This window comes from Dipodomys spectabilis, unplaced genomic scaffold, assembly GCF_019054845.1.
Source record: "Dipodomys spectabilis isolate Male_0828 unplaced genomic scaffold, ASM1905484v1 ptg000215l, whole genome shotgun sequence".
Classification (NCBI taxonomy): domain Eukaryota; kingdom Metazoa; phylum Chordata; class Mammalia; order Rodentia; family Heteromyidae; genus Dipodomys; species Dipodomys spectabilis.
Genome location: NW_024870892.1, coordinates 9,923,824 through 10,025,439, shown reverse-complemented (window position 1 = coordinate 10,025,439; position 101,616 = coordinate 9,923,824). Strand labels below are relative to the sequence as shown.

Sequence of the window (101,616 nt, the reverse complement as noted above, 5' to 3'; positions counted from 1 at the left end):
TAGTCTTTATCCTGGGGGTCTAGGTGCTTGTTGCTGGGATGGCTTTTCCCAGTTGGCATTTCTTTTGCCAGTCACAGAGTTTGAACTCAAAGCCTGGGCACTGTCCCTGAGCACTTCTGCTCAAGGCTAGTACTCTACTACTTGGAGCTGCAGTACCATTCCAGAATGCTGCCACAGCACCTACTTCCAGAATTCTGCCTCAGGACCTACTTCCAAAATTTTGCACTGTGCTTGCAGCCTGGCTTTTCACTGGTTAATTGGGAGATGGAGTCTCAAGGATTTTTCTACCCAGGCTGGCTTTGAACCATGATCTAGAGATCATATTAGTCTTCGACACAAAAACCCTTTAAATTTCCAATTAAAGCAACAAAGAGATCAAATATAGTTATTCCTTATGGCATATAGCACTTTAGGATGTTAATTGAGGCTAACACATTGCAGGTGTCACTAAGCCTTTGTGATTATAATAAAGAATGCAGAAGTTGTCCTTTTAGCTCTATTTCCAAAGCAGCTTACATATTAAACAGGGGAAAATGGCATTTGAGTTAAAAGGTATTGATTTGAAGGACCTTGACATACACACTTAAGTGAAAGCTGGGCACTGGTGGCTCACGCCTGTAATCCTAGGTACTCAGGAGGCTGGGATCTGAGGATCCTAGTTCAAAGCGAGCCAGTGCAAGAAAGTCTGTGAGACTCATCTCCAAAAAAACCACTCAGGGGCTGGGAAGGTGGCTCTGGTAGAGCGCTTGCCTTGCATGCCTGAGGCCCTGGGTTCGATTCCTCAGCACCACATAAGCAAAAAAAAAAAAAAAAAGCCAGAAGTGTCGCTGTGGCTCAAGTGGTAGAGCGCTAGCCTTGAGCTGAAGAGCTGAGGGACAGCGCCAAGGCCCAGAGTTCAGGCCCCACAACTGGACCAAAAAAAAAAAAAAAAATGGCAAAAAACCACTCAGAAAACCGGAAGTGGCACTGTGGGTCAAGTGGTAGAGTGCTAGCCTTGAGCTGAAAAGCTGAGGAATAATGCCTAGGCCCAGAGTTCAAGCCCTACAACTGACAACAACAACAACAACACTTAAGTAAACTTTGGACTTTTTTTTACACAATTACTTACATAGATGGCACATAAAGAATGAGATACGAGTCTTCAATGTAAATCTCAACCAACTTAATTACATGCTAACATGACTTACAAACATGCTCATAACATCTGCTACATACTCAAACCTTCTGAGGTTTGTCCAAAGCTGTATGGAGCATACACACATATAGCAGACACCTGAGCTGTCAATAAGCAGAGAATGAGAAGTTCTCACACTATTAGTCAGATGATCACCATAGTGATCCATGCTCAGGGACATAAGACAATTCTTACTTTCCAAATCCTTCTTTTCTTTCTTTCTTTTTTTTTTTTGTCAGCACGGTGATTGTTCTACCGCTTGCGCCACAGCTCTACTTCTGGTTTTCTAGTGGTTTATGGACTTTCCTGCCCGGGGTTGGCTTTTGAACCATGATCCTCAGATCTCACTCTCCTGAGTAGCTAGGATTACAGGTGTGAGCCACCAGCTTCAGGCTTCCAAATCCTTTCTTATCCAGAGTAAACCATTTTTTTGTTTCCTTAATTCCTTTCCGAAGGATTTCTTTACTAACTTTCCTCTTTATTTACATTTTCCTTTATGTTTTGGATTAACTAACTCCTTTGACACGAGGTTCACATTACTTACAATTGCAGTCAAAAAGCAAATAATGTTTACACCATGATGACAGTTTTCATATGTTCCAATGAGATTACTTTGAACATGTACACACACACACACACACACATACACACACACACACACACACCTGCACAAAAATTTTAAGGCTTGCTTAGGTTTTTAAAAAATGAGAGTTGGCCATAGAACCACGTGGTCAATGCTAGAAAAACCAAACAAAATAACCAGAACAGAAAAACTTTTAAGACAATTTTGGTAAAGCTTGGAGGGAGAGTGGCGGTCACATGAAATCCCCCATGTGGCCTTAGTTTCTGCCTAGGTGAGGCTCAATCTCCAGGCCTGCAGAAAATTGGGGAGGGAGGAGGGTCTCCAGGGGGCCAAGCAACCTCATAGAGGAGTTTTACCTTCAAGAAGAAATTAAGAATCCAGATTTCTGAAGTGAGTAAACTCTGCAAAGAGAAAAGGAATGGATTAGTGTCCAAGTCCCAGAGACAAAAAGGTTAGGTTTGTTTTGGGTATGCTATTTGTCTAACTGCTCCCATTATGGGATTTGTGGGTGGGGAGGATAGAAAAGTCTGAGAATGAAGCTGGCCCCAGTGTGTTTGCTGGCCAGCCACTGTCAATGATGGAGTTCAAGCAAGGCACAGAGGCAAAGTCGACAGGAGTTTGCTTGGAGCAGACAAAATTTTCACTTAGAGAATCAAGATGGGCCAGGTGCTGGTGGCTCACGCCTGTAATCCTAGCTACTCGGGAGGCTGAGATCTGAGGATCACAGTTCAAAGCCAGCCCAGGCAGGAAAGTTTGTAAAACTCTTGTCTCTAGTTAACCATCAGAAAACTGGAAGTGGCACTGTAGCTCAAGTGGTAGAGCTAGCCTTGAGCTGAAGAGCTGAGGGACAGCGCTCAGGCCCAGAGTCCAAGCCCCACGACCGACAAAAAAAAAAAAAAAAAAAGAATCCAGATGGGCTGCAGAGAGGAGGAATGTAGTTACAAGAGCAAGGATGGAGAAAAGACTTGGGCTATTAGAACCTCTGATCCAGGATGACTAGCCTTTAAGAGGGAACCTGGAGGGGGGCCCCTGGGACCCAGACTGCGTTTCACCCCCAAGGACATAAATGGAAGGGCTGTCAAGCAGGAATGAAGGCAATTTAATGGTAAATGACCTCCAGTCTGGAGGGGTCACCAGAGAGGGAGGGAGAGAGAGAGGGAGGGAGAGAAAGAGAGAGAAAAAGGAGAGGGAATGGCTGGGAAGGTGGCTCAGTGGTAGAGCGCTTGCCTCACACGCATGAGGCCCTGGGTTCGATTCCTCAGCACCACATAAGCAGAAAAAGCTGGAAGTGGCACTGTGGCTCAAGTGGCAGAGTGCTAGCCTTGAGCTGAAGAGCTGAGGGACAGCGCCTAGGCCCAGAGTTCAGGCCCCATGACTGGCAAAAAAAGAGAAAAAAGAAAAAGGAGGGGGGAGATGTGTATTGCTACAAGACAAAGAAAGTTCCCTTTCTAGAGGAGATAGCTGGGAGGTTATAGCAGAGAAGGACTTGGTGGGCAGAACAGGACAAGCTGGGGTGGGGGAGGAGCCCTCTTGAATGGACGTAGAGGAGGACTTGGGTTTAGGGTACCTTGGACCCCTCGCCATTTTGTTGGAGAACTGTTTAAACCAGTAAGAGCGAAACCGAAGGTTCCAAATTCAGGCCAGTGGTGGCCATTGTGTAACATGATAGTGAGTCCAGATTTCCATACACAAGTCTATTTTCTTTGACTGTAAATCAGTCAGCCTAAGAGTCTTAAGATTAGACCTCAGGCAAGCCAATGGGAAGTCTCTGGGAGACAATTTGGTAGGATAATGGAGTAACCTGTCCCACTGTTTCAGGTGTCCCTGAGGCTTTGGGAAGGCGAATGAATGGGCCCCAATAATTAGGAGAGGACATCCCCAAAGTTCTAATTAAAGGATGTTGGGGGTCAGCAAAGCATGAGAGACTCCAGAGTCTGGTGTACCCCACAGACAGAAAGGAGGGACTCCCAGAATCTCCAGGTCTGGGTTGGGGTGCCTCCTTCATGGACTGTGGTTGGATTCCTTATCCTGAAGGCTTCTGATGGGAGGGTGGAGTCAATCATCCAGCAGCGAGGAGCCTCTGGCCTGGAGATCAGAGTCCGGGGACAGGGTGGAGGAAAGAGAATGGGGGAGAGAGAAGGCCTTTTCTGGGCTTCCCCAGGGAACCAATAATACCTCAAGCTAGACGGGGTGGCTATCCACAAGGCATGGACCACTCAGACAAAGGCCAAGAGGTGGTTTCAGGTGGCTGCTTACTCCAAAGTAAGCTGGGAGGGCTCTGCACTCCAGATGGAGAAAAACCTCAGAAAGAGAAGACAAAAGGCTCCATGAGATGTGGCCAGGAGGCCGGTGGAGGGGACCCAGTTACTCCTGGAGCTTTTCCTCTCCTGGGTTTCAGCACCATATGTTAGGAAAATGGAGAAGAGAAAAGGAATAGGCCAGACTGGATCACCAACGGGCTACGACTGTTTATTGCCAGACTGTGCCAGGGGCACAGACCTTCTTATGGGTTTGGAGGTTGTGCAAGGATTTGGGGGAGGGCTTATGTAGGGCTTAATAAGGAAGCAGAAAATTTAAAAATGGGCTATGGTCTCTTGGGGTGCCAGGGCGCTGTCTCTGGCCAGGCCTAGGCTCTGCCTGGGATGAGGGGGACTCGTGGCCAGGCCTAGGTCAGAATAACCTCCCTGCGGCCAGGCATGTAGTCAAGCCTGTTGGTGTACACCTGGTGTCTTGCTTGACCTGGAGGAATAAGGCAAGAATCAATCCTTCGCTTATGGAAGCCCTATGTAAAAACAAACAAATAAAAACAAAACAGACACAGCTAGACACACCAGTGGCTCACACCTGTAGCTACTCGGTATAAGCATTATGCCCACCTTTGGTCCTCAGCTCCACCCAGACCTGAGCTCCTCCCAGCCACGGAGTTCCCACTATACAGCTGGCCCCTCTCTCTCTACCCAGATCCACCTGAGTTCCCACCTACCTCACTTCCTACCCCCAGGCCCTCCTGCTACCTGGATAGTGAAGGCTGCCATGTGCTCCCTCTCCAGGGGAGATATGGCTCCTCTAATAAACCTTATGATAATCTTTCTCCTGTGCCTGCCTGCCTCTGCGTGGTCCCCTGGGATGGACGTGAAGGATCTTTTCACTCAGGAGACTGAGATCTGAGGGTAGCGATTTGAAGCCAGTCCATGGGACTCTAACTGACCACCAGAAGTGGAGTTGTGGCTCAAGTGATAAAGCACTATCCTTAAGCAAAACCCTTAAGGGACAGCACCCAGGCCCTGAGTTCAAGCCCCAACACCAGCAAACACACACACATATTCACACAAACACATACACACTCATACACACATATACACGCATACACAGAACACATACAAACACTGCCACTCAGGCTTGGGGTATATTACACAAAACACACAAACACACATAAGAAACAACAACAAATATTTCATGGCCCTTCAGAGGCCACATGTTCCGAAAATTTCAGACATTTGGAGCTGGGCGTCACACGTGTAATCTTAGTTGCTCAGGAAGTAGAACTGATTATTCATGTTTGAAAGCAATCCAGGGCAGAAAAGGCCAAGTGACTCATGTCCAGTTAACCAGCACAGATACTGGGCTGGAAGTATGGCTCAGCTGTGAGCAAATGTGAGGCCCTGAGTTCAAGCTTTGGTACTGGCACACACACACACAGTCATGAACACTATCCTTGAGCTCTTTTGCTCAAGGCTAATGCTCTACCACTTTGAGTCACATCATCACTTCCAGTTTTCTGGTGGTTAATCCGAGATGAGAGTCTCATCAACTTTCCTGCCTAGGCTGGCTTTGAACCATGATCCTCAGCCTCCTGAGTAGCTAGGATTACAGGTGTGAGCCTATGACTACTGAAAATTTTATTTCCAATTAATTAGCAAAAAGCTGGAAGTGGAGCTGTGGCTCCAGTTGTAGAGTGACAGCACTGAGCACACAGCCAAGCAAGACAGGCACTGGTGACTCAAACTTAACAATCTGAGCTGCTCAGGAAGCTGAGATCTGAGGATTGTGGTTCAAAGCCTGCCCATGTAGGAAAGTCCATGAGATTCTCATCTCCAACAAAACAACGCAGAAAAAGCCGGAAGTGGCGCTGTGGCTCAAGTGGTAGAGTGCTAGCCTTGAGAAAAAGAATCTCAGGAACGTAGGCCCTGAGTACAAGCCCCAGGACTGGCACAAAAACAAACAAACAAAAAAGGCAAGGGTATAAGAAGGCATGGCTGGGTGCCAGGCTCACGTCGGTAATCTTAGCTACTCAGGAGGCTGAGATCTGAGGATCACAGTTCAAAGCCAGCCCAGGCAAGAAAATCCGTGAAACTCTGATCTCCAATAAACCACCAGAAAACCAGAAGTGGTGCTGTGGCTCAAGTGGTAGAGCACTCGCCTTGAGCTGAAGAGCTGAGGGACAGTGCTAGGCCCAGAGTTCAAGCCCCAAACCAATAACAACAACAAAAAAGGCTCGGAGTTCAAGCCCTAGTTGCAGCATCCACACATCCACACAAAGACAATATACAGGACAAATCAGTGGAAAAGCATGTCAGAGGGTGACAATTCAAGCTAGGGAGCACAGTCAGATGGCAACAAAGTGTCAAGATACACAAGGCCTGGGAATGGAGCAGAGGCAGCCAAGTGGACATGTTATATGTCCAAGTGGGAGTAGGTCCAGAGGGTTGGAGAGGGGAGGAATCAGCATCAGTGGGAGGTTAGAGATAGACAATCCCACTGACTCTGAAAGGTAGGTGTCTGTGATAAGTTATGTCAGGTGCAAAGGCCCTGGGCCTGGGTGGCACCCGATATGTGGCTGCCTGGAGGCCCGGGTGGGAGGGTAAGGAGAAGGGAGGCCATCTGGGGCAGGTCATATAAGCCATGACTAGTGAGAGACCCCCAGGCACACAGGTGGGGGACAGATAGGTAGAGGAGGTCTTGTCATGGTGAATGTGAGCTCCCATGGGATGCGGAGGTGGAAAAGTTGCTGTCAAAGTTCAGTCGTGGTGTTCAAGCGAGGACCAAGGCTTTGAGAAAACGGACATGCAGGTACTACCCTCACTAAGTTGAGATTAGAGCTGGGACCCAAAGCAGAGCAGAATCTAATGTCTGAAACTCAGCATGGCCTTGTTCAGAGGTGGAGAAAAACTCACTGCAGAGCCTGGAGAGATGGCTAGGCTCCACCTTGGCTGTGAGGCCTCAGGCTCATGACTTACCCCCTCTGTGCATCACGGTCTGGTCTCCTGTCTTCTCAGCTTTGTAAAACAGGGACAGAAACAGCAGCATTCACTTCCTAGGTAACTGGCTAATAACTGCCAGGTGCCTCCAACTAGTGCTGGGATTGCTAAGTGTTCCTGAAATAGAACAAAGAGTAGGAGGTTGCCAGGTGTTCTGGAAGCAGGTGAAGATGTGTGTAGGGGAGGGAGGGAGCCATTGGCAGAGGCCACCAAGCTATTACAGCAGACAGGCCTGAGGGAGCTGGGGCAAAGTGAACAAGGCCTGTGACTAGCAGGCAAAGAGTTTCAAGGGAGCCAGGCACCAGTAGCTCATGCCTATAATCCCAGCTACTCAGGAGGCTGAGATCTGAGAATCGCAGTTCAAAGCCAGCCTTGGACAGGAAAGTCTGTGAGACTCTGATCTCCATTTAACCACCAGAAAACTAGAAATGGTGCTGTGGCTTAAAGTAGTAGAGCACTAGCCTTGAGCAAAAGAGCTCAGGACAGTGCCCAGGCCCTGAGTTCAAGCCCCACAATTGACAAAAGAAAAGCATAAGGGTGGAAACAAGCTGAATGGCTCATACTTGTAAATCCTAGCTACTCAGGAGGCTGAGATCTGAGTGTCTTAGAAACCAGACCAAGCAGAAAAATCTGTAAAACTCATCTACAATTAACTACCAAAAAGCCAGATGTGAAGCTGTGGCTCAAGTGGTAGAATGGGAGGTCCCAAGTTCAAATCCCCAAATTGGCAAACACACACACAAAAATCCAACACCTAGGTAAGATGTCATGATTGTGCACTTTGTACAACCAAACATAATTACTTAATTACATAATCTTGGATTAGCCAGAAATAGAGTATCAGTAAGGCTTTCTTGGAGAAAACACAAACTGCAGGTCAGCAGTTTAGCTTTCCTCTAAATGAATGCCCTTATGTTTGATGGCAGGGCCTCTTTGCACTGGCCCCAGGCCATTCAACAGCTTATAAAAGAGCCACTGTCTGAGGAAGGCTGAACTTTACAGCTGCACAGCCCTTCCTGCAATGGCCTAGACATTTCATACCACGGACTTGAAACCTGGTTTTCTTTTTCTTTTTATGTTCTTTTCTTTTTCTTGTTCCTAGGTCTTGAATTCAGCGCCTGGGCACTGTCCCTGAGATTTTTTTGCTCAAGGCTAGTAGTCTACCACGTGAGCCACAGCTCTACTTCTGGCTTTTGTGTGTGTGTGTGTGGGGGGGGGGTTAATTGGTCAGATTTTCCTGCCCAGGCTGGCTTCGAACTGCGATCCTCAGATCCCAGCCTTCTGAGTAGCTAGTATTACAGGTGTGTGCCACTGATGCCTGGCTGACTCTTACTTCTAATAAACTACCCAAAAAAGCTAAAAGTGGAGCTCTGGTTCAAATGGTAGTTAGTCTTAAGTAAAAAAAAAAAACTAAGGGAGAGTGCTCAGGCCTGACTTAGAGCCCCAATACTGGCACTATATTATATATATATATATATATATATATATATATATATTTACGTGTGTGTGTGTACATACCACATATATATGTATATATATGTACATACCACATATATATGTATATATATTTTTATTTTTTTATTTTTGGGTCAGTCATGGGGCCTGAACTCAGGGCCTGGGCACTGTCCCTGAGCTCTTCAGCTCAAGACTAGTGCTCTACCACTTGAGCTACAGCTCCACTTCTGGCTTTTTTTGGCTTATGTGGTGCTAAGAAATCGAACCCAGAGCCTCATGCGTGCAAGGCAAGCACGCTACCACTGAGCCACCTTCCCAGCCCACAAAATAAATTTTAACAAGTTCAGGCCACAGTCCCAGTGGTTTTGGAGTTGATGGCTGCTTTGGACCACCAGGAATTAGTCAGTCGCTGCAGAACAGCCTCCTGGAGGCCCCTCAGGACCTCATTTTCCTATTGGTAAATGGAGTCACTAGGGAAAGCTGGGACTCTCCAGCTGCAAGTCCTCCCCCCACCCCTTTCAAGTCGAGTGTTCTTCCTCAGACCAACAAGAGCAGCTCCAACTTTCCCCTCCTTCTTCACATTTCTGCCCAGATCACAGTTGGCACCAAGTCAAAGGGGTGGGGGTAAAGTCTCCCTGCTTGCCATCTGACCCTGAGCTGATTTTCTGGCAGTGCTGAAATAAATAACCCTCTGGGGGCATGTTTACAACTCTTCTGCTGATAAACAACGGAAGTGACAGGGCAGGGGCAGAGCCTTCCCAGAGGGCTGGAACAGCACCAGCTGGTGCCTTGTCTTGTCATCCCATACAGGGGCCCAAGGAGCCACCGCCTCTGAGACAAGAGGGGCTCCTAGATAAGACGCTACAGAGATTCCTACCATACTTCTAGGAAAACAAGTGAGGGCTTTCAGGCTCTCCAAAATCAACCCAGCCAGCCAGCCAGCCACAAGTCTATTTATTTGTGCCAGAACTGGGGCTTGAACTCAGGATTTGGGCGCTGTCCCTTACCTTTTTCTGCGCAAGGGTGACACTTGAGTCACACCTCCACTTCTGGCTAATTGGAGATAAGAATCTCAAGGACTTTTCTACTTTGGGCTGGCTTTGAACCGTGGATCCTCAGATCTCAGCCTTCTGAGTAGCTAGGATTACAGGCGTGAGCCACCAGCACCAGGTTGGGTCCCCAGGAAAGTCAAGAGAATCAGTGAGACTTGTGAGTAGTATGTAGTTAGGCCACCAGTGAGTCCCAAGGTCCATGTCCTGTCATGGGGGTGGACAGGCTACAGAGTTCCTATGACTCACTTCCCAAGAATGAGGCAGGTCTTCTACACAGCAGAGGCCAAACACCCAGTAGAGAGAAACAAAGAAAGGCCAGCCTTGGGGAAAGGGAGGAGGGCAAGAAAACTCTAGTCCTTTATTTTCTCCATGTGTGCCAGTTAAGTCTGTGGTCCCGCTGTCTCTAGGGTGGGCTGTGAATTAATCGGTAACTGTCCTGATGTCCCCAAGGTCACTGTCCTCTATATAAAGTAACATAAGGGACAAACGAAACTCTTAGGGACCCTGGTCTGAAGGCGGAGACCGTGGAGGAAGGGTTCTATAAATAGGGTTGAGGGTCTGTGACCGCCCCCCAGGTCTACACCACGCCCTCTGAGAGCGATCTCAGTCCCCAGCCCTCCCACCCCCCCAGCCAAACTTGTGTTTTTTTGTTTTTGTTTTTGTGCTTCAACTCAGGGCCTGGGCGCTGTCCTTGGGCTTTTGAGCTCAAGGCTACCGCTCTCCCACTTGAGCCACAATGCCACGTCTGGCTTTCGGGGGTGAACTGGAAAGAAGAGTCTCAGGGGCTTTCCTGCTCGGGCTGGCCTCGAACCTGGCTCTTCCCATCTCAGCCTCCTAAGAGCAGCTAGGTGTCAGCCACCACCAGCGGCCAGCTCAAACTCCTGTTTTCCCAAAGGTCTTTTTTTTTTTTTTTTGGAGCGCGATTTTTGCTGCGATTTCCAGCCCTGGCCCTGGTTTCCCGCCCCCGAATTAAAAAAAAAAGAGGCTGTAGCACTGGGCCACGCTGCGGGTAACCGCCAGGATAACTGTCCGCAGCCACCAACGCACCGCGGCGTACACGGCGTTCCCGTTCCTCCCCCGCCCCTCCCCCCGCTGGCGAGCATGCGCAATCGCTGACAACAACAAACCAGCAGGCCTGGCCCCGCCCCCTCCTCCTGTCACCCTGGCTTGCCATTGGCTGCCGCTGCCGCGCTGCCGCAGCTACGGCACTGCTGACCAATGGCAACGTATGTGGGCGTGGCAGAAGGCGGGCAGGCGAGGTGCACGGGCGCGCGTCCATTGGCCGGCTGGGTGAGGGGAGGAGCCGCTGGCTCCAGCCGCCGCGATGAATTTAGGCCGCTTAACCCGCCTGCTGAAGCCGGCGCTGTTGTGCGGAGCTCTAGCTGCGCCCGGTCTGGCTGGTACTATGGTGAGCACTGTCCCGCTGGGGGGCGGTTGGGGAGGGCGCGAGGCTCTCCGCCTGCGCAGCCGCAACAGCGCGTGGGTCCTTCGTCCATGGTGATCGAGGTCAAGGGGTCGATATCTCCCCCTCCCCCCATTAGCCAGGCCAGGCCAGGCCCCGCGCGGACGCGGTGACCTGCCCTATTAGGCTCGCTCTCTGTGGCACTGAGGTTGGGACGGCGGGCTGGGACTAGGCGATTGTGGCCAGGATGGCCGGGCAAGGGTCAGGGCCCGGGTTGGAGAGGAAGGTCAGCTGGGGCGTGTGGCTTGAACCGGGAAGAGGATGAATGAGTGTTTCAGACCGTGGGCTGGGTAAGCACTGGCTCGGAATTGCGGGTCAACCAGGGCAAAGGGTCTGGGGTCGGTGTTTGGGACCAGCTCAGCCCGGAGTGGCGCCTTTCAGGCCGAGCTGGAAGGGTAGCGCGTGATCGCTAGGTGGACACACGCTGGGCCAACAGAGTTGAGAATCGGGATCGCCCCTGGGCCCAGAAACCGCTGGAACAACCCGGCCTGGTCCCCCCGGACCCCGCTGGCTTCCCCGCCCTCCCCCGGCCCGGGGCGGTGCGTCACAATCGGCTGCGCGGCGCCCTGGCTACCGGCCTTTTGTCTAGAAACTGCGTTTGGTGGGCCCCAAACCCACGGGCATGGTCCGCCCCGCCGCGGGCTCTCCGAGCCGCGGCCGGCGGCGGGGCAGGAGCCCGCGCGGCCCGCGGACACGGAGGTCTCGGCGCCGCGCAGGGAGGCGCCGGGCTCCCCGCCGTCGCCGGCCCTGCACCACCGGGACGCGCAGGCGGGCACGGCCCCCGGAAAGGGTCTCTAGTCCTCAAGCGCCGGCCCAGGCGTCCTATGCGTGCAGCTGCACCCAACTTCTGGACCCGGTGTGTGCCGAGGAGGGGGCCTGCTCCTTAGCTCCGCCGCTGTGGCATCTCTTTGGGGGGAGTGGGGGGTCCCAATCATTCCTACGTTAGGCTTTTCTGTAGAGGGGCTTGTGCGCCCTACAGTGGGAAGGGCGCGCTCTTTGCCTTTGCCTTTGGACTTTGGTTTCCGTGACACCCTTCTTCCTTGGGAGCCTGGGCTGGCCAGCCCGCCCCGCCTTCTCTCAGCCCCTCTCTCTGCCTTGCAGTGCGCGTCCCGTGATGACTGGCGCTGTGCTCGCTCCATGCATGAGTTCTCAGCCAGGGACATTGATGGGCATATGGTTTGCCTGGACAAATACAAGTAGGTGCCCGCCCAGGGTGGGTGGGTGCAGGGCTGCCGGGGGAGGGGAGCCCCTGGTCTTTTGCCTGACCACCGCCCACCCCACCCCATCTAGGGGCTGCGTATGTATCGTCACCAACGTGGCCTCAAAATGAGGCAAAACCGACGTAAACTACTCTCAGCTCGTCGACCTGCACGCCAGATATGCTGAGTGTGGTTTACGGATCCTGGCCTTCCCCTGCAACCAGTTCGGGAGGCAGGTGAGTGGCTTCTTCAGGGGGACAGGCAAGGAAAAGGGGGGACATTGTCTGGGTGCGTGCAGTGGTACACCCCCTCCCCATGTCTATACTGCTGTACAGGAGCCAGGGAATAATCAAGAGATAAAAGAATTTGCAGCCACCTACAACGTTAAATTCGATATGTATAGCAAGATCTGTGTCAACGGGGATGACGCCCACCCGCTGTGGAAATGGATGAAAGTCCAGCCCAAGGGGAGGGGCATGTTGGGAAAGTGAGTGGTCCCGGTGGGGGTGGGGGGCTGGAGTGGGGGGGGGGGTCGGGGCAGCCCGAATCCGTCCCTAACACACTGTTGTTCTGTTGTAGCGCTATCAAATGGAACTTCACCAAGGTAAGAGTCCTGTTGTAAATGGGGGCTCAGGCTGTGTGCTGGAACCACCCTCTTGGGCCCCACCGCCTTGTGCCCGCGGTCACTTCTCTCCTTTCCGGCAGTTCCTCGTTGACAAGAATGGCTGCGTGGTGAAGCGGTATGGTCCCATGGAGGAGCCCCTGGTAAGGTGCCCCTCTGGGAACAGGCTGGGTGGGGGCTGGGAGAGGCCGCCCCTGACCTCCTTCTTCCCACAGGTGATAGAGAAGGACCTGCCCTGTTACCTTTAACCCCACAAGTGTGTGCCCTGCCGAGCTTCCTGCCCTCGCCCTCGGAGCCTTCCCCTGGTAACCATGAAGGTCTGCCTGCAAACCAGCCTCTGGTGGGGCAGACCCGAAAACCTGGTGTGCATCTGCCAGAGGAAGGTCCCGCACCGTGGGCTCGGACTCGTGTCCCTGGCTGCCTTGTGGAAATAAAACGTAGAAATTGGCCTCCTTTGTCCTCCTTCCTGGGGTGGGACCCCTCTGGGGTCATCTGGTCATCTGGTCCAGGGCCCTGGCTGATCCCCCAGGCCAGCCCTTCAGGGGCAGGGCCTGGCTGGGCAGGGCTTGCTCCTAAAGTAGATAATTCTCACCTAAGTAGCTATTCCTGGCATGTGGCACCCATCAGGTCACCAGTCCAGGCTTGAGTGTGTGTATGTGTGTGTGCTTATGTCCAGTTCTCCAAAGCAGCACCCTGTTGATCCTGACTGCCTTTGGGCTGCCTCTGTTCCTTAGTGTGCCATGGGGGTTATTGTCCAGATTGTTTCCTGTGAAGTTCAGCAGTGGATGTGGCCAAGAAGGTCTCAGGCTGGACAGGAGGAAGAGACTGAGGCCCCTGGCCTCTGGGGTCAGCAGGGTAGGGGTCAAGGCTCCTAAGAGCCCACTCTAGTTGCTTTCAGCTTTTGGCTATAGGACCAGAGGCTGCAGTGGTCCCTAGCTTCTGGGACAGAAGCCAGGGGACTGCCATTAGTTCCTTGGTTTCTAGAAAAGGTCTGTGTCTACTTGTTCTGGAGGTCTGAACCTTGGGTCCAGGCACCCCTGGGAAATCATCTGGAGGACACAGGCAAAGAGGCAAGCCACTCCCTCCAAGTCCCCTTACAACAACCAGGCTGTCCTATCAGTAGACAGACTGGCAGTTTCATCCGTCCGCCCTCAATAGGTAGCTGCCACAGGAGCTATAGCAGAGTGGAGGAGCAGACAATAGGGCAGGTAGGCCAAAAACACATATATTTAAAAAATGTTTTTACATTATATACATTAGCGCTCATTATAAATACACATACAAACCAGAAGGCTGCCCACCCATGGACTATGGACTGGGAGGGGGGGGAGGGAAGGGTGGACAGGCAATAATTTAGGGAACGGGGAGGAGATTGCATATATTAATGGGGTCTGCCCCGCGGAGCCCCCAGAGACAGCGGGGCCTGAGCACCGGGTTTCCTGAGTTTGCAGCTCGGGACCACCAACCTCACGGCTTCCAGGCCTCAGCCGCACATGGGAGGCACGGAGGCCCCGCCCCAGATCGCCCTGAGTGGGCCCTGAAGACCGCTGTGCGCGCGGCCTGATGGGGAAGGCACTGTGGGCGGGCAGCGCCCTCAGTAGTCGCAGGGCTCCCGCACCCGCAGAGGCTGCGCCACGGGGGCGCGGGACGTCGTGGTAGAGGGGACACCGGCCACGGGCGGGCGGCCTAGGAGTTGGGGAACGGTGGGCTGAACTGGATGACGCTCTGCCTCTCCGGGCCCCCACCGCCGCCAACCCCCGCGCCTCCTGCGCCCACCAGTGGGCCTGGGGGCTCAGAGGGCCCGGCGTTGAGGGAGCGCAGCATGTCCTCCAACACCTCCCTGAAGTTAATGTCGCAGCTCTGGTGCGCCAAGGCCGCTGGGTCGGCCATAGTGGCGTCCCGCGCACCCAGCTGCAGCAGTGCACCGGAATCTGGGGGCGGCAGTGGCGGGAAGGCGAAGCGGGGCAGCGGGGGCGGGAAGGCCTCCACCGCTGGTGGGCTGTAGGTCAGATCCAGAACCTCGCCGGGGTCGCAGGGCAGCGGCAGCAGGCGCGGGGTGAGTGGCCTGGCCGGGAAGCCTGGGTTGGGCATGCCTCTGCGCTTGACATCGGCGTCCATCAGCCGCAGCTCCTGCAGCACGCGGCGCACACAGCTCTCTGGGATCTTGATGCCTAATGTTGGGCGCAGGCGTGTCGGTCAGGGTGTCCCCCTGCCCTGCTGCCCGCCCCCAACCACCCACCCACTCACCCACTTGCTTCTTCTTGTCTTTGGTCTTGAGTCGCACGATCTGTAGGTAGCTGCTGTTGCTGACATCTGCCATCACGGCGGCGATGCGGCCCCACACGCGCAGCAGCGCCCCGCACAGCATGTAGTGGTGCCGGAGGCGCAGGCCCTGGGTGCAGTCCTTGCCCTCCTGCACCAGCCGGCAGTGCTGGTTCCTGGTGGGTCAGAGGGTCAGTATGAGAAGCCTGTCCTGTCCTGCCTGTGTCCCTGCCCCCTTGTGCACAGGCCCAATGCTCCCCCTGCCAGGTGCAGCTTCATGAACCCCCAGACGCTGAATGCCTCATGGCTGTCTACTCTGCAGGGCTCCTCCTCCCTCACAGGACATGGGGCTGGCCCTTACCAGGCAGTGTGGCTGCAGTGTGTCAGCGAGTAGGCGTAGTTGCTCTCCCAGTGCTCTCTGGCCTCCTCCGCAGTGACCTGGGGTACACATGGTTGTGAGCCTCCGCCCCAGGCAGCCCAAGCACCCTGAAGCCAGCTGGACCTGTGGTTCTCCCAGCTGCCAGGCCACCAAGAACTGGCTTGAGGGCCAAAGGAATGGAATCCCCAGGAGCCAAGGACATAAGCTGATGGCACAGACCTGGGGAGTCTGCCGGGGAGATCAGCCCTGTCCCTTTCCTACCCGGTGGAACCTGCGGCACAGGCTGTCCAGGGTTTCTAGGTGGTTCTGCCGGCCTATGTTGGGCTTGTACACAGTGAAGTGCTTGCCTCGGTTCTGCTCCGCAAGGAGGCAGCTGGGCTTGTTGCCTCGGACCTGGGGAGGGGAGAAGTAGATGAAGCTGTGACCCTGGGCAGGGGTGGCCACTGCTGCTCAGGAGTGGGGCTCTGGAGAAAGACCCATTCAGGGCCTTTGCTCACTTTAGTCTTGCCTTAGGAAGGTCGAGTGGGCACACTGCTGCTCAACAGCTGCCTACCTTATAGGAGAGGTAGAAACCATCGTAGGGGCCCATGAGCTCCAGGGACTTGGTGAAGGCCTCCTCCCACTTCAAGCCTCGGTCCACGCTGATCTGCCAGGGGTGGGGTGGCGTTAGTACATCAGGGCCTGATGAGGGCTAGGAGCTGGGCAGCTTCCTGCTCACCTTGTAGAAGACCACCTGCCCATCCTGTGGGTGCCCGGGGGCCAGGAACACCTGCTGGCTCTCCTCATAGATCTCATCGATGCCGGGAGCCAGGTCTACAAGAGGATGAGAGGTAAACAGCTGGGTCTAGGAGCCTGGGCTCGCTAATTCTCACCTGTGGGTCTAACACTGGGGCCTTGCTGGGCCTGCACTTTGGCAGTTGCTGGTCTCATGGCCGGAAGGTACCCCATGGCCGGAAGGTACCCCAGAAGCAACAACCAGGGGGCATAATGGAACAGACACAGCCTGGTCAAATAAACCTTCTCATTTGGGGGCTGCACATGTCACCTGAAAGCCTAGTAGGTCACATGTATCTAAATGCTCTTTTCTGTATAACCGCTTGAGGAGCTACTGTGTAGGCTTGAACTCAGGGCCTGGGCTCTGTTTCTGAGCCTCTCTGTGCTCAAAGCTAGCGTTCTACCACGTGAGCCACACTACCACTTCTGATTTTCTGTGTGGTTTATTGGAGATAAGAGTCTCACGGACTTTCCATGCCCAAGCTGGCTTTGATCCTCAGATCTCAGCCTCCTGAGTAGCTAGGATTAGAGGCCTGAGCCACCGATGCCCAGCTTCCAGCTTTTTCTGTGTATGTGGTACTGAGGAATCTAACCCAGGGCTTCATGGTGCTAGGCAAGCACTCTACCACTGAGCCACATTCCCAGCCCCTCATAATTTTTTTTTTTTTGGTGGTGGGGTCTGAGCTCTGGGCCTGGACACTGTCCCTCAGCTCTTCAGCTCAAGGCTAGCACTCTATCAAACTTGAGCCACAGCACCACTTCTGGCTTTTTCTGCTTATGTGGAGCTGAGGAATCGAACCCAGGGCTTCATGCATGCAAGGCAAGCACTCTATCACTGAGCCACCTTCCCAGCCTCTCATAATGTTTTTATAAATAAGTTTGTGTGCTGGGTACCAGTGGCTCATGCCTGCAATCCTAGCTACTCAGGAGGCTGAGATCTGAGAATTGCAGTTCAAAGCCAACTCGGACAGGAAAGTCCCTGAGACTCTCATCTCCAACTAACCACCAGAAAACTGGAAGTGGCCCTGGGGCTCAAGTGGTAGAGCATTAGCCTTGAGCAAAAGAGCTCAAAGACAGTGCCTAGGCCCAGAGTTCAAGCCCCACGACTGACCAAAAAAAAAAGTGTGCGTGTGCACGCGCAATTGAGGATTGAACTCAGTGGCTCATACATGCTAGGCCAGGGCTTCACCACCTGGGTCATGCCCCCAGCATAAAGTTGGTTTTTGTGTATGTGTGCTCTGATTCTGGGGCTTGAACTCAGGGCCAGGTGTCTTTGCTTAGCTTTTTCACTCAAAGCTGGAGGATCTACCTCTTGAGCCACACCTCCACATCTGACATTTTGCTGATTAACAAGATAAGTCTTTTAGATTTGTTTGCTAGGCTTCAAACTGAGATCTTCAGCCTCCTAAGTAGCTAGGATTAACAGGTGTGAGCCACCAACATGTGGTGCCTCACCACAAAGATTTTTTTTTTTTGTGCCAGTACTTGGGTTTGAACTCAGGGTCTGGGCAATGTCCCTGAGCCTTTTTTGTTGTTGTTGTTGGTCACCGGGCTTGAACTCTGGGCCTGGACACTGTCCTTGAGCTCTTCAGCTCAACGCAAGCACTCTACCACTTGAGCCACAGCGCCACTTCCAGTTTTCTGGTGGTTTATTGGAGATAAGAGTCTCATGGACTTTCCTGCCTGGACGAGAAACCACTATCCTCAGATCTCAGCCCCCTGAGTAGCTAGAAATTACAGGTGTGAGTTACCAGCACCCGACTGTCCCTCAACTTTTTTGCTCAAGACTACTCTACAACTTGAGCTACAGCTCTGCTTCCAGATTTTTTTGGTGGTTAATATGAGACTCACAAACTTCCCTGCCAGGCTGGCTTCACATTGGGATCCTCCAACTTCAGCCTCCTGAATAAATAGGATTATGCTCCCACATAAAGTTTTCTTGGCACATGGCTCCCACCATTTGTACTCATGATCTACAACAATAGCCAGTGGCCACTACAGTCTAGTCCTTGGTTTACAACCACCTAAGTGGACTTTATGATGAGATGCATCAGCCATAGGATCTTTTAGGATAAAGGATGAGTGCAAATCAGTTTCAAACTAGAGGCTTTCCATTGCAAACTTGAGCCCTACCAATCTCAGTTCTGCAGGGAAAGGTGCCCTCTGTGGTCCTCTATGAAAGCCCCTGGGACTCCACAGCTCACCCAGAATGCCCATGTCATATCTGCCCTCCTTCTTGTCTGCGTCGATGAGGTGATCAAAGGTGTCTGAGAAGTACTGAAAGAGCGCATTCTGCTTATGCACCTCCAGCCCCAGGATGCGGTTCAGGAACTTGGCGATGGAGCAGTCTGGGGGTGGGAGGGGCTGCATCAGGCTGAGTCTGTTGGTTGGCAATTCTCCCCCTTCTGCCCAGCTGGGGAGACTCACCCTTCTCCACATCCAAGCAGCCGGACCGTGACTCTCGCCCGCCAATGCCAACTGACAGCAGGCCTTGCTTCATATCTGTGGGAAGAGGTCTTGCAAACTGATCTTTGGACTCCTGGGAGGTGTGCCAGCCCTCCCACCTGCCCCTTGCCTGGCATGGAGGGGGTATCCACAAGTGGGCGGTAGGTGGGGAGGTCTGCCTTTTCTATTCTTCCAGGATGAGACTAGAGCTCTGGGAATAGGCTCAAATTCCTGTCCCAGCCCCCACAACTCCCTACCCAGGGTCTGCTGGGTTGCTCTGGGTCCCTGTGCCCGGCACAGCTACTGTGTGAGGGATGAGATTTTTCGACACAAAACTAATCTACAAATCTGAGTGCCCAAACCATGCTGGAGACCTGCTACTCTTCCCCTGCTTTTCCCAAAAAAATGAGGAGCCCTAGATGGGTCAAGAGGCTCACCTCGGAAGAATGCAGCATCCCCTCCAGGATAGCCCTGGGGCAAAGGCACCTTGTTGTCTGTCTGGCTGAGAATGGTGGTGAGGACGCTGCTGAGAGCCCGGGCGCCATACTGGAGAGAAGAAGGGAATGAGTGGGGGGAGGGGAGCCTTGGTGGAGGCTGGCCTCTTCTAGTCCTGCCTTCTCCCCAAGGTACCTTGTTCTCAAAGTTGTACTTGCTCAAGTCTCGAGACTCGGTGGCACGACGGTCTCCGTGAGTCAGGGCACCCTGACAGGGTGGAGGAGACTGTCAGTGTGTCTAGGCTGAGACCCCTTTGATCCCAGGGAGCCTATTTTGGCTCAGATCATGGACCCCAGCCCCAGACCCCAATGCCCCTGCTCACCAGACTCTCAAGCCGCTTGGCAACAATGGAGGCGAACCGCCGCTCCCCTGCCAGCTCCGAGATTAGGAAGACATACTCGGGTGCTGAGACCTGATTGGACCGGTGGGTGCGGCCTGGAGGCAGAGAAGGGTTCTCAGGAACTGGACCATGGGTCCACTAGGGTAGAACCAGCCTGAGTGCGGGCCAGGCTCACCAAATTGCTGGATGGCACGGTCGGCACTCCAGGGCAACTCAAGGGTCATGTGGACACGCCGCCGCTGGTTCTTGACTCGTCGGTCAGCTTGGAGGGAGACACCAGAGCTGGAAGCCTCGGAGATGATGGCCACGAGCTGCAGGTGGGGATGGGTCAGCATGCAAAGAAGGGTGCACGTCCTGTCCAGCCCTGTGTGGCTAGCAGACCACTCCGCACTCCATTCAGCTCTGGGGCCCCAGGGTTCTGGGGATATAACAGCCACCGGAAATGCAGGGATATGAGAGGCCAGGAAGCCCTGGGAGGATTGCCATATGCCCATGTGTGTGTGGGCAAGTGCGCGCACATACACAGGTATATACTCATGCATAAGCACACAGGTGCATGTACATACACTCCTGTATGAACACACAAGTGCACAAATGCATGAACATATGGTACAGAAGCATGTGTGTTCACACACTGCTGGGGTGGTCCGTGGCCCCCATGCCTTGAGTCTCCTGTGTGTCCTGAGCCCTTACACTACCTCAGCTCCCTCACCCTGGGCCCCACCTTCTCGCCACTCATGAAGCGCTGCTTTTCCCTGAGGTTCACATGGTCGATGGACAGGCCCTGCTCTGCCCGTGACTCGAAGGCCACTGTCCCATCAGGTCTGGACACAACACGGCCTTTCCTGCCAGTCATCTGTGGTCAAAGAAGGAATCCGGGGACAGGATCTTAGAAGTTGGTCACCTGGGCCCTGGTGCCTGCTCCTTTGTCTCCCCACTGAGGACCAGAGCCCCAGATGTGGTGGGGATTGTGAAACTCTGCTGGGCCCTAGGCCTCCAATGTGGGCTCAGGATTCTCAACTGCCCAATCTTCATCACCAGCCCTACAGTACCGAGGCGAGATGGAAGGCCAAAGGTGGGGGGATAGGGCCCCAAGGATGCAGGGGACAAAGCCCAAGGCAGGCCAGATAGACAAGGGTCTAGGGTCAGGGTGAGGAGACAGGAATGCCTCCATGGCAGCCTAGCCTCGTGAGTCTAGCTGGCCAGTGTGGATGCAGTAGTCAGGGCCCTGCTCCGGTTCTGGGGCTGGGGCTGACACAGGGTGACCAGCAGGAGCTGCCAGAGCCAATCAATGAGGCATAGCCACTGGTGCTCACCTCAGCCACACACTCGGGGCCCCCAAGCTGGTTGATGAGCTCGTCCAGAGTGTTGACTGGAAGCTCCCGGCCCAGTGTGCGCACCTTGGCCAGCAGGTCCTGCTTTAGCCTCTCCACACGTTCCAGAACACCGGGGCCATGAGGGTCCCTCTGAGGAGTGTAGAGAGGACCTGCAGGGGTGGGGCAGAGGGTCAGGGGACTCAAGCATATATACCACATAGCCCCTGAGGGTCAGGACAAGCCATACTGCAGGGAGCTATGGTGGCTTGAAGGCCAGCTGGGGGATGTGGGCCCAAGGGCACTGTGGGAAACTGCTCTGTTGGGCTGACTGAAGGCAGTTCCAACTCTGAGTGGCTGTATGACTCTGACCTTCATTTTCACTGACCCCTCAGTGGACAGAGTTGGACAGTGAAACTATAGGCGGCCAGGGGCAAGGACTGTCAGCGTGGTGACTTGGTTTCACTCACCTCGGTCATCCACGGGGAGCCCAGTGGCATCCACGATGACCACATCATCGTCCACCAAGGACTCTGGGGATGAGTTGAAGTCACTGTCCAGGCCAGGGTCCGACTCAGTGCTGCTGTCATCACTGATGCGGATCACACCCGCCTCCACTGCCAGTTTGGGGACCTTGGCACCACGGCCCCGCAGCCGCCCTGTGAGGAAAGCCAAAGGTCATGTACCAGACAAGATGGCGGGAACAGAGAAACAGGCAGAGCTGAGGCAGCTGACAGAGAGAAGCCATGGGTGCTGAGCTGGGCGGTGGGGAGAAGGCTCAGCTCCCTAGCTGGAAAAAAGCCTCTGGGGAGACTGCCACGTGCTGTGACCGTGCTAGGCTCCATCTGGTGTGGACAGAGAGTGTCTGTGCAAGCAGCTTTTGGCTGCTTCTCTAGGGCTTCTCTCTGGCCCTGGGAAGAGTGAGTAGGACAACCTGAATGTTCATGTCCCTTATCCTCCCTGGCCCAGGCAGCTCTGGGCTCCATCTGCCTCATGGGTTGGTCATTGGATATATCCAGGGTCCCCTACATGGGACAGCAGTCTGGGGACCCCATGAGGTACTGCCCTGGAAGCCTAATTTGTGGAAAATGGGAGGGATACAAGGAATCATGGCGGGAGGGGGGCGGGTATCTCTGGAGCTGAAGAGCTCCTCATGCCTGGCTATGTGGCCTGAGTTACTTGGCTTCTGCTTCTGAGTTAATTGGAGCCTGGCTTCCTATGGTGGACTGAGAGGACAGCAGGTCACACACGCCAGTGGGTGCTTTCTGGGGCACAGCTCAGTCCATGCAGCAGGTATATACAGGACCGACTTCCATCTGAGCAGCTCAGGCTGTGTGCAGGAGCCTGGAGATTCTTGCCTGCTTGCTTAAGGGTGAGGCTAGAGGCTGGGCATGTAGCTGATGCTGGGGACCAGCCGTGCCATCCTGGCAGTACCCAGCAGCACATATCTCACTCCGCTGAGTGCTGCTATCTGACGTGGCCATCGCTGACCACTGGGGGCTGCCCTGGGGGGGTCCACATGGAGACCACCACTACTGTTGGCAGAACCCCAGTTATGTGGTGCAAGGCGGCCTGAACTAGTATGCAGCTGTAGCAGGCTCTGGAGCAAAGGTGAGGATGGAGTGCCACCAGCAGCTGGGGACAGGTGCAGAAAGCAGAGGCAGTGCAGCAGGCACAGGCGCATAGCAGAGGCCTGAGCTGGGGAGGGCTCTTACGTTTCCTCTTACTGCCCCCTCCTCGGTCCCGCTTCCTTCTGGTGGAAGGAAAGTGCTTCTGGATCAGGGACAGGAAGACGCCTCTGCAAGGGAGAAGCAGAGTTCGGGCTCCGCTCCAAAGGCCATGGGTACAGGGCTGTGGGAGCTGGAACTGGGGCCTGTAGAGGCCTAGGCCTAGCTAGGGCTGGGCTGAGAAGTGGGAGGGAGAGCAGGGCCCAGGTGGCTCTGCCACCACAGAGGTGTAACATGGATACAGGCGACAGGGCAGCCTGGGAATTCAGGCCTGGGGTAGGGTAAGGGAAGAGGAGTTGAGGGGCCCTGGGTAGTGAGGAAAAGCAGGAAGGTGGCTGGGCCTTTCAGTAGGGAAGGCCAGTGGAGTTGGGGGAATTTGGGGGCCCACAAGGGCCAGTTCCAGAAGCCCATGGAGTCCTGTTGAAGAGGCACTACTCAATGCAGGGTTAGGTGGCCAGAGCCTCCTTCTGAGACCCTAGGAACCTGTCTGATGCACCTCCATGTCCTGCTGAAGCCATTTGCTTTCCTTGACTTTCAAAGCCAAGCTGGGCTTAGGCCTCTAAAGATTGTGGCTGGCATTTGGCACAGAGCCTCTGGGCCTCTGCTCTCAGCTGCTGGGTGGGTGGGGGTGGGAGGGCTAGGAGCCAAGGCTAGGCCACAGATGGGACTACAGGAACCTGGGCAGCCAATGTCTCACTCTGAAGGGATAGTTGCTCTGATGTCCTCCACCCTTCCAACCCCCGTTACTCACTCAGCAGCGGAGACAAAGCAGTTGAGCCGGCCCTCGTTTTCATCCAACACCTCCCGGGTCCGTGCTTCACCCGTGGACTGCAGCCCGATTACTACACACTGGAGATGGGATGGCTCTGAGTTGGGCTCCAATGTGACTACAGGTCACACCCATGCTCTAGTGTGCTTGTGAGTCTCCCCAGGTGTATATGGGGAAGGGAGGGTGTCCCAGACTACCCAGTGACAGGCAGGGTATTGCAAGTTTCCTGTGGGTGGACAGCTATCCTGCTCACCTGTGGTCACAATCTTGATGTCCCAACCCATGCAGTAAGATGGATCTGGGGTGCTGGGTAACCACCAGGCAGCACCCCAGGGAAACAGCTCTAATGCCCTTTCCTAATATAAGGGCAAGAAAGTCTAGGCCAGCTTAGGCCTCGGGGGCATACATGACCCATTGGGACAATGGCTACCCTCTCCTTTCAGCCCAGCCACTGCTTGCCAGTAGATGTCTGGCCTGCTCACCTTGTCATTGGCCAGTTCTTCTCGGGCTAGCTCCACCAGCCGGCGCACCTTGGCAGCGATGCACAGGTACTTGAAGAAACGCTGGTGGGCTGACCAGAACTGGCCCCATAGGGACTTGCGTGACTCCAGGCCAATCCAGTCAGCAGCCTGCTGGAACACACCCAGCGCCTCTGCCCACTGCAACAACAAGTGCCAGCCTGGACTGCCAAGCCTCCCTTCTCACAGGGCCTACTTATCCCCCAGCAAGCCCTGTGCAGGAGGCACCCAGGGCGAACGGAATCAGGGCCCTGTTTATTTCTGTGCAATGAAAACCCAAACAGCTAGCCCTGTACCTGACACCTGTAATCCTAGCTACCTGGGAGGCTAATTATTGAAATCAAGGTTTAATGCCAGCTGGGGCAGGAAAACTTTGAGACTTCTCGATGAAGAGCTGGATGCAATGGCATACATACCATACACCTGTTATCCTAGCTACCTAACAACTCGGAAGGCTGAGATTTGAGGATCGTGGTTCAAAGCCAGCCCAGGCAGGAAAGCCATGAGACTCTTATCTCCAACTAATCACCAAAAAGCCCAAGTGGAGTTGTGGCTCAAATGGTAGAGCACTATCCTTGAGCAAAAAAAAAAAAAGCTCAGGGACAGTGCCCAGGCCTTGAGTTCAAGCCTTAGAACTGGTGTGCACATGAGCTCACATACATGCTCACACACACACATACATCCAGCTAGTTAAAGCAACTGTTTAATATGTACCAGTTCCTGGGCTCCTTGACAGTACAGAAAAATGAAGTAAACCAAACACAGGGTAGGGGCAAAGCTGAGGTGGAAATGATTCAGTTCTTCAGAAAGGGACAGGGATGTTCTGCAGAATCTGCTTTTGTGGGATCTATTATTTTTTGTTTTTGTGCAATACTAGTGCTTGAACTAGGCCTGGTCACTGTCCCTTAGCGTTTTTGCCCAACGCTGGTGCTTTACTAGTTAAGTCACAGCTCCATCTCTGGCTTTTTGGACAGAATCTTACAGATTTTCTTTTCTTTGTTTTTTGTTTTTTTGGTCAGTCATGGGGCTTGAACTCTGGGCTTGGGCGCTGTCCCTCAGCTCTTCAGCTCAAGGAGAGCGCTCTACTGTTTGAGCTACAGCGCCACTTCCGGTTTTCTAGTGGTTTATTGGAAATAAGAGTTTCACGGACTTTCCTTTCCCGGGCTGGCTTTGAACCATGATCCTCAGATCTCAGCCTCCTGAGTAGCTAGGATTACAGGCATGAGCTACTGGCACTTGGCTCAGATTTTCTTTATTCCTTCCTCCCTCCCCCCTCCTTCCTTCATCTTTCCTTCTTGTCCCCCCTCTTTCCTTTTTTTTTGTGCCAGTCCTGGGCTTGAACTCTGGACCTGAGCCCTGTCCTTGAGCTTTTTTTTTTTTTTTTTTTTGGTTGTGGGGCTTGAACTCTGAGCCTCGGTGCTGTCCCTGAGCTCTTCAGCTCAAGGCTAGTACTCTACCACTTGAGCCACAGCACCACTTCTGGTTTTATGAGTGGTTTATTGGAGATAAGAGTCTCACAGCCTTTCCTGCCCAGGCTTATTTTGAACCCCAATCCTAAAATCTCAGCCGCCTGAGTAGCTAGGATTACAGATGTGAGGCACCACGCCCGGCTCCTTGAGCATTTTACTCAAGGATAGCACTTTACCATTTGAATCAGAACATTTTGGCATTTTGGTGGTTAATCAGAGGTAAGAGTCTCAAAGACTTTTCTGCCCACCCTAGATTCAAACCTCCATCTTTAGATCTCAGCCCCAGAGTAGCTAGGATTACAGGCATAAACCACTGGTGCCTGGTGTGTTCCCTCCTCCCTCCCCCCCCTCTTTCTCTCTTTCTCTCTCTCTCTCTTTCTCGGCTGAACTCAGGGCTTAGGTTTTGTCCTTGAGCTTTTTTGTTCAAGGCTAGCACTCTACCAACTGAGCCATAACTCCACTTATGGCTTACTTTTAGTAGTTAATTGGAGAAAAGAATGTCTTGGAGCTGGGTGCTGGTGACTCATGCCTATAATCCCAGCTACTCAGGAGACTGAGATTTGAGGATCACAGTTCAAAGCCAGCTTGTGCAGGAAAGTCTCTTATATTCAATTAACCACCAGAAAACCAAAAGTGGTGCTGTGGTTCAAGTAGAAGAGCATTCGCCTTGAGCTAAAGAGCTAAGGGACAGCATCCAGGACCAGAGTTCAAGCCCTACCACTGACAAAACAAACAAACAAACAAATAAATAAAAGAATGTCATGAATTTTCCTGCCTGGGATGGCTTTGAAGCAGGATTCTCAGATCTTAGCCTCCTGAGTAGCTGATTACAGGTGTGAGCCATTGGTACCTGGAATTTTTTTTTTTTTTCTTTTGGTGTTGGGGATGGAAACCAAGACTTTGTGGACTTTGTGTATGCTAAGCAAGCCCTCACCAGAGCTACGTGCCCAGCCCTCAGTCCACTCCTAGATATGTCAGACCATGGGTTTCACAGTGAAGGAGTAGAAACAGGGGGCTGGGAACGTGGTAGAGCGCTGGCCCAGCATGCACAAAGCCCTGGGTTTGGTTCCTCAGTACCACATAAGCGGAAAAAGCCAGAAGTGGTTCTGAGGCTCAAATGATAGAGTGGTAGCCTTGAACACAAAAGCTCAGGGAGAGTGCCCGAGGCTGCACAAAAAAGAAAAACAGAAACAGGAATGCATCTGCTTGGATCATTCCTCAGGGCCAAATGCTAGAAAGTCCTGGGAAGTAGGGGCTGCGGTCTAGTCATTTCCATATTTCTGACGCAGGGCAGGATAAGGATGTTAGGCCCCCACAAGAGTCTTCACCAGAGCCAGGGGCTGGTGGATTATACCTGTAATCTTAGATGAGATCTGAGTATCGAAGTTCCAAGCCAGCCTGGACAGGAAAGTCTGAGACTGTTATTTCCGACTAACCACTTAAAAGTTGGAAGTAAGCTGGGTACCAGTGGCTCATACCTGTATTCATAGCTATTCAGGAGGCTGAGATCTAAGTTCAAAGCCAGCCCAGGTAGGAAGTTATGAAACTCTTATCTCCAATAAACTATCAAAAAAAAAAGCCAGAAGTAGAGCCGTAGCTCAAGTGGTAGAATGCCAACCCTGAGCAAAAGAAGGTCAGAGATAGCACCAAGGCCTTGAGTTCAAGCCCAGCACCACACACACACACACACACACACACACACACACACACACACACACACACACACACACACACACACACACACATTGTAAGCGGAGCTTTGGCTCAAGTGCTCAAGTAGTAGAAGATCAGCCTTGAGTGAAAAAGCTAAGGAAAGTACCAGGTCCTGAGTTTAAGCCCCAATACTAGCACAAAACAAAACAAAACAGGGCTGGGAAGGTGGCTCAGTGGTAGAGCGCTTGCCTTGCATGCCTGAGGCCCTGGGTTCGATTCCTCAGCACCACAGAAGCAAAAAGGAAAAAGCCGGAAGTGGCGCTGTGGCTCCAGTGGTAGAGCGCTAGCCTTGAGCTGAGGGACAGCGCCCAGGCCCAGAGTTCAGGCCCCACGACTGGACCCAAAAAAAAACCAAACAAACAGGGGCTGGGAAGTTGACTCAATGGTAGAGTGCTTGCCTTGCATGTCTGAGGCCCTGGGTTCGACTCCTCAGCACCACATAAGCAAAAAGAAAAAAGCCAGAAGTGGCACTGTGGCTCAAGTGGTAGAGCTCTAGCCTTGAGCTGAAGAGCTGAGGGACAGCGTCCAGGCCCAGAGTTCAGGCCCCACAACTGGACCAAAACAAACAAACAAACAAACAAAGAAACAAAAAAAACTCCACCAGGATAGGGCCTGCTTCCTACTTTGAGAAGTTGACAAAAACCTGTGTCATCTAGAGGACAAGATACCAGGGGTTGACAGGCTTGATTCTGAGGGACACAGAGATCCAGATCTGTGGCCAGACCCCTATCACTATGCCCAGAGATTCCCCTGGCTTACCAGCAGGGCTGCCCGGTTGTAGACGTGTTCAAAGGCGGGGGGCAGTGGGATTTCCTCAATGCGGAAGGTGACTCCAGAGAAGCTGAGCTGGCGTGCTATGTACATCCCGCTGACCTTCATATCCATGGCTACAATCTCCATGGCACCCACACCCCTGCAAATAGGTGCCGGCGTCCTGAGCATTGGCTCCTCCCTTCATGGGGAAAGCTATTCCAAATTGGGCAAGAAAGAACCTGATGCATAGAATAGGAAGCACATGCAAAGGCTTTGTGGCTATATCAGGGGACAGAATGAATGAGCCTCTGCCAGAGCCAGAGCAGGGTACAAGAAAGGACACATAGAGCCCAAGGGCTTGGTAGTGGAGAGCTCATCTCCCTGTTGATAGGAAACACTGGCAGAGAAAGGATGTGATTCACCAGTGGAGACTGATATACATGACCTGAGGTGTCAGGCAGGGAAAGGGCTCACCTCTTCTCAATGGCATGCAGGAACTCCTCAAAGGTGCGGAAGGGTGTGCCCTCGCCCCAGATGCCCAGGCGGCTCATATAGATCATGTTCCGTGGCTCAGAGGCACCTAGTGGTGAGTGTGAGAAGCTGCTGTCAACCTAGCCCAGTCAGGAGGAGGGAGCTGTGAGGCTACGTAGGATGCTGTTTTGCCCCAGACCTCAAGAAGTGGGGTGCAGATCTATAGGTTTTTGTTTTTTTTTTTTGGTCTGTCGTGGAGCTTGAACTCTGGGCTTGGGCGCTGTCCCTGCGCTCTTCAGCTCAAGGCAAACACTCTACCATTTGAGCCACATTGCCACTTCCGGTTTTCTAGTGGGTTATTGGAGATAAGAGTCTCATGGAGTTTGCTGCCGGGGCTGGCTTTGAACCGCAATCCTCAGATCTCAGCCTCCTGAGTAGCTAGGATTACAGGCGTGAGCCACTGGCACCAGGCACCATGGGCTTTTACATGGCTTTCAGGATGTCCCTACTCCCAAATCAAGGCAGACCATCAGTAACTGATGGTACAGTGAGCCCACCCTACCGTGCTGTCCCTACCTGTGGCACTGGCGTAGACTACCCTGGCCAGGGGCAGCTTGTTCTGCAGGTCCAACACAGCTTTGCCCATCTTGGTGGAGCTGGCATTCTTGGCTTTGTGGCACTCGTCAAACACGATCTGGGGTAAGTGTGGGTTAAGGAATATTCTAGAAGGATGGTGGGCAACCTGAGACCAATGTCCTAGAGTATTTAGAACTCCCCAAGTTATGCCCAGGGATGCCTGTCAACTCTGGAAGGGATACCTAGTAGCATGAGGCCCACTTTATAACTGCTGTGTGTCATGTATTGCATCCAGTGTTTAAGACGATGGCATTGAGGCTGGGGGCTTGCCTAGGAACTGTGGAGGTCCAGGGTTTTATCCCCAGTGCTATAGAAACTCAAATACTAAAGAATTTGTTAATGTACGTGTACACACACACACACACACACACACACACACACACACACACACACACACACACACACACACACACACACACACACACACACACACACACACACACACACAGAAGCATAAAGCAGAGGGCCTCTGGCTGTGTCCATCTCAACAGTCCTGCAGAGTGGAATCACCAGGGAGGTAGAAAATGGATGCTCAGAGCTGGATGTGGTAGTGTAGCATACACTTGTAATCCCAGCACTCAGAAGGCTGAGGCAGGAAGACCATGAGTTCGAGGCCAGCCTGGGCTACAGAGTGAGACCTGTCTTGGAGGGAAAAAAAAATAATATTGAAGAAAAAAACTTTTTTTTTTGGTGCTGGTTCAGGGGCTTGAACTCAGGGCCTGGGTTTTGTTGCTGAGCGCATCTTTTGCTCAAGGCTAGCACTCTACCACTTGAGCCAGAGCTCTACTTCTGGCTTTTAGGGGTAGTTTTTTGGAAATAAGAGTCTCACAGAAGTGGCGCTGTGGCTCAAGCGGTAGAGCGCTCGCCTTGAGCTGAAGAGCCCAGGGACAGCAGCCAAGCCTAGAGTTCAAGCCCCATGACCGACCAAAAAAAAAAAAAAAAAAAACAACAAAAACCCCAAAAAAAGTCTTACAGGCTTTCCTGCCTGGGTTGGTTTCAAATTGTGATCCTTAGATCTCAGCCTCCTGAGTAGTTACAGGTAGGATTTCAGGTATGAGCCACCAGTTTCAAAGATATTCTTAATATTTTAAAAAGAAAACAAGATAGAGAAACACACACACACACACAGCTGGCCAAGGAGAAGTGGGAAAATACAGCAAAAGTCTGAATGCATTTCTTGCCAAGGATGTCACTTGATGTTACTGCTACGTTGCCTGGCTGGGGCTCTGTTGCAGGGCAAGTAGGGGACAGAGATTTCTGAGCCTTGTGCAACCTGCCCTTCACCTGCCACGGACACTGAGCCTTGGATCAGTGGGGGAAGAAGATGAAGAGGACTAGAGGGACCTACTGCTGGCTGTAAGACTAGTCTTCTGTCACCTGGATATAAGATGGGATAAGAGTTGGCCTGGAGGTCTAGTTAGTGGTCTGAAGTGGGCTGGCCACCAGGAAGGAAAGGGTGGCATTTAGTTTTTCTCATTGTGCAGAGAAGATAAGTCTTATTTATAAAGTTGGAAGAAAAAATATGGGAGGATTGGTGGCTAAGCCCTGTGGCCCAGCTTTCTGTCACAAGGGTGATCTGTGGGCCCTTGTCCCTAATAACTTGTGCCTGCAGCCTCCATGGGCACAGACTGTGTACTGGGTGTCCAGGATGGGCAGCAGCCTGCCACTAGAACCAGGGGAATGAAGGAATTCTGCCCATACTGGCACTTTCCTGCCCTAAGGGTCTACCATGGTCACTACCTCCCAGGTATGGTCCCAAATTATCACCATGTCTGTGGTCACCATGGAGCTTTCTACAATAGCACAGGAGGGGCATCTCCACAGTAGTCTACTCTGCCCCTCCGTGCTCTGCTCTCTCCCCACCTCCACCCTGCCCATGCAGGATACAACGCCATCGAAGGCCTCTCCGCACCACTGGAGGATCTGCCGCAGGCGGGTACGGTGCTGCCCACCTGCCTGGCTCTCTCCGATCAGGGCAGAGTAGGTAGCAAAGAGGACCCCCTCTGAGGTAGTGTTGTCACCGTACTTGATCTGTGGATGGGAACAGATGTAGGGACATACATGGGGGCTCCTAGGCTGGGCAGAATCTGGTCACCCATCCCCCCCTTCCAGCCTGGCTTGGCTCTACCTACCTTGCTCAGCGCATGCACAGCGATGCCCGGGGCCTCTATATCTCGCAGGTCGCGCTCTGCATCGTACTTGAGATCGTTTGAGACGCTGAACCTGGGAAGGGGTGTGGCCTGGTCAGGAGCAGCTTGTATGCCTCTGTCCCTGTCCCCAGGACATGATATAGACACTCACCACAAGGCCTTCTTCCTGCCACGCAGGTAGTTCTCCATGATGATGCCAGCCACCGTGCGGCCCTTGCCCACACCAGCCCCGTCCCCAATGAGGAAGCCAGCGCGCTGCCCATTAGGCAGCACAACCTCGTGTTGCTGTGACAGAAGGGGGTGGTCAGAGCTGGGAAGCCCTGTGCAAACCCTTTCTCAGGGGTCTTGTGGGATGGGCTGTGGGCAGGGGCAAGTCACCTGGCATGCGTAGGTTATAGCCTCCAGCTGCAAGGCAGACAGGGTTCCACTGTCAGGAGTGGGCAGTGCCAAAGTATAGGTGATATCTGGTGGTGGGACGCTGGACAGTGTGCTGGTCTCCACCACACGGTCTGGGTGCTGCTTACCGATCTTGGCTGAAGGGGCAGAGGGTGAGATCAGGCATCATGAAGCTGAGGGTTGGGAACCCCAAGAAGCTGGGGTTGCCTTCCCTATCTCTATCTGTAGATGTTGGCTTTGAGGGCAGGAAAGCCAGATCTCAGGGACTCAAAGAACAGTGCTGAGACCTGGGTAGGAAGGAGGTGCCTGTGGGGGTCTGAGCTCCTTTTGCCTGTTTGAGCACTTACATTTGGATGGCACATAGTCGGCGTAGGTCTCTGCATGGCCCAGTTCCTCAGCCTCTTCCTCCTCCTCGGCCTCCTCCTCCTCTTCAGGTGGGTTCCCTGACTATAGGTATAGGTGAAATTCAGGAGTCAGTCCTGCCCTGATAGGGATAGAGGCAGCCCTACCATTACCCCCAGACTTCTTTAGGGCCTCAGTTTCTCTATCTGCAAAATGGGGTGATTCCTGCTTGTAGGCCACATATGACTTGACAAACTAGAAGCTCCTGAGCTCTGAAGACCCTTCCATCAGTGCTGGCCAGGAAGGGAACCTGCTGGACAGGCTCACCTGGTAGCTGACAAGAAGCGGAGTGCTAGGGAGGGAGGCCACAGGTTCCTTGAGGCTTGAAAATGGCACATTGGGCAGGAACAGCTGGAGGAGAGAACAGTAGTTGGCACATTGCCCACCACCCTAGGCTTAGTGGGCTCCCAACCATTACCCTGCCTCCCTAAGGGAGGGGCTCACTAGCTCTGATGGACTGTAGCCTAGCAGGGGCTGGCAGGTCAGGCTTGAGAACAGGCTATGCAGGGGGCCTACAGAAGCATTGAGAACACTAAAGTGTAGGTTTTCAATCTAAGGGGAAGACAAAAGAGAAGCCAGCTAGACTGTATTGGTGGCAGGCCACTCTCGCCTATGGCCCCAGCCTGGTGGTGGTCTTCACCTCTCCCCTGGCAGCCCCAGTGCTGATAGAAACAAGTTGCAAAGGGGCTTTTTTTTTTTTTTTGGTCAGTCATGGGGCTTGAACTCTGGGCCTGTGCACTGTCTCTCAGCTCTTCAGCTCAAGGTGAATGCTCTACCACTTGAGCCACAGTGCTACTTCTGGTTTTCTGGTGGTTAGTTGGAGATAAGAGTCTCACAGACTTTCCTGCTTGGGCTGGCTTTGAACTATGATCCTCAGATCTCAGCCTCCTGAGCAGCTAAGACTACAGGCGTGAGCCACCAGTGTCTAGGACAAACGGGCTTCTTGCTGCCCTTGTGTTCTCCCCAGGTGGTCCACTGTGGGGGGAACCATCAGAAGCCCAGCATACCAGCAACCCAGTAAGAAAATAGGCTGGTGGCTGGAAAGGTATAAAGTGCTGGCCATGCATGCTGACTCTAGGCTGGGTGGCCAGGTGGAGCCTGACCTCTGGGATCTAATCTGTGCCACTAGGGGGACATGGCCCACCATGGAATATGAGACCTGACAGGAGTCCAGAGTAAGCGGGACTGGGAAGTGACTTTCCTTGGCTACCCCAGGGAGCATATGGCTGCCATTGTCTAAATCACAACACTGAGGCTAGGCAGACCTAGGACATAGCTGGGAGACAGTGAGGTCCAGACCAGGGTTTGTGTGATTGTGTGTGTGTGTGTGTCTGTGTCTGTGTGTCTGTATGTGTGCCTGTACTAGGGCTTGAACGTGGGCCTGGTCACTGTTCTTTAGTTTTTTTGCTCAAGTTTAGTGCTCTATCACTTAAGCCACAGTGCCACTTCTGGCTTTTTGCTGGTTAATTGGAGATAAAAGTCTCATAGACTTTTGCTGCCTGGGCTAGCTTCAAACTTGATCCTCAGATTGCAGCCTCCTGAGGAGTTAGAATTACAGGCTTTAGCCACTGGTGCCTGGCTTGTATAATTCTTAAAACTTCTCAATAGAGCCGGGTGCCAGTAGCTCACGCCTGTAATCCTAGCTACTCAGGAGGCTGAGATCTGAGGATCACAGTTCAAAGCCAACCTAGGCAGGAAAGTCTGTGAGACTCATCTCCAATAAACCACCATAAAACCGGAAGTAACACTATGGCTCAAGTGGTAGAGCGCTCGCCTTGAGCTAAAGAGCGCAGGGACAGCACCCAAGCCAGAGTTCAAGCCCCACAACTGACAAAAAAAAAAAAAAAAAAATCTCAACAGCACCAGTTTATCCTTAACAAAAACAGTATGTGAGGCTGGGAATGTGGCTTAGTGGTAGAGTCCTCGCTTAGCATGCATGAAGTCCTAAGTTCATTTCCCCAGTAACATATATAAACAGAAAAAGCCAGAAGTGGGCTGGGAAGGTGGCTCAGTGGTAGAGCGCTTGCCTTGCATGCATGAGGCCCTGGGTTCAATTCCTCAGCACCACATAAGCAAAAAGAAAAAAGCCGGATGTAGCACTGTGGCTCAAAGTGGTAGAGCACTAGCCTTGAGCTGAAGAGCTGAGGGACAGCGCCCAGGCCCAGAGTTCAGGCCCCACGACCGGACCCCCCCCCCCAAAAAAAAGAAAAAGCCAGAAGTGGTGCTGTACCTCAAGTGGTAGAGTGTAGCTTTGAGCAAAAGAAGCTCAGGGGCAGTACCCAGGCTCTGAGTTCAAGCCCCAAGACTGACAAAAAAAAAGTATGTCTAAAGGAGAGAGGGACTTCCAATCCTAGTTCCATTCAGTGGTTAGGATCAGCAATCAGCATAGGGTTAACAGCATATAGTTAACACTTCCAACTCAGGTTAGAAACATGGCCAGCTATGTTTAAAAAGACCAGAGTGAAGTCACAAAGATTACAAGTCCAAGCTCAGCCTTCCTGCTTCTTTTTTTTTTTAAATTAGCAAAAACCTAAACAGAAGGGGCAAGGGTTCCTGGAAGACTGAGTCACGTTCCCAGCCAGGGCTGGGACAGTGCCAGGGCATTGGATTACAGAGGCCCATACATGATCTCCTGCAGTCAGCTGTGCTCCTAGTAGGGATGGACAGTGCCTTTGGGACCCAGTCCCCAAGAGGGAGAACAGGCCTGAGCCGCTGCATAGAGCTGGGAGGCAGGGTCTGCATCAGTGCTCTGGTGACAGAATAATCTCTGCCCAGAAGCTCTTCTGATTGAATGGGACCCTGCCTGTGAGCAGTGGAGCAGAGCTGCCCTGGGCATGTGCCCTTCTGCATCTGTAGGGGGAGGAGGGTTACTGTACCCATGGTATGCACTGACTTACACCCCCAAAGTCTAGAAGCTTCTCTTGCAGAGGTCCCAGAAAAGGCCTGGGTGTCTGGGAGTTCCCCTCGGCATTGCTGAAATTAGGGCTAGATTGCTTTTAGGAGGGGAATCCTGGACACTGGGTAGTGCTCCTGGCCTCCACCCCACTCCCTGCCAAGAGCACCCCAGTCATGATGAACACACATGTCCCCAGACATGGGAATATGTCAGTGTCTGCCCCAGGGTCTCCTGTGGGCAGAACTGTCTAGGGAGAGTAGTATCTACAAGCACTTTTTGTTTCTCCTGGGTAAGCCTGCTTCCCCAGCAGGGTTGTGGCCTCTGAGACCCCGCAGAACCGGGTGAGGAGAAAGCCACCATATATGGTCAGGGGAGCACTAAAGGGGGTGTGGCCTGACCTTGGGGTTGTAAAGGACCCATAAGGACACTGGACCTTCAGCCTCATCTATGACTCTGAAGAGCCTGAGAATAACCACCATCTGCCTTCCCCTAGCACCTCTCACAGAAACAGCTCCAGTTGGATGTGTGGAACACACTGACCTTCTCATTGGTGGCTGGGGCAGTGCTGACATCCCAGATGGTAGGCACCTGGCTGAGGCTGTCTGCTGGCAGGAAATCGGGTGTGTCCACAATGTCTGACAGGGAGTCCACGGATGAGGAGAAGATGGAGGCATTGGAGAGGTCCTCGAGGTATGAGGAGTCCTGCAAGACAGGCCTAGGTGAGGATGTGTGACACCACAGCTGTTTGAGCCTAGGCTCAAGCTGGGCTCAGAGTTAGCTCAAGGCTAACTAGAATAAAGAGAACAGCAATAGCCAGGCACTGGTGGTTCATACCTGTAATCTTGGCTACTGAGATATGAGGATCCCATACTGAAGCCAGTTCAGGCAAATAAATCCAAGACTTACTTCCAATTAACCACCCAAAAGTCAGAAGTGGAACTGTAAGCACCAACCTTGAGTGAAAAAGCTAAAAGACAGCTCTCAGGCCCTGAGTGAAAGCCCAGCTACTAGAACAAAACAAACAAAAAACCAGTGCGGTGCCATCCACACTGGAACATCACACAGCCATGAACAGGATGAGGTTTGTTACAATGTGGACAGAGTTTGAGAATATCATGCTCAGTGAGAGAAACAGACACAAAAGGCCCCATAGTGTGTGAGTTCGTTGACAGGAAAATTCCAGAACAGGTGAATCCAGAGACAGGCAGTGGAATCATGGGGGAAAGGGGGCAGGGAGGGAAAGGGATCACTGCTTATGGGTATCCTTTTGGTGATGGAAGGTCCTAAAGATGATGGTTGTATAACCATGAATACAGTAAAACCATCACACTATAAAGCTGAAATTGCTCTGCAATTGTCTGCATTGTCAGATAGGTCATGTGTGTGTGTGTGTGTGTGTGTGTGTGTGTGTGTGTGTGTGTGTGTGTGTGTTGTTTTTTTTTGCTCAAGGCTGGTGCTCTATCACTTGATTTACAGCTCCATTTCTGGCTTTTTGGTGGTTAACTGGAGATAAGTCTCACAAACTTTCCTGCCTGGGCTGACTTCAAACCAAATTCTCAGATCTCAGCCTTCTGAGCAGCTAGGTTATTGGCATGAGCCTTTAGCACCCAGCAGGTGTATTATTTATTTATTTATTTTTATTTTTTTGTGGGTGGTTGGGCTTGAACTCTGGGCCTGGGCGCTGTCCCTTAGCGCTTCAGTTCAAGGCTAGCACTCTACCACTAAAGTCACAGCACCACTTCCAGTCTATTCTGTTTATGTGGTACTGAGGAATTGAACTCAGGGCTTCATGCATGCTAGGCAAGCACTCTACCACTAAGCCACCTTCCCAGCCCTGTTAGGATCTTTTCTGCCTGGGCAGGATTTGAACTACAATCCTCTGGATCTCAGCCTCTTGAGTAGCTAGGATTACAACCTACTGGTGTGCTCTCTAAAAGTATTTTAGAGCAGCAATGGTGGGGGAAGGGGTCACTGCGGCCTCTCATGTGAGCCTGACCACAACTGGTATCCCCTATATCCTCCCTCCAGCCTACCCAACACTCTTTCTTGCTCAGGCATCTACCATGTGTGTGACACATGGGGAGTGTGCCCCCACCCAGAAGGCCTGCCAGGGTCCTGTAGGTAAGGGGTACCCATGCTGCCCTGCACCCCCACCCATTTTTTTCTCTTCAGAAAAGGAATCTGTGTTGAGGGGAATGTCCCTGAGGACCAGGATGTGGTCCAGTGCCATCCCCAACCTCAGTGCACAACTCAGCCAAGAGTGGGGAGCAGTCCTAGCCAAGCACCCCCTCCCACAGTCCAGTATTGCTCTCACTGTGGCCAGAGGGCCCAGTCACACTGACTTTTGCCTCTGATGCACTAGAAGTATTTCCTTGGCAACGCCTGGCACAGATGAATTAACCAAAGCCACATCCAGGAGAGAGAGCAAGCTGCTGTTGGAAGGACCTGACCCACCATGTTAGGCTTACAGACCCTAATGAAGTATCTGGCTTGTCAGTGGGCAGGAGAGACGGTCAGGGGGCACTGGGAGTGTCTATGAGCAGACTGCCTGACCCCTTGCAGGCACCCTGTCACCTGGAAAGACTGGCTCTGTGCTCTGGGGACCAAACACTCCTAGTTGGTCCTGGATTGAGCTGTCCTGCTTTCCCCATGGAGGAAGGAGAGGACAGAGTGGTCAGGGCACACAGACTCTAGAGGTTCAGATTGCCAGATGGGCCAGCTCCTCCACTGAGAGCAGTGTCCCTGCAACTCCAAGGTTACCGGGGTCAAAGGCTCTCCATGATCTCCCTTACCTTGTGCTCCTGCTCCCTCCTTCTACACTAAGGCTGAGTTGCTGGGACTTGGCTATAGTGGAATTTCTATTCCTGAGAGGGAGTAGGAGGTCTCAAGAGATTGTCTATTTTCCCCAAGGCTCTGTGCTGGTCTGGAGGTCAATCCCAGCATCAGCGTCCCCTACCCCCACCCCCACCCCCCTCCCCACCCCCTTGGATGCAGGTCAGGACTACCTAGTCTCCCTGAGGGGTGGATTAGGGATCAAGCCAGAGCTGAGCCTGTATCCTCCTGAGGACTGCTAACAGGTAGTGCAGATCCAAGTCCTGCCCTGAAGTACAGGGCAACCCAGCTGCCAGCTAGGTTGGCTGGCATGAGGCTCGGGGCTCGATTAGATTCTTCTTGCACACTGAAGGGCCCCCAGTTGCAGAGGTGCTGCCAGTGCTCAGGTGACCCCAGGAAACAGTGCTTTGTTCCTGGGGCCAAGCACAAGCCATTTCACATACAAGGAGCTGGATCTAGTAGCTACACCCCAACAGAGAAGGGAGGCTCTCCTTACCCTGCCTCCCTTAGCCACACCCAGCTTGGACCCTCCCAGGTCTGAGACCCTTGTCCTCAGCTCTGGAGAAGGGCCTGGAGAGAAGGCGAACAGCCAAGAGGCTCATTAACAGGACACTGGCCCCTTCCCACCCTCAGAGGCACTGGCTGGGGCTGGAAGGTAGAGAAAAGCCCAGAAGCCTCGGGACAAAGGGAAGAAGAAAGAAGGGGCCAGGCCTCACTGCTCCACAGGGTGTCCAGTACCTGACCACTCAGCCCAGCAACTCAGCAGCCATGAGTTTGTTTTGAAGAAACTGAGGTTCTACTGCCCAAGACTTTTTTTGAGCCAGCCCCATCCCTAGGCAGCTGGAGTGTGGCTAGGGGTAACAGACCTTACCCCCAAACTCCCAATCACACAGTAGCTTCAGCCCAAGCAAGGGGCACAGTATCAGAATGTCCCAGTTCTAGGACAATGTGGTGGGGTGACACAGGATAAAGACTCCCTTCTCAAGCTGGATGCTGGTGACACACACCTGTAATCCTAGCTACTTAGGAGGCTGAGATCTGAGGATTGTGGTTCAAAGCCAGCCCAGGCAGGAAAGTCTGAGACACTTATCTCCAAGAAGCCACCAGAAAAGTAGAGGCAGAGCTGTGGCTCAAAGTGGTAGGGCACTAGCCTTGAGCAGAAAAGCTCAAGGACAGCAACCAGGCCCTGAGTTCAAGCCCCATGATTGGCAAAACACAAGCAAACGAAACAAAAACTCCCTTACCATGCCCCAATCATATACTAGGCAGGATGGATGGGGCAGTGTGTATGTGGGGGGTGGTAATTGGCCAAACAGGACGTATCACCCTCCTGGTCTCTGGTGTGGAGGTTCCTGTGTCCTAATGATAGGACACAGGATAGGGGCCTTACCTGAGGTTGCCCCCAACCCACATCCCATCTGACCACAAGGAAAACTCTAGGGCCAACTAAGGGGCACCCTGTAGACCCCTGACTTATTCTCTTGCCACTGCCTAGGGAAAAAGCAAGAATATCTTGGAACTGGTTCCAGCTGGAGAGCTTGAAGGGGTGTTCTGAAGGGGTGATTATGGCAGAAGGGAGGTGTGGGGCAGGCAACTGAAAAGTTGCCTGAAAAAGTTGGTTCAGCTATCGATGTAGACCACAAAAGCACTGGGAAAGCTGTAAATGAGGGGCAGCTAGGGTGGGTGCAAATTAAGTTGTATGAAGGACTTCATCGAAGCCCCTAAATTGTCCTCTGTAGCCGCAGTCCCTTATCATCCTGTCCCCAACCAGAACAGGACACACTGCCCGCTCCTGGGATGGGGCTCTCAGGGGGTCTACCAGGTCCCACCCCATGCCTGGCCTCAAAGCGGGGAGGAAAGCAGACCCTCCCAAAGCAGGCTCCCAGCCCCCACCCAGATTAGACTGCAGGCAGCCACTAGCCAACCTCCACAAGGATCCACACCAGCCAGGCAGGTCCCACCCTCCTAATCCCTAAGCAACTACCCCCTCTGCCAAATGCTGGAGAGAGTAGAAGCCGGCCCAGCCCAGCTCACCTTGGGAATCCCTGGAGTACTTCCCCAGGGAGCCTGGGCCTCCACTCACATTGCTCTGAAACAGGGTACAGAGGCCCCTCCCCCCAGCTCTCCAGAAAGGCGGGATCTGGGGAGGGGAGTCCCGGTGGAGCCAGAAAAAAATCCCTGTTGTAATGACAGTAGGGAGCCCAGATGGGGTGGGGCAAGACCTAGCTCTGAGCCCCCTGGGTCACAGAAGGAATACCCACAGCAGAAACCAAACCCTCTTTACTCCCCCCACCAGAGATCTCAGTTTAGAAATAATGCGCCCCCCCCCCCCCCCCCCGCCACACACATTAAGTATAGACTTTACCTATGCCAAACTCAGGGCACCCTAGGAAGGACTGGGACTCAGCTCTACCTGTTTAAGCAGAGCTAACCTTAAATCATGCCCAATCTAGTCCACAAATGGGTTCTGATAAAAATCCCGAGTGGCTTGGTGGGGGAGGGGGTCACCAGGTGCCTGGCAGGGGCTGAGGGTCAAGGCATAGCCTGAGCTGTAGAGATAGAAACAAGCTTCTCCTGCCAGCCTTGTACTCAGGTCCTGGTGGTGACTGGGAAGTCCCCTTCCACGTTCTGTTCTCTCTTCCCTACTGTCTCCTGGATCCAGGGACTTTACACCAAATCTCCGCCTCAGAAAATTCTGGCAAGATTCACTATCACTGCCAAAAAAGGAGAGAGCCCAGCTGGGGGCCTCTGGGAGCCTACAGGGCTAAGCGGCTCACTCCCACAGGTGGCCAGCCCTGTTGTGTCCTGGTCCCATGGCTCTGGTGGGGGTGGGTGGGCGTCTTTTGCCTCCAAGTTGCTATCTGACTCTTACCTCACTCCCCTCGGGGCCAGAGCCTTACCTTGTTGAGAGCGGCGAACTGCAGCCAGAATCGCAGCTGGGACATGGCTGGGGTGTGAGGGGGCTGTGCCGGCGCCTGTCCCCCTGGAAGAGCTGCCCGGGAGCGCCTCCCTCATGACCACAGCTACAGCAGCCCCAGCAGCCCCGGCATTGGGTAGGTGGGGACGGGATGGGACCGAGGCAGCACGGCTCAGACCAGCTGCATTTGCATGTTGGGTTAGTCACCGGCCTGGCCTCGCTGCGCCTACTTCCTCTAAGGCCGGGCTGACTTTCAGGAAATGATGCCTGCCTGGTAAGTCAGGGCAATTACTGGCAGAGCCGAGGAGAATTACTGTACGGGGCGTAATCTAGCCACAGATGGCTGTCAACAATGCAGCCCGGCCCCGGCGCACCCTGCTGGCCCCGCTGGCCCCAGCTCAGCTCTTCTGGGGCATTCAAGGGCAGAAGCCACAGTGGGCACAGCCTTGGTTTCCCTGGAGTGCTGAGACACTAGGCTCTGTTCCACCAGACATGGCAGCAATGAGTGGCCCTGGTGCCCTCCCAGTTGACTGGGAAAGGCTTGGCTTAGGCTATACCTCTATACACCCCAGTACCCCTTAGGCTAGGCATTTAGCGCCTCCACCCTTCAAGTCCCACCCAGGTTAGGTGCTCACACCTGTAATCCTAGCTACTCAGGAGGCTGAGATCGGAGGATTTCAGGTTGAAGTCAGTCTGGGCAAAACAGTCCAATGCTATTATTTCCACTTAATTACCAAAGAAGCTGGAAATGGGGCTGTGGCTCAGTGATAGAGCACCAGCCTTGAGATAAGCTAAGGGATAGTGCTCAGGCCCTGAGTTCAAGCCCCAGGACCCGCGCACACACACAAAAGAAAGTCCCACCCAGCTGGGAGGGTCTCTTCAGTCCTGCTCAGTGCATCTTACCCCAAGCCCTTTCTCGGAAACACTCTCAGGTGATAGCCAGGACACAGGACATGGCTCCAAGAGCCTTTGGGAGGCCTGGTCATTGCTGCTCCCAGGTTGAGCTCAGAGAGGGCAGGGCAAAGCCTAGAGCGGCCTTCAAATCACAGCCCTTGCCCCTCAGGAGCCAGGGACCCATGGGAAAGGCTTCTGCATTGGCAGAATGTGAAAGGAGACAGCGTGGCTTCTGTCTCTTAGCCAAAAACTGGCCCCAGGAAAATGCACTCTGCCCACTCAGCAGGGACCTTGGCCCAAAATCCATAGGCACCAAAGGGTTCCGTGTCCCCGACTCTTCACCTTGGGGCCACAGGTGTCCGTTCCTGATGCCTCTAAGGAGCTAGGGTGTCTGGAAGACCCCAGAGCCACTGGGGAAGGAGGATGAGAGAGCACCCCTACCTGTGGATCATTTATGATGCAGCACAGAGGTGGGGTTCCCATATGACTGTGGTCTTGAGGGCACCTGGAAACCACAGCCCCATCTCTGTAAGATGGCAAAGAGTGAGCTAGGCATGTGGAGACCACACCTATAATCTCAGCACTTAAGATGTTGAGGCAGGAGAATCTCCAGTTTCAGGCCGGCCTGCGCTACACAATGAGACTGACTCAAAAAAAAAAAAGGGTAAGGGGAGCGGGGTGCCAGTAGCTTATGCCTATAATCCTAATCCTAATTATTCAGGAGGCTGAGATCTGAGGATCCCAGTTCGAAATCAGCCTGGGCAGTCAACTCTGAGAGACTCTTACTTCCAATTAGTAAAAAAGCCAGAAGTGGAAGGTATGGTTCAAGTGAGAGAGTACTAACCTTGAGCAGAAAAAGCTGATCAAGTGCGCAAGGCCCAGGTGGTTCAGACCTGTAATCCTAGCTACTCAGGAGGCTGAGATCTGTTATGTGAGACTTATTTCTAATTAAACACCAAAAATCTGGAAGTGGAGCTGTGGCTCAAGTAGTAGAGTGCCAGTTTGAGTAGTAAAAGCTAAGGAAGCTGGGCATTGGAGGTTCATACCTGTAATCCTAGCTACTCAGAAGGCTGAGAACTGAGGATAATGGTTCAAAGCCAGCCCAGGCAGGAAGGTCAGTGACTCTTCCTTCAATGAACTACCAAAAAACCAGAAGTGGAGCTGTGGCTCAAAATCGTAGGGTGCAGGCTGGGAAGGTGGCTCAGTGGTAGAGTGCTTGCCTTTCAAGCCCTAGGTTCGATTCCTCAGCACCACATAAGCAAGCCAGAAGTGGCACTGTGGCTCAAGTGGTAGAACGCGAGCCTTGAGCTGAAGAGCTGAGGGACAGCGCCGAGGCCTAGAGTTCAGGCCCCACAACCAACCAACCAACCAACCAACAAAAAAAAAAGTGACAGAGTGCTAGCCTTGAGCAGAAAAGCTTAGGGACAGAAGCAGGGCCCTGAGTTCAAGCCCTAAGTCTGGGGGGAGGGGAGGAAGACATCTATCATGCTGAGGTCATCAGGATCTCTTCCAGGGAGGACTAAGGAATGGGACAGAGACCCTAGCCATCTTGTCAAGGCCACAGGGACACCACCTGCACACTGGGGCTCTTAGTTCTAGATTTGGACACTCTGTGCCACCACAGGGCCCCATAGGATCAGTACCCAGCACAAACAGCACAGTCCCATGTCCATCTGGCCAGAGGGAAACCCCAAGCATTGTAAGACAGGGAGGGTGACAAGCAAAAAGTGACAAAAATCATGGGCTGGGAAGGTGGCTCAGTGGTAGAGCACTTGCCTTGCATGCCTGAGGCCCTGGGTTCGATTCCTCAGCACCACATAAGAAAAAAGCCAGAAGTGGCGCTGTGGCTCAAGTGGTAGAGTGCTAGCCTTGAGCTGAAGAGCTGAGGGACAGCACCCAGGCCCAGAGTTCAGGCCCCACAACTGGACCCCCCAAAAAAAAAAAAAAAAAAAAGTGACAAAAATCAAAGCCATCACCAGGTGTCAGTGGCTCATGTCTATAATCCAGCTACTTAGGAAGGCTTGAACATAAAAGCTGAGGGATAGAGCCCAGGCCCTGAATTCAAGCCCCGGGACCAAAAAATAGAAAAATAAAAAAATAAATCAAAGCCATGGCGATCCCATCTCATACTCATTATGACAAATAGATGCAAAAGGTGGGCAGCAAATGCCCATCCATGTGCTGTGGAACATTACACAGCCAAGAACAGGAGCAGACTTGAACATAAGATATATAGGACAGGACTGGGAAGGTGGCTCAGTGGTAGAGCGCTTGTCTTGCATGCCTGAGGCCCTGGGTTCGATTCCCAGCACCATATAAGCAAAAAGATAAAAGCCGGCAGTGGCGCTGTGGCTCAAGTGGTAGAGCGCTAGCCTTGAGCTGAAGAGCTGAGGGACAGCACCCAGGCCCAGAGTTCAGGCCCCACGACCGGACCCAAAAAAAAAAAAAAAAGATATATAGGACACCATGCTCAGCAAGAGAACCAGACACAAAAGGTCATAGCATGTGAAGTCCAGAACAGAAGAATTGAGGGACAAGAAGTGAATTGGGGGGGCTGGGAAGGTGGCTCAGTGGTAGAGCGCTTGCCTTGCATGCCTGAGGCCCTGGGTTTGATTCCTCAGCACCACATAAGCAAAAAGAAAAAAGCCAGAAGTGGCGCTGTGGCTCAAGTGGTAGAGCGCTAGCCTTGAGCTGAAGAGCTGAGGGACAGCGCCCAGGCCCAGAGTTCAGGCCCCACGACCAGACCCCCCCCCCCAAAAAAAAAAAAAAAAGAAGTGAATTGGGTTGGAGGAGAGACAGAGTTACTATACATAGGGATAAGGATTCATTTTGAGTTTTGGAGTTGGCAAAATGCTAGTCAAATGCTTTTGGTTGCATATCCCTATGAATATACTTTAAAAGGGTAAATTTTTGGTTTGTATTTTTTGTTTACATTTTAAAACTACTAGGAAAGAAATGACAAGTACAAAGTATAAGAACAAACCTTAAAAGTAGATCAACCAGCATAAGACTGCTGAGGATTGCCAGCTACACATCTGAGCTCTGACCCTTGATCTCCCAATCCTGTTGCTAGATGACTCACAGGCTGGCAGAGTAAGGTGGGTCACAACTACATGGGAACACTTCATGTGGCTTACAGTCTCTGACTAGGAGAGTTGCCAAAAGGGGTCCCCCTGCCTGAGGACCATTCCCCCTCAGTCTACTTGCCTACCCTTAGCCCCCCAGCTGCCTCAGGCCTCCTGCTTCTCCCTTAGATTTGGCCTGGCACTGGCAGTAAGGACAGGGCTGCAGCTGTCTCTGGCCCACTGGTTTCTGATGCTGGGAATAGGGCCTGGCTGTCAAGGAAAAGAGGTTCCAAGGATCAAGAGGACATAGGACACAGATGGGGCACATAGACAATGGTTGAAGTGACAGCTAGACTGGAGGGAGGGTGGCAAGGTAAGAGCAGGTGATCTGGATGTGGAGGAGGGGAATGTGGTGAAAAAAGGCACAGAGTCTATGGATCTATGATGGACTCGGGTAGTGGGGGGGGGCTATAACTGGGCATGGGGCAGGAAGAAGGGGTCACAGATGAGGGGGGGGGATGAGGGTCTTGGGTGAGCATGGAGGGGCCCTGAGGATTCTGGAAGGAAGAGTCACATGTGGAGGTAATGAGTATGTGGAGGAGCTGAGTCTGAGTTTAGGCCCAGGCAGACGGGGTTCTGTAACTGCAGCCCTAGAAGGGAATGTGAGGGGGATGGGGTGACCTATGTACCTATTTAGATGTGGCTCTTCCATGTAGGGCCCTCACTGACTTCAAGGCTAATCTTTATATCACAAGAATGAAGCTGGGCCCAAAGGAACAGCCTCAGCCAGGCCCCTGCCCTTGACACACTTGTGTGTCTGGTCCTGGGCTTCCTAATCCCTCTCACCTCTTGCCTTGGACACCTCCCCTCCCCCCCACCCCCCACGTTCCACACCAGCTCTCCCTGCCTGCTTGGTAAAGGGCTATGTGGGCCTGACTAGGCCCTCAGAAAAGCCTGTATCAGGTGGATGGCCCCTCCCAGGTACACGTTTAACACCAGCCAAGGAGAAGAGACCGGCTTGAAACCAAAGGGCTTCCTGTAAGAGAACTCCCTCCCATCTCTCCCTGTCTGTCCAGTGCCGGTAACTGGGGGGGTATGGGGGGTTGTGGAGCAGCAGGCAGACCTCTGATCCCGCTGAAACACATTTGTGGAGCAGTCGATGCAATGCTGGCCTGTGTGGGGAGCCAGGCAGTATGCGCAGCACTTTCCTGAGTGTGAGCTCATCCCCACTTCCCAGCAGCCCCTAGGCTACAGGCAGAGCCCACTTACCGGACAGACGCCTCCAACGGCCATGTAGCTGGGCGGTGAGTCTGCAGTGCCCACCAGCCTGTTTGTGGCCAGGGGCACAGCAGGGGGTGGGGGTGTAAACTGTCCTCAGTTCAGGGATGAGGGGAGCAGCATGGAGGAAGGGGAGACAGCAGTGCAGGAGGTAGCTTCTGAGTGACTTTGGTAAGAAGGATCCAAGTGAGCTGCAGGGGTAATGGGCACTGGAGGAAGTGAGATCCACGCCAGGTGGCATTGCCCTGTAGTCAGGACTATTGGGATACCCTACGCAAGGGTACAGCTGAGGAGGGGCCTGGCAAGAGGGGGAGGGGGAGGAGAACTGGGGTAGGTGCTGGGTCAGCCTTGGCAGGAGCTCTTTCAGCATACAACAAAAACTCAGGAGGGGGGCTAGGAAGGTGGCTCAGTGGTAGAGTGCTTGTCTTGCATGCATGAGGCCCTGTGTTTATTCCTTAGCACCACATAAGCCAGAAGTGGCACTGTGGCTCAAGTGATAGAGTGCTAGCCTTTAGCTAAAGAGCTGAGGGGCAGCACCCAGGCCCAGAGTTCAGGCCCCACAACCAGCAAACAAACAAACAAACAAACCTCAGGAGGCTGAGATTTAAGGATCAAGGTTCAAAGCCAGCCTGGGCAGGAAAAATCCAAGAGACTCATGTCTAATTAACCACAAAAAGCCAGAAGTGGAACTGTGGCTCAGGTAGTAGAGCACTAGACATGAACAGAAAAGCTCAGGGACAGCAAGCAGACCCTGAGTTCAAGCCCCAGAACCAACATATGCACACAATCACACGAATGAACACATGCACGTGCGCATATATACACACACATACCACAAACAAAAAACCAGAATTATTATAGACCAGGAAGGCGGCTCTGAGAATCCAGGGCCTATGAGCCACCAGCATGGGACTCAGGAACCCCTCACCCTCACCTGAGCCCACATATCCCATAGCATCCCCCGATCAGATTTGGGCATGTCTGGAACAGATAGCTACATGAAACCTGTCACTATAGTACCACAGACAAGTTCTATGCAGGACTGCAGTTCTCTACCTGGCTGTTTGCCTGAGAGACATAAGCATTGACACACGGAAAGTTATGTCCAGAGGCTCTCAGCAGCATGACTTAAACCAACCAAAGATGCAGCCACAGAAGAGTAGACACACAGTGAGATCCATCCATAGTGGAGTATCACTCAGCCATGAACAGGATAAGGCTACAATATGGAGGGACCCTGAGAGCACAATACTCAATGAGAACCAGACACAAAAGGCTCCAGAGTAGGTGGCTTCACTGACAAGAAATATGCAGAACAGGAAAATCCAGAGACAGGAAGAATAGCTCAAGGGTGGAGTGCCTTTCTCCCAAGCACAAGGTCCTAAGTTCAAACCTCAATATCAGCACAGACAGGAAATAGACAGGAAGTGGTCTTGGGCTGGGGAGGACTGAAGTAACTGCCCAAAGGTGATGAGTTTGGGGTAGGATAATAAGAAAGTTGTTGGATTAGTGAAATGGTTGCCCAGATTTGTCACTTTATTAAGAAACAGTGTTGAACTCTGAAATGGAGGCTGTCATGCCTCAATTAAAAAAAAAAAAAAAAAAAGGAAACAAATCCTATCACTTGAAGGTAAAGACAGAAGGATCGTGATTTTGGGGCCCGTCTGGGCTGCATGGCAAGAACTTGTCTCAAAAACACAAAATAAACTGGACAGTGGTGGCTCACACGTGTAATTCTATATACTCAGGAGGCTGAGAACTGAAGACGGGTTTGAAGCCAGCTCAGGCAGGGAAGTTGGTGAGACTCATCTCCAATTAACCACTAAAAAGCCAAAAGTGGAGTTGTGGATCAAACAGTAGAGTGCAATCCTTGAGCAAAATGGTAAGCAACAGCACCCAGGCCCTGAATTCGAGTCCTAAGACTGCCGCCCCTCCCCCCCCCAAAAAAGAATAGAAACAAAGCCACACATCTAGTACCTTTACATCTGCACAGACTAAGGCGGGCAGTCACCACTCTTATCTCCAATAAACTTTCCTGCATGGACTTTCCTGCCTGGGCTGGCTTTGAGCTGCGATCCTCAGATATCAGCCTCCTGAGTAGCTAAGATTACTGGTGTGAGCCACCGGCGCCCAGTGAGAACACATTAAAAAAAAAATCTAAATTATAAAATACTTTTTTTTTTTGGGGGGGGGGGGGTGCCAGTATTGGGCTTTGAACTCAGAAACTTGAGCTTGCTAGGTAAGCATTCTACCACTTCATGTTCCCAACCTCTTTTTGCTTTAGATACATTTCAGGTATGGTCTTATGCTTTTGCCTGTGGTGAGTTTCATCATACTTTAACTCTCCTTTCTATGCCTCCCATGTGACTAGGACCACAATGCATGGCACCACCCCAAACCCAGCTTTTTCTCTCTCTGTCTCTCTGTCTCTGTTTCTCTTTCTCTCTCTCTCTCTGTACAGTCCTGGAGCTTGAACTAACGATCCCTGAGATTTTTTTTTCTGCTGTTGTTCAAGGCTAGCACTCTACCACTTGAGCCACAGCTATACTTTCAACTTTCTTGTGTGTTTGTGTGTGTGTGTGTGTGTGTGAGAGAGAGAGAGAAAGAGAGAGAGGCTAATTGGAGAAAAGTTTCATGGACTACACCTCCAACCCAACACACAGTTTTTTGATAAGATGGGATCTTGCTAATTTTTTGCTTGGGGTGACCTTGAGCTATGATCCTCCATATTTCTGCCTCCTAGGTAGCTAGAAGTATAGGTGTGGACCACTATATCAGGTGGCCTTCCCCCAAGTACCCCCCACCTTTAAAAAAAAAAAACAAACCTCTAGGCTTTGCCTGGTATTCTAATACTAGAATCCATACTCCCAGTCGTTACTGGTTTTTGAGACTGGGTCTCATGTGGCCCAAGCTTGGCTTGAACTCATTGACTCCTCTGACTTGGCCTTCTGAGTACTGAGATTACAAGTATGCCCAGTATGGTGAAACAGTCAAACACAGAAACCTCAAGCATCACAAGTTCACATTTCAAACCTTTTTTTTTTTTGGTGCACCCTGTCCCCCAGCATTTGGACCTGGGTCCTCAGTCTCCAGACCTACTCTGGCCACCGGTGGGGCAGGTATGATCTGTGGAAGGCATCCAGCAGGGCTGGCCGGAGCGGCACACAGGGCTGGGGTGAGAACCTTACCATTGTGCCCCTGAAAGTCGAGCCAGCAAGGCTAAGGGGCTACCTCTATAGATCCGTGAGGACCCCAGACTGGGGTGCATCATCCCCCGTTCCACAGTCCCAACCTCTCTAGGGCCTAGATCTTGATGGGCTAACATACAGAATCAAGGAAAGGGGTATTATAGAGCTGATGGTTTAGATTCAGCGCAGGTCGCGAGACAAGGAAGCCAAAGCTAACCACAGACTGAGAGCTGTGTGTCCACATGTAGTCCCTGAGGAGGAGGGAAGTGGAGCAGACCCCAGAGGACTGCTCCATACCCCAAAGGGAGATCAGGAAGACTCAGCAAAAATGAAAGTACCTCTGCTTTCTCCTTACAGATGTTTAGTCACACACCTCGGCTCCTTTCTCTTTTTGTTTCCTGTACCAGGAAACTTAAAAAGAGTTCAAGTTTCACTGCCAGCTGTTAGGTGAAAGCCTACAGGTTATATTTTCTCCTCACTCCTAACCCAGCTCTAGATTTTCTATCCTAGCACCTTCTGAATTACACAGCTAAAAGAAACAATTCTAAGCTGGGAACTGGTGGCTCACGCCTGTAATCCTACCTACTCAGGAGGCTGAGATCTGAAAATCACTGTTCAAAGCCAGACCAGGCAGGAAAATCAGTGAGATTCTTTTCTCCAATGAATCACCAGAAAACCAAAAGTTGTGCTGTGACTTAAGTTATAGAGCACTTGCCTTGAGCTGAAGAGCTCAGGAGGCTGGGAAGGTGGCTCAGTGGTAGAGTGCTTGCCTTGCATGCATGAGGCCCTGGGTTCAATTCCTCAGCACCACATACACAGAAAAAGCCGGGAGTGGTGCTGTGGCTCAAGTGGTAGAGCACTAGCCTTGAGCTGAAGAGCTGAGGGACAGCGCCCAGGCCCAGAGTTCAGGCCCACAATTGACAAAAAAAAAAAAAAAAAAAAAGAGCTTAGGGACAACACCCAGGCCCAGAGTTCAAGCCCCATGACAGACAAAAAAAAAAAAGAAGAAGAAGAAGAAGAAGAAGAAAAGAAAAGAAAGAAAGAAAACTCTAGAGCATGAAAACTGTGTCACTAGCAAGACACAGGCCCCTGCCAGTCTGTGTCTCTTTCCTCTTGTTGCCCTAACTACCAAAAACTTCATGGCTTAAAGCCACAATGATGCACCTCTTGTGGTCTGGAGAACAAGTGTGTAGTCAGAAGGTAGCAGGACTGGTCCCTCCTGGGGCTCCAGGGAGGATCTTTGTCCTGCCTGTCCCAGCTTCCAGAGGCTTCGCATCCCTTGGCTCATGGTTCCCTCCTCCTTCTTTAGGGCAGCAGCATAGCATGTCCCAGTCACTGTCCTCTTTTGAGGACCCTGTGGTGATGCTGAGCCTCAAGTGACCCTGGATCATCCCAGGATGATCAAGCTCAAGGTTCTTAAGCTTAATCCCATCTGCAAAGTCTCTCTTGCCACATGAGGTGACAGCCAGAGGCTCCAGGGACCAGGATGTTGATACAGCCATCATTGCATTGTTCACCACAAGTCTGAATCAGGACTAGAGGGGCTTCCATAGTGGGACAGCTGGCTGAAGGCCAGATATGAGGGCTGGGTTTAGGCTTTGGCTCCTTACTCCACAGAAACCTGAAGCCCGCCCATGGGCCTGTCATGGGGAAGGTGGAAGAGGTCCTCTAGGGATGAGGCCTCATCTGAAGAAGCCACTACTTTAAAAGAGACACTGCCGGGTACCAGTGGCTCCTGTCTATAATGCTAGCTACTCAGGAGGCTGAGATCTGAGGATCGTGATTCAAAGCCAGCCCAGGCAGGAAAGTCCGTGAGACTCTTATCTCCAATAAACCACTCAGAAAACTGGAAGTGGTACAGTGGCTCAAGTAGAGCACTAGCCTTGAGCTGAAGAGCTGAGGGACAGCTTTCAGGCCCAGAGTTCAAGCCCCATGACCGGCAAAAAAAATAAAAATAAAAGGGACACTTAGGAGCTGAGTTTGGTGGTTCTCTCTGTAATCCCAGCTACTTAGAAGGCATCAATCAAGAGGACTGTGGTACAAGGTCATGCTGACACTATCATCATGTCAACCAATAGTTGTATATGGTGGTATATCCCTGTAAGTTCAGCTATACAGGAAGCATCAATAGGAGGATGTCAATCTAGGCCAGCCTGAGCATAAATGTCTTGCATTTTCTTTAGCAAAAATAGCTAAGGGTATAGTTTAAGTGGTAGTGTGCCTGACTAGCAAATGTGAGGCCCTGAGTTCAAGAACTACCAGAGAGAGAAAGAGAGAAGGGTAGGGGGAGAGAAAGACAGCTGGGCCCAACCTACCCCAATAAGGGCACTGGAATGAGGGGGCCAGCTGCTTGGGGTAATCTGTGCCATGCTGGCAGGCCATATATTTAGGAAGTATTCAATAAAGAGGTATTTATTGTTGCTATTATTTTTTTTTTTTTTTTGCCAGTCCTGGGACTTGAACTCAAAGCCTAGGCATTGTCTCTGAGCTTCCTTTGCTCAAGGCTAGCACCGTGACCCCAGTGCCACTTCTGGCTTTTTCTGCTTATGTGGTACTGAGGAATTGAACCCAGGGCTTCATGAATGTTAGGGAAGCACTCTACCACCGAAGCCATATTCCCAGCCCACTATCATCCTTTAACATGGAGTAACAGTTAACTTTCATGTCACCAGATGAAGAGTGACAAGTGGGATTCAGAGTGAGTTCAGGGACCCCAGCACTCAGCTGAGAAACTATGTGGGTTCTTGGCAAGACTACAAGGAAGATGGGTAAGAACTGAGTGCATAGAGAGACACACACCTGGAGAAACAGAGACGGAGATGTGGAAACAAAGACTGAGAGGGTGTTAGAGACAAACACAGAGATGGAAAGAAAGAGACAGATCTTCAAAAGATGAAGACCAGAAATAAGCAGAGAGAACCAGGCACTATTAGCTCACACCTGTAAACTCAAGAGGCTGAGATTTGAGTACCTTAGTTTGAAGCCTGCTCAGGGCAGAAAATTCTGAGATTTTTACCAGCAAAAAGCTGGAAGTGGGCCAGGTGCGGGTGGCTTGTGCCTGTACTCCAAGTTACTTGGGAGGCAGAGATCTAAGGATTGTGATTTGAAGCCAGCCCAGGCAGGAAAGTCCATGAGACTCTTATCTCTAATTAACCACCCCAAAACTGGAAGAGGAGCTGTCACTCAAAATGGTAGAGCACTAGCCTCAAGCACGGACAGTTCACGGACAGTGTTCACGGACAGTGCCCAAGCCCTGAGTTCAAGACCCATGACCCACAAAAAAAACCTGGAGGTGAGTGGTATGGTTCAAGTGATAGAGTGCCAGCCTTGAGTGAAAAATCTAAGGGCCAGTGCTCAGGCCGAGCTCAAGCCTGTGTGTGTGTGTGTGTGTGTGTGTGTGTGTGTGTGTGTGTGTGTGTGTGTGTGTGTGTGTGTGTGTGTGTGTGTGTGTGTGTGTGTGTGTGTGTGTGTGTGTGTGTGTGTGTGTGTGTGTGTGTGTGTGTGTGTACATGTACATACACACACAAGCAAGGAAGAAGACTCAGAGTTCTTGTACTCCAGCAATTCTGGGGCTACCCAACACACCATCTCCACAACCCTGGAGTCCCCAGTGCAACTCAGACATGATCATGGGAAAAAAAATGTCTGTGCTCAAAGGCTGATGCTGGCAGGTGTCAGCATGCCTGCTCTCTCCGAAATTGTAGAGTCCATGCTGCCTTACACACTTTGGGAATGCAGGAGCCCTTGGTCTCCATGTCTGTGTCTTATTTCTCTACCTCCTTTCTTTGATTCTAGCTCCCTCTCTGTCTCTGGAAGACTCCATCCCTGTCTCTATATTTTTCTTTCTGCTTTGTAAGAGAAAGAGAGAGAGAGAGAGAAAGAAAGAGAGAGAGTAGCCACAGTTCTAATTCCAGCTTTTTGGTGCTTAATTGGAGATGTCTTACTGACTTTCCTGCCTGGACTGGCTTTGAACTGTGATCCTCAGCTCTCAGCCTCCTGAGTAGCTAGGATTACAGGCATTTATAGGCTACCCTCCCCTTCCCCTTCCCCCCTCCCCCCTCCCCCCCCTCTCCTCCTCCTCCTCCTCCTCCCTGATCCTCAGCTCTCAGCCTCCTGAGTAGCTAGGATTACAGGCATTTATAGGCTACCCTCCCCTTCCCCCTCCCCCCCTCCCCCCCTCTCCTCCTCCTCCTCCTCCTCCTCCTCCTCCTCCTCCTCTTCTTCTTCTTGTGGGGGTGGCGGGGCACAGGGCTTGAACTCTAAGCCTAGGTGCTGTCTCTGAGCTCTTTAGCTCAAGTCAAGCACTCTACCACTTTGAGCCACAGTGCCACTTCTGGTTTTATGGTAGTTAACTGGAGATACGAGTCTCACAAACTTTCTTGCTCAGTCCTGCTTTGAGTTGTGACTCTCAGGTCTCAGCCTCCTGAGTAGGTAGGATACCAGGTGTGAGCCACCTGTACCTGGCATAGGCTAATTTCTTACTCCACTACTGTGGGGCCTGAAGACTGTGGTGTGCAGCCCTGTGGAGAGGGTGCCCAGTGTGAGGAATGAATCAGATAGAAGACAGCCATGGAGAGTGTGAGGACAATGTGTCTACAGGCCATCTGCCCATGTGACCCCAGCTTTTGTTAGATAGGTCTCCAAACACATCCTCACCCAATCACAAGATAAGGCCCCCTAGGCCAGGAGGACAGACTGTTGACAGGCTGAGGTCTTAGGATCGTCATTTGAAGCCAGTCCAGGCAGGGACAGCAGGGACTCTCAGGCCTGGCAGGATTGCTTTCTATTGCCCACAGCAGCTGAGCAGAGAACTGGTTGTTCCCAAAACACCAGCCACATTTCCTTGTTACCAACGGCACCCTTGATGAATTTGTAGTCACTCAGAGGTCATCACAGCTTTGGTGCCCCAAGCATGCCTGTGGCTTTTACCTGAGGAAAGTCACCACTCTTTGGCAGGAAGCTGGAGGCAGTAGCTACAGAAGCATAGCTGGTGTCTGGACAAGGATGGCCACCAAGGAACGTGGAGCTCATGAACTGGCTGGGGGAAAAGACAGAGGAAGGTAAGCATAGGCTGCTGGAACATAGGTTCCCTTCCTGCACTCTACTCAAGACAGAGCTTAGCAAGACATGGCTCTGAGGATCCACATAGCCCCCATCCTTCTTCTGGCTCCAGCTGGTGTCAGTGGAGGTCAACCCTATGGGGACCAACCCTGGCCCAATATGGCCCCTCAGACCTGTCCCCAAGCTAGGAAGGCAGGTCTAGGTGGGTGCTACTGGCCCAGGGGGCAACAAAGAAGGATGGACACTGGGCCCTCAGGACTGGGAGCTCTGATTTCTGCACTGAGAAGCATGGGGCTGAGGGCTGACTTACGGGCTCTCACTGGAGAAGGCTGGATACGGCGCCTGGGAGAAACTGCCCCACCATGGACAGTGCAGCAAGGCATTCTGAAACATAGCAAGGGCAGGAGTCAGGGACAAGTGTGTGGGAGGCCAGTAGGGAGGGTATAAAGGACTTCATAAGGTCGTGTGATGGCTCTGTAATCAACTGGGGCTTCACTCTGGACCACTTGGGAGTTATTTAACTACCTGGTGCCTAAGTTTCGCTTTCTACAAGATATAACCCCAGGAGGACTCAAATTCCTGGAGCTTAGCCGGGCGCTGGTGGCTCACGCCTGTAATCCTAGCTACTCAGGAGGCTGAGATCTGAGGATCACGGTTCAAAGCCAGCCCGGGCAGGAGAGACCGTGAGACTCCTATCTCCAATAAAACCACCAGAAAACCGGAAGTGGCGCTTTAGCTCAAGTGGTAGAGCGCTTGCCTTGAGCTGAAGAGCTGAGGGACAGCGCCCAGGCCCAGAGTTCAAGCTCCATAGTCGACAAAAAAAAAAAAATTCCTGGAGCTTCCCATATGCCAGGCTCAGGGCCTAGGGACCCTATTTGGAGGCTCCCCTAATCTAGATGGTAGAGGAGGCGCTGGGGTATAACATTATGGCAAACACCTGCTAGCATGCAGGAGGTTCCATTCCCCCTCAAAAAAAAAAAAAAAAAGGGAAGTGAAGCTATTTGCAAAGAACTTTGTGTTGTAAGAGATTCCTGTGTCCTGCTGGGGGGTGGGCCATGGATTCATTTTCCTGCAGAAAAGGCAGACCTCAGTAGGCTCCTGCTCCAGAGCCAGTCCCAATAAGGCTCTAGTTTTCCCTCTGTACAGCATCTTTACAATAAAAAAGAAAAAAAAAAGACTCTAGTTTCTCTGCACTAGCCACTAGGGAAGCCCCCATGGTCAGGCTGATTACCAGGTGAGGGGGCTGCTTAATGTCCTCCCCAGGATCTCCCTGGACACAACTCCAGGGCTCATCCACTTCTACCCTCTCTGACTTGCATTACCGGGAAGCTGGCCACGCTCCAAGACCCACATCTTCCATGCCCCCTTCAAGAAGTGTTGGTACACCCAGGTACCAGTGGCTCATGCCTATAATTCTAGCTACTCTAGTGACTGAGATCTGAGGATTGAGATTCAAAGCCAGCCTGGGTAGAAAAGTCCATGAGACACTTATTTCCAATTAGCATAAATAAAGCCAGAAGTGGAGCTATGGGTCACATGACTGAGTGCCAGCCTTGAGCAAAGAGCCACGCCTGAGTGGGAAGCACCGAGTTCAAGCCCCAACACTGGCACAAAATTAGATAAATTAATAACATTTCCCTTGGGATTTTTCACTAGCAGTCAGAGAGGTGGCACGTGTGATTAGTACAGAAATGGGCACCTAATCCCCAGCCAGACAATCAGATCCTACCTGTAACATGTCTCTTGGATTCAGAGGGGCTGCTCTCTCTTGTGAAACAAAAAGGGCAGCTTAAGAGCTATATGATATGGCCTGTGGGGTGACATCCCAGACTCTGCCACAGCTCAATCTAAGACAGAGCTAGGAAGCCTTCCCTCCATGCTCAGGGTACCCAGTGGAGGCACAGGACCAAGTTAGGGTTCCACCAGGACTTTTTACCCCAGGGACCAACATTCATATGCCAGTCCAGACTCCAGTTTCTGAGTCCTTAGGGCAGTTAGGATCCTCATGCCTGCCTAGAAGGAGCCGCAGAAGCTTGGCTTCCCTGAAATGTCACCATAAAGGGGAGAGGGAAGTGGCACTTTTTTTTTTTTTTTGCCAGACCTGGGGCTTGAACTCAGGGCCTGGACACTGTCGCTGAGCTTCTTTTGCTCAAGGTTAGTACTCTACTACTTGTGCCACAGTGCCACTTCTGGCTTCTTCTGTTTATGTGGTACTGAGGAATTGAACCCAGGGCTTCATGCATGCGAGGCAAGCACTCTACCACTAAGCCACATTCCCAGCCCAAGCAGTGGCACATTCTGCAATCATTCTGTATCCATCCTCTGTACACTCTCCACCCATGGTTCTGACCCAACCCATGAATCCTATTTTGGAAACACACTCTTAAAATATAGCCGCACTATATATAGCAGCGGAAATTGGACTCTCCCCAAAGGCCCAATAACAGGGAAGTAATTAGGCAGATTATAGCTGTGCAGATGAGGGATCAGAGGAAGAATGGGGGAGACATAGAAAAGTATGGGCAGGGCACATGGTGGGAGAAGGAGTGACAGAGAACTAGATCCTTGTCCCTTGCCTCAACCCCAGCTATGGGCACTGAACATCAGTTAGGGTTCCCAAGTTGCAAGTGACTCCTACCATATCTCATATCTAGGTTTTTGCTCCCAATACTTGCAAATTATGGGGACCCTTTTGTTATTTGTTTATTTGTTTATTGTGTGTCAGTCCTAGGGTTTGAACTCAGGGCCTGGGTGTTGTTCCTGAGCATTTTTGCTCAAGGCTAGTTTTGGTGGTTAATTGGAAATAAGAGTTTCATAGGCTTTCCTACCTGGGCTGGCTCTGAACCACAATCCTCAGCTCTCAGCATCCTGAGTAGCTAGGATACTGGTGCCCAGCTCTCCATTTTTTGACTGGTGTGTGTGTGTATGTGTGTGTGCGTATGCGTGCGTGTGTGTGTGTGTGTGTGTGTGTGTGTGTGTGTGTGTGTGTGTGTGTGTGTGTGTGTGTGTGTGTGTGAGACCTCAGGGTTTGAGTATTGTCTCAGCTTTTTTACTCAAGGCTAAGCCACAGTTCCACTTCTGGCTTTTTGTTGGTTAACTGGACATAAGTGTCTCAGGAACTTCCCAGCTTGGACTGGCTTAGAACCATAATCCTCAGCCTCCTGTGCAGCTAGGTTTATAGATATGAACCACTGGTGCCCATTGTGGGATTCCCTTTAAGCAACTTCCTATTCTATATGCTACTACCTGGGCAAAACATGAGTTCGTCCTTTCCAAGGGGATTACTATGTCCCTACTACGGCCACCCTGAGTTCTATAGGATCCCTGTAGCTATTTCCAAGCTCTGTGGAAACCTAGACTTGTTCTTGCTTTTCTTCCCACCCAGCCTTTTCTTACTCATCCTGGATGGACAGACAACAATCAAGGCCCATCGCAGCAGGAGGAAACAAAGAGGGGGAAGGGTGGCCAGGAATGCAGCTAGGAGCAAATCCTGACCATCTCCAGTCAGAGGGGACTGCAGGGGTGCTGTACTCCATGCAGTCTCACAGTCTCCATTGTCACACACCCTACTTACTCTCCTCACTATCTCTGGCAAGTCTCTTTGTCAAGTCATGTAGTTTACTTTCCTTCCCACTATGGCAAGAGCCTGATTTGTGCGTGCATGCGTGCGTGCGTGCGTGCGTGTGCGTGTGTGTGTGCCCCCCTCTGTCCTCCTCCCCCCTTTGTGCAGGTCCTAGGGCTTGAACTCAGGCCCTAGGTGCTATCCTTAAGCTTTTTTGCTAAAGACTTTACCATTTGAGCCACCTGTGGCTTTTTAGAACTTAAATTGAGATAAGAGTCTCACAGACTTTCCTGCCTGGGCTGGATCTTGATCTCTCCTGAGTAGCTAGGATTACAGACATAAGCTACCAGTGCCCAGCTACTTAAGACATTTTATTCACAGTCAAAATTGGAATGATGTCCTTCAGTAGATGACAAGGATAAGATCTCCTTCAGGAGGTGACTGCTAAATGGACTGGTACTAGTAGCTAACACCTGTCATCCTGGCTACTTAGGAGGATCTCAGTTCGATGCCAGCCCAGGGGAGAAAAGTTCCAACCCATAGCTGAGTGTGTGGCACACTCCTGTCATCCCATGTTATGTAGGAAGCTGAGATAGGGAGGATTGTGGTACCAGGTCAGCCTGGACAGAGAAGTGTGTGTGAGAGATTTCATTTCGATAGAGAGAAGCTTGATGCAGTGGTACACATCTGTCATTCCAGCAACAATAAGATATAAAAGTACTGGAGTTCGGCTGGGAATGTGGCTTAGTGGTAGAGTACTTGCCTTGCATGCATGAAGCCCTGGGTTCAATTCCTGAGCATCACATAATTAGAAAGAGCCAGAAGCGGTGCTGTGGCACAAGTGGTACAGCGCTAGCCTTGAGCAAAAGAGCTCAGGGACTGCACCCAGGCCTTGAGTTCAAGGCCCAGGACTGGCAAAAAGTAAAAATAAAAATAAAAGTATTGCCAGGCACTGGTGGCTCATGCCTGTAATCCTAGCTGCTCAGGAGGCTGAGATATGAGGATTGCAGTTCAAAGCCAGCCCAGGCTGGGAAGGTGGCTCAGTGCTAGAGCGCTTGCCTTGCATGCATGAGGCCCTGGGTTCGATTCCTCAGCACCACATAAGCAGGAAAAAAAAAGTATCACATGTTTTTGAGCTGGGAAGGTGGCTCAGTGGTAGAGCGCTTGCCTTGCATGCATGAGGCCCTGGGCTCAATTCCTCAGCACCACACAAACAAAAAAAAAAGCCAGAAGTGGCACTGTGGCTCAAGTGGTAGAGTGCTAGCCTTGAGCTGAATCCCTGAGGGACAGCACCCAGGCCCAGAGTTCAGGACCCATGACCAGACCCCAAAAAAAAAACAAAGCCAGCCCAGGCAAGAAAGTCCGTGAGGCCTGAACTCTGGGCCTGGGCACTGTCCTTCAGCTCTTCAGCTCAAGGCTAGCACTCTACCATTTGAGCTATAGTGCCACTTCCAGTTTTTTCTGCTTATGTGGTGCTGAGGAATCGAACCCAGGGCCTCATGCATGCAAGGCAAGCATTCTACCACTGAGCCATCTTCCAGCCCCACCATGAGACTCTTTATCTCCAATAAACCAGCAGAAAACTGGAAGTGGCGCTGTGGCTCAAGTGGTAGAGTGCTTGCCTTGAGCTGAAGAGCTGAGGGACAGTGCCCAGGCCCAGAGTGCAAGCCCCATGACCGACCAAAAAAAAAGAAACGAGGCTGGAGGCATTGCTCAGCAATGCTAGCAGGCATGAAGCCCTGAGTTCAAACTCTACCACACACACACAAAAAGGAAAAAGCAAAAGCACATTACATTACTAAGTTTAAGCAGCTAAGCCAGGCACCAGTGGCTCACGCCTGTAATCCTAGCTACTCAGGAGGCTGAGATCTGAGGATCATGGTTCAAAGCCAGCCCGGGCAGGAAACTCTATGAGACTCTTATCTCCAATAAACCACTAGAATACCGGAAGTAGCTCTGTGGCTTAAGTGGTAGAGTGCTAGTCTTGAGTTGAAGAGCTGAGGGATAGCCCCCAAGCCCAGAGTTCAAGTCCCATGACCGACAAAAAAAAAAAAAAAAAGAAGGCAGTGTGAAAAGACAACAATGCTGTATGATTCCAACAATGATATTTTGAAAAAGGCAAAGTTATAGATTTGAATGAGATTGTTGTGGGAGGAGAATCAATGAGTGGAGCACAAAGGACTTTTGGAGCACTGACACTATTCTGTGGGGTGTTCTAATGGAAGACATATTTATCAAATCCATAAAATGTTCAGCATAGAGAGTGAGCTTTCAAGTTAACTTTGGACTTGAGCTAAGGATAATGTATATGTATCTGCTTTGGCCCATTAATTGTAACAGCTTCCCATGCAAATGCAGGCTGTTAGTAAGGGGACAGAGAGGGCATAAGAATATGGGAAATTAGCTCCCAGTGGTTTCCTATAAACCAAAACTGATGATGAAATAGTATATTACATAGTCAGTGCACACTTGTAATCCTAGCACTCAGGAGGTTGAAGCAGAAGGTACACATTCTAGGCCAGCCTGAGCTGCAACTGTCTTTAAAAAAACAAAAAAAAGAGGCTAGGACTAGGAATGTGGCTTAGTGGTAGAGTGCTTGCCTAGCATGCATGAAGCCCTGGGTTCAATTCCTCAGTACCACATAAACAGAAAAAGACAGAAGTGGCACTGTGGCTCAAGTGGTAGAGCACTAGCCTTGAGCAAAAGAAGCTCAGGGACAGTGCCCAGGCCCTGAGTTCAGTTCAAGCCCCAGGGCCAAGATTAAAAAAAAAAAAGGAAAAAGAAAGCTCTTAGAGGAGATCCTCACTTCAGTGAAACCTGGAAGGGACGGCCTAGGCAGAGCTTCAGCAGTGCCTTTCCCAGATGGCTAGCAACTTCTGCAAAAACAAAAACAAAAATAACAAAATCTTTATGGCTGAAAGCCCATGAAGGCACTGGTTGCTCAGCTGAAGGTGAATCCCCAGAGGATTCTTTCTGTAGGAAGAATCTCACTCAGAGATGAGTCCTTCTCCAGGGCTCCAGGAGAGCTGGCAGAGGCAGAACTCTGAACTGAAAAGGTCAGGGTCAAGGTCAAATTCTGAAGGGCAATAGCCAGAATTCACTTGAGAGTGTCTCTGAGTCCTGCTTTGTGGCCTCAGGGATGACGGCCTGCACTCACCTGCAGCGGGATGCTGCCCGCTGGCGGGAGTTCATGCTGAGGACACTCCCCATCCATGGCAGGTCCCACTGCGAGCATCGGGTGGCAGGTGGGAGCTCCACAACCTGAGGCCACAGGGACAGCTATCTGGGTTTCTCCTTGTGTGTCAGTGGTGGCGGCATCATGTCCTGTGAAAGGGAGATGTGGATATGCTTAGGTTGTCTTAACATTGATCACCTGGCCTCCTTTGCCTTCTAGAGCAGCCAGAGGTGGAAAACCCAGAGGGCTCCCTCCTTCCCCACATGTCTCCAGCCCACTCTGGCCATCCCAGCTGTGGAAGCACTTTCCCAGATCCTGACCACACCTGTTAACAATTAACTTGGGCAACAGGGCTGTAGCCACCACCCTTAGAGAAGCTGCTCATAATGGGAGTCAGCAGTCAGGCTGGCCCTTGTAACCACTAGTCTAAGGCTGCACAGTTCACCCCAACACCTTTTGGGTTGGGTATCCACCAGTGGCCTAGGCCCTAGCCCTGTTCCTCTGCAGCTTCACAAAGCTGTCAATGCTCGTGTCTCCCAGGAGTGGTCAGGGGTCAACTTGAACCAGGAAGAATCTCAGTATGGTTTGGGGGATTAGGGACATACTAATGACCCTCCCCCCAGGATTTTCCTGGCTTGGAGGGCAAGCAGACACTGAGTTCCCACCACTATCAGATGTTCAAGGGCAACTCTGACCTGCCCTGGGGGGGCTCTGGTACTGCCCAGGAACCCAAACTAGCCTGTGGGGTGGCAGTGGGAGTGCTCAGAACTTGGGCAGACAGCCCAGAATTTTAATCACCAAGGGAGGCAGGAAGGGGAGGTGGCCACCGCTCCCGGCCAAGCCCTGGAGTGCAGAAATCCTCGGGACTTCCAGTAATCGGCAGCTAGCCACATGCACGCACACACGCAGCAGCTTGTGCAATCCCAAGGGTGGGGGAGGGTGCTGCCTTGTCCCTGAGCCTCCAGGGACAGTGGGCAGGAGGGAAAGGGGCCAGCAATGGTCAGAGGTACCCCCACAGACAGATCAGGCCATCAGGAAGAGCAGGGGCTTACTTGCCCCAGGTGGTCCTGCCCTGTGCTTGCCCCTGTTGTACAGCTATTGCTTCCTGCTGTTGTGCCCTGGCTACCTCTTCCCTTGGAGACCAAGACTAACTACAATCTGGCCAGAGCTGGGTGGCAGACCATTTCCCTCCAAGAATGTACAGATTGTTTGTAATATGGGGACTTAATGGGTTTTCATAAAGATCTTGGGGTGAGGCAGGCCAGGTCTGGTCTCTGCTTCTATACTGGCAGATACCCTCAGCCAGCTTAGTGGCACGTGAGCTCCCCTGGCCTTAGTTGACTCATCTGGAAAGGGACTGTTTGGGGGCTGAATGGACCGGGCATGCCAGCGTCTCAGTGGCTGCCAAAAGTGACCCTGCTTCTAAGTCTCTAGCACATGGCCCATACTGGGTCTCTCCAAGAAGCTCATGGCACCTGGACAAGTCAGTATCTGCTAGTAAGGGGCAGGATCCATCCCCATTCACTCAGGGGATAGCCCTTCAGAAGAAATTGGCCTCAAAACCAGTGCTCTCCCCACCCCATCCACAGACTTCCTGCCAGCCATTCTTATACCCTGGGTTGTATGTTAGGCCTGAGGTCACAATATTAGGTTGCTGGCTTGGAAAATAAATTCCACTGGAGAGGGGCACATAGTAGTCTACAAGAGAGCCCAGGGCTAGAATCAAGAAATCTAATAACAGATGCTGGAGGAGATGTAGCCAAAAGGGAACCTTACTGCATTGTTGGTAGGAGTGTAAACTTGTTTAACCACTTTGGAAAGCAGTATGGAGGTTCCTCAAAAGATTCCACATAGAGCTTCCCTATGATCCAGCAATCCCACTTTTGGGCATTTACCCAAACGATCACAAACAAGGCTATACTAGAGCTACCAGCACAACTAGGTTTATCGCAGCATTTATTTACCATAGCTAAGATATGGAACCAACCCAGATGCCCCTCAGTAGATGAATGGATCAAGAAAATGTGGCATATTATACAATGGAATTCTATGCCTCCATCAGAAATAATGACATCAGGGGCTGGGAAGGTGGCTCAGTGGTAGAGCACTTGCCTTGCATGCTCGAGGCCCTGGGTTCGATTCCTCAGCACCACATAAGAAAAAAGCCGGAAGTGGCGCTGTGGCTCAAGTGGTAGAGTGCTAGCCTTGAGCTGAAGAGCTGAGGGACAGCACCCAGGCCCAGAGTTCAGGCCCCACGACCAGACCCCCCAAAAAAAAAAAAAATAATGACATCATTAGGAATGACTTTCCATTAGGAAATGGAAGTAAGCCAGGCCCAAAGAAACATAGGTCCCATGGTTTCCCTCATTTGCAATAACTAGTATATGTTTGGGACAAGCAGAAAAGGTCATAAGCTATGTACATATGACTATATAAGATGATGTTAAGTGAAATGAACCTCAAGATAGGGACACAAGTTGTTTTTTCTTTCTTGCTATTATTTTTAATGTATTTAATATGTACTATGTAATTTTTTTTTTGTTTCTCTTGTATGTTCTTCCCCCACGGTATACCCCTGTGGTCACTGTATTTGATGTTGGTTCCCTACATCTTATATATACATTTTTCTAATTTGGGGAGGGGAAGGGAAATAACAAAATGCTGAAATAAGGATATAGGTTGACCCATTGTAACAATGAGATATACAAGACACTATGTTGAAAACAAACTTTACAGCTTGAGGGGGAGGGAAGAGTTGGGGAGGTAGGGAGGAAAGAGATGGTAGGGGAAAAACAAAAGAGGAGGTAACAATGCTTGATATGAAATGTACTTATTACCTTGCTCATGTAACTGTAACCCCTTTGTACAGTATGTTTACAAAAAAAAAATTAAAAAAGAAAAAAAAAGAGTCCAGGGTGGTCCTCAGGGATACTATTACCACGGGACCCTCCAGTAGCAGTCTGAGCCTCACTTGTAGGTGTGCCCAGGCAGATCTTCCTTCCTGTGGTCTCTGAGCCTGCCCTACCCCCAGTCAAAAGGCCCCTGTGGATGTCCTGAATAGCAGCTCCAGAAGGTTTAGGTCTTACACTGTCAGCCAACATCAGGTTCAGAGAGCCCTTGACCTGTAGGAAGGCTTCCGACACAGCAGGAGAGAAGCTATGATGGAAAGTATGTGACAAAACCAAGGTCCATGCCTTGGCACACCCAGCAAGCTTCATTCAGACCCATGACTGGAGGAGGACAAGGAGGGAAGCAACATGACCATGAGATAAGTAACCACTGGATCTTTGAGGGAGAAAAAAAAAAAAATTTATAAAGCTGGGTGCCACACCTGTAATCTTAGATACTCAGGAGGCTGAGATTTGAAGATTGTGGTTCTAAGCCAGCCCAGACAGGAAAGTCCATGAGACTCTTATCTCCAATTAGTCAATAGAAAAGCCAGAAAATAGAGCTATGGTTCAAGTGGTAGGATGCTAGCCTTGCACACAAAAGCTAGGGGACAGCAGCCTGGCCCTAAGTTCAAGCCCAAGGATCAGCACATGCATGCTCACGTGCATGTGCATGCGCACACACCACCACCACCACCACCACCACCACCACCACCACCACCACCACCACCACCACCGCCACCGCCACCACCATCACCACCAAGAACAACAACAACTAAGAAATGTTTGAGATGAGTACCGGTGGCTCATACTCGTAATCTTAGCTATTCAGAAGGCTGAGATATAAGGATCCCAATTTGAAGCTAGACCAAGCAAACTAATCCAAGAGTCTCTTATTTCTAATTAACTATCAAAAAGTCAGGAATGGAGGTGTGGCTCCAACGGTAAAGTGCCAGTATTAAGGGAAAAAGCTAAGGGACAGCATCTAGGCCCTGAATTCAAGCCTCAGTACCAGCTTTCCCTCTCACCCCACGACACACACACAAAGGAGATGGGAACAGGGCCCTAGTAAAATGCAGGTTGGGGGGGTAAAATGACACAGCACTTGGAAGTCAGTCTAACAACAGTTCATCCAAAAATTTAACCAAATATCCACAAGACCCAGCATTTCTACTCCCAGGCAGGCACCCGAGAGAGATGAAAACACACATTGATACAAAAACATCTCCATGGTGTCCACAGCAGCACATTTCACAACATCTACAGGTGGCAATAGTCCAAGTGCCAGAGACAAATGAGGGGATACACAGTATGCTTTGAGCATACACTGAAGCATCACACAGCCACGAACAGGACAAGGCTCTGACACATCACAACATGAAGGGATCTTGAGGATACCATGCTAGTGAGAGTACTAGACATATGAGGGTCCAAGTGTGTGCCTCCATTGGCAGGAGATATCTAGAACAGGAGAGCCCAGAAATATGGAATGGACTCATAGATGCCAGGAGCTGGGGAAGGGACAAGGGGTGACATTGCCTGTTGCCATTATCCAAATCCTCTGTGGACTACGCTTACTAGGGCAGAGACCACTACTAGGGCAGGTCCCAACTCAATAAGAGTCACCTTGTCCAGTGACCCAACTTCCTTGACTCCCTGTTCCCCTCCCTCCATTCCCTCAGGACCCATGCCTCCTCTATTCCTCTAAGGGCTCCATTCCTCTGCCACTGACCCAAATCTCAAGTTCCTCCACCATCAAAAGGCAGCTCAGTCCTGTCCATATGTACCATGAATAACAAACCCAGGAAGTGCAACAGGTGAGAATCTTAGAGGACAAACAAATATGTCACAGATGCCTCTGCCTGGCAGCAGGGAGCCCCTGCTTTGGCCTTGTAGCTCTGCTGGCAGAATGGCCTGGTGAGAACATGCAGCCCTGTTCACAGCTGGTGTGTGTCATGCCTGGAGTGGGGGCTGGTTACAAGGCTCCCATGTAGGAGGCACTACATGCTGGATCTTGCTTACTTTGGAGGAATGAGTGCCCTTCTCCTAGAGTCAAGTTTTCCAAGTAAGCCATGGAAAAAAGGGAAAGGAAAATAGGATAAGTAGACTAAGGGGACAATGCCTGGGGGCCGCGGGGGAGTAGAAGGGACCAGTGGCTGGTATCTCTTACCCCCTCCTTGGACCAATTTCAGCATGGGACTGGGTACCCACAGCAAGCCACAGGGTCTTACCCACTTAAACCACCATCAGCCCAGCCTCTCAAAGTTTATGAACTGGCTGCCCAGACCTGGCTGAGGCTCTTTGGAGATTTCATTAAGCAGTAGCCCACAGTGACTACAGCTACTACTGTCCCTGAACTGGAGCAAGGTTGCTACCATCCAAAAACCTTAGCCACTGCCCATGTGGCTCAAGTGGTATCAGCAGAGTCTCATCCAAGAAGGCTAAGAGAAAGCCGGGTGCTAGTAGCTCATGCCTATAATCGTAGCTACTCAGAAGACAGATCTGAGGGATCAAGGTTCAAAGCCAGCCTAGTCAGTAAAGTCTATGAGACTCTTATCACCAATGAACTACCAAAAAGCCAAAAGTAGAGTTCTAGATCAAGTGGTAGAGCAATCTTAAGCAAAAGAAGTTCAGGGACAGCATTCAGGCCTTGAGTTCAAGCCCCAGGACCAGCAAAAAGAAAAAAAAAAAAGCTAAGAGGGTGGCAAGAGGACCTTGCTATTGCAAGACCCTGCATGCCTCCCTCCCTGGAGCAAGCCTGGCCCCTTCTGCAGGTGAAGACTGTGGCTGACAGATGGAGATAATGGTGGCCAGCTGTGCCCATACTGTCACGCCACCCTCTCCCTGCACAGTGATTATATTATGCTATCTGATGAAGACACAGAATATCCTTGACAAAGCCCTGACCACAGAGCCTAAAGCCACACTCAGAAGCTTATAAGTCTCAGCCAGGCACTGCTGGCTCATGCTTGTTTTTTTGTTTTTGTTTTTGGTCCAGTTGTGGGGCCTGAACTCTAGGCCTGGCCGCTGTCCCTCAGCTCTTCAGCTCAAGGCTAGCGCTCTACCACTTGAGCCACAGCACCACTTCTGGCTTTTTTCTTTTTGCTTATGTGGTGCTGAGGAATCGAACCCAGGGCCTCATGCATGCAAGGCAAGCGCTCTACCACTGAGCCACCTTCCCAGCCCTCATGCTTGTAATCCTGTTTCTAAAGCCCCTCCTTTCTTTTGCTCTGTTATAGGATCTAAGGGCCTAAAAAAAGGAAATACAAAACCAAAAGGGAGCCAGAGTGGTGGTTCATGCCTGTATTCCTAGGTATTCGGGAGGCTGAAACCTGAGGATTGAGGTTTGAAGCCAGCCTGAGCAGGAAAATCTGTGAGATTCTTATTTCCAATTAACCACCAGAAAACTGGGAGTGGCAATGTGGCTCAAAGTGGTAGAGCACTAGCCTTGAGAAAAAGAGCTCAGAGTCAGGGACCAGAACCTGAGTTCAAGCCCACAACAGAAAGAAAAGAGAACAAAAGAAAAGAAAAGAAGGGCTGGGAAGGTGGCTAAGTGGTAGAGTGCTTGCCCTGCATGTATGAAGCCCTGGGTTCAATTCCTCAGTACCACATAAACAGAAAAAGCTGGAAATGGAGCTCTGGCTCAAGTTGTAGAATGCTAGCTTTGAGCAAAAGAAGCTCTGGGACAGTGCCCAGACTCTGAGTTCAAGCTCCACAACTGACAAAAAAAGAAAAAAAGAAAAATGCTTAAGTTTCCAGTGAGCAGTTATAATCCCAATGACAGGTAGAAAGGTGTATGCACAGGCACCATCTGATCTTTAGGTATCATTAGAGCACAGTGAACACCCCTGTGGTGGTGATCACTGTGGTCTCCCCAGTGAGAGTAACTGTGTCTCATATCCTGGGAGCTGCTGCCCACAGGAACACAGCAGGGGATATCCTGGGGGGTTGGAAGTGGAGATTCTAGGACATGGTGTGAGTTCCCAGGGGCTTACCTTTTAGTCATGACCACAACCCATTGGCCTCCATACCAGGCTCAAGATGGATGGCCATCTACCACCAGGCTCTTCAGCTTCCAAAGCTACTAGCAAGAAGCCCTGGGATGCCAGTACCCGGCAGAGAGGGAGGGACTGGACGATTTCACAAGGCTCAGCCGATGTGGGGCAGAGAGCCCCTGTGGAATCCAGACATCTGGCAGGGCCCCAACTGACTGGCCAGGACTGTCTATTGGGAAGGGCCATCTCTGTTCCATTCAGGCCTGACCCATGAATGCAGAGCCTGGGCTTGGGGAGCCTGGTCCTCTGCATAGCCAAGGGCTTTGGGGAAGCCTCAAGAGCTGCAGCTAATCTGGGGAGTTTGTTCCCACTGAAGGACTAATCAGGCAGAGATACAAACTGGAGAACTGTGAGGAAATATATCTGTTTCTACACTGAGATGACCCAACCTAGACAGTTTAGAATTAAGAGATGAACAAGGATAGGGGACTACAGCCTGCAGAATTGATGCCAACACCAACCTCCTGACATTGACCACAACATACTAGGCCCTGTCCCATACATTCCTCACTGCATGCTCCCACAGTTGGCCCAGAGGGGCCTCATCTGCTTTTCATTTATTTTTACTTTTTTTTTTTGTCAGTCGTGGGGCCTGAACTCTGGGCCTGCGTGCTATCCCTGAGCTCTTCAACTCAACGCTAGTGCTCTACCACTTGAGCCACAGCACCACTTCCAGCTTTTTCTGTTTATGTGGTGCTCAGGAATTGAACTCAGAGACTCATACATGCAAGGCAAGCACTCTACCACTGAGCCACCTTCTCAGCCCTTTATTTATTTATTTTTGTGCCAGTCCTGGGGCTTGAATTCAGGGCCTAGGTGATGTCCCTAAACTTTTTTTTTTTTTTTTTGGTCAGTCATGGGACTTGAACTCGTCCTGGGTGCTGTCCCTCAGCTCTTCAACTCAAGGCGAGTGAGTGCTCTACCACTTGAGCCACACCACCACTTCAGATTTTCTGGTGATTTATTGGAGACAGTCTCATGGACTTTCCTGCCCAGGCTGGAACTGTGATCCTCAGATCTCAGCCTCCTGAATAGCTAGGATTACAGGCGTGAGCCACCAGCACCCAGCTCCCTGAAAATTTTTGCTGAAGGCTACCACTTTATTACTTGCTGGTAAACTGGAGCTCTTTAAGAGTCTCACAGACTTTCCTTCCCATACTGAGTAGCTAGAATTACAGACATAGGGCTGGGAAGGTGGCTTAGTGGTAGAGTGCTCATCTTGCATGCATGAGGCCCTGGGTTCAATTCCTCAGTACTACATAAGCAGAAAAAGCCAGAAGTGGCACTGTGGCTCAAGCGGTAGAACACTAACCTTGAGCTGAGGAGTTGAGGGACAGCGCCCTGGCCTAGAGTTCAGGCCCCATGAATGACCAAAAAAAAAAAAATAAATAATACTCTGGTTTCTCTTCAGATCGTATAAATCTTTCGCCTTTTACTAAAGATTTCCGTGGAGAGGAACAATTCTGAGTCTTAAACCCAATTTTTTGAGGCCTTGCTTCTAGCAGGGCTAACAATGGTGTTTTAAAAACAGAAAAAAAAATACAGACATAATTCTACAAAGAATTCTGCTCTTTGAGATGGGGGTAAGGTTTGCTAACATTTTTTAAATTCAGGCTAGCTTCAAACTGCGAACCTCCTATCTCATCCTTCCAAGTAGTTGAGGTTACAGGTGTTAGCCACCATGGCCAGCTTTCCTTTAAAAGCAAACAAAACAAAAACAACTATAATAAGGCCAGGTGCCTTAACAAAGCCCTAACCACAGAGCCTAAAGCCACACTCAGCCAGGATTTGGTAGCTCTTGCCTGTAATCCTTCTTCTGAACCCTCCAAGTGTCTGAAGACCCTCCTTTGTTTTGCTCTGTTTTAAGATCTCTCCAGGGGCCTGGAAAGAGGAAAACAAAACTGAAAGGAGCCACATCTGTAATCCTAGTAATAATGCACAAGACTGAGATTTGGAGATTGAGGTTCAAAGCCATCTCGAGAAGGGAAGTCCCTGTGAGACTCTTATCTCCACTTAACCACTCAAAAACCAGAAGTGGAGCTGTGGCTCCAAGTGGTAGAGCACTAGCCTTGAGCAAAAGAGGTTAGAAATAGTACCTAGGCACTGAGTTCAAGCCCCAACAACTGACAAAAATATCTATTTAGTCAGATCTAAAAAAAACTGCAAAATATAAGGAAGAAAAGAGTGATCATCGATAAATTTTCTTTTTTCTTCTGGGTGGTGGTGGTGGTGGTGGTGGTGGTGGTGGTGTGTGTGTGCGTGTGCGCGTGCGTGCGTGTGTGTGTGTGTGTGTGTGTGTGTGTGTGTGTGTGTCTCGGTTGTGGAGCTTGAACTCTGGGCCTAGGCACTGTTGTCCCTCAGCTCTTCAGCTCAACGCTAGTGCTCTACCCCTTAAGCCACAGTGCCACTTCAGCTTTCTGGTAGTTTATTGGCGATAAGAGTCTCACGGACCTTTCTGCCCAGGCTGGCTTTGAACTGCGATCCTCAGATCTCAGCCTCCTAAGTAGCTAGGATTACAGGCATGAGCCACTGGTGCCTGACTTTCCTTTTTCTTTTTCTTTCTTTTTTGACTAAGAAGCTTCATGACCTATCTGTGTAACTCCCTACCACTCCTTGAGGGGTCCCAGGGCAAAGATGCGGTACAGGCATTGGCCACCTGAGCCATTTCTACTTGTTCCCTAGACAGTGCCAATTAGGGCCAGCACTTCAGCCTGACCATGAACCACAGGTGTTTGTGTGTCTTTCAGCCTTTTTGCTGACAGAAGTTGTCAGGCAGAAACTACTGTCCTTGAGGACTGTAAATTTTCACCTCATGAAGGAGGCCAGGCTGCAAACCATGGGCATGTGTGTCTGCAGCCTGCCAAGCCTGTGCTGACCCCTATCCCCAGAGAGGTCTGAAAACCCCTGACCCTGTAAGGCCTCAGATCTGCATACATGGCCCAAGCACCAACTTCCTTTCTTGACCTCTCTGACTCCCCAAAGGCCCATTCTGGAAAAGGCCATGTTCTCAAGGAAGGAGACCTCCTGGCTTAGAAGCAGTATTCAGGGATCCTGGGCCTGTGCTGGGCCCCACATCACCAGGCCCAGGTCCAAGCCTCCCAAGGGAGGCTTGGTACACATAGATCAGCTGCCCAGGACTGCTGCCAAGAGCCCAGGAGTGCTGCCTATAGGCACGTCCTCCCCAGGTCCCACTAGGCCTCTTCTGCTTCCAGTGGCTGCCCATCACGAATGTGGCTATTGGAACCTGTCTCCTTACCCCATCCCTCTTGTGCTCCTATGGCCTCATCTTTGCCCACTGTCCATACCAGCAAAGGGCACTGTGGCCTGGCTGTTAGCTCTGGCTCCACAACAGGCACTTGACAGTGAGAACCCCGTTTCTCATATCCCTTCTAGATACCCACAAGGAGGATATGGTAAAACCTTGCTTGCTCTTCCTCCACTTTTTCCCCCCCTATCATGGGGCCTGAACTCTGGGCCTGGGTGCTGTCCCTCAGCTCTTAAGCTCAAGGCTGGTGCTCTACCACTTGAGCCACAGTGCCACTTCCAGGTTTTTCTACTTACGTGGTACTGAGGAATCGAACCCAGGGCCTCATGCATGCAAGGCAAGCACTCTACCACTGAGCCACCTTCCCACACTTCCTCCACTTTTTGTGTGTGCTGGTCCTGGCGCTAGAACTCAGGTCCTAGGTGCTATCCCTGAGCTTTTGTGCTCAAGACTAGCACACTAATACTTGAGCCACACTTCCATTTCCAGCTTTTGGGTGTTTAATTGGAGATAAGAGTCCCATTAACTTTCCTGCCCAGGTTGGATTCAAACTATGATCCTCAGATTTCAGCCTCCTGAGTAGCTAGGATTATTGGCATCAGTACTCAGCTTTCTCCTCCATCTTGTAGATGAGGACTCTCCGATGCTTCAGTGTCAAATTGGAACAAGATTCTCATCTCCAATCCTGAAGCCCCACTGAAGATCCCTGCCCAGTCTGTCTTAAGGGGTCAAATTTCTTCAGCCCTAAAACCCATCCACCCATGAAATGAACCTGGCAAATAAACTAGGTAGACAAAAAAAAGGTATGGTCACTCTGACGTGCAACCAACCCCAGGGCTCTCCAGAGCTGACTCAGCCTATCTGCCACACAGAGAAGCTAAGATCTGATCTCCTGACCTGGAAAGGTCCACAGATCAATCACCTGGTGCACAAGTGGGCCAGCTACCCTGCCACACTCAGTGTAAACACTAGCCACTGCCCACCTATATCTAGAACCCAAAAGCACCTGGCTGAACCTGAGATGTGGGAAAAACTGACTACATCCTGCCTGGGGATGGAGTCACTTGCATGGACAGAGACAGTGCTGCTGGTACCCAGTTGCCAGGGTCAGCCTCGAGGGCTCACCAGGCCAAGTCAGGGGATTGAGGAAGGAAAGGAAAAATTTGAAATGTCAGTTTCCATGGCCAGGGGAGGTTCAGAGTGGGCAGAGAGGATCACTGAGATGGATGTTCTCTGAGGTTCATGTCCATTTGGTATCTTACTCACATTGGAGCTTTCACACATGCAGTTGTTAAGATGAAATCTTATTGGGAAAAAGTAGGCCCTTAAGCCAATGACTTAGGGGTGGTTTTTTTTGTTTTTTGTTTTTTTGTTGTTGTTGTTTTTGTACGGGTCCTGGAGCTTGAACTTACAGCCTGGGTACTATCCCTGAGCTTTTTTTTTGTTTTGTTTTGTTTTTTGGTGGTTGTGGGGCTTGAACTCTGGGCCTGGGCGCTTGTCCCTCAGCTCTTCAGCTCAAGGCGAGCGCTCTACCACTTGAGCTACAGCACCACTTCCGGTTTTCTGGTGGTTTATTGGAGACAGGAGTCTCACGGTCTCTCCTGCCCAGGCTGGCTTTGAACCGTGATCCTCAGATCTCAGCCTCCTGAGTAGTTAGGATTACAGGCGTGAGCCACCGGCGCCCGGCTCCCTGAGCTTTTTTGATCGAGGCTAGCACTCTACCACTTGAGCCACAGCTCCACTTCCAGCTTTTTTGGTGCTTAACTGGAGGTAAGAGTCTCAAGGACTTTCCTGCCCAGGCTGGCTTTGAACCAGGCTCTTCAGATCTCAGCCTCCTAAGTAGCTAGGACTACAGACATGAGCCACCAGTGCCTGGCTAACATGGGTTCTTACACAGGGGAAATTTAGAACACTTGGAAATTTTGCTTTTGGGGAATGGAAGCGGAGCCTGGGATGGCTATGATCCAGGGACATTTGGAGCCCCAAGAAGCTGGCAGAGCCAAAACAGTGTTTGCTTTCCTGTGGCCCTGTCCACCTGTGCTCAGATTCTGGGTTTAAAGCCTTGGAAAAAGGTGTTTATAGTTACTAAGAGTGGGGTGCTCTGAGACAGCCGCCTGTGGGGGTTGATGCTTCAACTTGAGCAGCCCTAATCCTTGGGTATCCAATGATTCTCTAGGAGGAGAATGGCCCAGAGCTATGATCTTGGGTTTCCAGAGTCCCCTGGAGGCATCTTTAGATGCCTCCACAGTGGCTTGGATGCCAACACCAGGAAGAGGTCACCTTGCCTGATCCCCATGACTTCCCACATATATACACATGGGCTTGGGGAGCCTCAGGATTGTGCCTTGGGCCTTCAATTTCACAAGCAGGACAGGCAAGAGGGTCTGTCCACTCCGAATGAGGAAATAGTGGCCCATGGAGAGGTACAGGAAGCCAAGAGTCCTGGGTGTGGGTATGTTTTTTGGGTTTCCAGTTCTGTCCTTGGCCTCATAGGGAAGCTGGGACCTGGCTCTGCTTCTGTGGTAAAGGGTGGCATGGCCTGCAGGACCTTACAGCCCATATGTTCCAAGGGAGTCTCCATAGGAAAGGGGCAGAAGCAGCTAGATGCAGTGGCTCATGACTGTAATCCCAGCTACTTAGGAGGCAGAGATTGAGAGGATTATAGTTTAAGGCTAGCCTTAACAAAAAGTTATCAAGACTTCCTCTCAACAAATAAGCTGAGGATAATAATGCTTGCCACCGGGCACTGGTGGCTCATGCTTGTAATCCTAGCTATTCAGAAGGCTGAGATCTGAGGATTGCAGTTCAAAGCCAGCCCGGGCAGGAAAGTCCGTGAAGACTTTTTTTTTCTTTGTCAGTCGTAGGGCATAAACTCTGGGCCTGGACACTGTTCCTCAGCTCTTTAGCTCACGGCTAGTGCTCTACCACTTGAGCCACAGCACCACTCCCAGCTTTTTCTGCTTAGATGGTGCTGAGGAATTAAACCCAGGGACTCATGCATGCAAGGCAAGCACTCTACCACTGAGCCACCTTCCCAGCCCCCATGAGGCTCTTATCTCCAATTAACCACCAGAAAACTTAAAGTGGTTCAAGTGGTAGAGCGTTTGCCTTGAGTTGAAGAGCTGAGGGACAGTGCCCAGGCCCAGAGTTCAAGCCCCACAACCACCACCACCACCACCAAAAAACAACCAAAGCCAAAAAAGGCAGGGGGGGGGGGGTGGGAAGGGGAGATATAGGGCTTAAGTAATAAAGTGCCTGCTTAGCTAGTACAAAAACCTGAATTCAAACCCCACTATGCCCTCCCACCAAAAAAAAAAAAAGTTGCATGGGCTGGTGGTGAGCACCCCAGGAAACCATCTTCTCCAGTGCACTCATTCCCAGAAAAGCCTTGGGGAATAGCTGTCACCATAGCCCTTTCCTGGCGTTACCTGAGCAGAGACAGCATGGTGTCTCCACCCAGCACCCTGATTTCTAATGGAATTCCAAGAGGTAGAGGAGTGCAAATGGGCAGCACAGATTATACCCAAGTATAAGATGGCCAGCAGAAGGGAAGAACCCAGAATAAGAGTCTGAACTACTGGGCTTCTCTTGCAAAACCTCTACTCCTGCTCCAATAGGAGGTATCCAATCCATGGATGGGGTGCTATCCAGGTGTCCCAGGAGGGGTGGGGTTGACTCTGCAGCCGTAAGGCAGGGAAAACACACTGCCCTGAAGCAAACCAGGGCACCTAGGAGCCTAGTAGACCTTCCAACACCTCAGCCTCTCAGAAACTAGCTGTGACAGAAGTCATGTGGAACTCATGCCTGTAACCCCCTAACTGACCCTGCTGTTGGGGAGTCCATGGACAGTGATTAGGCTGGAGTAACTTAGCTACTCTAAGGCCTAGCCTGGCACAATCACCACAAGGCTGAATGAAGGTTCCAGAGAGGGTCTGTCTGTCATTAAGACCTGACCTCAGGAACAAGAGCAGCTATCAAGAGGGACTGAAGTACACAGGGTACCTACATGCATCACAGTGGCTCTGGGGCCACTACTCCAAGAGAAATAGAGAACAGAGGCCCAGATCACCTGCCAGGACCAAGCCCAATGGAGAATGCTTCCATGCTCAGCCTTATATAAAACTGGATATTGCCACCACCAAAATGAGAGCTGAAGCTAGGTGCTAGTGGCTTTTACCTGTAGTCCAAGCTACTCAGGAGTCTGAGATCTGAGGGTTGTGGTTCAAAGACAGCCCAGGCAGGAAACTCTATAGACTCTAACTACCAAAAGCCAGATTGGAGCTGTGGCTCAAGTGATAGTGTGCTAGCCTTTAGCAAAAAAAAAAAAAAAAAAAAAAATCAAGACAGCACCCAGGCCCTAAGTTCAAGCCCCAGAATTGGCACACACATGCACACACGCACACGCTCACGCACACACACACACTCTACGACTGGAGGAGTGGCTCCAGGAGTAGAACATCAGCCTAGCCTAGGAAGCAAAAGGCCCTGAATTTAAACTTCAGTACCAACATCAATACTACCAAAAGGAGGTGGGGGGGGAGTGGGGGGGGGGAGGGAGGGGAGATGGGAAGGGATGGGAAGGGGAAACAAAGGAGGAGGCAACAATACTTGATAAGAAAGGTACTCATTATCTTGCCCATGTAATTGTAACCCTCTGTACGGTATTTTCACAATTAAAAAAAATACCACCAAAAAAAAAAAGCAATAGACAAATCAACCCTGAAATTCATATGGAAACAAAATCTGATAGGCAAAGGCAACCAATCTAAGCAAAAAGAGCAACTCTGGAGATATAATACCAGATTTCAAAACAAAACAAAAAGGGCTGGAGGTGTGACTTCAATAGTACAACACTAGCCATGAACAACAAGACAGCAAACATGAGGCCTTGAGTTAAAGCCCAGGTACATGCTGGGGGTGAAGGGAGAGCCATGAGTGCACAAGTGCCAAGGAGCTAAGGGTTGGGGGTATGGCTCAAGCAAGTGACAGAGCACCTGCCTAGAAAGTGCAACCTGAGTTCCAACCTCAGTAATACAAAGAGAGTGGGAAGAAGATAAAGAAAGCCAAGAAAGAAAGAAAGCTGGGCTGGGAAGGTGGCTCAGTGGTAGAGTGCTTGCCTTGCATGCATGAGGCCCTGGGTTCGATTCCCCAGCACCACATAAGCAAAAAGAAAAAAAGCTGGAAGTGGTGCTGTGGCTCAAGTGGTAGAGCGCTAGCCTTGAGCTGAAGAGCTGAGGGACAGCGCCCAGGCCCAGAGTTCTGGCCCCACGACCGGACCAAAAAAAAAAAAAAAAAGGAAAAGAAAGCTCTTTACTGTATGCAATGGCCATATACACATATGCCCATCCACGTGTCCAGATGGCTAAAGCTCCAGTCCTACAATTGATTTCATACAAGATGCCCAGGAGGGGCTGGGAATGTGGCTTAGTGGTAGAGTGCTTGCCTAGCAGCATGAAGCTCTGGGTTTGATTCCTCAGTACCACAAAGACAGAAAAGGCTAGAAATGGCACTATAGCTCAATTGGTAGAGTGCCAGCCTTGAGCGAAGCTCAGGGACAGTGCCCAGGATCTGAGTTCAAGCCCAATGACTGACAAGAAAAAGATGCACAGGACTCAAGGGGATTCAGGAGGCTGGCCAGGTCTCAACATGCCCTCTTACCTGTGGGGGGAACACAGAGCCTGCTCAATCCTGCCTAAGGACCCTGAGTCTATGTCTCAGGAGCTGGCTTCTGTTCCATTCATTCCCAAGTGTGATGAAGTTTTCTCCCAAGGGAGAGCTGAAAGCTTCTTCACAGTAGAGGAAATCTACCTGTCTCTGGCTAGGCATGGAGCTAAGGCTGCTGCCTTCGTTGGTCTTTTTTTTTTTTGGTCGATCACGGGGCTTGAACTCTGGGCCTGGGCGCTGTCTCTCACCTCTTCAGCTCAAGGCTAGTGTCTACCACTTGAGCCACAGCGCCACGTCTGGTTTTCTGGTGATTAACTGGAGATAAGAGTCCCACGGCCGGGCGCTGGTGGCTCACGCCTGTAATCCTAGCTACTCAGGAGGCTGAGATCTGAGGATCGCGGTTCAAAGCCAGCCCGGGCAAGAGAGACCGTGAGACTCCTATCTCCAATAAACCACCAGAAAACCGGAAGTGGCGCTGTAGCTCAAGTGGTAGAGCGCTCACCTTGAGCTGAAGAGCTGAGGGACAGTGCCCAGGCCCAGAGTTCAAGCCCCACGACCGACCAAAAAAAAAAAAAAAAGAGTCCCACGGACTTTCCTGCCTAGGCTGGCTTTGAAAGGTGATACTCAGATCTCAGCCTCCTGAGTAGCTAGGATTACAGGCATGAGTCACTAGCATCTGGCATTTTTGTTGGTCTTTTAACCCTCTGTCCAGGTACCTTCCAAGCAGGTGTCTTCTTTTGGAAAGTGCCTGTTTAGATCTAGTATTTATATGTAGTCTTTAAAAGTTTCTGATAAGCTAGGCACCCATGGCTCACACCTGTAATCCTAGCTACTCAGGAGGCTGAGATCTGAGAATTGTGGTTTGAAGATAGCCTGGGCAGGAAAGTCTGTAAGACTCTTTTTTTTTTTTTTTGGTTGGTCGTGGGGCCTGAACTTGGCCTGGGCGCTGTCCCTCAGTTCTTCAGCTCAAGGCTAGCACTCTACCACTTGAGCCTCAGCCCCACTTCCGGCTTTTTCTGCTTATGTGGTGCTGAGGAATCGAACCCAGGGCCTCATGCATGCAAAGCAAGCACTCTACCACTGAGCCACCTTCCCAGCCCCAAGTCTGTAAGACTCTTATCTCTAATAAACTACCAAAAAAGCCAGAAGTGAAGCTATGGCTCAAGTGGTAGAGAGTTATCCTTGAGCAAAAGACGCTCAGGGACAGCATTCAGACCTTCAGTTCAAGCCCCAGGATCTGCCAAAAGAAAAAAAAAGAAAAAGAAAACAAACTTCTGACTCAATAGGCTTGGGGGTCTCCTCTCACCCCCAGGTCTTCTTCTGAGTGGATGTTAAGCCAAATTCCTCTCCCCACCGACTTCCCGATTCTTCAAAATCAAAATGCCCTTGTCTGTTCAAGGTCCTTGAAACAGGGGATCTTGGACACTGACTGTCATCTCTACTTGAGGACTACAACAGGACAGTGACTGGAGCTGACACAGTTGTATTGCGCTGGTCTTGGTAAATGACCCAGTAGTCATCATTGTCTCAGACCAGCATTGGTGCCAAGAGCATTACAAGTGACCTTCATCTCAGCCAGAAGAGCATCAAGTTTCTGGAGGGGAAAGGTTGGTTCTGGCTCAGGGCTGGACTACAGGGGCATAGACCCAGGCCCAGAACAAGATCCCTAGGACCTGTCTTAGACCCCTGTGGTTCCTGCTGGCAGTAACATCCCTAGGAGGAACCCCAGATGCTCCAGTGGAGCATGGTCTTGTTTTCTCTTTGCTGTAATAATGTAATAAATGACCACAATTGTGGCAGCCTGAGCCACAATTGTAACCCCTCCAGTACTCTCAGTAGATTGGCATCTCCTCCTCCATGGAGCCCACAGGGCAAAATCAAGATTGGGTGACCTAGGCTTTAGGCTCTCAGGAGCCTTTGCCTCTGTGCTGTTGTGAGTAGGGAGGCCTCAAAGTCCTGGGGACATAACCTCCACATTTATTTGTTTGTTTGTTTGGTCAGTCCTGGGGCTTGAACTCAGGACCTGGGCACTATCCCTGAGCTTCTTTTGCTCAAAGCTAACATTCTACCACTTGAGCCATAGCACCACTTCTGGCTTTTTTTTTTTTTTTTTAAATTTTTGCTTATGTGGTGCTGGGGAATCGAACCCAGGACCTCATGCATGCAAGGCAAGCGCTCTACCACTGAGCCACCTTCCCAGCCCCCTGGCTTTTTTTTTTTTTGTCAGTCATACTACCTGAACTCTGGGCCTGGGCGCTATCCCTCAGCTCTTCAGCTCAAGGCTAGTGCTCTACTACTTGAGCCACAGCACTACTTCCGGCTTTTTTCTTCTTATGTGGTGCTGAGAAATTGAACCCAGGGCCTCATGCATGCAAGGGAAGCACTCTCACTACGTCACATTCCAGCCCTACCCTCCATTTTTGGAGCTGGCAAGGAATATGTCATTCCTTTCACTTAAAGAGTTTCTTCTGCCTATAGGTGGATGTTTCTGCTAGGGACAGATGGGATGTCATGGGCTACTGATACTCCAGGCCCTGGATGGGAAGGCCCACCCAGGACCCTTAATTGGATCCCTCCTGCAAAGGCACCACATCCATAGCTCCGAGGGTTGGAGATGAGAGTCTCTGTGCCTAAGAGCCTAAGCACCACATAGTGCCAAGCCCTGAAATCTGTTTGGGGCCAGGCCACAAGCATCTCAACTGAGACCTGTTAATACCCAGTAGAGTCACAGAGTTCCTGGAGCACAGTGATGGGTCCTAGGGGATAGGTCCTATCCCTTAAGACAACTAAAGGCCCCAGAGCATTGTCCTGTGAGGTAATCCTCCCCACCCTCTGAAGAGGTATCATACCTGGGTAGCTGCCCGGTGGGGATGCCCTGGGGAATATAGGAGGGGGCAATGTAAGGGGGTAGCAAAGACTCCATAGGCAAGACTGTGGATCAGATTTCCGGATTAACTGGTTTTTCAAGAGAAACTAAGGGTCAGGCACCAGTGGTTCATGCCTGCAATATTAGTCAGGAGGCTGAGATTTTAGGATTGTGGTTCAAAGTCAACCCTGGGCAGGAAGGAAACCTGTGAGACTGTTATCTACAGTAACTAAAAACTCAGAAATGAGTCCTAGCTCAAGTAGTAGAGCTCTAGCCTTGAACAAGAAAGCTCAGGGATAGCAGCTAGGCTCTGAGTTCAAGGCCCAGGACCAGTATAATAAACAAACAACTAAATAAATGCTACCACATCCAGCCCTCCCAGTTCCTGCAAAGCTACTGGGACCACCAGCCCCAGTAACCATCTGAAACACATCCAGTGCCATCCCTTGAGAGCCCCCAAACTCCTGGCTAGCACACCTGTGCCTACAGTTTTCCTCATCCCAGATTATCAGTCAAGTGAAGACCTACTCAGGCCAGGCCAGGGTGACAGAGAACTTCTGAGCCTACCTAAGAATATTCAGCACTGATAGCTCCCTCTCCACCCTCCTCCCTTCCCCCCAGTCCCTGGCTGACTCCATTTACCTCTAACAGGTTTGATTGCCCCAACCATGTTCATTATCAGTCCTTATACAACCATGGAGGCCAGCAGAGAATATGTGCTGAGCCCCAACTGTTTCTCCTAGACCATGGATTATGGTGCTACAGTCAGTCTCATGGCCAAGACAAGTGCTGGCCAGAGAAGCGAGCCATCCCTCAGTTTACCTGCCATGCAGAGGGAGGCCTCTGGCTCCAGGCTGGACAGATGACACTAGGCAGCTGGCTCAGTACTCCCTGTGCCTGAGCCACGGCTCTGCACATGGACTTTCTCCCTGACCCAGCAGCACCCAGCACAGCCCAACCTGGCTGCCCCACCCTGGTGTAGTGAGTCAGCTCCATAGATTTTGCTGCCTGCTACACACTCTGGGCTAAGCCTAGTCCATGGCCTTTAACCTGGCAGGGGTGGGGGACTCCCAGGAAATGTCAATTGGCCTTCTACTGCCCCATGTCACTTTTGAAATGCACCAGGTTTGGGGTAGAAAGCTGATGTCATCTCTTTCAGTTTCAGTTAGGAACGGGACAAGGCCAGTCTTGAAGGAGGGCCCTCACATCCAGTCTGAGATCATTGCTCTAGTAGTGTAGGGGTATGGGAGGGTTTACAGTAAATCTCCAGGTCTTCCACAGAAGGATGTGGCTCTTCAATCCTAGGTATAGGTTCATGAGATCTGGTGAAAAGTTGTACCCAACACAGGTGATCTAACACATTGATGGACCTGAAGTTGTCCAGGAATATGGGGTCTACCCCAATTTTCCCCCTGCACTCCATGCACTACAGAAGAGCCAAGTAATGCCTCCCCACTGTATCATCTCCCCAAGTCATACAACAGATAGGGCCTCCTAGCTGTTCCCAGAGCCTCAGCAGCAATACCGGCACTGGGGGTCTAGTGGGCAACATCTATACTACACAGGACATTTTCCTACTGGCTTCCTCTACAGGTGTAGGCTTGGCCTCTAAGGACTCTGAGAACCTGTCATCAGGAAAACAGAGACCTCAGGAAGTCCACAGGGCAGGGCATGTGCAGCCCACACCACTGCCTCACCCAGGATGGACTTTTAGGGAGAAGCCACTAAATGGATATCTCAGAAGAGCCACCCGGCACCCTCTGAGCCACACCTGCATCTACACACACACACACACACACACACACAGCCCAAGGATGCCCCTTCAGCAGAAGTCCAAATTCCCCTCAGGGCACTTCCTATCAGACCTTTGCCTAGGAAGAATCTTCCTGGGCAGAGCTATGCTAAGGGCTGGGGTTAGAGGTAGCACCACTTCTGCTCTCTGGCTGGGACCTCAGGACACGCACTCCTGGTAGGAGCTGGCTATAGGTTTAGGCTTATGGTCCATTCTCAACCCTGTATATTTTAACATTTCAACAAATGGGCTTTGGGGCTGGGAATATGGCTCAGTGGTAGAGTGCTTGCCTAGCATGCATGAAGCCCTGGGTTTGATTCGTCACTACCACATACACAGAAAAAGCTGGAAGTGGCGCTGTGACTCAAGTGGTAGAGCGCTAGCTTTGAGCAAAAGCATCTCAGGGACAGTGCCCAGGCCCTGAGTTCAAGCCTCAGGACTGGCAAAAAAAAAGTGGGCTTTGGAAGGCCTGGATAGGCCTTGTTTTCAAAGGTGTAATCCATACACTAAGAAACTCACGGGCTGGGAAGGTGGCTCAGTGGTAGAGCGCTTGCTTTGCATGCATGAGGCCCTGGGTTCGATTCCTCAGCACCACATAAGCAAAAAAAAAAAAAAAAAGCCGGAAGTGGCGCCGTGGCTCAAGTGGTAGAGCACTAGGAGCTGAAGAGCTGAGGGACAGTGTCCAGGCCCAGAGTTCAGGCCCATGACCGCACCCAAAAAAAAAAAAAAAGCAAGAAATTCACCTATAGCCAGGTGCTGGTGGCTAATGCCTGTAGTCCTAGCTACTCAGGATGCTGAGATCTGAGGATTGCTATTTGAAGCCAGCCCAGGCAGGAAAGTCTGTGAGACTCTTATTCCAAATCGCATGTACACACACGTGCATGTGCACGCGCACACACACACACACACACACACACACACACACACCACACACACAAAGCCAGAAGCCAATCACGTAGTTAGTAGAGCACTAGCCTTGAGGGGAAAAAAAATTCACCTGCATAGATTTTACAACTCACTGGTATCAGTATGTTGTGAGTTATACATCCCCTCTAATTCTAGAATATCACATCACCCCCAAAAAGGAAGCCCCATGAGCAGCTATCCTATCCCTTCCCCAGCTACTATAACATAGCACCCTGTGTCTAGATTTAATAGCTCTGTATGTTTCCTATCAATGAAGTCCCACATTGTGGGGCCTTCTGTGTCTAGTTCTACTGGGTATCATATTTTCCAAGTGCACCCAGGACATTGTAGATAAACAGTGATCTAATCTTTTCCCTGTGACAAGGTCCAGCAAGCCCAAAGCACACAAGTGATGGGCACTCCAAATCCCAGTCTCCTCTGGGGTTCTGGCTCTGCCCTTACCTGAGCTACAGCCCCAGGGGCAGATGACCATACTTCCCAGGTAGAGAAGCAAGGTGACCCAAAGAGAAAGCAGTCACCATAGGCAGTGACCCTGAGAAAGTCCACTCTTCAACCTGAGCCAATTAGGCCACAGAAGCAGGACTCTGGAAGGGGCAATTCAGATCCAAGGGGCAAAATGGGTGAACCCACACAGCCAGCTGGGAGCAGGGGCAGCTAGGATCAGAGGGTCTGGGTCACCTTGCCCTCAGGTTGCGCAGTGGTTGGCCACACCCCAGCTCTCCCCATGTGCTGTCTCACCACAAAGCACTCAGTTGTGGAAAGTTGCTGGAGCTTCTCCAAGCCGTGTACACACACATACAAGGGCAACATACTTGCCTACACGACATACACACACATGCAAGGGTGCACACATATGCACCCAGTGTATATATACATGACACTGATTCCTTCGTGTAAGTCTGCACACACAAAATGTGCATGCAGCCATACACATACACACACAAACGTGTGTGCATGCGTGCCTCACAAATCCTGGGGCGATGGGAGAGGGACTTCCTCCACATACTCCACTGGGATAGCCTCCCCATATGCTGACACTTTCAGATTATATCACACCCCCAATCATGGAAAAGTGGCCTATCCCACCCTTGATGAGGGGCCTCTGGGGGAGGCAACCAAGACTGGGCCCCTTTTTCTACACAGTTGCCTCTTTATTCTCTCCCTGGGTCAGTGTTTCCTGCCAGACTTGCTGGAGGGGTGTCTGTGACATAGCTGGAACTGGAGCCAGAACCAAGCTGAGCTGTTCACACCCACCCAGGGGGTGCAGGGACAAGCCTCTAGGCTATGGCTAACACTGGCCAGGCATAGGCTCTCTGGGCCTCAGTTTCCCCACCAGGCTGGAAGAACACAGGACATTCTCCTGTATGCCTACCCCCACCTCCATCCAGACCTGCTCAGATTCCAAAGCTGACGGTTGGCTGTCTGGGCCCCCAGGGCTTGCCACACCCCTGTCTGCCACAGCCCTTCTCCCAGCTGTTCTAGGCAGGTGAGAGCAGGTGAGAGGAAATCTGCAAGGATCACCAATGAATCAAAGCACCCTCCCCCAACTTCAATTATACCCACCCTGCCAGGAGGCTCAAGACCACCCCTTGCTTTCCTCAGTCCTACCTACCACAGGTCTAAAGCTCACAAAAGGCCTTTGAAGGCACCCAGGGCAAACAGTACTGATGCCCCACCTCTGGGGGCCCTCCCCTGGGAAAATACAGCATAAGGACAACCAGGAAACTGGTGATCAAGATGGTGCTTGGGAAGAGAGAGTCAGCCAGGGATCTAGCCCCCTGACACAGTGAAGCTAAGCCTGGGCAGTACAATCCCCTGGGGCAGAAAGAGGGAGGGAAAGTCAGAACAGGGTCTGGCTATATGCTGGCAGGAAGGGCTTGGCTTGGACAGTTCCCTGTCACTTTTTTAAAGCCAAAAGGCAATGTCCCTTGGGACCTCTCTGGAATTTCCATACCCCTCATAGGCAGGGCCGTTTGTTCCACAACCCTTGCTAAGCTCCCACCGTGATCTGACTCCCATCTATTCACCAGGCTCCAGGACCTGACACCTCACCTGACAGCAGGCCCTCAGCTCCAGTCAGCCCAACATTGATCCCCTTTACCACATTGGAAAACACTGCCCTCTGAACTGTCAGCAAGCACCAACACAGGCACTCACCACTCACAGGATACAACAGATGGCACCAAATGTCCCCAGGCAGGAAGGACATTCCCATCCCACAGCGGGCGGACCCACAGGCATTCCAGGAAGCAGAATGAGGGAATGTCCCATCACAGTTTACAGACTCAGGTTGGTTTGGTTTTTGTTGGTGGCAGTTGTTTTTTGGGGTTTTTTTTATTGCTTTGTTTTTAATTTTCCAATTGTTTATGACTTCATCTAGGTAGACACCCCAGCTCCGCTGCCTCTAGACTCATGGAGACTCTAGCTGACTCTTCATAGCATTCCCCAATTTTAGCTGAGCCTCATTTCCAGGCATTGAGGTGGTGGCCAGACCCACTAGGCAGGCCTCCCCTGTCTGATCCACCCAACTCTATGCCTCTGTTCGTTGCCCTCCCAGGGTGATCACTGGAATCCCAGTTTCGATGTGACTCCAGCCAGACTCCTATCCCACACAGTGAGGACAGCACAGGTCTGACTAACACCAGTGAGTTCCCACCAACCTGGGTGACCCACTGCCCCCAGAAACTCAGCGAAGAGGCATCTCTGTCCCTTCTGGAGGGCTGGAGAAGTGGAAGCCCACAGAAGAGGGGACCCTAGAGGAGAGCTGTACTCCAGGACAGGGCAGAAGGGAGTACAGGAGAACCCAAGCAACCTGGGGTCAAAGATCACTGAACAAGAGATCAGAGGTTAGGAGAGCAAAGATGGATGGAGTATGTACTCCCTTCCCAAGGAGAGACCAGAGACTATCAGGGAAAAGCAAGCTCTGGGTCATGGGGGGGTGGGGGGGGAAGGCGGAGGGGAGTCTCGGTACGGTCCAAGGTTGGTCATCAGCAGAAAAATAAAGGCCGGGGGTCAATAAGGAACGTGAGAGATAGGAGTCACCGAAAAAAGCAGAGCTGGGAGGAATGAAAAGTTGAGGGGTCTCGGGGAAGGCTGGGGTCAACCGGGCGAAGGGAGGTTTGCGGGGGGCACGGCGGAGGGAAAGCCAAAGTTCACTATTGGAACTGGGAGGACAGCGCGGTGGGGGGGGTGCCATGCAGGGTCAGAGTTCACTCAGGAGGGGGTCGCGGCGGAGGGCGGGATCAGAGTTCACCACCGAGGAGGTCGCGGCAGGAGGCAGGGGTAAAGGTAGGCGGCGGAGGGCGGGGGTCGCGGCGCGGGGCGGGGCCACGGCCTGCGGAGGGCGGGGCGGGCGGGGGTCTTAGCCGCGCTCGCCCCCGCCGCGCGGTCCCGGAACCCCCGTCCCGAGGAGCCGGAACCTGTCTCGGGACGCGGCCGGCGGCGAGGAGCGCAAGGCCCAGGTGGAGCAAAGCGCGCCGAGGCCTGGCAGGGGGAAAGTCCAGAGCGAGCCGGGGAGGGGGTCGCCGCCGGACGCCTCACCTCGAGCCCGGGTGCGGCTGGCGACGAAACCTGCGGCGCCTCAGTCGTTCCGAGCCTCTCGGCAGCCGCCGCTCACTTCCGGGTTTGGGCCGCCATCTTGGAAGCCCCGCGCACTTCCGGCTTATGCCGTGAGGGGGCGGGGCGGGGGCGTGGTCTCCCGGAGGCGGGACTCCGCGCGCTACTGCGCGCGCCGTGGTTTCGCACTCAGCCTGTTTCTTTTTTGCCAGCCCTGGAGCTTGAACTCAGGGCCTGGGCACTGTCCCTGAGCTTCTTTTGCTCAAGGCTAGGATCTCTAGCGCCAGTTCCGGCTTTCTCTGTTTATGTGGTACTGAGAATTCGAACCCAGGGCTTCATGCATGCTAGGCAAGCATCCTCAGTCCTCATTTTCCCTCTTTGGGACACGTAGATGAACTTGGCCCTACTTTGCAGTGTGATTCCGCTTCCCCTTCCTCAGTCTCCCTCCATGCCTTTGCACACTCACTCTGACCCCAAACCAGTTACCCTAGCCTAGCCTCTCCTTGCATCCTTCCCTGCTCTCCCGTGAAAGAGGCCCTGCACTGCAATCTGTTTCCCTCCCGGAATATAGTCCTGAGGCTCTCCAACATGACGACACCCATGAAGGTCCCATAATACCCTGAGGTCGTCACCCAAGGGTCCTTTCGGACATGGCCGTTGGATCTCTGAGTCCCTCACTTGCAACCACCCAATGCACTGTCAGGATTTGCCTTATTGCAAGATAGAGAGTAGAGTTCTGTTAAGGAAGCCAAGGAAGGTGCCTCTGGGCAATGTTCTGTGCTCCAGCCCATTAGACCCAGTGGGGTGGGCAGGACCAGTTCAGGCAGATCCAGTGTAGGAGGTACCAACCCCTTCCCAACTGAGTTGCCTGACCACATTACATGGACCCAGCTCTTCTGTCCCTATTCCAATCCCTGAATGAACCTTTTTTTTTTCCCCCCTGAGGGTGAGGGTGGGGTGGCTTGAACTCAAGGCCTGGGCACTGCCCCTTAGCTTTTTCACTCAAGGCTGGTGTTCTACCACTTGAGCACAGCCTCATTTCTAGCTTTTTCCTAAACAATTACATATGAGAGACTCATAGGTCTCTTGCCTGGCCTGGCTTCCAAAGGCAGTCCTCACATCTCAGCCTCCTGAGTAGCTAGGATTACAGCATGAGCCATTGGTGCTGACTGAATTGGACTTTAACATCTGTAACCTTGTTTATTCAATGTACTCTTCTAGATGCTGTTCTCTATCTAACCTTGGGCTAAGAAAAGCCAGTGCCCCAAGAAGAAACAGTTCTTTCTCTTGCCCTCAGGAAGCCGGCTGTCTTAGTTATGAAAGAGCCAGTGTCAAACGAGAACAGAAGACACTGTACAAAAGGAAATGTACTCATTACCTCACTCACATAATTGTAATCCCTCTGTACATCACTTCTATAATAACATTAAGTATGGGCTGGGAAGGTGGCTTAGTGGTAGCGTGTTTGCCTTGCCTGTATGAGGCCCTAGGTTCAATTCCTCAGCACCACATAAGCAGAAAAACCTGGAAATGGTGCTGTAGCTCAAGTGGTAGAGCACTAGCCTTGAGCTGAAGAGCTGAGGGACAGTGCGCAGGCCTAGAGTTCAGGACTCATGACCAACCAAAAAAGAAAAAAAGTAAATTAATATAAAAGAAAAAAAGAGCCAGTACCAGACATGATCAAGCCTGAAACCCAAGGGTGGGTAGTCTCTTTTCTGAGGCTTGAATTTAGGGCCTGGATGCTGTCTCTTAGCTGCCTTGCTCAAGGCTGGCACTCTGTACTTGAGCACAATTCCATTTTTGGCCTTTTGCTAGTTAGTTGGACTTTCCTATCTGGGCTGGCTTCAAACCTAAAATGGCAGCCTCCTGAGTAGTTAGGATTACAAGCATGAGCCACCAGTTCATTCATTCGTTCATTCCTTCCTTTCTCCTTTGTTTTTGTTTTGTATTGCCAGTCCTGGGGTTTGAACTCAGGTCCTGGGCACTGTCCTTGAGCTCAAGGTTAGCACTCAACACTTGAGCCACAGTGCCACTTCTGGCTTTTTCTGTTTATGTAGTACTCAGTAATCAAACCCAGGCCTGGGCACTGTCTCTTAGCTTCTTTTTTTTTTTGTCGGTCGTGGGGCTTGAACTCGGCCTGGGCGCTGTCCTTCAGCTCTTCAGCTCAAGGCGAGCGCTCTACCACTTGAGCTACAGCGCCACTTCTGGTTTTCTGGTGGTTTATTGGAGATAGGAGTCTCACGGTCTCTCCTGCCCGGGCTGGCTTTGAACCGCGATCCTCAGATCTCAGCTTCCTGAGTAGCTAGGATTACAGGCGTGAGCCACCAGCGCCCAGCTTCTTTTGTTCAAGGCTTGCACTCTACCACTTGAGCCACAGTGCCACTTCTGGCTTTTTCTGTTTAGGTAGTACTGAAGAATCAAACCCAGGGCTGCATGCATGCTAGTCAAGCACTCTACCACTAAGCCACATTCCCAGCCCCTCCCTTTCTCCCTTTCTCCTTTTCTCTCTTTTTCTCTCCCTTTCGGCCTCCCTTTCTCCCCCCTCCCTTTCTATTCCTTCCTTCCTTCTTTCCTTCCTTCCTTCCTTCCTCCCTTCCTTCCTCCCTCCCTTTCTCCCCATCTCTCTCTCTCTTTCTATTTTTTGTTGGTCATAGGGCTTGAACTCAGCGCTTAGACACTGTTCCTAAGCTCTTAAGGCTCTACCACTTGAGCCACAGCTCTACTTCTGGTTTTTTGGGGATAATAGAAGATAAAACTGTCTCACAGATTTCCTGCTTGGACTGGCTTTGAACTCTGATCCCCAGATCTCAGCCTCCTGAGTAGTTAGGTTTACAGACATGAGTCACCAACACCTGGCCTGCCTGCCTTTCTTTCTTTCTTTCCTTCTTTTTCCTTTCTTTCTTCTTTCTTTCACAGTACTAGGGAATCAAACCCAAGGTCTTGTACATGGTATGTTGAAACTCTTTTTGAAAGTTAATGAAAAGCAGTTACATCCAGCTTTGTTACACACACACACACACACACACACACATTTGGGACATGGATAGTGTCCAGTCGCATTTGTCATTTCCTCCCAAACAGAGTGAGCCACACAATTTTCAAGGTTCCATGAGAAATGAAAACACTGGCCCCTACTCAGTCCCCTCACATTGGGCCTCTCTAACCACAGTGCCACAAGTGGTTCAGATGGAGTCTCACACTCTCTCAAAGCCTGCCCTGCTCCCATGGTGACCCTCTCGGCTAGGAACCAGTGTTGCCTTCATTTCCTAAGGAAGAAAACTGAGGTGCAAAAGGGTCCCGGAGCTGACTCCAAGTCACTAATAAGATGAAGAAAAGTGTGATTGCAATCCTTGCCGCGTCATGTCCACTTCAGAAAACCATGAGGTCTCTGTGGGTAATTTTGTCTGAAATGGGGACAGTTTGCCTCGGTCAGGGTACGTCTAACCATCTCACATTCTTCAGGAGTCTGCCAAATCAGAGGATGTCTACAGAGTTAGTCAGATATGGGGATTTCCAAGAAGGAATCACAAGAGGTGGCCGTAGAGCAGGAGGGACCCAGCACTGAGCATTGTCCCTGCTGCCAGGACAAACTGGGCTGTAGAACAAGAGTTGGATTTTTTTTTTTTTTTGCCAGTCCTGAGGCTTGAACTCAGAGTCTGGGCACTGTCTCTGAGCCTCTTTGTTTTTTTGTTTTGTTTTGTTTTGTTTTTTTGGGTCCGGTCGTGGGCCTGAACTCTGTGCCTGGACACTGTCCCTCAGCTATTCAGCCCAAGGCTAGCGCTCTACCACTTGAGCCACAGCACCACTTCTGGCTTTTTTCTTTTTGCTTATGTGGAGCTGAGGAATCGAACCCAGGGCCTCAGGCATGCAAGGCAAGCACTCTACCACTGAGCCACCTTCCCAGCCCATTTGTTTTTTTTTGTTTTTGTTTTTTGCTTATGTGGTGCTGAGGAATCGAACTCAGGGTCTCATGCATGCAAGGCAAGCGCTCTACCACTGAGCCACCTTCCCAGCTCCCACTTCTGGTTTTCTGATGTCTAATTGGAGACATGAGTCTCACAGAATTTCCTGCCCAGGCTGGCTTTGAACCATGATTCTCAGATCTCAGCCTCCTGATTAGCTAGGATTACAAGTGTGAGCCAATGGCCCTGGCATTTTTTTTTTTTTTTTGTCGGTCGTGGGGCTTGAACTCTGGGTCTGGGCGCTTGTCCCTCAGCTCTTCAGCTCAAGGTGAGCGCTCTACCACTTGAGCTACAGCACCACTTCCGGTTTTCTGGTGGTTTATTGGAGATAGGAGTCTCACGGTCTCTCCTGCCCGGGCTGGCTTTGAACCGCAATCCTCAGATATCAGCCTCCTGAGTAGCTAGGATTACAGGCATGAGCCACCAGCGCCCGGCTTTTTTTTTTTTTTTTTTTTTTTTTTAAGATAAGAGTCTCACAGACTGTCCTGTTTGGGCTGGTTTTGAACTGTGATTCACCTATCTTGACCTCCTGAGTACTAGGATTATAGGCATGAGCCACCAGTGCCCAACTTTGTAGGATATTTTGTTGTTGTTGTTGTTGTCAGTCATGGGGCTTGAACTCTGGGCCTGGTGCTGTCCCTTCTTCAGCTCAAGGTGAGTGCTCTACCACTTCAGCCACAGTGTCACTTCTGGTTTTCTGGCAGTTTATTGGAGATAGAGTCTCATGGACTTTTCCTGCCTGGGCTGGCTTTGAACTGTGACCCTCACATCTCAGCCTCCTGAGCAGCTAGGATTACATGCGTGAGCCACTGGTGCCCAGCTGTTTTTTGTTTGTTTGTTTTTAAATAGGCTCTCACTATGTATCTTGCCTGGAACTCATGATTCTTCTGCCTCAGCCTCTCCAGTACTGGGATTACATGTGTGCACTATGACTCAGGTCCACCAAATAGCACCCAGCCTTGTAAAATTATCTCAAACAGCAATACACTCCTGAAGGCCATTACTAAGGAGATTGTTGGGCCCTCATTTGTCCATCCTGGAGCATGACCCCAGCCTCACTTTCTCTTCTGAGTGATTCCCCTCTTGTTATCCAGAGACTTTGGCAGGCAAGAGAGGAGGATGATCCAGCCCTGTGGTGGCTCCTGGTACCAGTTCCCAGCCCTGAGCAGGTGAGGTGGGGCAGGTGAGCCCGCCTGGCCCAGCCCTATGGGAGAGGGCTGGGAAAAAGGAGCTACTTCCTGTTTCTCCACATTCTGGAAAGTCCCAGTGATCCCAGGCCCAGTAGGAGCCCCTCCTTGCCCACAGCCCCTTGCCCACTTCTGCTTTCTACACCCACTTCCTCTCTCTACTCAACCTGGCATCGCCTCTTCCTCCTCCCCTCTACTACCCTCTTTTTCTCTCCTTTTCAAACTGCTTTTGGACCTTCCAGGCATGCAGAAGAGACACCAATGGCTTACGCATGTATCCCTAGCTATTTAGGAGGCTGAGATCTGAGGATCCTGGTTCAAAGTGAACTTAGGCCAGAAAGTCCATGGGACTCTTCTCCAGTTAACCAGCAAAAATCCAGAAGTAAAAGTGTGGCTCAAGTAGTAGAGCACCAGACTTGAAAGAAAAAGCTGAGTTTAAGCTCCAGTACCAACATACACAGGAAGAAAGGAAGGAAGGAAGGAGAGAAAAGAAGGAAAAATTGAGGCAGAAGCAACCACACAAGGCTGTGCCTGTGTCTCCATCTGCCTGTATCCCCATATCCCTCCCTCTCTGTCCAGCTCTGTCATTCTCCCTCCTTTCTTTCACCAACAGCCACCCTTCTCTTGGACATCCACCCTATCCAGCCACTGGCCCTCCCTTGTAAGCCTTGGCTCACCTGCCAGGGGCTCAAAGGTGTCCTCAGTTAGGTACAGGCACTGGTTGCTGTGTTCCAGGGTCTGTGGCCCTCTCCTCAGCCCAGCCTAGAGCCCGGAGCAAGATACAGCCAGGCCCCTGCTCAAGGCCTTGTCTGTGCCAAGGAACAGCAAACCTGCCCAACAGGTTTGAGAGATTCACTTAGGACAGGCCTTCCCGCCTCTGCACTGGGGCTGGGACTCCTGGGCTGAAGGGGCTAAACAAGATACCAGACCTCTTGTATTCCCAGATACCCTAGGCCAGATGTAAATTCTCAGTCAGGACTGCTTCCTGAGGTCGGGGATCCACAGATTGGACCGTTCAGGGTGCCAGGGTGTAGGAAGGTCTGTGGACAGGGAAAAGGGAGGGAAGTAGAACAGTGAATGTCGGAAGAAGGTAGACCTAAAGTAGGCTTAGGTCTAGGGCAGAGGGGAGCTATTGAAGTTTACAGAGCTATGGTGTAATACTGGCATTGTAGAACTGGAGATCACTTGTTCTGCCTGTGCTAAATGTCCTTTTGGGAATCAAAAGGCCGTGTGTGTGTGTGTGTGTGTGTGTGTGTGTGTGTGTGTGTGTGTGTGTATTGGGGCTTGAATCAAAAGGGCTGGGCACTGCCTTTGAGCTTTTTCAATCAAGCCAGTACTCTACCACTTGAGCCACAGCTCCACTTCATGCTTTTTTGCTGATTACTTAGAGAATAGAATCTCATGGGCTAGGTGCCAGTAGCTCACGCTGTGATCTGAGGATCTCAGTTCAAAGCCCCACAGGCAGGAAAGTCCGTGAGACTCATTTCCAATTAACTACCAAAAAAAGCTGGAAGTAGATCTGTGGCTCCAGTGGTAGAGCAATAGCCTTGAGCTTTAAAAAAAAAAAAAAAGCTCAGGGACAGCGCCCAGGCCCTGAGTTCAAGCCCCAGGTCTGTCACAGACTTTCCTGCCTGGACAGGCTTAAAACTGTAATCCTAAGCCAGGCACCATTGGCACATCCTAGCTACTCAGGAGGCTGAGATCTGAGGATCGTGGTACAAAGCTAGCCTGGGCAGGAAAGTCCATGAGACTCTTCTTTTTTTTTTTTTTTGGTCGGCCGTGGGGCTTGAACTCGGCCAGGGCACTGTCCCTCAGCTCTTCAGCTCAAGGCGAGCACTCTACCACTTGAGCTACAGCGCCACTTTTGGTTTTCTGGTGGTTTATTGGAGATAGGAGTCTCACGGTCTCTCCTGCCCGGGCTGGCTTTGAACCGCGATCCTCAGATCTCAGCCTCCTGAGTAGCTAGGATTACAGGCGTGAGCCACCAGCGCCCAGCCCATGAGACTCTTATCTCCAATTAACCACCAGAAAGCCAAAAGTGGTGCTGTGGCTTAGAGCACTATCCTTGAGCTGAAGAGCTGAGGGATAGCATCCAGGCCTTAAATTGAAGCCCCATGACCAACAGAAAAAAAAAAAAAAAATTACACAAGGCCCCAAGGTCAAGTCAACAGTCTTGGCAAAAACAAGCAGTGCAGGCTGGGAGTGTGGCTTAGTGGTAGAGTGCTTGCCTTGCATGCATGAAGCCCTGGGTTCAATTCCTCAGCACAGAAGAAGCCAGAAGTGGTGCGGTGGCTCAAGTGGTAGAGTGCTAACCTCGAGCGCAGAGAGACTCAAATACAGCCTGGAGTTCAAGTTCCAGGACCGGCAAACACAAAAAACACAAACAAACAAAAAAAACAAGCAGTGCTACAGTGTGGTGGAGACATCCAGTCCTGGGAGAGGCAGGCCACAAGGCTGCCTAGGGCTCACTAGTAGGCCATCTCCCACATCCCAGCCTCCTGAATGACATGATACTGGCCCCCAAAGGTGATGTCACTATGCTCTGGGACTTTCTGGACCTTTACCTGGGAGTGGCAGTGCACCCCAAGGGGGATTCCAGGGAATGGGGAGGAAGTTGGCCTGGCTGACTCAGTCTAGGTCCTGATGGCATGAGAGAGGGGCAGGGCACTCACAGGCATTGGGAGAACTTTATGGAAGCTAACCACTTGCTCTTGGTTGCATATGGCTGCATCCTTAGTACTGGGGAAGAACTGGGCACCCCCATGGCAGGTATCTCATTAAACTACCAGACTTGCATTCTGAGTTCCAACAAGGGGCGGGGGTTAGAGTTGGTCATCGCATGACCCCAAATGCTCCAAGCACAGCTGGCTGGCTCAAGCCAAACAACACAAAAGAGATCCAGGGTTCAAATCTCAGCTCTTAGCTGGGCACCAGCGGCTCATACCTGTAATCCTAGCTACTCAGGAGGCTGAGATCTGAGGATCATGGTTCAAAGTCAGCCTGGGTAAGAAAGTCCATGAGACTCTTATCTACAGTTAACCATCAGAAAAGCAGAAGTGGCACTGTGGCTCAAGTGGTAGAGCACTCACCTTGTGCTGAAGAGGTGAGGGACAGTGCCCAGGCCCAGAGTTCAAGCCCCATGACCAACCAAAAAGAATAAAATCATCTCTTCTACACAATGCTGTACAACTTCAGGCAGAGTATAATACCTCTCTGTGCCTCCGTTTGGCAGGCTATAAAAATAAGGAAGCTAGCTGGGCAATGGTGGCTCATGCTACTCAGGAGGCTAAGATCTGAGGATTGTGGTTCAAAGCCAGCCTGGGCAGGAAAGTCCACGAGATTTTTTTGTTGTTGTTGTTGTTGGTCGTGGAGCTTCAACTCTGGGCTTGGGCACTGTCCTTGTGCTCTTCATCTCAAGGCGAGCACTCTACCACTTGAGCCACAGTGTCACTTCCAGTTTTCTAGTGGTTTTATTGGAGATAAGAGTCTCACGGACTTTCCTACCCCGGCTGGCTTTGAATCGCGATCCTCAAATCTCAGCCTCCTGAGTAGCTAGGATTACAGGCATGAGCCATTGGCGCCCGGCTTCCTTGAGACTCTTATCTCCAATTAACCACCAGAGGACTGGAAGTAGCATTGTGGCTCAAGTGGTAGAGCACTTGCCTTGAGCAAAAGCAGCTCAGGGACAGAGCCTAGGCCCAGAGTTCAAGCCCCATGACTGACAAAAAATAATAATAATAATAATAAGTAAAATAAGGAAGCTTGGTGTCTGTGGCTCATGCCTGTAATCTTGTAATCTTAGCTACCCGGAGGCTGAGATCTGAGGATTGTGATTTGAAGCCAGCCAGGGCAAAAAAGTATGAGTCTCTCATCCGCAGTTAACTACTAAAAAAGCCAGAAGTGGTAGAGTACCAGCTTGGTGCTGAAAAAGCCAGGTGAGAGTTCCCAGGCTCTGAGCTGAAGCCCAAGTACTGGGGGTAAAATTATTACAAATAAAGAGAATGGAGCCATAGTTAGGGAGTAGAGCATTTGCCTACCATGTATAAGGTCCTGGCTTCAATCCACAGCATCACAAAACCCTAAAGAAAAGAAAAGAAAGCCAGGTGCCATTGGCTCACGCCTGTAAATCTAGCTACTCAGGAGGCTGAGATCTGAGGATTGCAGTTCAAAGCCAGCCCGGTCAGGAAAGTGTGAGACTCTTACCTACAATTAACTACCAAAAAAACTGGAAGCAGTTGTGTGGCTCAAGTAGTAGAGTGCTAGTCTTGAGCAAAAGCAGCTCAGGGAGAGTACCTAGACCCAGAGTTCAAGCCCCACGACTGACAAAAAAAAGGACAAGAAAGAGAGAGAGAGAGAGAGAGAGAGAAAGAGAGAGGAAGGAAGGAAGGAAAGGAAGGAAGGAAGGAAGGAAAGGAAGAAGGAAGGAAATAAATTCTAGGGACTGATCCATGGTTGCTCTAACTTGCTGTGGTTCCTGTGTAGGGCAACTGGGCCCTGTGTTTAGGAGCCCGGGTTAGCCGCCCACAACTTGTAGGGTACCATCTCTCAACTCTGAAGCAGTTGTGGGGCTCAAACTCAGGGCCTGGGTGCTGTCCCTGAGCTCTTTTGTTCAAGGCTAGCACTCTACCCTTTGAGCCACAGGGCCATTTCTGGGTTTCTGGTGATTCATTAGAGATAAGTCTCACAGGCTTTCCTGACCAGGCTGGTTTTGAACCAAGATCCTTAGATCTCAGACTCCTGAGTAGTTAGGATTGCAGGTATGAGTCACCAACACCTATCTACTTCATTCTTTGTTGTTGGTGGTGATGGTGGTGGTCATGGGGCTTGAACTCAGTTCCTAGGCTCTGTCCCTCAGCTTTTGTGCTCAAGGCTGGTGCTCTACTGCTGTGAGCCAGAGCTCCATGTCCAGTTTTCTGATGGCTAACTGGAGATAAGAGTCTAATGGACATTCCTTCCCAGGCTGCCTTTGAACTCCAATCCTCAGATCTCAGCCTCCTAAGTAGCTAGGATTATAGGCATTAGCCACTGGTGCCCACACAATTTTTAAAAATTGTGCCAGTATGAGGGTTTGAACTCAGGGCCTCTCTTGCTTAGAATTTTTTTTTTCTCAAGGCTGGCACTATACCACTTGAGCCACACTTCCAGTTTTTAACTGGTTAACTGGAAATGAGTCTCCTACTAGGCTTGTAATCGTAGTTACTCAGGCTGAGATCTGATCACAGTTTGAAGCTAACGTGGGCAAGAAAGCCCATGAGTCTCTTATCTACAATTAACCACCAAAAAGCCAAAAAAAAGTAGAACTGTAGCTCAAAGTTGTAGAACACTACTAGTCTGGAACAAAAAAGCTCAGAGACAGCGCCCAGGCCCGGAGTTCAAGCCCAGGAGTGACCAAAAATGTCTCTCAGTTGTCTCTCTGAGCTTGCTTTGAAGTACAATCTCAGATATCAGACTCCTGAATACCTAGGATTACAGAGGTGAGCCATTGGTTCTCAGCTCTAAATATTTTTTCTGGTGGCTAATTAGAAATAAGAGTCTCACAGACTTCCCTGCCTGGGCTGGCTTTGAACTGGAATTCTCAGATCTTAGCTTTCTAAATGACTCTAACTACAGGTGTGAGACAGGGTCTTACTATGCAGCCCAAACTGGACTCTCACCCACCATCCTCTTTTCTCAAGTTCCTGAGGCATGGCCACCAGCCTTAGCTGCTAATTATCTTACATATTATGTAGTTTTGAAATGTGGGTTCAGATAAGGTTCATATCCTGTAAGTAGTCAAGTTCCTTGTGTCACTTTTGATGTGTCAACCCCCTTCCTGCCCCCCTCCTCATTTTTCTTCTCTGTGTTTTTTTTTTCCCATGAAAAGCAGTTGTTTTTCTTGTTATATTTCCCACAGCTAGAATTTGCCTAGTTCTTTGTTTGCTTTTTTTTTTTTTTTTTGGTCGTGGGGCTTACACTCTGGTCTTGGGTGCTGTCCCTGTGCTCTTCAGCTCAAGGCTAGCGCTCTACCACTTGAGCCACAGTGCCACTTCGAGTTTTCTGGTAGTTAATTGGAGATGAGAGTCTTATGGAAGGGTTGGGAATGTGGCTCAGTGGTAGAGCGCTTGCCTTGCATGCCTGAGGCCGTGGGTTTGATTCCTCAGCACCACATAAGCAGAAAAAGCCAGAAGTGGCACTGTGGCTCAAGTGGTAGAGTGCTAGCTTTGAACTGAAGAGCTCAGGGACAGTGCCCAGGCTCAGAGTTCAGGCCCCATGATCAACCAAAAAAAAAAAAGAGTTTTATGGAAGACAGGCACCGGTGGTTCACACCTGAAATCCTAGCTGTTCAGGAAGCTGAGATCTGAGGATCGAGATTCAAAGCCAGCCTGGGGAACGTCCGAGAAACTCTTACTCCAAGAAAACACTCAGAAAACTGGAAGTGGCGCTCTGGTTCAAGTGTCAGAGCACTAGCCTTGAGCTGAAGAGCTCAGGGACGGTGCCCAGGCCCAGAGTTCAAGACCCAGGACTGACCAAAAAAAAAAAAAAGGCTCATGGACTTTCCTGCCTGGATGGCTTTGAACTGCCATCCTCAGATCTCAGCCTCCTGAATAGTTAGGATTACAGGCATGAGCCACCTGTACACAGCATTCTCTGTGAGAATTTAAGTTTTCAAAGCAGTAATACATTTATTTCCTTGTTGAAAAACTCAATAGTCAGGCTGGGAAGGTGGCTCAGTGGTAGAGCACTTGCCTTCCATGCATGAGGTCCTGGGTTCGATTCCTCAGCACCACATAAGCAGAAAAAAAAAGCTGGAAGTGGTGCTGTGGCTCAAGTGGTAGAGCACTAGCCTTGAGCTGAAGAGCTGAGGGACAGCAGAGAGGCCCAGAGTTCAGGCCCCACCACTGGACCCCCCCCCAAAAAAAAGAAAAAGAATACATTAAAAAAAAAAGAAGAAAAACTCAATAGTCAAAAAAAGTACATCCAGATTTGGGTGCTGATGTTTCATAATTCTAGCTCCTCAGGAGGCTGAGACCCAGAGGATGAAGGCTTGAAGAGGATGAAGCCCCAGTGGGTAGAAAAGTCCACAAGACTCCGTCTCCAAAATAACCAGCACAAAGCTGGGCTGGAGACATGTCTCAAGTGATAATAGGACCAGCCAAGCAAGCTAGCATGTGACCTTGAGGAGTTTAAATCTTGGCACTAGAAAAAAAAAATCTCAGTATCTTTTATGCATTAACTTTATGAGACTATTGCCAAATGACCAAAAATCAGTTTCAAACAACTGAGATTTCTCTCTCTTAATCTTGGAGTTCACAGTCCTTCTCAAGACTTAGGATATCTACCTCAGTACAACCTGGCTCCATTATGCAGAGGCCAGGATAATGGGGGGGATCCAGGCTGATGTTACTGCTGTGTAGGGCTTGGGAGCCTGGTGATTCCTCTGTGCCTGTGCATCTCATGCACATCCTCACTCAGGGACCCACAGCACTTACTTTGCAGTCCATGCCCGCCCCCTAGCGGTGACAGAGGTCCCCCTCAGACTGCTCATACTTTCTTTTCTTTTTTTTTTTACATTTCAAAATTTTTTCTCTTTATTTAAACACAAAACACATTTATAGCATGCAGGTTAACTTAAAATTATGGCATCTTCCTCAACCAATACCTTTGGGTCCTGTCGTGGGGCCTGAACTCTGGGCCTGGGCACTGTCCCTCAGCTCTTCAGCTCAAGGCTAGCGCTCTACCACTTGAGCCACAACACCACTTCTGGCTTTTTTCTTTTTGCTTATGTGGTGCTGAGGAATCAAACCCAGGGCCTCATGCATGCAAGGCAAGCGCTCTACCACTGAGCCACCTTCCCAGCCCCTCATACTTTCTTTTCTTTTCTTTTTTCTTTTTTAGTTTGGGGGAGGGTTTCGGTTGTGGGGCTTGAACTCTGGGCCTGGGTGCTGTCCCTCAGCTCTTCAGCTCAAGGCAACACTCTACTACTTGATCCACAGCACCACTTCCAGTTTTCTGGTGGCTAATTGTAGATAAGAATCCCACAGACTTTCCTGTCCATCTCCTGAGTAGTTAGGATTACAGGCATGAGCCACCAGCACCTGGCTTGCTCACACATTTTCTTTTTTTTTTTTTGGCGGTTGTGGGGCTTGAACTCTGGGCTTGGGTGTTTTCTAGTGGTTTTATTGGAGATAAAAGTCTCATGGAGGGGCTGGGAAGGTGGCTTAGTGGTAGAGCTCTTGCCTTGCATGCATGAGGCCCAGGGTTCGATTCCTCAGCACCACATAAGCAAAAAGAAAAAAGCCAGAAGTGGCACTGTGGCTCAAGTGGTAGAGCGCTAGCCATGAGCTGAAGAGCTGAGGGACAACGCCCAGGCCCAGAACCCAGAGCCACCTGCGCCAGCCACCGGCACCCAGCTGTACATCTTTACTCATACTGGACTGTTCCATATAGAAGTGGGAGTAAGGCAGAATGGAGTGGGAGCGTCCCTGCATTGAAGCTGGAGGAACCTGCACATGGCTGGAGCAGAGATAGTACTGAGCTCCTGTCTCCCAGACTGAGTATTAAACTCTGGGGGTTCAGGATGGGAGGGGGTAATGACAGATAGAGGGATGAGAGGATGGCAAGCGTTAAGATTTGAGGTCCCACAACTGTAACTATAGTTACTCATAGGTAACCAGAAGCATCAACAATAATCTGAGGCTCCTATTAGTGACTAGGGTGTCCACTTATCTTTTGGGCCTCCTACCTATAACTTGACTTCTCCCCTCCTCAGCCAGCTATAGGCCAGTATTTATTCTTAGAATAAAACCCATGGAAGCCGGGCACCAGGCTCACGCCTGTAATCCTAGCTACTCAGGAGGCTGAGATCTGAGGATCGAGCTTCAAAGCCAGCCTGGGCAGGAAAGACAGTGAGACTCCTATCTCTAATAAACCACTAGAAAACCGGAAGTGGTGCTGTAGCTCAAGTGGTAGAGCACTAGCCTTGAGCTGAAGAACTGAGGGACAGTGCCCAGGCCCAGAGTTCAAGCCCCACGACCGACAAAAAAAACCCAACAACAACAAAACCCATGGCCTCCAATATGCTATGTAAGTGCTCTAACATTGAACCAAACCCCACTTCACAGATTTTTTTTTTTGGTCAGTCCTGGGGGCTTGAACTGAGTTTGCCAGGCCTGAGCTCCATTTTCTGCTCAAGGCTAGCCCTTGAACCACAGCTCTACCTCTAGTTTTTTTGTTTATGTGGTACTGAGGAAACCAAGGCTTCATGCATGCGAGGCAAGCACTCTACCACTAAGATACATTCCCAGGTCCTCCCCCAGATTTTATAGATCTATATATCTCTCTAGATATATATATATATATATATATATATATATATATATATATATATTGTGATTGAAATCTAGTCATAGCCCATCTCAACTCAAGCATTGGGGAGAATAATCAGAAGGCCTCCTTGGTGGAGAAGACCTTTGTGTTGAAGCTCTACCTACAAGGGCTCATCAAACATCTCTTCTGTTCTGTACACTGGGAGTGAGAAGGGAGAATCTGTGAAGGAGAGTGGGGTCTACAGATACCAATAGTGTCACATAATCCCAGATCTCAGAAAGGGTGCATACAAGTAACAACCAGCCAAGAAAACTGTTAGAAGATACTAGAAAGAATTTGAATTGGGATGTTTTCTGGGAGAGATTAGAACTGATGTTATTCTAACATAACTTCTTTGTAACTCAAGTGGTAAGAATTTACTAATGAAACCATTTGGGCCTTAATTTTTTTTTTTTTTGCTGGTCGTGGGGCCTAAACTCTGGGCCTGGGCACTATCCCTCAGCTCTTCAGCTCAAGGCTAGTGCTCTACCACTTGAGCCACAGCACCACTTCCAGCTTTTTCTGCTTATGTAATGCTGAGGAATCGAACCCAGGGCCTCATGCATGCAAGGCAAGCACTCTACCACTGAGCCACCTTCCCAGCCCTGGGCCTTAATTTTTTGTGTTGGATTTTCATGAGAAATTGAATTTTTCCCTCCCTCTTTCCCTCCCTTTCTCTCTTTCTTCCTTATCCTCCCCCCTCCCTCCCTTCCTTCCTTCCTTTTTGTCCTTGAGCTTTTTCACTCAAGTTTAGTGATCTACCACTTGAGCTACTCTGTTTTCAGCTCTTGGTCAGTTAACTGGAGATGAGACTCATGGACTTTGTTGCCTAAGCTGGCTTTGAACCGTGAGCTTCAGATCTCAGCCTCCTGAGTGGCCAAATTACTTGTGTGAGACACCAGTGCCTATCTGGATTATTAGTAGTACTTTTTTTCTCCCAGTTCTGGGCCTTGAACTCAGGGCCTAGGTACTGTCCTGAACTTCTTTATATGCTCAAGGCTAGCAGTCTAACACTTGAGCCACAGTGCCACTTCTGCTGTTTTCTGTGTAGTTTATTGGAGATAAAAATCTTAAGAGAAGCTGGGCGCTGGTGGCTCACGCCTGTAATCCTAGCTACTCAGGAGGCTGAGATCTGGAGAGACCATGAGACTCCTATCTCCAATAAACCACCAGAAAACCGGAAAAAAACCGACAAAAAAAAAAAACAAGGTGGTAGTGGCTAAGGCCTGTAATCCTAGATCTGAGGATCATGTCTCAAAACCAGCCCATCAGGAAAGTCTCTTAAGATTTTTTTTTTTTTTTGTCAGTCATGGGGCTTGAACTCTGGGCCTGGGCGCTGTCCCTCACCTCTTCAGCTCAAGGCGAGCACTCTATCACTTGAGCTACAGCGCCACTTCCGGTTTTCTGGTGGTTTATTGGAGATAG

At 51.0% G+C, this 101,616-nt stretch overlaps 2 protein-coding genes and 1 non-coding gene across 6 annotated transcripts; 2 read left to right on the top strand and 1 right to left on the bottom strand.

The window, feature by feature from the left end:
* The first annotated feature begins 10,822 nt into the window (after positions 1 to 10,822).
* On the top strand, positions 10,823 to 13,144 carry Gpx4 (glutathione peroxidase 4). Its single transcript, XM_042697273.1, has 7 exons — positions 10,823 to 10,930; positions 12,086 to 12,180; positions 12,275 to 12,419; positions 12,519 to 12,670; positions 12,763 to 12,787; positions 12,889 to 12,948; positions 13,021 to 13,144. Exons 1-7 carry the CDS (start codon positions 10,847 to 10,849, stop codon positions 13,051 to 13,053), a joined length of 594 nt encoding a protein of 197 aa, XP_042553207.1. The 5' UTR covers positions 10,823 to 10,846; the 3' UTR covers positions 13,054 to 13,144.
* An 866-nt stretch (positions 13,145 to 14,010) lies between these two features.
* On the bottom strand, positions 14,011 to 85,787 carry Sbno2 (strawberry notch homolog 2). Of its 4 annotated transcripts, XM_042697090.1 has the most exons (32): positions 85,683 to 85,787; positions 60,668 to 60,834; positions 54,259 to 54,332; positions 53,817 to 53,925; positions 35,254 to 35,415; positions 32,085 to 32,168; positions 31,763 to 31,862; positions 31,398 to 31,552; positions 31,171 to 31,304; positions 31,002 to 31,092; positions 30,757 to 30,900; positions 28,810 to 28,927; positions 28,237 to 28,342; positions 27,769 to 27,922; positions 23,792 to 23,968; positions 23,292 to 23,389; positions 22,529 to 22,611; positions 21,284 to 21,472; positions 20,817 to 20,986; positions 20,225 to 20,356; positions 19,676 to 19,811; positions 19,483 to 19,595; positions 19,296 to 19,367; positions 19,103 to 19,211; positions 18,648 to 18,722; positions 18,425 to 18,568; positions 16,165 to 16,259; positions 16,000 to 16,092; positions 15,708 to 15,839; positions 15,429 to 15,505; positions 15,053 to 15,243; positions 14,011 to 14,976 (listed from the first exon to the last, which is right to left on the bottom strand). In XM_042697090.1, the coding sequence occupies exons 2-32, from the start codon at positions 60,743 to 60,745 to the stop codon at positions 14,492 to 14,494; spliced, it is 4,080 nt and encodes a 1,359-aa protein (XP_042553024.1). In that variant the 5' UTR covers positions 60,746 to 60,834; positions 85,683 to 85,787; the 3' UTR covers positions 14,011 to 14,491. The 4 variants fall into 4 exon arrangements, with proteins under 4 accessions (XP_042553024.1, XP_042553025.1, XP_042553026.1 ...); XM_042697091.1 differs by lacking the exons at positions 60,668 to 60,834; positions 85,683 to 85,787 and having other exon boundaries at positions 53,817 to 53,921; positions 54,259 to 54,322; XM_042697093.1 differs by lacking the exons at positions 14,011 to 14,976; positions 15,053 to 15,243 and having other exon boundaries at positions 15,428 to 15,505; positions 15,666 to 15,839.
* LOC122122892 lies at positions 69,020 to 69,137 on the top strand. Its single transcript, XR_006150210.1, has one exon. It is a non-coding gene; the product is annotated as a U5 spliceosomal RNA (small nuclear RNA).
* Positions 85,788 to 101,616: the final 15,829 nt, after the last annotated feature.

Excerpts from the sequence above, each read along its gene's own strand:
- Sbno2 (XM_042697090.1), bottom strand. The coding sequence starts at position 60,745 with ATGCTCGCAGTGGGACCTGCCATGGATGGGGAGTGTCCTCAGCATGAA. Across the intron at positions 23,390-23,791 it reads AAGAACTGGCCAATGACAAG|TGTGTAGTAATCGGGCTGCA; the intron begins GTGAGCAGGCCA and ends TCCCATCTCCAG. Across the intron at positions 16,093-16,164 it reads GGCAGGTGGTCTTCTACAAG|ATCAGCGTGGACCGAGGCTT; the intron begins GTGAGCAGGAAG and ends CACCCCTGGCAG.